General features: G+C 41.2%; 5 protein-coding genes, 2 long non-coding RNA genes and 1 pseudogene across 10 annotated transcripts; 5 read left to right on the top strand and 3 right to left on the bottom strand.

Annotated features, from left to right (window-relative positions):
• The first annotated feature begins 1,128 nt into the window (after positions 1–1,128).
• Positions 1,129–12,593, top strand: LOC120305185 (zinc finger protein OZF-like). Of its 2 annotated transcripts, none has more exons than XM_039336621.1 (5): positions 1,129–1,202; positions 2,211–2,336; positions 3,472–3,598; positions 5,847–5,957; positions 9,644–12,593. In XM_039336621.1, the coding sequence occupies exons 2-5, from the start codon at positions 2,286–2,288 to the stop codon at positions 10,822–10,824; spliced, it is 1,470 nt and encodes a 489-aa protein (XP_039192555.1). In that variant the 5' UTR covers positions 1,129–1,202; positions 2,211–2,285; the 3' UTR covers positions 10,825–12,593. The 2 variants fall into 2 exon arrangements, with proteins under 2 accessions (XP_039192555.1, XP_039192556.1); XM_039336622.1 differs by having other exon boundaries at positions 1,189–1,296.
• Positions 5,964–7,504, bottom strand: LOC120305186 (annotated as a pseudogene).
• Positions 12,594–16,139: 3,546 nt separating the features above from the next.
• Positions 16,140–29,967, top strand: LOC120305182 (zinc finger protein RFP-like). Of its 2 annotated transcripts, none has more exons than XM_039336618.1 (7): positions 16,140–17,777; positions 18,962–19,057; positions 19,575–19,805; positions 22,789–22,811; positions 23,483–23,601; positions 25,035–25,066; positions 28,175–29,967. In XM_039336618.1, the coding sequence occupies exons 1-7, from the start codon at positions 17,364–17,366 to the stop codon at positions 28,184–28,186; spliced, it is 927 nt and encodes a 308-aa protein (XP_039192552.1). In that variant the 5' UTR covers positions 16,140–17,363; the 3' UTR covers positions 28,187–29,967. The 2 variants fall into 2 exon arrangements, with proteins under 2 accessions (XP_039192552.1, XP_039192553.1); XM_039336619.1 differs by lacking the exon at positions 28,175–29,967 and adding an exon at positions 26,308–26,560 and having other exon boundaries at positions 16,141–17,777.
• LOC120305183 lies at positions 19,814–35,468 on the bottom strand. Its single transcript, XR_005555947.1, has 3 exons — positions 35,256–35,468; positions 31,863–32,030; positions 19,814–20,794 (listed from the first exon to the last, which is right to left on the bottom strand). It is a non-coding gene; the product is annotated as an uncharacterized LOC120305183 (long non-coding RNA).
• LOC120305178 (zinc finger protein RFP-like) lies at positions 35,178–50,300 on the top strand. 2 transcript variants are annotated; one of them, XM_039336613.1, is made up of 8 exons: positions 35,178–35,200; positions 35,554–35,981; positions 39,721–39,816; positions 40,390–40,620; positions 42,541–42,563; positions 45,894–46,012; positions 48,466–48,498; positions 49,056–50,300. In XM_039336613.1, the coding sequence occupies exons 2-8, from the start codon at positions 35,568–35,570 to the stop codon at positions 49,568–49,570; spliced, it is 1,431 nt and encodes a 476-aa protein (XP_039192547.1). In that variant the 5' UTR covers positions 35,178–35,200; positions 35,554–35,567; the 3' UTR covers positions 49,571–50,300. The 2 variants fall into 2 exon arrangements, with proteins under 2 accessions (XP_039192547.1, XP_039192548.1); XM_039336614.1 differs by lacking the exons at positions 35,178–35,200; positions 39,721–39,816 and having other exon boundaries at positions 35,511–35,981.
• Positions 49,128–57,418, bottom strand: LOC120305184. Its single transcript, XR_005555948.1, has 3 exons — positions 57,275–57,418; positions 56,206–56,353; positions 49,128–49,244 (listed from the first exon to the last, which is right to left on the bottom strand). It is a non-coding gene; the product is annotated as an uncharacterized LOC120305184 (long non-coding RNA).
• Positions 57,419–57,439: 21 nt separating this feature from the next.
• LOC120305175 (zinc finger protein RFP-like) lies at positions 57,440–78,488 on the top strand. Its single transcript, XM_039336611.1, has 7 exons — positions 57,440–57,936; positions 63,447–63,542; positions 64,129–64,359; positions 66,064–66,086; positions 73,998–74,116; positions 75,406–75,438; positions 77,216–78,488. Exons 1-7 carry the CDS (start codon positions 57,523–57,525, stop codon positions 77,728–77,730), a joined length of 1,431 nt encoding a protein of 476 aa, XP_039192545.1. The 5' UTR covers positions 57,440–57,522; the 3' UTR covers positions 77,731–78,488.
• A 6,784-nt stretch (positions 78,489–85,272) lies between these two features.
• Positions 85,273–106,100, top strand: LOC120305176 (zinc finger protein RFP-like). The gene is made up of 7 exons (XM_039336612.1): positions 85,273–85,707; positions 88,923–89,018; positions 89,606–89,836; positions 92,183–92,205; positions 98,354–98,472; positions 100,317–100,349; positions 105,253–106,100. The coding sequence occupies exons 1-7, from the start codon at positions 85,294–85,296 to the stop codon at positions 105,765–105,767; spliced, it is 1,431 nt and encodes a 476-aa protein (XP_039192546.1). The 5' UTR covers positions 85,273–85,293; the 3' UTR covers positions 105,768–106,100.
• The last annotated feature ends 6,561 nt before the right edge of the window (positions 106,101–112,661 follow it).

Below are 112,661 nucleotides of genomic sequence, written 5' to 3'. Positions count from 1 at the left end.
AGTCTCAACATCTTTTTTACATCGTGGTGACCAAAACTGGATGCAGTATTTCAGTGTGGCCTTACCAAGGCATTGAAGAGTGGTATTAATACTTCACGTGATCTTGATTCTATCCCTCTGTTAATGCAGCCTAGCACACATGTGTTGCCTTTTTGGCAGCTGCAGCACACTGCTGGCTCATATTTAAGTGATTGTCTACTAGGACTCCGAGGTCCCTCTCACAGTTACTACTATTGAGCATGGTGCCACCTATGCTGTACTTGTGCATTTGGTTTTTCTTGCCTAAATGTAGAACCTTGCTTTTTTCACCATTGAATTTCATTTTGTTAGTTAGTGCCCAGTGTTCAAGTCTGTCCAGATCCTTCTGTATCTGAAGGACAGCCTTGTTTGGCGACCCCCGTGAAATGGTCGTTCGACCCCAAATGGGGTCCCGACCCACAGGTTGAGAACCACTGGTTTAAACTGAGCCTCACTGTTCAGGAACTGTGTATCTCAGTGGTTCTCAACCTGTGGGTCGGGACCCCATTTGGGGTCGAACGACCATTTCACGGGGGTCGCCAAACAACGCAGTCCACCATTTTTTCCCCCTTTTCCCTTAGCTGTGCTACTCCCTTTTATTCTATTGGCTTTTGAAAGCCAATAGAATAGACTCTATTGAATAGAGTCTAATTCTATTGGCTTTCAAAAGCCAATAGGAATTGTCCAGGCTGCCCTGCTGAGCCTGCCAAAAGTCCCATTCTGCAAACGGTGCTGCACCAGTTGAGTAGTCCTCGACTTATGACCGGTTGGGGGTCACGGCATTAAAAAGGTTGAGAACCACTGGTGTATCTGAATAACTGCTATATAAATAAAATGCGGAGGAGGGGGTTATCTCCCTTCACTTTCATGTCTTGCTTGTTGATCTCCAAAGCTGAGTGGCTGCAAGATCTGGTGGAAGCTTTTGGCTGCAGATCATGCTGGCTGGGGGGATTCTGGGACTCGAAATTCATCCATCTCACCGTGGCTAGCATCGAATAGTGAAAAGAAAGGAAGACTACGAGTCCCAGAAGCGCCTCCGTTCCATTCGGAAGGGAAGCAAATTGGACCACAAATCCCAGCGGTCATTGGGCTTCCTGATTCCAGATTCGAAAGCAGGATTGGCTGAGAGCGGCCAACGTGATGGAAGTGTCAAAAATATGGAGGCGGCGCGGGCGCCTGACCAGGTGAGGAAGCATACGGGCGGGCGGTGAAGGCAGCCAAGTGCGTGGGACCCATGCATAGGAGGACTCCTCTATCGTTCTTCATACTTTTGGAGAGGTGCAAAAACTTTGCATCACGGAGCTGCCTTGGGGGGGGGGGGGTTGAGAAGGAAAAAGATGTTTCCTGGATTCCTGCTTTGCTATAGACCACGAGTCGGTCGGGAGAGTTCGCAAAGTTCTTGTGATCTGGGAAAAGGGATGGGACAGAGTCGTGGGAGCATGCACAGGCAAGGAGTGCGTAAAGCTTTTTTGGAGTGTGTCAAGAGCATCGCAGGGCTTTTTCCAATTTATGCTTTCCAGATGTTTTGGGTTGCATCAGCCCGCTCGCTTGGCTGCTTACTGGCGGTGATGGGGTTTGTTTGGAAGAGGAGGGTTAACGTAAGCTAGGGAGCGCTTCATAATTATGGAAGAAAAGATGAGACTAAGAATTATGCAGTTGCCTAAATTCAGCCTCTGTCCAGAAATGGACTGTTCGCCCTCACTGAGTCCAGCAAAAATAATAAAAATGCAACAATCTGTTTCATTTCTGGGTTGCTTTCTGCCTCTCATGTAATCTGTTATTCCAATTTTAGGAGGTGCCCAGCAACAGCTTTTGTGTCACAAGCTGGCTGCTCTGAAAAATACTATTTTTCAAACAAGAATGTGCTGTCTAAGTTCGCAAAGTCACAAGAGAACGCATTAGCTAGTTAAATGGTTCGAGTTGTTATATTTTAAATGCCTGGGAATGGGGAAAATACTTGTCACATATGATAACTTGATGGCCTTTGGATATTGGAACATCCAAGCTGGGATGAAGATGTGTTTTCGTTCAGGCAGTAAAATGCCTTAGTTGGATTTCCATAGAAAATTAGGAATGACAGACAAAAGGAGACGTAAACTACTCCAGGTCTTTCATTACTTGGCTTGAAGCATGCATATGTTGCATAGCTGAAGTGACTGAGTTACTAACAAACGAATCCTGTGTATTTACAGAGATAAATAACCATACAGAGGACTGAGCTCTAGATACTATGATAATTTTCTCCAGTAGTAAACCTTGCTGGGATAATGGAATATGACTTCAGTCCACTGACCACAATTCCTGAGAGTCACATTAAGGTGAGAAAGTTGTCTTCCTTTTCATGAAATGGACAAAAATGCTGATCAATAAGTCAGCAATCTGCAGATTGATGGACCAGCTCCCAAAATACTTCTGCTGGCAGGGATGTTGCTGAGAATTCTGGGAGTTGAAATCCACAGCTGGGGAAAACTGGAGCAATGCTGTTTAGCTGGAAGACCTCATGCAGCACTGAAGCCTATTAGAGCAGTGTTTCTCAACCTTGGCAACTTTAAGATGTGTGGACTTCAACTCCCAGAATTTTTCAGCCAGCATGCTGACTGGGGAATTCTGGGAATTGAAGTCCACATATCTTAAAGTTGCTAAGGCTGAGAAACACTGATTTAGAATCTGCAACATACATTAAATCAGGATTGGATAAGAGATAGATTTGGATCGATTGTAATACCACTGAGCTATTTAAAGGAGCTTGGAAGGATTTCTGACCTCCAGTTAGTACAGCATTTCATATAGGTTTACTGTTTTTCAGTAGCTCCATAAATGAGATTTCTGTCCTGTTTTTCTGTTTCTGTTTTAAATTTATTGAAAATCATGTTGAGGAACATAAATGGAAAATGCTCAAATCCCACTTGAAAACTTCCCTGAAAAATCTAGTTGAGTACAGTGGGAATGGAGTATATAATGGAGAATTAAGTATTTTTTCTGCAGGATCTCACTTCCAGATTTGCAGAATTTAATAGCCACAGCTAGCCCTTAATGCCTAAGTGCCAATTTGTTTATCTGTAGCTTTTTGTAGTCTTTACATCCTATTTGGACTACAGGCCAGAGTTTGCAGTGAGAAAGCCCAATCTTTGCCCCTATCAAATGTTATTCCAGGCTGCAAGCGTGGTATGGAGCACGTAACCCGCAGTTTGAATTTTTGAAAGAGTAAACTGCTTATAACCTAAAGATACTCCTATGCGGATAAGGTCCTGACTGGTGAATCATTTTGCTTTCTACCAATTATCATGAGAATATTTTAATTTGATGCATGTCTTCATAGATTGCACCTGAGTTCCACTGGTTAGCTGTCCAGGCATATAAATGTAATAAATAAATAAAATTTAAAAAATAATCAATCAGCTAGCTAGCTGCTTATGCCCACATACGTATCTGTAAATGTTATTTTTCTTACAGAATTCAGTGACCTTTGAAGATGTGGCTGTGTATTTCACAGAGGACCAGGGGGCTCTGCTGGATCAAAAACAGAGAACCTTGTATGAAGATGTCATGGTGGAAAATTATGTGATTGTGGCCTCACTGGGTAAGGAGCTAGATGAAAAGCCGATATGTATCCTCTATGGCAGTGTTTCCCAAACTTGACAATTTTAAGGCATGAGGACTTCAACTCCCAGAATTCCACAGCCAGCGTTGCTGGCTGTGGAATTCTGGGAGTTGAAGTCCTCATGCCTTAAAATTGTCAAGTTTGGGAAACACTGCTCTATGGCCAGTTAGGCACAGAAATGGTGGGATTGTAGAATGCTGTCTATCCCATAGGAAATGAAAACAACCTCAAGGGAATTCTTCACTAAGCTTCTAGGAGCTTGCAAAAAAAGTTTGAACCGTTTTATTTACAGTGACCACTCTTCCTTGATTATACATTAATTATACATTAATCAAGGAGAGAAGCAACTTAGAATTAAGAAGAAATTTCCTGACAGTTAGAACAATGAATCAGTGGAACAATTTGCCTCCAGAAGTTGTGACTGCTTCAACACTGGAAATTTTTAATTTGCCATTTGCCTGAAATGGTATAGGGCCGTGGTGGCGACCCTATGGCACGCGTGCCACAAGTGGCACTCAGAGCCTTCTCTGTGGGCACACGCGCAGTCGCCCCAGTCCTAGGCCTTCAGCTGGATTTTATAAAACCTTTTCGCTTTAGGCCTTCGCCACCGTGTGCAAAAAAAAAAAAAAAAGGTTCAGTCAATCAATCAATTTCAACTTCGCGCGGGGAAAAGAAAGTTCTTGCAAAGTTGGAATTGATTGATTGAACTTTTTAGTCCCATCCAGTCTGCCGTTACCACTGCAGCCACACCCACCCAATGGTCCATGCCCACCCAATTGACTACACCCACCCAGCTGGCCCCGCCCACCCAGCACCCTATGATACATAAGTGAGTTTTGGGTTGAAGTTTGGGCACTCGGTCTCTAAAAGGTTCGCCATCACTGGTATAGGGTTTCCTGCCTGAGCAGGGGGTTGGACTATAAGACCTCCAGGGTCCCTTTCTACTCTACTCTATACTCTATTCTATATTTCAGAAAGTTGCTCTTAAGACTTATTTTCCAAAAACTCACTTTGGTCCTTGATTTTGGTTATTTAACTTTTACTGTACAAATGATACCACTTAATGCAGAATTCTTCATATTCATAGGAAAAACATTAATGTTTCACATGACCACATTTAGGGCATTTGGCAACCAGCTTTGCATTTAGGACTGTTTGTCGTGTCATGTGGATGTGTGACCATGATTTGTAATGTTTCTGCTTTTGGCTTTTGGTGTTTTTTTTCCTAGTTTCTGTCAAAAAAATGCCCATTTGGGAGGATGGAGTCACTTAACGACTGCATGATTCACTTATAACCTCTGTAAAAAAAATGATAGAAAAATTGCATTCGGGCATAGGGGTGCCTCAACTTACCACAATGTATGACTGAAATTCCAGTCCCAACTGTGGTCATAAGTTGAGGACTTACCTGTAAAGTTTTATTACAGTTTGAGAGAGACAAGTCTGAAAAGGACCCAGGGAAGGAAGAAAGGATCAGGCAAAGGTGGAGCATCGTTACTATTTTATCAGTCTCCTCCTTCAGTTCAAATATTATTGTTTGGTTGCAAGGCCTGTTGCATTTCTAATTCAAACGCATTTCAGCGATTTCCTAGGAAACCAGTGATAGGATTATAATTACGGCAAACGTTTTTGCTATTTGTGCTACGATTTATACCAGTGGTTCTCAACCTGTGGGTCGGGACCCCATTTGGGATCGAACGACCATTTCACGGGGGTCGCCAAACAACGCAGTCCGCCATTTTTTTCCTCTTTTCCATAGCTGTGCTACTCCCTTTTATTCTATTGGCTTTTGAAAGCCAATAGAATAGACTGTCTTGAATAGAGTCTAATTCTATTGGCTTTCAAAAGCCAATAGGAATTGTCCAGGCTGTCTCTGCCCTGCTGAGCCCGCCAAAAGTCCCATTCTGCAAACGGTGCTGCACCAGTTGAGTAGTCCTCAACTTACGACCGGTTGGGGGTCGCGGCATTAAAAAGGTTGAGAACCACTGATTTAGATTGAGGCTGTATGTTTTCATATTGCCATGTTTTGCTCTGCATGGCGTGGCTTTAGGGTGTGGTCGGAAAAGTCAAGATGGCAGCCACAACGGTGTGATTGAAGCGCCACCTGCCTTTTTAGACATCATCATCTTCATTTTCTGAACTCTGCTGGGCAGGCACACCTGCTCCTAGGCTTCACAACTGACCCTTACTATGCTGATCACATTCTTCCATATCTACTCACCTTCAGGTTTTCTAACCCTCAAGCCTGCCCTTATCTCTCAGATAGAACGTGGAGAAGAGCCGTGGCTGCCAGAAACCGCCAAAGTGGATGATACAGAGATATCTAACACCAATGCAGGTAAAAGTTTAGTAATTAGGCAATTGGGCCTGTTTAATCCAGTGGTTAAGATGCTGGGCTAGAACCTAGAAGTCTGCAAGTTCTAGTCTTACCTTAGGCATCAGTATAACATTTCCACATGCCTTGAGCATAATTGATGACTTGGAAATAGCCACATGTTGACAGGGCTCACCATACAGATCAGCACAGCAGAGGCCAGGAAGAGTAACACTGTAAGAAGTCCTGCCAGAGTTCTTTGATGTTCACTTTTTGCTCCTGCTCCTCTGCAAGACACTCTTCTATATTTAATGGAATCGTCAATTCCATATCTTCCAACCTGGGAACCTTCTTTAAGGCAGGATCATGTTGGATAATTGTTCCATTTTTATAACTTAGAACCTTCATTTTACTGACCTGGAGGATTTGAGTGATGGTGGGAAAAAAAAAACTTTTCTGTGGCATAGGCAGAGACCAAGCTATGGCAGAGGCAACAGATACAGAAGTAAGTGACACCACATTCAAACTGAACAAGGACCAGCCTACAACAGATACTAGGACTTGTCCACAGACAGAGCCCACAGTATAGCCACAAGGGCAGCACTTCGACAGTAGCTTGTGACTTTCTGGTACAAGTTCAAGTCCACAACACTATAAATGTAAGAATAATAAGCGATTTCTGTTGCAGTCACTAATCCATAAAAGAATTCCAGGAACTGAACAGCTAGAATTCTTTGGGAGTATAGAAGCATAAACCATGTTACTATAAGGCTTAGTCCTTGCAGACGGATGACAGGCTTGTATCTGAGATAATCTGTGGCCAAGAAGACTGGGAACAGCAGCACTAGATAAGAGTATATCCATACTGGATAAATTTCATTGAAGACCTTGGGTTAGTTGCTATTTTAGTCTTACCTAGGAGTTGTTGTTGTGGAAAATAGGTGGAGAAAGGAGTATTAAGTATATTGGTCACCTTGAGTTACTTATAGGGATAAAAATATAATAAATATATTCCCTCCAACAAATTCTGCTCTTAGAAATTTCTGAAATACAACTTGTCTCTTGTGAACTGAGTGTCAAGTTTTGAAGCACTTTTTTTCCTGCTGCAACAGTTATTGCTTCTCAGCTTGCCAATGAACTCAGGGGGGAGGGAATCGGATTGGAATTCAGACTTCAAAGATTAAGGAAGCAGACCATGGGAACCAAGGACATTGACCATGTGTCTGGCTAGACCCAGAGATACTTTCTCATAACAATATCGCTGCATTTAATTGGGCATTGTGACCTGATCCAGAGGGAGGAGAGAGAATTCTATGCTTTCACTATATAGGGCTTGGGTGAGGTTTTTGCCAGAGCTGGTTACACTTTCACATGTCCCAAAATGGTGTACTCAATAAAGTTTTGCATTAAGAGATTGGAATGTCTCGAAAGTGTTTGCTTGGTTGGGTTCGAACCTTGACACTGAGGGTTTTTTGTGTGTGTGGAGTTGGAGATTCCTTGATCTTTTACTTTAAGGACACAAATAGTTATTTTGCAACAAAGGAGAAAAAACACTTTAAAAAGTGTTTTCTGAGATGGAAGGTCATATGAACACATTTGAATCAATAATAATTATGTCCCATGCTTCCACTTAAAAAAACATTAAAAAGTGTTTTTTAAATGGACGCCTGGGCCATAATTATCAGTTGTTGATTTAAATATGTTCATATGACCTTCCATTTCAGAAATGCAACCTTGGGCAGCTTATATGTATGATAGGATAGGACAGGACTTAAATGCAGTATCTAAAATATATATATTGAAGTAATAGTAATAGTAGTAAAGTTGGAAGGGACCTTGGAGGTCATCTAGTCCAACCCCCTGCTCAGGCAGGAAACCCTACACCATTTCGGACAAATGGCTGTCCAGTCTCTTCTTAAAAACTTCCAGTGTTGGAGCATTTACTGCTTCTGGAGGCAGGCGGTTCCACTGATTAATTGTTCTCACTGTCAGGAAGTTTCTCCTTAGTTCTAGGTTGCTTCTCTCCTTGATTAGTTTCCACCCGTTGCTTCTTGTCCTGCCTTCAGGTGCTTTGGAAAATAGCTTAATTCCCTCTTCTTTATGGCAGCCCCTGAGATATTGGAATACTGCTATCATGTCCCCCCTTGTCCTTCTCTTCGTTAAACTAGACATACCCACTTCTAGCAACCGTTCCTTATATATTTTAGCCTCCAGTCCCCTAATCATCTTTGTTGCTCTTCTCTGTACTCTTTCTAGAGTCTCAACATCTTTTTTACATCGTGGTGACCAAAACTGGATGCAGTATTCCAAGTGTGGCCTTACCAAGGCATTGAAGAGTGTTATTAATACTTCACGTGATCTTGATTCTATCCCTCTGTTAATGCAGCCTAGCACTGTGTTGGCCTTTTTGGCAGCTGCCGCACACTGCTGGCTCATATTTAAGTGATTGTCTACTAGGACTCCGAGGTCCCTCTCACAGTTACTACTATTGAGCATGGTGCCACCTATGCTGTACTTGTGCATTTGGTTTTTCTTGCCTAAATGTAGAACCTTGCTTTTTTCACCAGTGAATTTCATTTTGTTAGTTAGTGCCCAGTGTTCAAGTCTGTCCAGATCCTTCTGTATCTTAAGCCTGTCTTCTGGAGTGTTGGCTAGTCCTGCCAGCTTGGTGTCGTCTACAAATTTGATGAGTTCCCCATCTATCCCCTCATCCAAATCGTTGGTGAAGATGTTGAAGAGCACTGGGCCCAGAACAGAGCCCTGGGGCACCCCACTACACACTTCCCTCCATATAGATGCAGTTCCATTGAGGACCACATACTGAGTACGGCCGGTCAGCCAGCTACGGATCCATCTGGTGGTGATTCTGTCTACCCCACATTTTTCCCCACAGTATTCCGGCTGCACTCATTGGCAGGCTTTTGCATCTTGTCATGCAATATCGACAAAACCAACACAGGCTTAGCTAAAGCTATTTGCCCTCTGATTCAGTAGCATCTGTTTTAAGATGAAGTTAATTTTGCCTTTGAAAATGATCGAATAAGACTTTATTTGCAGTGAGGTATTTTTTTGCTGTGTATATTTGCAAAGATTCTACCAAGAGCAATATAAGTTTATGGCAGTGTTTTTCAGTCTTGGCCTCTTTAGGATGTGTGAACTTCAACTCCCAGAATTCTCAAACTGGCAGGGGAATTCTGGGAGTTGAAATCCACAGGCCATTCAAGAACACTGAGCTATACTATAATATTTTTTTATGTTATTAATAGCTTTTCTAAGCTATTCTAAGCCTAGCAGTTACCATTGTACAGGTTGTCCTTGACTTACAACCATTCGTTTAATGACAGTCAAAGTGACAGCAGCACTAGAAAAAGCGACCTCTGACCATTTTCCACTCTTATGACCATTACAGCATCCCCATCGTCATGTAATCAAAATTCAGATGCTTGGTAACTGGCATGTATTTATAACAGTTGCAATGTCCTGGGGGGTCACGTGATCAGCTTTTACCACCTTCTGACGAGCAAAGTCAATGGGGAAGCCAGATTCACTTAACAACCATGTTACTAACATAACAACTGCAGTGATTCACTTAACAACTGTCATAAATGGGGCAAAACTCACTTAGCTGTTTCGCTTAGGCAACAGAAATTTTGTTGCTCAGTTATGGTTGTCAGTTGAGGACTATTCATATTTGTCTTTTATTCCATCAGATGATTCTGTGGAGAACAGTTTGTGCTCTTCGCTGCACGACAAATACTACAATGAGGCACACCAGAAAAACCTTATGGGAAAGGAGTCCTTCCTGTGTGAGACCTGTGGGAACTCTTTCACTAGCTGGCCAGGCCCTGCAACCCCACAGGGAATGCCCACAACAGAGAGACCTTATGAATGCATGGAATGCGGGGGACAGGCTCAACAATCTTCTACTTTCATGGACCACTGGAGGATTCACCCAGGAGAAGAGGCCTATGAGTGCCTAGACTGCAGGGAGCATTTCCCATGGTCCTCTGCTCTTGTTAAGCACCATCAGGACCAGGTTGCCAATGGGCATCACCACCATGTGTGTCTGGAATGCCAGAAGTGTTTTGCTCATGAGTTGGGCCTTTTGAGCCACCAGAAGGTCCACCTCCAAGAAAAACAACACAAATGTTTGCAGTGTGGGGAACATTTTGCCGACCACCCGGCCTTTGTGAGGCACCAGAGAGCTCACACTGGCAAGAAACCCTACAAGTGCCTCCAGTGTGGGAAGTGTTTTGCGGACAGGTCCCACGTGGTGGCTCACCAGAGGATTCACAGAGGGATGAACCCATTCAAATGCTCCGAGTGTGGGGAATGTTTTGACCAGCACTCGACCCTCGTGAGTCACTGGATGGTCCACACGGGAGAACAACCCTACGAGTGCCTGGAGTGCGGCAAATGCTTTCCTCGACCCTCGTCTCTCGTGAAGCATTGCCGCATCCACACAGCCGAGAAACCGTACACCTGCTTGGACTGTGGGAAGTTCTTTGCCCAGCGCTCAGGCCTGGTTAAACATCAGCGCATCCACACGGGAGAGAAGCCTTACGTGTGCTCGGAGTGTGGAAAATGTTTTGCGGACAGCTCCTCCCTCGCCAGACACAAAAGGGTTCACACGGGAGAGAAGCCCTACATGTGTTCCGAATGTGGGAAACGCTTTTCAGACCGATCCAATGTCTTGGCTCATAAGAGAGTCCACACGGGAGAGAAGCCTTACAAATGCCTGGAGTGCGGAAAGTGCTTCACTCACCGGTCACACATAGTGAAACACCAGAAATTTCACCTGAAAGAGAAGGCCTCAAAATACCAGCCGCCCCTGGAAAAAACCACGCAAATGTCACCATTTTCTAAAATGGTTAAACGTGAACTACTCTGAGCCTTCTGAAGGATCTTTATGTTTCATCCACATGGGCTTGATATCGATTACTCGTAACCAGGAATACACAGTTGTAGTTCTGTAATACCTCTGTTGTTTAACACATATGACCCGCCCATTGGGGATAGTTTTTAAGGGACAAAATGGATGCCTTAATCTTTGCAGAGGCTAAGACCTTTGCTATAATGCCAGGCATGGTAATAAAATCAGTGCTGGCTTTTCTGCATCATATTTAATTTCCATTGAAAAGCCCTTGGGTTAGACAAAATACTGCAGTCACTCAGTGGCAAACTGGTTGACTGAATTCATGGCTCCCAGATCTCAAATTACAGGTAGTCCTTGCTTAGTGACTGTCTCTAGCAACTATACAAAGCTAAAAGACATAAATAAAATACCATGAAGAACCTATTTATTTAAATAAATTTAATTTGTTTGCTGCCTATCTTGCTGTGAAGTGACACTGGGTAGCTTACAACATTAAAATATATGTGTATGTGTGTACACAGAGAGAGAGAGAAAGAGAGAGAGAGAGAAAGATTTCTGTTCACATTCTTGGATCTCTTAATGCTAGATGTTGTCATTAAATAAGTGGTATTTATTAGGGTTGTTGTTGTACAACTGCCTTGTCTATTTCACAGATTGTTACCCAGGATGTAGATGGCGTTGATCTATATTAACAAACCATTCTAACTAAGCCTGTCAGCTGCCATAAGATTTTATGTTTGCTTGTGCTTCGCTGCTATGTAGTGACAGACTGCCATGAACTGTGGGGAGGGGGAATGAAGGGAGAATGCTTGGAGAGATGAAAGTAAGGGCTGTATCTCCTTGAGATCACCTGGCTAGAAGAAGGAGGGGGCTGCATACCAAACTACACTCGGACTGACCATTATGAAAACATCTTGCCTGAACTACGGGACTAGGCAATAAGAGACTGTTAAGGGAAGGAAAATTGAACTTAAGGGATTTTGATGCACAATTCTCAGTTCTGGCTTTGCAGTACTGCTATACACTTGATCTCTAATAAAACTATACCTTTCTCAACAAATGGAACCAAGGATTGTTTCTATTTAGAGGTGTAAGTTGTGGCAGGTCTGACAAAGCCTTTTTAAAGCCAGCAAAACCCTGACTGGATATGTTTGGCCATGATTGTTCTAATACTGGAGGTTTTTAAGAAGAGATTGGACAACCATTTGTCTGAAATGGTGCAGGGTTTCCTACTTGAGCAGTGGAGTTGGACCAGAAGACCTCCAAGATCCCTTCAAACTCTATATTCTTTCCTGACATGATAGCATCCAGACTTATTTAAACTACAACTCTCAGAACTGGCCATGCTTGCTTGAAGTTCTGGTAGTTGTAGTCCCAAAACACCAAAAGAGATGCCAGGCTGGGTTATATTGCCCTATGTCATTATGGCTTGTGGCATTCCTTATTCCTTATTTCCTCAAATGAGTCTGAGGAAAGCAAACCAGGGTGTCTGTAGGGAGGCCCTTCTGTTGCTCCAGTTCCAGTGCTGAGATGCTGAATCCCTCCCTTTTCTTCCCCAGATATTCTGGAAACTGGACTGCAAATAGAGGAAGGTAAATGTAAGAATCACAATTGCTTGCTATTTTAAGCTCTGATGCCACTAACTTTAGAAGAAATAGAATACAGCAGGGGTGTCAAACTCAATTTCATTGAGGGCCACATCAGCACTGCGGTTGCCCTCAGGGGGCCGGGTGGGTGCGGCCGACTGGGTGAGCATGGATGGAGTGGGTGTGGCTAGCTCTACATCATTTGTGTCAAGGGTGCCTGTGGGGGCCTGGGCAGGAGTGGGATAGATCTGAGGGTCTCTGGCAGGAGGGGGTGGGACCAGGGCAAGTGCCAAGGCATGGTCCACTGGAGGAGCCTCACTGTTCCTCTCAAGCCATGGGGGGGGGGGCTTATGGAGCTAAGACTGAATGCGTTTCAGCATAGAGGGCCACCACAAAATTGTATATTGGCTCCCGGCTGGCCTGGGCCAGGGCCAAGGCAGAGGGGGCCATTCCTTCACTGTTTCCAGGATGGCTTCACGGGCCACATGAAACCACTTTGCGGGCCGCCTCCGGCCCCCGGGCCTTGTGTTTGACATGTCTGGAATAGAGTAACAAAAAATAAAAATACAGTACTATGATGATCCAGTAAATGTTTATGATGTTATGATTTATTACCTATTAATAAATCTGTTTATATGTACACTACGAACTTATGTACCACGAACAGGTTCCTTGTGTGTCTGATCACATTTGGCCAATAAAGAATTGTTCTATTCTGTTCCATTCTATTTTATATTTTGTATTTTATATTTTATATTTTATATTTATTATTATTTTATATTTTATATTCTACTCTATTCTATATATAATGTACAAAACTGAAGTCAGGCTTGGTATTAAATGAAATATCTGAACAAATGAGAAAATATAAGCTGGGACTGAAAGGAACATAGAATTCTCTTGATTTTACTGCCTGACTATAAATTGGTGAGAGATCAGGTCTTTGGGAGCAGAGAAATTAGGTTCTGGGGTCAAAGAAAATAGCAAAGTTGGAGCACCAGGATAGTCTCCACCTTGTGGGCTACAAAACTGATGAAAGGAGAGGTTTCCTGTGCAAGAGCCTCCCCTATTGAGCATTCCTGTGATATCCTGATGCTTGTAGAGGAAAGGGCAAAGGTTCCTGACGTTCCATCACATACCCCAAGTTACCTCTGGGGGATCCTTCTGACTCTGCCAGTTGAGAATTGAAACATGGCAGCCTCTCGCTTTGCCTGATCTTCTGGATAAATGCTCCAGGTAGAGTCCCTGTTCAACCTTGGCCATCCCAGCAAATCACTGAAGGCAAAGACAACCACTCTTCACTCCCAACCCCATTAATCTCATCTGCAAGTTGGAAGCTAAAAAGAATTTTACAGGAATGCTAGAAGAGATAGAGCAGTATGAAGTGTTTGAAGGACATGACCAGGGGTCTTCAACCTTAGCGATTGTAAGACTTTTGGATATCAGTTCCCAGAATTCTCCAGCCAGCATGGTGGAGCTGGAGGGTGATCAGCTGAGTGGCAGCTATGCAGGAGACTAAAGACTGGGGTAATTGACCAGATGAGCCAAGAATCAAACAACTGAGAAGTGGAACCAAGAGTGGGACAGCTAATCAATGGATCCTGAGGGCATGAAGCTGAGCGGCAGATGGAGGGGAGGTAGAGGGACCAACAGGTGGCGAAGACAACCTAAGTGAGTGGGATGAGAAGGCCAGAGGAGTACTGTACAGGCAGACAATTAACAAAGGATGGAACTAAGACAGTGGGAGAGCCCAAGTGCTTGCGGAAAAGGGTGCAGAGCAGGGACCTGGACACAAGCAGCCCCATCAGGGAAATTCTGGGAGTTGAAATCCACAAGTCTTATAGTTGCCAAAGTTGGAAAACTCTGGACCAGGGTTAAGTGTTGTTTAAAAAAACAATGAGTCTTCCAGTCCTGAAGGGGGTGTTTAGAAGCTGAACTCCATTCACATAAGAGGCCGTAGAGCAGGGGTTCTCAACCTTGGCAACTTTAAGACTTGTGGACTTCAACTCCCAGAATTCCTCAGCCAGCAAAGTTGGCTGAGGAATTCTGGGAATTGAAGTCCACAAGTCTTAAAGTTGCCAAGGTTGAGAACCCCTGCGTAGAGTTAAACATTTGCGGGTGAAGACACAAACTAGGCCTGCAGTTGAAGCTCTTGTTTTTCTCCCAATTTTGTGGGGGGAGGAGGGAAGGAGGAAATGTGGGTAGAGCTATGGGAGAGGCCAAAAGTGAATTTTAGAGGCAGCTCTGCTGCGGGTTTGTCTTGGAAAGTTAGTCCTGCAAGGTTGAAGGACTTGACACACAGCCTTTGCCAATCCATAGCACCTCTAAACAAACCTAGTTTGCTTTGTCCAGCCAAACTCAGTTCAGGTAAGGTTACCTGGGCTTGTAAGCATGGTTGCAAGAGAGGAAAAGACCTGTTGACCTGAATGGGAGGTACGAGCTCACGGGTTTTCAGGGTCTGCAATCAATTTCATCCTGTCTTCAAGTGCAACACACCCGTTTCTTTGTGACATTTTTGTGCCAATAAAGAGTCACTCCTATGGAATTTATTACAGGTTTAGAGGATTAAGATAGTATCATTCGTGGGTCATTTTTATTTACTCTGGCTGTAAATAGATTGTGGCTGTTATGGATTTCATGGCTTTTATGACAATAAAACAATAACAGTAATTTTAACTGTTGGGAGTGTTCATTTGTAATTTTGATGGTGCTTAAACTGTATCCTGGTCGGGGGAGGTGCATTTTAAACACGTTTTGTTTTTTTGTGCTGAGACCCATCTCTTTTTGCATGGATGTTTAATAGTAGTAATAATTGAATGTAATGATGATAATAATTCCTTGAAATGAAATAAGCTCTCTCACAGGCCCACATACAAATCACTGAATGGGGTTGCAGAAGTACAAACAATAAACTTCTCCATTGAGTCGAGTTTGAATCCTGGCGATATCATGGACACTTCCAAGGAGTTTTATTGGCACGATGATGGTGGCTTGCCATGGCCTTTATCTGGAAGATTTAAAGTTTCTTTTATTTATAGCTACCGGTCCAAGAATGCTAATCGAACATTTTCATCAGATAAATGGAGACAAAGAAGAGGAAATAAAAATAAACCACCAGGATAAATTCAAACATAGTGCTTTTGAATGTTGATCACAACTGAACAGAATTTAGTTCCTTTTATGTAGATTGGGATGAATTGATCTAATAAAAAATAATCCTATTTTCAGTCCATTCCGAACATTCAGGAACAGAATTATTAGCTCAGAGTCAATTAGTGTAAAAAAGGATGCTACAGCAAAATAGAGAGAAATGTTTTCAGTTATTTTATTAGCTAGTGTAAGGGCCCACCCCACTTTGCATCTTAAGAAGACAGAACTCTTGGAATAATTCTTCCAACAGGAATCCTTTATTAAGAGAAAATGGTTGCAGGCATGCTAGACAGGACTTGGGGTTCAAGCTCTCCCATTCAAGGTTTTAAGGGGTTCCCCAGTAGTCCCACCCAATCAACCCCCCTTCCAGTGATAGTTTCAAGTATCACAGTTCCACCCCCTTTCTTCTTTCTTCCGTCTGGATGGAGACTTCAGATAACTACCTGAAAGGCAAATACCCTTCTTTGTTATGATAAGGTCCTCTAGTGCTAACGCTTTGATGTTACAATAAACACACATTCAGCATTCAGCTCTTTGAAGTGTACTGAAGGAAGTGAGGGCCATAAAGCCCCTTTGTTCTCCCCCTTCTCTCCCTCTTATGGCAGAATCCAGAGAAGGCAGAATTGGGAGTTTCTATATTTGATAATTAAAGATGAAATATAATTGGATTCTGACAGCTAGAATAGGGACTTTAAAAAATTGGATAATGGGATATTGTTATACAGTACTTCCCTTTAACACACTAGATGATAAAATGTTACACCTTCCTAGATTGAAAGTTTTACTGAAACAAAAATATGATATTAAAGATTTAAGTGTGAATGTTCTGTAAATTAGGTTTTTAAAGTTTCCATGCCTTAAATCTGTTTAATCTGTTTAATAGTACTACAATAGCCTCAGTCATACTAGTGGTGTCTGTCTTCCTTCCTTCCTTCCTTCCTTCCTTCCTTCCTTCCTTCCTTCCTTCCTTCCTTCCTTCCTTCCTTCACCTGGTGCCAATTGAGGTTCTTTGCGAAGGGCATTCCATAAATGAGGTGCCACCACTGAAAAGGCAAGATAAAGGAAGGGGCTTGGGAGTGTCCATTTTTCCTTGGGCACCCTGTTGTGACTAAGGAATCTCCCCCAAAAGCCCTTGAACAAAGGGCCTATAAGATATTTTCCACCCACCAGATTTCCCCCCCACCCCATGGATCCACCTGTCCTAGGTTAACCTGAGACTTCTAATTACTCTTTCTAACCATCTTTTGCCTTAAGGAACCTATTGGTTTAACTTGAAGATTTCCATCCAGCAAATGATCCCATTCCACATTCTACATATTCCATATTCCGCAAGGTAGTCTTCTGCGTCTCCCTTCCATAGTGACCCAGGCTGCCTTCCTCCTGGTTGGCTCCACGCTCCGTAAAGGGCTCTAGACAGGAGCCGGATGCGGCATGCTAGGGGCTTCCGCCAGTCCGCCGCAGCTGTGCGTAACTTCCTGCACCTTTTTTGTTTTTTGTTTAATACAGAAAAAGTACTGTAGCTATTAATAACTGTATTAGAGCTTAGGTTAGTCAATATTTCTTATACAACAGTTCTAATACATTTTATACTGATTTATAGATCCTTCTCACACTGGGGTACGTCCCATGGGTGTTTGCTTCTCTCCAATTTGTTCTTTTTAAAATACTGTCGTTCTCCTTTAAGAAGCCACCGAAGCTGACCGCAACAGCAACAACCATTCATCTCGGTTTCCCATTTGAGCACAGCCCAAAGCCTGATTTGCCAGAAGAGGTGCGAAAGTAGCTGTCTCGTTCCTTCTCTCGGCGGAGGAGGCAGTGATGGCGGCTGCAGCGCCTTTGCCGGATTTCCTGGAAGAAGCCACCTGCTCCATCTGCCTGGAGTATTTCCAGGACCCCGTGCTCATCCCGGAGTGCGGCCACAACTTCTGCCGGGGCTGCCTGACCCGCAGTTGGGGGACGTCGGAATCGGAGGCTTCCTGCCCCCAGTGCAGACAGACCTTCGGGCCCCGCAACGTCCTTCCCAACAGGCAGCTGGCGCGGGTGCTGGAAGTGGCCAGGCGATGCAAAGATCCTTGGGGCGAGGACGGAGGGAGCTTCTGCACGAAGCACCGGGAGCCCCTCAAGCTCTTTTGTAAGGATCACGAGACCCTCATCTGCTTGGTCTGCGACCGATCCAAAGAGCACAGGGGCCACTTGGTGATCCCGGCGGAGGAAGCTTTCCAGGAATACCAGGTAGGAATCCGCCAGGAGGAATCCTTGCGGAGGGCCATCCAGTGTTAGCACTGGCAATCCTTGGATTCGTTTACTTGCTTCCTTCTGCTTTCTCCCACTCCCTTGCCTCTATGCCTGCAATTTTTTTGAAGACTGGTGTACAGGTAGTTCATTGAGGTGACTGTTTTCATACTTATGACCATTAGAGCATCCCTGTGGTCACTGATAAAAATTTGGAAGCTTGGCAACTGGCAGGTATTTATGATGGCTGCGGAGGTAGTCCTCAACTTAGAACAATTCATTTAGTGACTGTTCGAAGTTACAACGGCAATGAAAAAAGTGACTTACAACCATTTTTTACATTTACGATCGTTGCTGCATCCCTGTGTGTCTCAGGATCATGCAATCACCTTTTGGATAAGCAACGTCAGTGGGGAAGCCAGATTTGCTGTGACTAACTTAACAACTGTAGTGGTTCAATTAACAACTGTAGCAAGAAAGGTTGTAAAATGGGACAAAACCTCAGTTAAATCAGGGGTCCCCAAGCCCTGGGGTGTGTGGTCTGTTTGAAACCAGGCCATGAGAGAGGTGGTGCGCATACGCACAGATCTATTTGTGTGTGAGGAGGGTGTGCACCTGCCAAATGTAGCTGTTGTCTCTCACACACACACACACACACAAACACACACACACTGCTGAAAGGTTGAGACTGCTGACTTAATCCCTTGCTTACCGATGGCAATTGCCTGTAGGGAGAAATAGACACCCTTTGCCAGCTCACTTTCCACATTTGCTATAGAGCAAGATCTTCATAGAGTCCTCCAAAGTCTGGAGTGCAGACCCTGAAAAACACTCCTGGGGGGTCAGGCCAAAGCCACCTCAGCCCAAGCTTTTGTTTCTCCATGATGCTTCTCAGGTGACTGCAAGCAGGAGACTCAGGCAGCTCACTTTTCTGCCATTACAGGTAGTCCTCGACTTAGAACCATTCATTTAGTGACTGTTCGAAGTTACAACGGCAATGAAAAAAGTGACAACCATTTTTTACATTTACGATCGTTGCTGCATCCCTGTGGTCACATGATCAAAATTAGGATGCTTGGCAACTATCATGTATTTATGACGGTTGCATATATCTTCTAACTGGGTCTTCCCTCAGATGTAACTCTTTTCGAAAAAGAAACTCAAAACTTGTATTTTCTCTTCAGATCAGTATTGGGGATTGGCTGAAGGCTCAGAAGGAGGAGAAAGAAAAAATAGCTAAATACAAAACAGACACAGAGCAAAGAGTTCAGGAGATGCTTGTAAGTATTGATCCAACGATGAGGAGCTTCTGAGCTAATAATAGGCAGCCTGTTTGTAAGTACAAGTTTTGACTTAAATAAAATTCAAGTTAAAGACAGTGTTAGGGCACAGAACTTGTTCTTAACCTGGGACTGTATCTTTGACTGGGATGTCACCATTGGCTGAATAAATCACAGTGATGTTAAGGACACCTATGAGCCATGTTTTATACACTGGGTTTGGTTTGCTTAATAGATTAATGCAAACCATATTTCATCGTATTGAAAAAAATGTGAAATCTACTTTTTTGGAATCCCTGATTGTCAAGGAAATTTTTATGAAACAACATTTAAACTGAAACCTTTCCCCCTGTGTTTGTTGATGTCAAAATGTTTTTTTTTCTCCTAGGAAATTCTCCCATCTCATTTCAGGACTCTTCAGGGAATCAATTTAAATATTATGCTAATAAAAACAAATATAATTAAGTAAAAATAAAATAAAAATATGCCTTTTGCTCTTTCTGTCTTCTTGTTCTAGGACCACATCGAAAAAGAGAGAAAAAAAGCAGTGGCTGAATTCAGAGAACTACACCTCTGGTTAGAAGGACAGGAGAAGCTTCTGTTGGCTAGCATGGAAGAAACAGAGAAGGATGTTATGACAATGAAGGAGAAGCGTTTGGCCAAGTACATGGAGGAACTGTGCTCTCTTGACAGTCTCATCCAGGAAACAGAGGAGAAGCATCAGCAGCCAGCCAGCAAACTCTTACAGGTCAGGCAGGAAGTTGAGATCATAGACTCATAGGGCTGGAAGGGACCTTGGAGGTCTTCTAGTCCAATCCTCTGGCCAAGGCAGGAATCCTTATACCGTCCTGAAGAAATGGTTGTCCAATCTATTATTGGGAGCCTCCAGTGATGGAGCAGCCACAACTTTGGGAGGCAGGCCATTCCATTGATTAATGGTTCTCACTGTCAGGAAATTCTTCCTTATTTCTAGGTTGGATTTCCTTCTGATGAGCTTCCATCCCTTGCTTTTTGTCCCACCCTCAGGAGCTACAGAGAGTAAATTGTTGCCCTTTCCCCTATGACAGCCCTTCAAGTATTGGAAGATGGCTGTCCTGTCTCCCCTAAACCCTCTCTTTCTTAAGCTAAGCATACCGAGTTCCCTTAGCCATTCATTGTACTGTTTGGCTTCAGAGCCCTTATCATCTCTATTGCTCCTCTTTGCATTCTTTCTGGGGCCTCAGCATCTTTTTTGTATCCTGGTGTACCAATGATGAAGTGGAGTAGACTTCTTTAGCCCCACCACAGAATCCTCTTTTTGACTCTTTCCTTTTTTTTTGATAAATTTTATTGAAATTATAATAGTGAAAAGTACAAATGAAAATAAAGAAAGGGAAATGGAGAAGCATAAAAATGGGAAAGAAGTGTAGGAGAAAGGAGAAAGAAAACAAGCATTGACTTCAGCACAGTAAAATACAAAATAAAATTACAGCCTCAACTTTTTACATTTACATATTTAGAAATTATTAGCCATGTCTATAAAAACAAATTAATAAACAAAATCAAGCACCAGGAGTTCATTTTTTTTCTATCTTGAGCACAAAGTCCAGAAGCAGTTTCCAAGTAGAAACAAAGGTTGATATCTAATTAAAGCAGTAAATTTTTTTTCATTTTTTTCTAACTCCATCACTTTTTCCATTCATTCTTCTGTTGTGAAGATTGGTATATCTTTCCATTTCCGTGCAAGTAGGACTCTGGCTGCAATGTACAAAGTAACAAAGTTCAGAATCTTTTTTCAGCTCCTTATTTAATTTTTTTGAATATGGAAAGGAAACTTAGAAGGTATGAAGGCTACAGGTGGTCCTTGACCTAAGACCCCAATTGGGCCCCAAATTTCTGTTGCTAAGCAAATAGTTGTTAAGTGAATTTTGCCCCATTTTACAACCTTTCTTGCCACTGTTGTTAAGTGAATCGCTGCAGTTGCTAAGTAATACATTTGTTAAGTGAATCTAGCTTCTCCATTGACTTTGCTTGTCAGAAGATCCTAAAAGGTGATCACATGACCCCTGGGACACTGCAGTCATAAATTTGAATCAGTTGCCAAGCCGCTGAATTTTGATCATGTGACCATGGGGATGCTGCAACGGTCTTAAGTGTGAAAAATGGTCATAAGTCGGTTTTTTCATTGCCGTTGTAACTTTGAACGGTCACTAAATGAACTGTTGAAATTCAAGGATTACCTGTAATGGCTAATATAGGGATAGATAGTGTAATTCAGAAAAAGCAGGCAATGTGAAAAGCAAGAATTCAAAATTCTAGTCACTTGTCTATATTCGTCACAATTTTAAGAGTGCCTGCTTAGGGTTCCTATCACCTGTTAGGGGATGTGGTGGTGGGTGTTCTTTGTAGGGTCTCCTCTCCCCTTAATCTCCAGGGCAAGGAGAACCCCAACACTGAGGACCTTCTACAATGTTACAACCACTTGGATTTTCCAAAGTGCCTTGATTCTGGAAGCAAGGCGTTTCTGTATTCTATTGATGGACTATTTTATTTTTCAAATGTTCTTTTCTTTTTGCTATGATGTTTTATTATTTAGTTATATATGATAAATATTATAATCTGTATAATTGTGTTGGATTCAACCGAGGTATAATTTTTGTAAGACAAGGAAATAAAAATAATACCTCTCTAAAAGAGGCGAACGCTGGAGAAAAAAGAGCAACGGGGTTTCTTTTTAAGAAAAATTGAAGTAGTTTTTATATGACAGTTTGTATCTGGTTGTCCAGAGCAGGGCATTTCAACCAGTGGTATGGGTACCACCTGTGGTACATTGGTACCTGGCAGGTGGTACGCGACCATCCTAGAAAAGTGGTAGCGGGGGAGGGGAGTGAGCTGAACCGGTGGTAGCACCACACAAGCCTGAACAAAAGATGGCTGGAGCTGCGGGGCTGTCAGGGCTCAGCGGAAGCGCCAGGATCAGTGCCACTTTCCAGCTGATCGGCGCATCTTCGGGCTGTCAGGGCTCAGTGGAAGCGCCAGGATCAGCACCAGGCTCCAGCTAGAGCTCTGTGCTGATCCTGGTGCTTCTGCTGAGCCCTGAAGAAGCACCAATCATCTGGAAAGCAGCACTGATCCTGGTGCTTCTGCTGAGCCCAGAAGAAGCGCCGATCAGCTGAAATGTTGCAGCATCTCCAGGTGGGCAGGAGATTTACATTCAGATGCTTGGCAACTGATTCATATTTGTGACGGTCACAGTGTCCCAGGGTTATGTGAAGTGACCAAAACCTGCTGCAACCACCCAGCAGACAGGGGGAATAAAAACCAAACACCCCCACACACCACCCCGCTGCCAATCCTCAACAGAAATGCTCACAACAATGAAAACCTTGGACAGGAGGAAGAGCGCCGCCAGGTGGGCAGGCAGGTGTCTTGCTCATCTGTGGCTTGGGGGGTACTTTTTTCAGTGCCATTGTAACTTCGAAGAGTCACTAAGCGAACTGTTGTAAGTCGAGGACTACCTGTACTTTATCACTTTTTTCCTTTGGGGGGGGGGGATCATCAGGTTTTTGACAACTTGCTAGGTGACGGGTGGTACTCAGATATTGCCATATCCTAAAAGTGGTACAATGGGTGAAAAGGTTGAAAAGCCCTGGTCCAGAGGTTTCACGTATTTCCTTTATAAATTTAAGAATTTAACTTTCTGCATAGGGAATGGCTCCTTTCAGTGCTTTGTCTCTCTCTTTTTTTTTTAGGACATTGGAAGCATCTTGGAGAAGTAAGTGAATCCACCCTCCTCTTTACAGTCTCAGACATCAGCACCTCCTCCAGCAGTTTTCCTGTTTTGGAAAGTTCTGTTTGTATTTTGCAGTAATTTCATTTAAAGATAACATACTGTATTTCATGGCTTTTTAGACATTTTCTCAGACACCCGCAGCACAATATAATTAACAATATTTGATATGATCAATTATTATGGTTGATTGCACAGTCAGCCAGATGTTTAGATTGAATTTGGCATTTTTATCCACCTATTGAGTCTTTCCCAAGAAGAGACAGATGTCTGATGTTTTTAAAGGTATCATTGTAGGATGTAAGCTGTTCCAAGTAGTGCAACTATCATACATACATGCCGGTTGCCAAGCACCCAAATTGTGGTTACAGAGACACTGATAGATGTTAAGTATAAAAATGGTTTTAAGTCATAACTGGTTGTTAATAAACAGTCATAAAGTGAAGGTTACTTGTAACTGCATTCGTCTCTATTAAATTTCATTGCATTACCTTTAATCCATCAAGATCAGTTTGAATGTTTGAATGTTACATCCATCTTCTAGATTGCTTACCTATCTCACCCACATTAGTCATTAGTTACTTGGTAAGATACAGTCCGTTTTTTTGGCCAAGAGATTCACAAGAATTTTCAAGAATGTTCTTTTGTCTTGCCAGATATCGGGCAAAGAAAACATACGAGAATCAAGTGGATTTACTTCCAGAGCCTAAGTGGATAATCTTGGGTTACAGTGATATCACTGAGCTTCTGAAAAATGCCATGGAAAAATTGAGAGGTAAAAAACAGCCACTGGGGTTGTACGCTGGATGACATTTTGATCCGAGAGCATCCAAAAGAGATTCTGGGTCAGTGTCAGGGGGATCAAAGAGGGATCGATGTCAGGATCAGTGGAAGAGACACCTTCATTTCTCTGGAGAAAGGCCTTGATTTCTCCCCTTAAAGATGTGCTAGCTAAAAACGGGAACCACTAGCTAGATAGTGGGCTATTTACAGGTGGTCCTTGACTTACAGCAGTTCATTTAGTGACTGTTGAAAGTTACAAAGGCAATGAAAAAGTGACACGACCATTTTTCACACTTTATGACTGTTGCAGCAACTCCAAGGTCATGTGATCAAAATTCAGCCACCTGACCACTGGTTCATATTTAGAGGTGTTTGACCTAAAAATGGGAACCATTAGTCATAGTTGACCAATTACAGGTAGTCCTTGACTTACAACAGTTCATTTAGTGACTGTTCAATGTTAGAAAAAAGTGACATGACCATTTTTCACACTTATGACCATTGTAGAATCTTCACAGTCATGTGATTTACATTCGGATGCTTGACAACTGACTCATATTTATGACGGTTGCAGTGTCCCATGGTCATGGGATCATCTTCTGACAAGCAAAGTCAATGGGGAAGCCAGATTAACTTAACCATGTTATTAGTTTAACAAATGCAGTGATTCACTTAACAAATGTGGCAAGAAAAGCCGTAAAATGGGGCAAAACTCACTTAACAAATTTTTCACTTAGCAACATAAGTTCTGGGCTCAATTGTGGTCGTACATCGAGGGCTACTTATATTCTTTATTTCCCAGATCCATATGCACTGACCACTGGGGAAGCTGAATAAGCTTCCACTAAATATAATGGAATATATAGAGGTAGTCCTTGACTTACAACCACAGTTGAGCCAAAAATTTCATTTGCTAAGCAAAGAGGTTGTTAAGTGAGTCATGCCCCTTTTAATGACCTTTTTTGCCATGGTTATTAAGCTAATCTGGCTTCCTCCATTGTCAGAAGCTCCCTAGGAAGGTTGCAAGATCAGTTTGAATGTTACGACAGTCACAGAGCCCTGGGATGCTGCAAGCCTTGTAAATACACGCTGGTTGCCAAGTGCCCAAATTTTGATCTGTAGTGGTCATAAGTCTGAGAACCAGTCATAGGTCACTTTCTTGAGTGCCGCTGTAACTTTGAACAGTCACTAAGTGAGTGGTTGTAAGTTGAGGACTACCTACTGTATATATGGAATATATAGTAGAATATATTTATATCTGGTAGAATATATACAGCCACCAATGACATCCTGGTTTGTAGCTTTCCTTATTCCTTATTTCCTGATTTGAGTCCAGGGAAAGCAAACCAGGGTATCTCTGGGGAGGCCCTTCTGTTGCTCCATTTCCAGTGATCAGATGCTGAATCCCTCCCTTTTCTTCCCCAGATACTCTGGAAAGTGGACTGCAATACAGGAAGGTAAATATGAGTTATAAGAATCTTATATTTCTTGCTATTTTAAGCTCTGATGCTAGTAGCTTTAAGAGAAACAAAATAGAGTAACAAAAAAGAAAAGTATAGGATTAGATACCTTAAAGACTACGATGATCCAGTATACTTTAATGATTTTATGATTTATGACCTGTTACTTGCTGTTTATATGTTCACTGTGAGCTTATGCACCAGAGACAAATTCGTTGTGTGTCTGATCACGCTTGGCCAATAAAGAATTGAATTCTATTCTATTCTATTCTATTCTATTCTATTCTATTCTATAGAATAGAATAGAATAGAATAGAATAGAATAGAATAGAATAGAATAGAATAGAATAGAATAGAATAGAATAGAATAGAATTCAATTCTTTATTGGCCAAGTGTGATCGGACACACAACAAATTTGTCTATAGAATAGAATAGAATAGAATAGAATAGAATAGAATAGAATAGAACATAAACTTTCTACCAAGCTATAGAATAGAATAGGAATAGAATAGAATAGATTAGAATAGAATAGAATAGAATAGAATAGAATAGAATAGAACATAAACTTTCTACCAAGCTAATAACATCCTGTTGATTTTACTGCCTGCCTATAAATTGGTGAGACACCAGATCTTTGGGAGCAGAGGAATTAGGACTTTTGGGTGAAAGCAAAGTTGGAGCACTAGGCTCATCAAAGTTATGAAAGCAGAGGTTTCCTGAGCAAGATCCTCCCCTATTGTACATTCCTGTGATATTCTGATGCTCGTGGAGAAAAGGGCAGATCTTCCTCACATTCCATTATGTGTCCCAAGTTACCTCTGGGGGATCCTTCTGACTCTGCCAGTTCACAATTGAAACATGGCAGCCTCTTGCTCTGCCTGATCTTCTGTATTAAAGCTCCAGGCAGAGTCCCTGTTCACACCTTGGCCCTCCCAAGAACTCACTGAAGGCAAAGCCAAACACTCTTCACTCCAAACCCCATTACTCTCACCTTCAAGAGGAAAGCTAAAGAAAATTGTGCAGGAATGTTAGAAGGGGGTGAAGCACTATGAAGGGTTGGAAGGACTACTAGGCAATGTGGAGGTGTTGTTTCAAAAAACAGTGAATCTTCCAGTCCTGGAGGGGGTGTTGGAAGCTGAACTCCTTTCAGAGTGGAGGCCTCTGGGGGTGAAGACACAAACCAGGCCTGCAGCTGAAGCTCTTGTTCTTCTTCCTTCCTTTCCTTCCCCCCCTACAGTGAATGTAAGTCTGAATCCACAGACAGCCGATCCTGGCGTCCTTGTCATCTCCAAGGATAGGAAAAGCGTCAAAAGAGTTGAGCCAGAGAGACCAATCTATGCTGACCCAAACCGCAAGAGATTTGTACTTAATCCTTATGTCCTTGGCTGTCGGAGATTGTCAACAGGGCGACATTTCTGGGAAGTTACTGTAGGAGATACAGCAGGATGGGGTTGCCAAGAAACCGGTGAACGAAACATATGTTGATATGCAGACCAGCTACTGGGAGTTTAGGAAATGGGGAGAGAAATACATGGCTAGCTCTCCATCAGTGTACTCTGAATTTGTCCTGACTGAGAAGCCCACGAAGACCCACATCTCTCTCAAATGTGAAGTGAGACAAGTGAGCTTTTTTGATGCCAGGACCGCAGCTCTGCTCCATACATTCTCGGACAGTTCCTTGGTTGGAGAGACCCTTCTGCCCTCTTTCTATTTGGATGAAGGCGCCTCCCTGACCCTCCCCTAAAAGAGGGGACCTCCATAGGCAAAACTTTGGAAAATCCCTATTTGCTGATCAGTGATCTCTGAAAGGTTCCTCAGCTTTTTGCTACTACACCTTCCTTTAGTGCAGTGTTTCTCAACCTTGACAATTTTAAGGCATGTGGAATTCTGGGAGTTGAAGTCCACATGCCTTAAAATTGTCAAGGTTGAGAAACACTGCTTTAGTATTTTATGCCACACTGAGTTGCTTGCAGTTGTGTGGCCTCTTCCAGCAACCCTACACATCACTCTCTTTAGCTTCCACCTTGCAGATGACAGTAATGGGGTTGGGAGGGAAGAGTGGTTGGCTTTGCCTTCAGTGAGTTCCTGGGAGGGCCAAGGTGGGAACAGGGACTCTACCTGGAGGAAAATGTGTTGGATATGTTTGCCACCTTGAGTTATTTGTAAAAATAATAAAGGTGAGATACACAGATAAATAAATTAATATAAGGGGAGTGAAACTAAACTTTAATATGGTGACTTTGAATGCTAATAGCAGCTCTTTGGAACAAGGAGAGAAGCAACCTAGAACTAAGGAAAAACTTCCTGACAGAACAATTAACCAGTGGAACAACCTGCCTCCAGAAGCGGTGAATGCTCCAACACTGGAAGTTTTTAAGAAGAGACTGGACAGACATTTGTCCGAAATGGTATAGGGTTTCCTGCCTGAGTAGGGGGTTGGACTAGATGACCTCCAAGGTCCTTTCCAACTTTATTATTATTATTATTACTAAATAATAATAATAATTATTATTATTACCTCAAAGCATCTAAACAAGGGGTGTCAAACTGCCGGGATGCATCATAGCGAAACCACGCCCACCCCATTGCCAGCAATGGCAAAAAAAGTTGCTACACGTCACGTGACGTTGTGAGTTTGACACCCCTGATCTAAACAATTGACTGACAAGCTGATGGCAAAGAAGCATGTGAAGAATCCAAATGAACACACCTCATGCCTCAGCTTAAAACAACGATCCCCAAATTTCTGTTGATGAGCGAGACAGTTGTTAAGCGAGCTTTGCCCCATTTTACGATCTTTCTTGTCACAGTTGTTAAGTGAACCATTGCAGTTGTTAAGTTAATTACACAGCGGTTAAGTGAATCCGGCTTCCCCATTGACTTTGCTTATGAGAAGGTCACAAAAGGTGATCACATGACCCCGGAATACTGCAAACGTCATAACTATGAGCCAATTGCCAAGCAACTTAATTTTGATTACGTAATCAGGGGGTGCTGCAATGGTTGTAAATGTATAAATCTGTCATAAAACACTTTTTAATGTCTATATACAGTACATTAAAAATGAGAAATGTTAAAAATGCTTATTTATTTGACTTCCACAGACCCCAAACTGAGAGCCACCAATATAGCCCAACAGAATCTTACAGCAAGGGTGTCCCAAAGCAGATCAACAAAGTCAAGATGGCAGCCAGTCCCCGCCTTCTACCCATATGTAAATAAGGGGTGGGGCTTCCATCCCTGAGGCCTTTGTTGACTCCCTCTAGGGTTATTCCTGCTCTGCAGCATCTCCCTGCTTCTGTGCCGCAGGGCCTTTGATAGAGGGGTCTGTGAGAATCCATGGGAAGATGGGATTGGCTTGCAATGGGAAAGCCCCTCCCCTTTTTGTAGGGGGAGGAGGGAAGGAGGAAATGTGGGTGGGGCTATTAGGAAGGAGAGGTCAAATGTGAATTTTAGAGGCAGCTATTGGGAAGTTACACCTGCAAGGTTGAAGGACTTGACACCAATCGGAAGCAGAGGAAGAAGCAGAGGAGGATGCGGGTGAAGAAGAGCTAGTGGTGCCTGAGGCGGTGATGGCGGTTTCTCCCCCTGCAGCAGAGGTACGACAGGTGGCCCGCCCGAAAGACCCAGAGGGGCCATATCCCAACCAACAGAAGTGAAGCCAATTCTGTTGGGGGGTGAAATTCAATGGGAATCCCAAGAGATTGGTGTTCTTCCTAGCCCCGGTATTGGCTTACATGCAAATATATGGGAGAATTGAATGAGCTTCCTAAATTCATAGACAAGAATTTAGCCCGGGGTTTCATCCAATCTGCAAAACCCCAGGTGGCAGCCGCCATGCTATTCAGAGAAAAAAAGGATGGGTCCCTTCGTCTCTGCGTAAATTATAGGAGCCTCAATGTTGTATGCATGGAAAACTTGTACTCCCGTATGAAGGACATGTTAGCGCATTTGTCTAAACGAAAATTTTTCTCTTAAGACTGAGAATAATGCAAGCTAGACGTGATTCAAAGATTGCTAGGACAAACCCTACATCTTCTAAAAAGGCGATTTTGGGAAGCCTTCTTTGAAAAAGGATATTGAAAGCTATGTAGCGAGCTGACCCACATGTGCTGCAGCTAAGCGGAGGCAAGGGAAGACGCCAGGACTTCTACAGCGGGTGGCGAGCCCTTCAGCTCCCTGGAGAGAGATCTCTATGGACTTTATTGTGGAGTTTCCTGAAAGTGCTGGAAATACAGCTATTTGGGTTGTCACAGACTTGTTTTCTCGACAAGCCCATTTCATATCATGCCCAAAGATCCCGACAGCTAAAATGTTTGGCTAAACTATTTGTGCAACACATCTACTGATTCCATGGGGCATTCCATGACACCCGGCCTTTGCCAATCCATAGCACCTCAAAACAAACTTAGTTGGCTTTGCCCAGCCAAACTCAGTTCAGGTAAGGTTACCCGGGCTTGTAAACATGGTTGCAAGAGAGGAAAAGACCTATTGACCTGAATGGGAGGTACGAGCTCAGGGGTTTTCAGGGCCTGCAATCAATTTCATCCTGTCTTCAAGTGTAATCCACCCATTTCTGTGTGACATTTTTGTGGCAGTAAAGGGCCACAGCTCTGGAAATTATTATGGGCATCAGGTTTAGAGGATTAGGACGCTATCGTTCGTGGGTTATTTTTATTTACTCTGGCTGTAAATGATGATTTCATGGCTTTTATGGCAGTAAAACAAAGCAGTAATTTTAACTGTTGGGAGTTTTCATTTGTAATTTTGATGGTGCTTAAACTCATGCCCTTGTCACCTCAAGACTAGATTACTGTAACGCGCTCTACATGGGGCTACCCTTGGAAGAGCGTTCAGAGGCTGCAGTTGGTTCAGAATGCAGCCGCGAGAGCGATTGTGGGCGCGCCAAGGTACGCCCACGTGTCACCTATCCTCCGCGAGCTGCCCTGGCTTCCTGTGGGTCTCCGGACGCAATTCAAGGTGTTGGTTTTCACCTTTAAAGCCCTTCATGGCATAGGACCAGGTTACTTACAGGACCGCATACTGCCGCACAGTTCCCAGAGACCGGTGAGGTCCCACAGATTGGGCCTCCTTCAGGTCCCGTCGGCCAGACAATGTCAGCTGGCGGGCCCTCGGGGAAGGGCCTTTTCTGTGGTGGCTCCGACCTGGTGGAATCAACTTCCTCCCGAGATTCGAACTACTGCCACCCTGCCGGCCTTTAAGAAAGCAATTAAAACTCTCCTGTTCCAGCAGGCCTGGGGCTGATGTCCCGGAGGGGGGGGGCGGGATATGATCGGACACGCTGTATGAATGTATTTATTTTATTGTTTTATTGTCATATTATTGTTTTAAATTTTGTACGCTGCCCTGAATCCCTTAGGATTGGGTGGCATATAAATTTTAGAAATAAAATAAATAAATAAATAAACTACCCTGGTTGGGGGAGGTGCGTTTTAAACACGTTTTGTTTCTCTATACTGAGACCCACCTCTTTTTGCATGGATGTTTTTAATAGTAATGAAGGAAATAAAAGTTATTCTTTTAATAATTGTAGAAATGTAATGCCATTATATGAAACTGTCTCTTTAGTACAAATGTAACACTGTAATGCAAATGTAACAATGTAATGCCAATATATGAAACAGGAATGTTTACTGTTTCCTGCCCATGTAAAAGTGACTACAAATGGTAATCAGCAAAGATAATTAATTATGACCAAATGTTTACTATTTCCTGCCTAAAAATCCTCCCGACACAGGAACTGAGTAGAAATCCTACTATTGAAGAGGGGGATTTTGACCCAAGGTGAGAATTACAAATAAACAAGATAACAGCAGATGTACGGAAGAGGTCAGGTTAACAAACTTCAGAGTACATCTATAAAGATGAAAGAGCTGCTTAGATGTGATATGCATTTTAGGGGTATAGAATGCAGATCTTGAAACCAGGCCAGTGGGCTCCTGGAATCCAATCCATAGGGAAGGATCCAGGGGGCCGCGTTTGCAAACGCTCCTCTCTTCTATTCTTTCTCTTTTCTCTTTTATTCTGTTTATGTTATTCTCCAATAAACCTTTGTTTTGTTAACCAGACTTGTCTTGTATTGTGAGTATCAAAATTTGGAGTTTTTACATCTCACAGTAATAAGCTAATCTAATGATGATAATAATTCCTTGAAATGAAAGCTCTGTCAGAGGCCCACCTACAAATCATTGAATGGGGTTGCAGAAGTACAAAAAAAAAAAGAAACATCTCCATTGAGTCGAGTTCGAATCCTGGTGATATCATGGTTCAAGCATTTTTCTTGACAGCATGATGGTGGTTTGTCGTCTCCAGTTCGGGTCTGAGCCTGGTGCTGAGGCCAAGGAAGAACACCAGACAGAAGGTGCAGTTTTTTCTTTTCTCTTATTGAAGCGCTCCAAGAAAAGGGATCCTGGCCAAGATGCCAAGGAACCTCCAACCACAGAGTTAAGAAAGCTTTATACATTTTCACTAAGGAGAAGGTGGGATAAGGCAGGATATATAAGAAACACCATTTAATAAACATTTTAATAATGATCTAACAATTATTCTATTGGTCTCTAGCCGTCCCTATTCCCAAGCCTTGGCTAATGAATGCTTCAGGAGTTATCTAACACACATCCTATTTGCTCCAGGCCATCTCTGTTCCTAACTTTTAGCTGAGCTTGCAAGATGCCTAAGTCTTTGTTACTATTATCAGCTTTCTAACCACCCAGAATTGTTACAAGCTTTACAGGTGCATATTCCCTGTGAATAAGCATTCTTTGTTCTTACCAGACAAGGTCCCCAATTATAGACTTTCTGGATCTCCACCTTCAGTCTGGAATGATGGAGTCAAGTTCTGGACCGAAACACTGGTGTAGATGAATAGTAGCACTTGAAAAACTTTGGTCTACACTTTCACATAGACCCAGGCTGGTCTCATCCAACAGGTGCAGCTTCCTGCAAATATTTAGCAAGAAAAGAAAAAATCACAGCAGACAACTGGTCCACACAATTGTTGCACGACCATAGCTGTGACATGTGGGCCAGAATCAGGCGATATACTGTGGCAGCCCAAACCTAGGAATAATTTCTTACTGTAGGACTTTTATTTCGAGGTCTTTATTAGTCCTGCAAGCAAAAGCCTCAGGCCATCCTGTGAACGTACATAGTAGTATCAAAACTTACTTAAAATCTTGTTTCCCAGGTAAGTCAATGAAATCTCTTTCCCAGATGGCCTCTGGGTAGTTGCCTTTAGGTTGGACTCCTAAGGGTAGGTGTCTGGCCACTTTTGGATTATTTCTGGCACAGATCAGGCAAGTTGCTACAGTTTGGGAGGCAACAGAATAGAGACCTTTGCTTACTGCATAGTATCTCACAAAGTCTACCAGGTATTCTCCCCCCCCCCAAATATGTGCTAGCATGTATTTGGGATAAAAAGAATCCTTAGGGGTGTATTTGGTAGAATATGTTTGCCTTCTACTCTCCACCATCCTTCATTCCGCTTTCTGCCTCCAACTGACATGGCCCATGTCCTGTCCTTGGGTGTATAAGAGGGTGGGGAAGTAGGTGTGGATGGAGAAATTGGAATTAGGGAGGCTGTGAATTCTAAGGATCGTAGGGCAGCTTCCTTAGCAGTACTATCTGCAGCCCGATTCCCATTTGCATAAAGGGTGCCTTCCTTAGAATGCCCCTTGTCATGTATGACTGCTACTTGTTTTGGCTGCCAAACTGGCTCCAATAATTCTAAAATTTGTGAGCCATACTTAATCGTTCACCCTTTTGCATTCAATAATCCCCTTTGCTTTCATAAGGCTCCATGGACGTGCAAGATACTCCAAAGGCATATTTGCTATCTGTGTAAATATTTACTGTTTCTCCCACAATCAGCTGTAAGGCTCTAGTTCAGCGTTTCTCAACATTTGTGTGATGGCGACCCCCGTCACACAAACGCTATGCACATGCGCGGCGCGGTGCCCCCCGTGTGCAGCGCGCATGCGCGGTGGCACCCCTGGATGCACGGCGGCGCCCCTGGATGCACGGCGGCGCCCCCGGAGGTGCGCCAGTGCCCCCATGCAGGCGCGCATGCGTGGCGCCGCCCCCAGAGGGGGCAAAATGGCGGATCGCCGCCTTTGGCGACCCCCGAAAAGTGGTCGATCGACCCCAAATGGGGTCGCGACCCATAGGTTGAGAACCGCTGCTCTAGTTAAAGCAGAGGTCCCCAACCGTTTGGGTGTGGAAAATACCTGAAAGGAACAAGTAAGTTTAAAAATAAAATATATTTTAGTATTATCATGTAATCACTATTAGTTATTTTATAATCATTATTTTATACTCAATTGCCTGAGTAGATGTTTTATGTACATTGGGAAATTACAAGTCTCAAATGAGGGGAGAGGGAAGCTGGAGTTACTAAAGCAGTGGTTCTCAACCTGTGGGTCGGGACCCCATTTGGGGTCGAACAATCATTTCACGGGGGTTGCCAAACAACGCAGTCCGCCATTTTTTCCCCCTTTTCCTTAGCTGTGCTACTCCCTTTTATTCTATTGGCTTTTGAAAGCCAATAGAATAGACTCTCTTGAATAGAGTTTAATTCTATAGAATAGACTCTCTTGAATAGAGTTTAATTCTATTGGCTTTCAAAAGCCAGTAGGAATTGTCCAGGCTGTCTCTGCCCTGCTGAGCCCGCCAAAAGTCCCATTCTGCAAATGGTGCTGCACCAGTTGAGTAGTCCCTCGACTTACGACCATTGAGTAGTCTCGACTTACGACTGGTTGGGGGTCGCAGTATTTATATATTATTAGAGATATATATATATATATATATATATATATATATATATATATATATATATATATATATATATATATATATATATATATATTTACAATTTTACAATAAAATCCCTCACCCACTCCCTCCCAGCCCCCCAAACCCTCCCCCCTTCTTCCCAGAGTAGAATTAAAAAAAAAACATTTAAACTTAAATACAATTCAAACAAATATAACTACATTCAAAAAACAAATTTTTGAATACTTTAACTCCAATATATATAAAAAAAGAAGAAAAAAAAGAAAAAAAAGACAAAACAAGTCTACATTTCTAATCATTATCTTAAACTTTAAATATACATTATTCAAAAGCTAAATAATATTTTCTAATATCATACTTATACTGTATAAAGTTTATCCATTTTTTCCACACCAATAAATATTTCTCTTGCATTTGATCTTTCAAATAAGCTGAAATTTTTGCCATTTCAGATAAATAAGAAACTTTAAAAAACCATTCCTCCAAAGTCGGCAAAAATTCCTTCTTCCAATATTGTCCTATCAACAACCTTGCCGCTGTAATTAAGTTTAACATTAAAATAATTTCTTTATCATCACAATCAGATACAATACCTAACAAAAACAATTGTGGAGTAAATTTTATCCTTCTATTAAAAATTCTTTGAATATTCCACCATATCTTGATCCAAAAAACTTTTATACTTTTACATGACCACCAAATATGATAATACGTTGCATCCAGACAGCCACATCTCCAACATTTAGGTTGCAAATTTGAGTACATACGAGACATCTTTTGTGAATCAAGGTGCCATCTATAAAACATTTTATAAAAATTTTCCCGTAAGTTTTGAGCTTGCGTGAATTTAACATTCCTCACCCAAATTGTCTGGGGTCGCGGTATTAAAAAGGTTGAGAACCACTGTACTAAGGGATCTGGTATGAGTCATCATCTAGGAATTGTTTTTCTGATAGGCATGTGGACACATCTTATCTCCAAGATTGATAGGCATGTAGACACATCTTACCTCCAAGATTGATAGGCATGTACATATATGGTCTTAATAAACAGGAGAGGAGATGAGGGATCTTATTAGTATAATGTAAGCAAACAGGGGTGGAGATAATGTATTCTTGTTAGGCGCTTCTGATAGATTTTAACCTCCAAAGCCTAAGCCAATGGGGCCATGGGGGAGGGAATGGGGCGTCGTGATAGGATGTATAATAATGTGTGATTCTGAAACATGAGTGTGGTTCAGTGTTTGGCTATGTTGCACGACTGGCCTTCCTGAATCCACCAGGCTTTGCAAACCTTATTTTTTAGACTTTATTGTTAAGGTTAATAAACTCCTTTTCTATTTGCAACTTAAACTGAGTGAATTTTAATTTGTACCTTTTATTTTGTGTCCAACAGGTTCCATGGATGTTTCTTTCTCCCCAGGTTTTTTTCTGCATATTTCCATTTAGCATTATTGCTAGGATCAATAATTGATCGGGGGCTCAGTCCCAAGAATATTTGTTTCTCTCCAATTTGTTCTTTTTAAAACACTCTTTTTCCTTTAAGAAGCCAGCGAAGCTGACCGCAATCGCAGCCATAATTTATCTCGGTTTCCTTTGTGGGCAGAGCCCAAAGGCGGTCACCTGATTTTCAAGAAAAGGCGCGAAACTAACTTTCTCTTTCCTTATCCCAGCGGAGGAGAGGGCGATGGCAGCCGCAGCGTCCATGCAGGATTTGCTGGAAGAAGCCACTTGCTCCATCTGCCTGGAGTATTTCCAGGACCCCGTGCTCATCCCGGAGTGCGGCCACAACTTCTGCCGGGGCTGCCTGACCCGCAGTTGGGGGACGTCGGAATCGGAGGCTTCCTGCCCCCAGTGCAGACAGACCTTCGGGCCCCGCAACGTCCTCCCCAACAGGCAGCTGGCGCGGCTGGTGGAAATGGCCAGGCGATGCAAAGATCCTTGGGGCGAGGACGGAGGGAGCGTCTGCACGAAGCACCGGGAGCCCCTCAAGCTCTTTTGTAAGCACCACGAGACCCTCATCTGCGTGGTCTGCGACCGATCCAAAGAACACAGGGGCCACTGGGTGATCCCAGCGGAGGAGGCTTTCGAGAAGTACCAGGTAGGAATCCGCCAGGGGGAATCCCTGCCGAGGGCCATCCAGTACCCTTGGCCTTCCAGGCAATCTTTACTTGTTTCCTCTGTTGTCCGCAAACCGGGTTTAGCCTGGCGCAGATGCCTGTCAGAACCAGACAGGAGTTCAAGGAACTTTTATTGAAGTATTTCAGCAAAAGGCTCTAAGAAGCTAAAGGAGCCAAGACCCCCGAACCATATACAAATACAAATTTGATACAGTTAAGATTAAGGAAGTTGAGAGAGTATGGCTTTTATTGATTTTTTAATATAATTCAATAGTGCTTATTCAACAAACGTGTTGTCTGGGTTTATCATTCACTAATACTGCAGGCCACTTTAGCTGACTGTGTTTAGCAGGTCAGCGGTTCAAATCTCACCGGCTCAAGGTTGACTCAGCCTTCCATCCTTCCGAGGTAGGTAAAATTAGGACCCAGATTGTTGGGGGCAATGTAAATATATATATATATATGTATGTATGTATGTATGTGTGTATGTGTATGTGTATATATACACACACACACACACACACACACACACACACACACACATACATTGCTTACTGGTGTACACCGCTTAGAGAGTGCTTGCACTTAAAAGCGGTATATAAGTCTCATAAATAAATAAATAAATAAATAAAAATTACATTCCTAATTGCTTGTTCGTTTTTCCGGCCATTGATAAAATAAGTCCCAAGTTTGAAAATATTCTTTTTCTTTTTCTTTCAATCTCAAAGTAAGCCTGTCCATCTCTGCACAGTCTAGTATTTTTTTAATTATTTCTTATTTCGATGGTATTTCTTCATTTTTCTAATGTTGTGCAAATATAAGTCTTGCTGCTGTTATCACATATAAAATTAGATATATACTTCATTTTTCAAGCTTTTCTGGCATTGTACCTAATTTAAAAAGTTCAGGTTTATAATCTACATGTTTTCCCAGCATCTTTTCTGGCCAAGTATGTATTTTTGTCCAATATTTCTTTGCTTTAATACAGGGGTGTCAAAATGTTGTGCGACGTTATGTGACGTTGCAAGTTTGACACGTCTGCTTTAACACATGTCCACCATATATGATAATAACTACTTGGTTTTTTATTACATTTCCAACATTTATCTGACATATTTTTAAACATTTTTGCTAATCTTGCTGATGGCAAGTGCCATGTATAAAACATTTTATATAGGTTTTTTTTTTATAAGAGGTTGACACTGTCAGTTTGTAATTTCTTTCCCACAGGCTTGTAAGACGCTAAGAAACAGTCACAGGCATGTCTTGAGCAGAAGCTGATGCTGCTGACAACCTCTGTCATGTTTATTGCTTTTATATTCCTTTTACATACACAAGCTTTCTTAATCATTAGATGCTGACAACAGTTTATTCATTGGAAAATTCTTTCATCTAACCAACTATTTTCTAGTTAATATTATATGATCAACAACTAGATAAAGAACAAAGACAGGAAGATAGAAGAAAGAACTAAGCCTGAGGCATTAAGTCAAGGGGGTGTTCTGTGACCTTCTGGCTGCTTCACTGGGGCAAAGGGTATAGGAGCAAAAGGGTATAGAATTATGAGATTTGTGGGGGTGAAAAGCACGGCAGTATGCTGCACGCACATGTTACCCCTACACAGGCTTTGCCATTTCTCTAAATCTATATTATATCCAAAACTTTTTACCCATATTATCATTGTTTCTTTTACTTGTTCATTTTCTATTTTCAAATTTAGAGAACATTATACATTTTCTTAATTAGTTTTTCATCAGAAGTTAATAGTATCTGATCAAACAAAGTCTGCTCTTTATAGAATCCATACAATTTAATATCTTTATCATATCTCACTTGTATCTGTAAATATGACCACTAATGATAAATCAGTACCCTGATTTTCCATCTCTTGTCTAGATTTTAAGTTCCCTTCAGAGTGTAGAATATCTTTATATGTCCATATTTTCTCAAAGCTAACTAGATTTGGGTGTACAAATGCTTCCATTGTTGACAGCCATCCTGGGATTTTCAAATATATTTTGCTTTTTATTTTCCCATGTTAGTAATAATGCATTTCTAATATAGTGGTTTTGAAAATGTTTATGAATTTTATTTTCCCCATACCATAAAAAAGCATGCCAAAGATGTAAGTCATGTCCCTCTAAGTACAACAATCTTTTGTGTCTGAGGGTTATCCATTCTTTTACCCATGTTAACACTGATGCTTGATAATATAAAACCCAGTCTGGCAAACCAAAACCTCCATTTCCCCTTAGTTTCTTGTAACATTTTCAATTTAATTCTAGCTTTCTTTCCTTGCCAGATAAATTTTAAAATTAAGGAGTTCAGGTCTTCAAAAAAAAATTTCTCTATAGTTTTATAGGTATAGGTATTGTTTGAAGTAAAAGGAGTATTTTTGGTAATACATTCATTTTCACCATAGCAATTCTCCCTAACATCTACAATTGCAGATTTTTCAATTTTTCCAAATCAAGTTTTATTTGGTTTAATGATATATAGATTAAGGAAGTTAATCACTCATTGGTTCCTTGACATGTGTTTCTTTTGATTTCTTGTCCTGCCCTACTTTACCCTCCTTCATACATTGCATATTTATGCTAATAAGCTTTCCTATCAAAAGGGTTGTATGTTTTATTATAATAAGCCAGAACAGTGGTGGCAAACCTATGGCACGGGTGCCAGAGGCGGCAGTCAGAGCCGCCACCGTGTGCAAAAAATAAAGGTTCAATCAATCAGTCAATTTCAACTTCTCGCAGGAAAAAAAAAGATCTTGCAAAGTTGGAACTGATTGATTGAACTTTTTAGTCCCACCCAGTCTGCCATTACTACCGCAGCCACGCCCACCCAATAGGCCATGCCCACCCAATTGGCCACACCCAGCCAATGGGCCACACCCACCCAGCACCCGACAATGCATAAGTGGGTTTTGGGTTGCAGTTTGGGCACTCGGTCTCTAAAAGGTTCGCCATCACTGAGCTAGAAGTTACCAAAGTTTATGTCTACGTGCCTTAGCTAGCATCCTTCTCACAGAGTCCTGCTAACTTTCTTGTAACATTCCTGTTGCTGGGCAGTTGTGTCCCACCATTGGTTACTGGTCTTATTACGCCCATCAGCAACTTTCTGCCTTGGCAATTTCTTTAACAAACTTCCCTAATTCCAGCCTGAGACCTTCACCCCCTGTGTGCCTCCAATTTTTTGAAGACAGATTTACCATAGTCCTTGGCTCACAACGATTCATTTAGTGAAAGCATTGAAAAAAGTGATTTATGACAATTTTTCACACTTATGACCATTGTAGTGTCCCTGTGGTCACTAAGCAAAATTCGGATGCTTGGCAACTGGCATGGATTTATGATGGTTGCAGTGTCCCGGGGGTCAGGGGATCCACTTTTGAGACCTTCTGACAAGCAAAGTCAATGTGGAAGCCAGATTTGCTGTACAACTGTGTTACTAAGTTAACCTCTGCAGTGATTCACTTAACAACTGTGGCAAGAAAGATTGTAAAATGGGACAAAATTTCACTTAATTGTCTTGCTTACCGATGGCAATTGCCTGTAGGGAAAATAGACACCCTTTGCCAGCTCACTTTCACATTTGCTATAGAGCAAGATCATCATAGAGTCCTCCAAAGTCTTGAGTGCAGATCCTGAAAAACACTCCTGGGGGTTCAGGCCAAAGCCACCTCAGCCCAAGCTTTTGTTTCTTGTATTTTCTCTTCAGCTCAGGGTTGGGCATTACCTGAAGGCTCAGAAGGAGGAGAAAGAAAAAATAGCTACATACAAAACGGACACAGAGCAAAGAGTGCAGGAGATGCTTGTAAGTATTGATCCAACGATGAGGAGCTTCTGAGCTAATAGGAAGGAGAACACCAGCTGCCATCTTTAATAATAGGCAGCCTGTTTGTAAGTAGAAGTTCTGACTGAAATGAAATTCCAGTTAAAGACAGAATTAGGGCACAGAACGTGTTCTTAGCCTGGGATGTCACCATTGGCTGAATGAGTCACAGTTGGATTAAGGGCTTCTTTCACATGAGCCATGTTTTATAAAGTGGGTTTGGCTTGCATATAAATTAACGCAGACCATATTTCATCTTATTGAAACAAATGTGAAATCAAACATTTTTCTGTCTACTTTTTTGGAATTCCTGATTGCCAAGAAAATTTTCATGAGAGATCATTTCACTTGAGCCTTTTTTTGGTTTTTAGAAACCTTTTCCCCTGTGCTTGTTGATGTCAAAATGGTGGTTTTTTTTCTCCCTAGGAAATTCTCCCATCTCATTTCAGGACTCTTCAGGGAATCTGTATAAATATTATAATAATAAAAATAAATATAATTAAGTAAAAATAAAACAAAAATATGCCTTTTGCTCTTTTTGTCTTCTTGTTCTAGGACCTCATCAAAAAAGAGAAAAAAAATGTAGTGGCTGAATTCAGAGAACTACAGCTCTGGTTAGAAGGACAGGAGGAGCTTCTGTTGGCTAGAATGGAAGAGACGGAGAAGGAGATTATGGCAATAAAGGAGAAAGGTTTGGCCAAGCACACGGAGGATCTGTGCTCTCTTGACGATCTCATCCAGGAGATAGAAGAGAAGCATCAGCAGCCAGCCAGCAAACTCTTACAGGTCAGGCAGGAAGTTGAGATCATAGACTCACATGGCTGGAAGGGACCTTGGAGGTCTTCTAGTCCAATCCTCTGCCCAAGGCAGGAGTCCTTATACCGTCCTGAAGAAATGGTTGTCCAATCTATTATTGGAAGCCTCCAGTGATGGAGGACGCACAACTTGGGGAGGCAGGCCGTTCCATTGATTAATGGTTCTCACTGTCAGGAAATTCTTCCTTATTTCTAGGTTGGATTTCCTTCTGATGAGCTTGCTTCTTGTCCTGCCCTCAGGAGCTACAGAGAGTAAATCGATGCCCTTTGCCCTATGACAGTCTTTCAAGTATTGGAAGATGGATGTCCTGTCTCCCCTAAACCCTCTCTTTGTTAAGCTAGGCATACCGAGTTCCCTTGGCCATTCATTGTACGGTTTGACTTCGAGAGTCCAGAAGCAGTTTCCAAGTAGAAACTAATATATATATATTTCTCTAATTAAAGCAATTTTGTCATTTTTTTTCTAGCTTCATCATTTTCTCCAGCCATTCTTCTGTTGTGGAGATTGATATATAGATAAGATAACCTTTATTGTTTTACTGTGGGCACACTGGTATACATAAAAATGAAATTCTGTTGCCTGTTCTCAAAAGTATACACATACACAACACACATATAACGATGCTATATACATACATATGTATATACCTACCACCCTTACACATAAATATTAGTCACTGTCCATCTTGAATACATAGCGGAAAGAGGAAGCTTGAAAGTTCACACGGTTGATATCGTATGGAAAAAAATTGTGACTGAATCTGGATGTTCTGCTTCAGATACCGCGAAGCCTCCTCCCAGAAGGTAACAGGGAAAACAGGTCATGAAGAGGATGTTTGTTGTGTCTCAGATAATCTTGTGGGCCCTGCTCAAGCAACGCTTCTGTGCCATCATGTCCTGGATAGAAGGGAGGGAACTGCCAATAATTTTTTCTTCTATCCTGACCACTCTCTGCACCGCTTTCCTGGTTGGAGCAGGGATGCTTCCAAACCAGACAGTAATGCAATATGACAGGATGCTCTCGATAGCTTTCCATTTCTGTGCTTGTAGGATTCTGGCTGCACTTGTGATCCTGAATGGATGATTATACATGACGACAGGACAATGCACTCATCATAAATATGAGTCAGTTGCCAAGCGGCTGAATTTTGATCACACAATCATGGGGATGCTGCAACGGTGGTAACTGGAAAATGGCCTTACGTCACTTTTTTCAGTGCTGTTTTAACTGAGAAAAGGGTCACTAAATGAACTGTTGAAAACAATGGCTAATATTAGGGATACCCAATTCAGAAAAAGTCCACGCGAAAAGCAAGAATTGAAAGTGCTGGTCAGTGTCCCTTTATTCTTCACCATTTTAAGAATGCCTGCTTAGGGTTCCTATCGCCTGTTAGGGGACATGTTGGTGGGTGTTCATTGTGGGGTCTCCTCCCCTTAATCTTCAGGGCAAGGGAAACCCCAACACTTGTGTGGAATTCAGTTAACCAGTGGAACAACCTGCTTCCAGAAGCGGTGAATGCTCCAACACTGGAAGTTTTTAAGAAGAGACTGGACAGCCATTTTTCTGAAATGGTATAGGGTTTCCTGCCTGAGCAGGGGTTGGACTAAATGACCTCCAAGGTCTGTTTCAACTTCTACATCTACTTCTACTTATTATTATTAATATTATTAATATTAATATTCAATCAGGGTATAATTTTTGTAACACAAGGAAATAAAAATAAACTGCTTTAAAAAAGGTGAGCAGCTGGGGAAAAAAGCATTTTTTTTTTAAAGAAAAAAGAGTACTTTTTAATTATGTCAGTTTGTATCTGGTTTCACACTTTTATGAATTTTAAGAATGTAACTGCATAGAAATGGCTCCTTTCATTTTTTTGTTTCTCTTTTTTAGGACATTGGAAGCATCTTGGAGAAGTAAGTGAATCCACCCTCCTCTTTACAGTCTCAGAGACCTGCAGCTCCTCCAGCAGTTTTCCTGTTTTGGAAAGTTCTGTTTGTATTTCACAATAATTTCATTTAGAGACAATGTATTTCAGGGCCTCATAAATATTTCCCCAGACAACCTCAACACAATGTAAGTAGCAATATTTGATATGGTGTATTATTATGGTTGGTCCCACAGTCAGCTAAATGTTTAGATTGAATTTGGTATTTTTGGCCATCTACTGAGTCCTTCCCAAGGATAGACAGAGGTTTGATGGTGCTAAAGGTATCATTGTAGGATGTAAGCTGTTACAAATAAGGCTGCCTTTTGCAATTGTCTGATAGTGGTTTTGTCAGTGCCGATGCTGTTCCAGTGGTGCTCCAGATGTTTTGGGACTACACCCAAGGCGTGTATTATTATTGGTGCTACCTTTGCTTTCTTTTGCCACAGTTGTTCTACTTCTATTTGCAGATCTTTGTATTTTGTGATTTTCTCCAGTTCTTTCTCTTTTATTCCGTTGTTTCCAGGTAGTGCCATGTCCACTTTTTTTGTCTTTCTCATCAATAATTGTCAGATATGTTAGTTAAGGATAGGGAAAGTTTGGTCAAAGCCACAGGTTTTCAGATGGTAAAAAAGGTTAAATATTTGGGAGTATATTTAACTGCTTCAAATGGAAAATTGTATAAGAATAATTATGAACTATTATGGGGAAAAGTACAAAAAGACTTAAAAGACTGGAAAAAAATGCAATTGTCATTGTTGGGGAGAATTTCAGCTGTAAAAATGAATGTTCTACCAAAGTTCCTTTTTTTGTTTCAGATGATACCTATTTTAAAAAAAAATTTGGATGAATGGCAAAGGGGTATCAACAATTTTATATGGGCCGGAAAGAAACCAAGGGTTAAGTTTAAGATTTTACAGGATGCTCGAGAAAGAGGAGGACTTAAGGCACCCAACTTGAAATTATATTATGACGCAGCCGCTTTAACTTGGTTAAGCGATTGGCTCAACCTAACAAATAAGGATATTCTGTTTTTGGAAGGTTGGGACTTAATATATGGTTGGCATGCATACTTGATTTTTAATAAGAAAGTTGATCGGATTTTTAAATTACATATTTTGAGGAATGCCTTACTTCATGTTTGGAAAAAGTATTATTACAGATTGAATTACAAAATACCTATCTGGGGGATTCCCAGACATGCAATTGAGGGAATTTCTAAGGGGACAAATTTCGATAAAATCTCGTATAAAGAATTGTTAATTTGGTCTGGTTCGAATTGGCATTTGAAATCCCTAGATGTATTAAGGCAAGAAAATACTCTACAGTCATGGTTTCAATACTTACAAATAGTGGATAGATGGACTGTAGATAAGAAAGAGGGAATAACATTAGAAGATAAACAATTGGTTATTCAGATTAAAAATCAGAGTCAGGCCCATATAAAAAGAATTTACAATGTTTTATTAGAGTTAGACTCGGAAACAGAATTGGTTAAAGACTGTATGATTAAATGGGCTCAAAATATACAGGAACCGATTTCATTGGATTTATGGGAGACAATTTGGACTAGAAATGTTAAATTTACACAAGCTCAAAATTTGAGAGAAAATTTTTATAAAATGTTTTACAGATGGCATTTAGATCCTAAAAAATTATCTTGTATGTATCCTAACATACAGCCCAAATGTTGGAGATGTGGCAATAAAGATGCGACATATTTTCATATTTGGTGGAATTGTAAAAAGGTAAAGGCATTTTGGATTATGACTTGGTGGAACATTCAAAAGATTTTTAGAAGGAAGATAAAGTTCACTCCTCAACTATTTTTATTGGGTATTTTTGTGGATTTAAATGATAAAGAAACTATTTTGATGTTGAATTTATTAACTGCTGCAAGGTTATTAATAGGTTTATACTGGAAAAAAGATTCTTTGCCTACTTTAGAAGAATGGGTATTTAAAGTATCTAGTTTTGCAGAGATGGCAAAAATTTCTGCTTATTTAAAGGATCACACACAAGAAAGATATATCACTGTATGGAGAAGATGGATAGATTATATTCAGAAAAAGTATGGAATTAAAAAGTTTCACTTATTTTATGAATGAATATTATAGTAAATACTACAGAGAATTGTCTTATAGGCTATTGGAGTTAAAGGTTAAGTATGATATTTTTTTTCCTTTTTTATTATTTTTTTCTTTTTTATTATTTTTTTCTTTTTCTTTTTTTTATTATTATAAATTCTTTCAATTATTAACCCTGTATTCTGCTCTGGGAAGTGAAGGGAGGGGGGTTGGGGGTGGGAGGGAGGAAATGTGGGGGGGTAAGTGTAATATAGATAATGGTTGCTTATAGGGGTGCTTATGCTGCGTTCATGGGTTTGATAGGGATGAGAGGTGGGCAAGTGTAGAGAGGAAGTAGAGTAGTGAGAGGAGAAGGGGAGGGGAAGAGAGTAGGATGGGAGGTGAGAAAGAGGAGGGAAGTAGGGAATATCTTAAGAGAGGGTGGACGCGGCCTGGGGGGAGTGCGCAGGTCGTAATAATGTTTATTTTATCTTAAAATTGTATTGTATGTATATATATATATATATATTTACAATGTTTATATGGAAAAAATAAAAAACTTTCAATAAAAAAAAATAATTGTCAGGTTTGGGGTGTTATGTAGCAGCAGGGGGTTGACTTTGAATTCTACAGTCCCAAAACACTTTAGCTTCTTCATTTTCTATCACTTTGTCTATTTTATGAAAAGGTTTTATAAAGCCCAGCTGAAGACCTAGGACTGGGGCGACGGCGCATGTGCCCACAGAGAGGGCTCTGAGTGCCACCTCTGGCACCCGTGCCATAGGTTTGCCACCACTGGTATAGATCGTCCAGCTTCCTGTTCTTATTCCACATGTTATTAAAACAATAGCTAAGCAGAGAAATGATTGAAGCCTGGGAAACAGGGCCCTTGTCAGTCAATCACCAGCTTACCAGGTACTTAGGAGCTGAGAACAGGGCAACACAAGGAAAGAACAATCACTGACTTACTAACCGGCTATCAACATCCCAATTAACAACTAAAAGTCACACACAACCAGGCATCACATGTATACAATGTGCAGGACAACCCAGTGTACAGATTGTGAAGAGAGAGCAGTTCCCTGAGGAAGGGCCCCCAAACGAGTCCAAAAGCTTAGAAAAATAAACCTCTGATCCTGGTGACCAACTCAGACTGGATCCTGCAGCTAGGCAATCCTCAAGCACCATCTGATGTTTTAGAAAGCTTCTTCCATTGGCAGGATGATAAACATTATTTTTTTTTGTCTTGCCAGGTACCAACCGAAAGAAATATATGAGAATCCTGTGGATTTACTTGTAGACCCGATGTGGACAATCTGGGATTACAGTGATCTTGCTGTGCTTCTGAAAAGTGCCATGGAAAAATTTAGAGGTAAAAAACAGCCGCCGAGGTTTTACGCTGGATAACATTTTGACCGCAGAGCATCCAAGAGAGATTCTGGGTCAGTGTCAGGGGGATCAAAGAGGGATCAATGTCAGGATCAGTGGAAGAGACACCTTCATTTCTCTGGGGAAAGGCCTTGTGTCTTAGCACCAGGAGGGGGAAGAGTCATAGTTGACCATTTACAGGTAGTCCTCGACTTACAACAGTTCATTTACTAACTACTGGAAGTTAGAACGGCACTGACTTAGGACCATTTTTCACACTTATGACATCCCCACAGTCACATTCACATTTGGATGCTTGCAACTGATTCAAATTTATGACAGTTGAAGTATCCACAGGGATCCCCACAGTCACATGATTTACATTTGGATGCTTGCAACTGATTCATATTTATGATGATCCTGTGATCATCTTTTGTCACATTCTGACATGCAAAGTCAATGGGGAAACCAGATTCACTTCACAACTGTGTTACTAATTTAACAAGTGCAGTGATTCACAACAAATGTGGCAAGAAAAGTCGTAAAATGGGGCAACATTGACTTAACAAATTTCTCACTTAACAACATAAATTCTGGGCTCAACTGTGGTCATAAGTCAAGGGCTACCTGTATTCTTTACTTCCCAAATCCATATTCACTGACCACTGGGGAGGCTGGATAAGCTTCCACTAAATATAATGGAATATATACAGGTAGTTCTTGACTTATGAGCATAATTTCAGTTGTTAAGTGAGTCGTGCTCTACTTTATGACCCTTTTTGCCACCATTGTTAAGAAAATCACTGCAGGCAAGTGAATCGTGTGGTTGTTAAGCCAATCTGGCTTCCTGCATTGACTTTGCATGTCAGAAGCTTCCCAGGAAAGTTGCAGATGGCAATCCCAAAACCATGCGATGCCACAACCGTGATAAATACATGCTGGATGTCAAGTGTAGGGATTTTGATCATGTGACTGGGGATGCTGAAATGGTCGTAAGTATGAGAACTGGTCATAAGTCACTTTTTAGTTCCATTGTAACATTGAGGAATCATTAAATTAATGGTTATGTTGAGGACTACCTGTATATGGAAAATATAGCAGAATATATTGATATCTGACAAAATAGATATAGCCACCAATGATATTCTGGCTTGTAGCTTTCCTTATTCCTTATTTCCTGGTTTGAGGCCAAGGAAAGCAAACAGGAATGAAAGGGAATATACAATAAATATGATAGCAGTGTTCCAGTATTTGAGGGGCTCCCACAAAGAAGAGGGGCTCACGTTATTCTCCAAAGCACCAGAGGGCAGGACAAGAAACAACGGTTGGAAACGGATCAAAGAGAGAAGCAACCTTCCTGACAGTGAGGACAGTTAACCGGTGGAATAGCTTGCCCCCAGAAATTGTGGGCGCTCCATCACTGGAGATTTTTAAAAAGAAGCTAGACAGTCACTTGTCTGAGATGGTATAGGTCAGTGATGGTGAACCTTTTAGAGACCGAGTGCCCAAACCGCAACCCAAAACCCACTTATTTACCGCAAAGTGCCAGGACCGCCTCAGGATTGTGGTATCCTGGGGGGGGGGAATGGGGGCGTGGCCCACTGGGTGGGCATGGCTGTGGTTGTCATGGCAAACTGGGTGGTTGTGACTGGGGTGGGTATGGTCACCTTGATGTTGCTCGGAGGGGGAGCCTGTGGGGGTTGGGCAGGTTTGGGGGAGATCCAGGGGGTCTCTGGCAGGTAGGGTGGTGGGCAGGGGGCCCAGCATAGATGGGGAGGCACGCAATTCCAGCTCGGACTGGGGGGCTATGGCACCGATGGGGATTTGGCTTTCCCTGCTCAGGGTGGCCTTTCACTTGCTGGACGTGGGCGTGCTCTACCATCTCTACTCGAGCTTGCTAGCTGGCTGCTTCACCTCCTTTGTGCCTGGTGGTGCTGCCACTCTGGGCAGTGGCGGCCTAATGGACCTGCACAAGCTGCTGGCAGTGGTGGCATGCATGCCCACAGAGAGGGCCCTAAGTGCTGCCTCTGGCACGCCTGCCATAGGTTCGCCACCACTGATATAGGATGTCCTGCTTGAAGAGGGGGCTAGATAGAAGACTTCTAAGATACCTTCCAATTTAATTCTATTCCTATTCTATTCTATGTCGGTCACCAGGATGAGAGTTTCTGTCTTCCGGGCTTTTGGTCTCTCCCTGAAGCCCACCTTCGTGTCTGTCTGTCTAAAAAGCCACGCACAGAGACACTATAAGCACCATACACAAAACAGCACACACACTCCGCTAGAGAGAAATTCCCTGAAGATAGGCTCCAGCAAGGGCCCGGAAGACAAAACCTCTCGTCCCGTTGAGCGACCCAGATGGGATCCTGCAAAGCAAACCAGGGTGTCTGTAGGGAGGCCCTTCAGTCACTCCAATTCCAGTGACGAGATGCTGAATCCCTCCTTTTTCTTCCCCAGATACTCTGGAAAGTGGACTTCAACTCCAGGAAGGTAAATAGGAATTATTAAAAATCTCATATCAGTTGCTATTTAAGCTCTGATGCTAGTAGCTTTAAGAGAAATACTGTACAATAGAGTGACAAAGAAAAAAAGCATAAGATTAGGTACCTTGAAGACTATGATGATCCAGTAAACTTAAATGATTTATTATTTAAGACCTATTACTTGCTATTTATATGTACACTGTGAGCTTATCCACCGAAGGCATTCCTTGTGTGTCTGATCACACTGTTCAACCTTGGCCCTCCCGGGAACTCACTGAAGGCAATGCCAACCACTCTTCACCCCCCATCCCAATCTTCCCACCTGCAAGATGGACGTTAAAGAGATTGATATGCAGGGATGTTAGAAGGGGGTGAAGCACCATGAAGGCTTGGAAAGACAAGGCAACGGGCCGTTTATAAAATCAGTGACTCTTCCAGTCCTGGAAGCTGAACTCCTTTCAGAGTGGAAGCCGTAGGGTTGATATATTGGGGGCAAGACACAAACCAGGCCTGCAGCCTAAGCTCTTGTTCTTCTTCCTTCCTCCCTTCCCTTCCCCATTGCAGTGAATGTAATTCTGGATCCAGATACAGCCCATCCTGGCCGCCTTTACATCCCCAAAGATGGAAAAAGCGTCAGAGGAATTAAGCCATGTAAACAAATATATCCTTCCCCAAACAGCATGAGATTTGAACGTTGTCCATATGTCCTTGGCTGTCAGAGGTTCTCAGCAGGGAGACATTTCTGGGAAGTTACTGTAGGAGACACAAAAGAATGGGATGTAGGGATTACCATCATGCCAGTGAACATAACGAATCTTGATGAGCAGGCCAGACACTGGCAGATTTATAAACGGGGAGAGAAATACATGGCTCGCTTTCCGTCAGTACGCTCTGAACTGGTCCTGACCAAGAAGCCCAAAAGGATCCGCATCTCTCTCAACTGCGAAGGAGGACAAGTCAGCTTTTTTGATGCCAGGACCGCAGCTCTGCTCCGTACACTGTCAGATGCTTCCTTGGTTGGAGAGACCCTTGTGCCCTCTTTCTGTTTGTACGAAGGCAGCTCCCTGTCACTCCCCTAAAAGAGGGGACCTCCATAGGCAAACCTTTGCAAAAATCCCTATTTGCTAAGCTGTAGTCCCTGAAAGCCTTTAAAACAGAGGTTCCTCAGCTTCTGGCTACTACCCCTTCCTTTAGTGTTGGATGCCACACTGAGTTGCTTGCGATTGTGTAGCCTTGGAAATGGAAAGAATGGGTCAGTCAGTCAATCTAAAAAATGAGGTGTCCTGTGGGAGCTTTATAGGCTTTAGTGTTATGTTATGTTCAAGTGTATCAATATTAAGGATACCTTATCTTACATGGCTAAACCCCTCAAACATGGGTTTTAGATGTCCGTCACAGCTCTCCTTCCCATTTATGTATCCTGCTTATTTCTTCAATGTTTTAGTTGCAATCAGTGTGTAGATTCCCATAATTCAATATATTCTGTTTTCTTTCCCTTCTTTCTTTTTAAATATACACAATAATCATAATCCCAACAAACTCTAGCAGGGCTTCAGCAAATATTAGACTCAATGTAAGATTCACAGCATCCTAGGCTTTTTGTTTGTTTGTTTGTTTTGCTTTTTACAAATCCTAGTACTGTTTCTGTATTTTTATATATCTACTTTTTATACTTATGTAATGCTACTGCCAGTAGGGACAAGAAGCATATTTTTAAGATAGTGAAGAATGCCAGCAAGGAGTGTGATGTGGATGCTATTGTACATCTTGGCACTAACGATTTGTCCCCAAAAGATGTACTCTCTGTGCAGAATGCTTTCCAGAGCTTGGGGCAGGAACTTAGCAGGATAGGCTGTCGGCCTACTTTTTCAGAGGTTTTACCAGTGTATAAGGAACAAAATGGAAAAGGCCAGCGTATAGCACAATTCAATATGTGGCTAAAGAAGTGGTGTAAATGGAAAGGCTTTGGTTATATTAGTCACAATGCCTGTAGCTGGTCCAATGAAAAAATATAGAAAAGATGGCTTGCATCCATCAAAGAAAGGGACTGAGTTACTCGGCAATAAAATCACAGATTTTCTGGAGGAATATTTAAACTAAACAACGGGGACAGTGAGTTAATTGATATAGAACATCCCTGTCCCCGGCAGTGTAAAAATTAGGGAACAGATGTGTGTGTGGACAAGAATATCAACCTTGCTGTCGAGGAAAACCAAGCTTTTAATAGCGAGTGCCACACAAAGTGCACAAATCAAACAAAATTATTATTATTATTATTAATAATGATAACAATCGGGTTACTCATTGTAAGACTAATTTTATAGGTGTCTCATGGATTTTAGTTCTTTCCTTTGCAATTTTATGTGAATAAATTTATTTTTACCTTATTTTATTCTGCCAATATGAAATTTTATTTCTATTTTAGAGTGACGTTATTACTTTTATTGTCAACCATCCCATTTGGCACATTTCAACAAAAGGAACTCCCAGCTATTTAAAACTACCAAGAGTAAAACTTTACTGAAAGATCCATCTAGGCACAGTGGAAGCAAAGTCAGTTCTGGGATTTTCCCATAGAAATCCACATAAGTAAAAACTCTTTCCCCCCCTCCTCTGGACCACCACACTTCATAGTTCACCAGCTGAGTTCAGTTCTTTTGTTTTGGGAAATCAGGTCTGTGCATATCTCATAACTTGACCTTGGTGAATAAGGTCTCATGCATTCCTCACCCTAGGAAGTCACCAACCACCCACCTGTTTCTGTATGGGAGAACACGAGCCAAAATCAAGGGCAGGAAACTATGGAGCGAGTCAGTTTTGACAATAATCAATGATTATTCAATGTAATATCAAGAAACAGGAGACAAAAACAAAATATACCATTGGTTATAAAGATGTGAGCCCTAGGTACCCTGAAATGTGTCACTTGGCTCAAGCCAAAATTCAAATAGAATTGTTAATAGAATTGTAAAACTGAAATACACTATTAAATAAATACATTATTTGACAAGATGCCACTAGCACACTTTTTTCCCTCTTGCTTTGAGCCCTCTGCCTTTGATTGAGTAACTGTAAAAGAAGAAGCCAATTTGGTGTAATGGTTAAGAAATCAAGCTAGAAGCCCTGAGTTCTAATCCTGCCTTAGACACAAAGCCATCTGGGTGACCTTGGATCAGTCACTCTCGCTCAGCCCTAGGAAGGAGGCAATGGCAAAGCCCCTCCTGAATCCTTGCCAAGAAAAGTGCAGGGAGATTCGTCCAGGCAGTCCCTGGGGGTCAACACTCTGAGGCACCCCAAAAGTGACTTCGATACTGAGATGGGAGTCAGATCCAGGTTGGTCTAGTGGTTAAGGCGCCAGATTAGGAAGAGGAAGACTGAGTTCAAGTCCTGCCTTAGCCATGAAAGCCAACTGCGTGAGTTTGAGTCAGTCATCCTCAGTCCAACCCACCTCACAGGGTGGTGGTTGTGGGGAAAATTGGAGGAGGAAGATGTGTTGGATATGTTTGCCCCCTTGAGTTATTTTAAAAATAAAGGTAAATAATAAGGGGAAAGAATGTTAAACTCTGATACGGTGATTTTGAATGCTAACCTTGGCTCTCTGGAACATCTCAGAGCATCTGAGCAACTGAAGACTGACAAGCTGCTGCTGGCAAAGGAGCATGTGAGGAATCCAAATGAAGATACCTAATACAGCTAGTCCTTGACTTACAACCACAAGTGAGCCCAAGTGAGAAAGTTGTTAGGTAAGCTTTGCCCCGTTTTAACTGTATCATGGGGGAAGAGAGAGAAGGGAAGGAAAGGTTTTGGCGGGAAAGAGGAGAGCAGGGACTAGAGATAGAGAGGGTGAGAGGGACAGGTGGAATGGCTTTGGGGGCAAGCCTGAGGGAGAAGGGAGAGAAGGGAAGCGGGGCCAAGCGGCTGATCTGGCCTCCATTGGGGGGGGGGATGAAAAGGAAGACGTTTTGGTGGGAAAGCGGAGGAGAGCAGGGGATAGAGAGGGAGAGATGAGTGTCTCTGGGGGGCAGAGAAGGGAAAAGAGGGAAGTGGGGCCTCCCCCTCATCTGTTCTCCACCCCATTGAGTGAGGGGGGCAAGCAATGCCTGAGGATAGGTGGAGGAAAGGGGGAGAAAGGAGTGTGGGTGAAGGTAGAGAAAAGTCTATGAGGAAAGGATGAGAAAGGAGGAGGATGGGAAGCGGGACGCAGGCAGGCGAGAATTAATCAAGGAGCAGAGGCAGGAGAAAGAGGCCAACCGGCAGTCTGACCATCACCCTACCATGTGACTGGTCTGCCAGGAGGAGGCTGCATGAGGAAGGACAAGACGGCAGAGTCCAGCTGACCCGGGGCAAGTGGAGGTGTCTGAGTGAGGGAGCAGAATGGACTGGCAGCCACAACCACGGAGTGTAGCAGGGGAAGGCGCCCGGATAGTTGTGTACTGCTCTCCTCTTGACCTCACAAATTTCCCTGCGCTACTCAGGAATTTTGAAGAGCCAAAGAAACTCCCGAGCTGAGCTTTCAACAAGAAAACGACTTTTATCTTGATCAAAACAGAGTCTCCCTCCCTCTTCGTGGCTGCTTAGAGGGGTGAAGGCCCACCCAGAAAAGATTCCTTCCACTTTTTATACCCTTCCAGAACAAAGAGACTCAAGTCTCGGTACCAGGAGTAAAGAAGCACAGGAAAACCAAGTCCAAGACTTGCTCACCTCCCCCCCCTGCCTATTTCCTGGACCCCTGAATCTCACCTTGTCCTTCCATGTAAGCAGTCTCCTGTATATTTAGCATGAGACATTTGCTTTTATGTAAATGATTTCCCAATATAAGGCATCTACAAAGCTGCTTGCACGTAAACAAAATTATATATAAAATGATTAGAAAGCGTCACTACTAATATCAATATAAAGTGGTTACAAAATAACACTACTAATATCAAGCTTAAGCATAATAAAATCATAAGCATAATAAAATCCCTTCAGTTGGAAAAGAGGGCCGGGGAAACCAGACCCCAGTGACCCTTTCGGGGGTAGCACTCCATGACAATCTTTCTGGTCACAGTTGTTAAGTTAGTCACTCGGTTGGTAAGTGAATCGGGCTTCCCCATTGACTTTGTTTGTCAGAAGGTCACAAAAGGTGGTCACATGACCCCGGGATACTGCAACCATCATAACAATGAACCAATTACCAAGTGACTGAATTTTGATCAAGTAATCAAGAGGGTGCTGCAATGGTCGTAAGTGAGAAAATCTGTCATAAGACACTTTGTAATGTCTACATACATTTAAAACAAGAAATGTTAAAATGCTTATTTATTGGACTTCCACAGACCCCAAATTGAGAGCCACTGATCTAGCAGACTCTCAAAGGGATGGGGATGGCCACAAGGGCGTCCCATGGCAGGTCAACCACCTCAAGATAGCGGCCAAACCCGCCTTCTACCCATATGTAAATAAGGGGTGGGGCTTCCATCCCTGAGCCCTCCAGGGTTGGTTCTTGCTTTGCAGCATCTCCTGGCTTCTGGGGATCAGGGCCTTTGAAAGAGGGGTCAGCGAGAATCCATGGGGAGATGGGATTGGCTAGCAATGGGAAGAATCCTCCCCTTTTTGTGCGGGGGGGGGGGGGAAGGAGGAAATGTGGGTGGAGGTATGGGGAAGGAGAGACCAAAAGTGAATTTTAGAGGAAGCTGGGCAGAGTGTTTTATCTTGGGAAGTTAGTCCTGCAAGGTTGAAGGACTTGACACCCAGCCTTTGCCAATCTATAACACCTCTAAACAAACCTAGTTTGTTTTGCCCAGCCAAACTCAGTTCAGATAAAGTTACCTGGGCTTGTAAGCATGGTTGCAAGAGAGGAAAAGACCTGTTGACCTGAATGGGAGCTAAGAGCTCAGGGGTTTTCAGGGTCTGCAATCAATTTCATTCCATCTTCAAATGCAATCCACCCATTTCTTTGTGACATTTTTGTGCCAATAAAGAGCCACTGCTATGGAAATTATTATGGGCGTCAGGTTTAGGAGATTAGGATAGTATCATTTGTGGCTGTAAATAGATTGTGGTTGTTGTGGATTTTATGGCTTTTATGGCAGGAAAACAAAACAGTAACTTTAACTGTTGGGAGTTTTCATTTGTAATTTTGATGGTGCTTAAACTGTATCCTGGTTGGGGGAGGTGCATTTTAAATAGGAGTTTTGTTTCTTTGTACTGAGAGACATCTCTTTTTGCATGGATTTTTAATAGTAGTAATAATCTAATCTAATGCTGATGATAATAATTCCTTGAAATGAAATCAGCTCTCACAGGCCCACCTACAAATCACTGAATGGGGTTGCAGAAGTACAAAAAAATAAACTTCTCCATTGAGTCGAGTTCGAATCCTGGTGATATCATGGACGTGTACAAGGAGCTTTCTTGCCATTATGATGGTGGTTTGCCATGGTCTTTATCTGGAAGATTTAAAGTTTCTTTTACTTATAGCTACAGGTCCAAGAATGCTAGTCGAACATTTTCACCAGAGAAATGGAAACAAAAAAGAGGAAATAAAAAAAAACCACCAGGCTAAATTCAAACATAGTGCTTTTGAATGTTGATTACAACTGAACAGAAATTAATTCCTTTTATGTAATAATAGTAATAATAATAAAGTTGGAAGGGACTTTGGAGATCATCAAGTGCAACCCCGTGCTCAGGCAAGTAACCCCATACCATTTTGGACAAATGGCTGTCCAGTTTCTTCTTAAAAACGTCCAGTGTTGGAGCATTCACCGTTTCGGAGGCACGTTGTTCCACTGGTTAATTGTTCCAACTGTCAGGAAGTTTCTCCTTAGTTCTAGGTTGCTTCTCTCCTTGATTAGTTTCCATCCATTGCTTCTTGTCCTGCCTTCAGGAGCTTTGGAAAATAGCTTGACTCCCTCTTCTTTGTGGCAGCCCCTGAGATATTGGAACACTGCTATCATGTTCCCCCCCTCATCCTTCTCTTCATTAAACTAGACATACCCAATTCCACAATGTAGATTGTGATGAATTGATCTAATAAAAAATAATCCTATTTTCAGTCCAGCCTGAACACTCAGGAACAGAATTATTAGCTCAGAGTCAATTAGTGTAAAAAAAAGGATGGTGCAGCAAAGTAGAGAACTGTTTTTAGTTATTTTATTAGCTAGAATAGGGACTTTAAAAAATTGGATAATGGGACATTGTTATACAGTACTTCCCTTTAACACACTAGATGATAAAATGTTACACCTTCCTAGATTGAAAGTTTTACTAAAATAAAAATATGAGATATTAAAATCGAGATTTAGATGTGAATGTTCTGTAAATTAAGTTTTTAAAGTTTCCAGGCCCTAAATCTGTTTGTTTAAAAGCATTACAATAGCCTCAGCCATATTAGTGATTCCTTCCTTCCTTCCTTCCTTCCTTCCTTCCTTCCTTCCTTCCTTCCTTCCATCCGGTGCCATAATGAGCCACTGTGAGTGCCAATTGAGGTTCTTTGGGAAGGGCATTCCAAAAATGAGGTGCCACCACTGACAAGGCAAGATAAAGGGGCTTGGAATCCTGTTGTGACTAAGGAATCTCCCCAAAAAGCCCTTGAACAAAGAGCCTATAAGATATTTTCCACCCACCAGTTTCCCCCCCACCCCATGGATCCACCGGTCCTAGGTTGACCTGAGACTACTAATTACTCTTTCTAACCATCTTTTGCCTTAAGGAACCTCATTGGTCTAACCTGAAGATTTCCATCCAGCAAATGATCACATTCTACATATTCCATATTCTGCAAGGTAATCTTCTGCTTCTCCCTTCCATAGTGACCCAGGCTGATTGGCTAGCTGGGAAGGGGACAGTCCAGGCAGGTCTTCCTCAGCCAGATATTCCTATTAAAAGGGAAAGAAAGGATTTTAATTTCCACCCGTCATTTCCCTTTATCTCTGAGACATCCTATCAACTGCAGCACTGGATTTGGGATTTTATCAAGAATTTCTCCCAGTCTGTTTCATTCCACGTTTACTTCATCCCATCCCTTAAAGATTTCAGTTTTTTAAAAGCATTTTCCCCTTTAACAAGCTAGTTGGATAAATATTAATTAATTGGGAATCTGTCCCATGGATGTTTCTTTCTCCCCAGGTTTTTTCAATATCTTTTCCCTTAGCAGGATACTTGGATCAATAATTGATTGGAGGAGGCATCCCAAGAATGTTTGTTCTCCCCAGTTTTTAAAAATCCTCTCCCCCTTTAACAGGATGCTGGTGTGGGAAGAAAATCTGGTCCGGTGGTGAAAGGAAAAAAAGCAAATGCTGGTGCTATCTGAAGAGGAGGAAGTTTTATTTCCAAGAGTCAAAACCCATGCAAAATATGCAATATTCTAGCAACAACATTTATATTATTCTAAATTAATTTCTTAATTGGTTTTCCTTGTTCATTTTTTAACACTCTTATTAACCCAGAAAAAGATTTATTGAACCTTTTCCCTTATAAATAAGTTTATCTAGTGAAAATTAAATTTTGTGTTTGCTTTTTTGTTTTTGTAATTTAAAAGATGAATTTAATTAATTATCATGTTCGCTTGTGAATTTAAAAGTTTTCCTTTCTATTATGGCTTGTCGGCTTTCCCTCCCTCCTCTCTAATGAGGCTCCTGTCAGCTATTGATAACTTTATTAGAGCTTAGGTCAATATTTCTTATACAACAGTTCTAATACATTTTATACAGATTTATAGATCCTTCTCACACTGGGATCAGTTGTATTTGATCGGGGCTCCGTCCCGTGGATTCTCCCCAGTTTTTAAAACAATTTACCCTTTGACGAACTGATTCGGCCAATAATAATTGACCGGGGCTCCGTCCCGTGGATGTTTGCTTCTCCCCAATTTGTTCTTTTTAAAATACTGTCCTTCTCCTTTAAGAAACCACCGAAGCTGACCGCAACAGCAACAGTCATTCATCTCGGTTTCCCGTCTGGGAAGAGCCCAAAGGCGGTCATCTGATTTGCAGGAAAAGGCGCGAAACTAACTTTCTCTTTCCTTATCCCGGCGGAGGAGGCGGCGATGGCGGCCGCAGCGTCCATGCAGGATTTCCTGGAAGAAGCCACTTGCTCCATCTGCCTGGAGTATTTCCAGGACCCCGTGCTCATCCCGGAGTGCGGCCACAACTTCTGCCGGGGCTGCCTGACCCGCAGTTGGGGGACGTCGGAATCGGAGGCTTCCTGCCCCCAGTGCAGACAGACCTTCGGGCCCCGCAACGTCCTTCCCAACAGGCAGCTGGCGCGGGTGCTGGAAGTGGCCAGGCGATGCAAAGATCCTTGGGGCGAGGATGAAGGGAGCTTCTGCCCGAAGCACCGGGAGCCCCTCAAGCTCTTTTGTAAGGACCACGAGACCCTCATCTGCCTGGTCTGCAACCTATCCCAAGAGCACAGGGACCACTCGGTGATCCCTGCGGAGGAGGCTTTCCAGGAGTACCAGGTAGGAATCCGCCAGGGGGAATCCCTGCCGAGGGCCATCCAGTACCCTTGGCCTTCCAGGCAATCCTTGAACTACTTTACTTGTTTCCTCTGTTGTCCGCAAACCGGGTTTAGCCTGGCGCAGATGCCAGTCAGAACCAGACAGGAGTTCAAGGAACTTTTATTGAAGTATTTCAGCAAAAGGCTCTTAAGAAGCTAAAGGAGCCAAGACCCCCGAACCATATACAAATACAAATTTGATACAGTTAAGATTAAGGAAGTTGAGATATTACGGCTTTTATTGATTTTTTAATACAATTCAATAGTGCTTATTCAACAAACGTGTTGTCTGGGTTTATCATTCACTAATACAAATTAAATTCCTAATCGCTAGTTCGTTTCTCCGGCCTTTGATAAAATAAGTCTCAAGTTTGAAAATATTCTTTTTCTTTCAATCTCAAAGTAAGTCTGTCCATTTCTGCACAGTCTAATATTTTTTTAATTATTTCTTCCTCTGATGGTATTTCTTCATTTTTCCAATATTGTGCAAATATAAGCCTTGCTGCTGTTATCATGTGCAAAATCAGATGATAATATTAATATAATAAAATATAATAATAATAATAAAGTTGGAAGGGGCCTTGGAGGTCATCTAGTCCAACCCCTTGCTCAGGCAGGAAAACTCTATACCATTTCAGACAAATGGCTGTCCAGTCTCTTCTTAAAAACTTCCAATGTTGGAGCATTCACCGCTTCTGGAAGCAGGTTGTTCCACTGGTTAATTGTTCTGTCAAGACGTTTCTCCTTAGTTCTAGGTTGCTTCTCTCCTTCATTAGTTAAATATACTTTGTTTTTCAAGCTTTTCTGGCATTATACCTAATTTAAAAAGTTCAGGTTCTACATGTTTTCCCAGCATACTTCTAGCCAAGTATGTATTTTTGTCCAATATCTCTTTGCTTTAATACAGGGGTGTCAAAACTGCCAGTGGACGCGTCACCAGGAAACCGCGCCCACTCCATTGGAGAAAAAGCTCCGATATATCATGTGATGTCACGTGACCTGAGTTTGACATGTCTGCTTTAACACATGTCCACCATACATGATAATAACTACCTGGTTTTTGATTACATTTCCAACATTTATCTGACATATTTTTAAACATTTTTGCCAATCTTGGTGGTGGCAAGTGCCATCTATAAAACATTTTATATAAATTTTCTTTATAAGAGGTTGACATTGTCAGTTTGTAATTTCTTTCACACAGGCTTTGCCATTTCTCTAAATCAGACATGTCAAACTCGCGATGTCATGTGACGTCACGCAACGTATCGGGACCGTTTTGCCATTGCCAGCAATGGGGTGGGCGTCGCTTCCAGATGACGTGTCCGGCCTGTGGTCCAGCAGTTTGACACCCCTGCTCTAAATCTATATTATATCCAAAAAATTTTGCGCATATTATCGTTTTTTTTACTTGTTCATCTTCCATTTTCAAATTTAATAGAAAATTATACATTTTTTTAATTAGTTTTTCATCAGAGGTTAATAGTATCTGATCAAACAAAGTCTGCTCTTTGTAGAATCCATACAATTTAACATCTTTATCATATCTCACTTGTATCTGTAAATATGACCACTAACGATAAATCAGTACCCTGATTTTTCATCTCTTGTCTAGATTTTAAGTTCCTTTCAGAGTTTAGAATATGTCCATATTTTCTCAAAGCTAACTAGATTTGGGTGTACAAATGCTTCCATTATTGACAGCCATCCTAGGATTTTCAAATATATTTTGCTTTTTATTTTCCCATGTTAGTAATAATAGATTTCTAATATAGTGGTTTTGAAAATGTTTTATGAATTTTATTTTTCCCATACCATAAAAAAACATGCCAACCAAGTTGTAAGTCATGTCCCTCTAAGTACAACAATCTTTTATGTCTGAGGGTTATTCATTCTTTTACCCATGTTAACACCGATGCTTGATAATATAAAACCCAGTCTAGCAAACCAAAACCTCCATTTCCCCTTAGTTTCTTGTAACATTTTCAATTTAATTTTAGCTTTCTTTCCTTGCCAGATAAATTTTAAAATTAAGAAGTTCAGGTCTTCAAAAAAAAAAAATTCTCTAGTTTTATAGGTATAGGTATTGTTTGAAATAAAAGAAGTATTTTTGGTAATACATTCATTTTCACCTTAATGTCTACAATTGCAGATTTTTTAATTTTTCCAAATCAAGTTTTATTTGGTTAGTGATATTATATAGATTAAGGAAGTTGATCACTCACTGGTTCCTTGACATGTGTTTCTTTTGATTTCTAGTCTTGCCCTACTTTACCCTCCTTCATACATTGCATATTTATGCTAATAAGCTTTCTTATCAAAAGGGTTGTGTGTTTTATTATTATAATAAGCTAGAAGTTACCAAAGTTTATGTCTATGTGCCTTAGCTAGCATCCTTCTCACAGAGTCCTTCTAACTTTCTTGTAACATTCCTCTTGCTGGGCAGTTGTGTCCCACCATTGGTTACTGGTCTTATTACACCCATCTGCAACTTTCTGCCTTGGCAATTTCTTTAACAAACTACCCTAATTCCAGCCTGAGACCTTCACCCCCTGTGTGCTTCCAATTTTTTGAAGACAGATTTACCATAGTCCTTGACTCATAACCATTCATTTAGTGACAGCATTGAAAAAAGTGACTTATGACAATTTTTCACACTTATGAGTATTGTAGTGTCCCTGTGGGCACTAAGCAAAATTCGGTTGCTTGGCAATTGGCATAGATTTGTGATGGTTGCAGTGTCCTGTGGTCAGGTGATCTGCTTTTGAGACATTCTGACAAGCCAGATTCGCTGTACAACCGTGTTACTAAGTTAACCTCTGCAGTGATTCACTTAACAACTGTGGCAAGAAAGGTTGTAAAATGGGACAAAAGTTCCCTTAATTGTCTTGCTTACCGACGTCAATTGCCTGTAGGGAGAAATAGACACCCTTTGCCAGCTCACTTTCCACATTTGCTATAGAGCAAGATCTTCATAGAGGCCTCCAAAGTCTGGAGTGCAGACCCTGAAAAACACTCCTGGTGGGTCAGGCCAAAGCCACCTCAGCCCAAGCTTTTGTTTCTCAGTGATGCTTCTCAGGTGACTGCAAGCAGGAGACTCAGGCAGCTTACTTTCCTGCCATTACAGGTAGTCCTCGACTTAGAACCATTCATTTAGTGACTGTTGGAAGTTACGGCGGCAATGGGGAAAGTGGCTCCCGACCATTTTTTACATTTACAACCGTTGCAGCATCCCTGTGGTCACATGATCAAAATGTGGACGCTTGGCAACTGGCATGTATTTATAACGGCTGTATATATCTTCTTTTTTTATTAAAACAAATTTTATTGTTTTTTTAAGTTATTAAAGCAACATATTCAGGATACACCGTGTTGTTGGGGTAATCAAACATCTTAAAACAAGACATATATACATAATATAATCAATACATCAAATATTCCCTCTCTTTTTCCCTCAAATAGCATAGTATATTTAGAATATCCAATTCTAGCTTAAATTTATTCAACCTGAACCTGTTTTTAAGCTTCATCAATTTCTACCATAATCAAATTAACTTTAAATAAAAACATTTTCAATTCAAATATCCCTCCCACATATGTTCTACTTTCTTAATTTTATCAAAATCTTATTTGTTTCTTCTTCCAATACTCGTCCTTATTTAGAGTAAATTATTAATCTATCTTGTACCTATCAAATCTATCAATTGATCTATCTCTTCAAGCTAAAAAAATATACCTTAAATCATGTCATTCTATTAAACAAAATTCAAATCTCCAATTAATTATCATGACTAATAACATCCATATCATCAGAAAATCATATCATCTTATTAAATTTCAATTAACTATTAGTTTACTTCAAATCTGAAACATCTCTTCAATTTTCGTCATTCCATTACATCATAATTTTCATAGAAATAAACCTAACATTCTAAAAGGAACATTCCTAATATTCTAAATTGTCTTTAATCCCTTATATAGAAAGATATCTCGTTTTTAAACAAAAATATTAATCTATCCTAGACACATCTAAATGTATGTATTTATCAAACTATTCTATAGATATCTAATCCTTCACTTAATCAGTCTCTTTGAATTAACAAATTAATATCAAACCTTAAATCATTTCAATCCTTTAAGTAAAGTTTAAATTTCACATGTTATAGGACAAACAAGTCGTCTTATTTAATTAACATTCAGTTAATTATTGATTCACTCCAACTCTAAGACATCTTTTTACTTCAAACTCAAAATCTCAGTCCTTACATCAGTCCATAGTTCTAGGTTGCCTTTAATCCAATTTAAGAAATTTTAAATTTCATTTTTCAATCTTATTCTAGCTTTCTTCTTTTGCCAGGTAGGTTTCCATAACAGAGCTTCCCTTCCAGATAATAGGTCTTTTTTGTTGCTTGTAGGGTCACTTGATTCGATACCGACCATCTTGATCTCTGATTTAATCCTCTGTTTCTCTTGTCCATAAAGCCTCGTTGCTTCAGAAGTCCTAAGTTCAGTCTTTGCTTTCCCTGGTCTTGCTTGTAAGGCAAAATAAGATTCTCCTTATCCTCAGTTAAAACCTCTTCTTGTATAATCTGTTTTGTAGAGTAGTCAAGTGTAGTCTGGGAGCCAATTTTAAGTTTTAAAGTAGAGATTCTGGCTCTTAGTTCTGTAGTAGCATCTTTTATTGTAGTACATATTTCTTCTTTAGCCTCCTTTTCCAGTATAAGTTTACAGATCTTTTCCAGTATAAGTTTACAGTTTAAGTGTGATTGGGGCTTCTCCATTTTAACAATAATTGAAGAAGAGTCGTTTTCCTTTTTAGTGAAGGTTACAGTTGAACATTATCCACCCCCACAGATCACACAGCTAGCTCAAATTATCTTTTTTCTTGAAAAACAGTTTGAAGGCCAAAGCTCTCTCATCTCCAAATAAACAACAATCTAATAGGTGTCCCCAGTGAGCTAAAAAAACTTCAAAGCCAGTTTTTTTCCCTTTTTTCTATCTTTTAAAGGGAGAATAGAAAAAGAAATACTCTGCCGATGTAATACCGTTCCAAAAAACACAAAAAACAGTTTTTTCTACAGCACAATGTAAGTAGGAATAGAGTATAGTCTTTAAATGAATATTTATTTGTTTTTTCTGTCCTTTTCGTAAAACACGTTTGTTCCCACGATTACTAAAGCCGCTTTTTCCAGATGGGGAAATGATAGCACAAACAGCTTCTACAGGCAAAAACAGCAGGGGTATGGGGAGGAACAAAAGGGATCTCACCCGGGATCATCCGTGGTGGGTCATGTGACTTTCGGCTGGTGCAGCAGGGTGATCGGCCATCTTACAGGCCAATCTTTGCTCCGTCAGCCCTAAGGAGAAGCTAGAGATTCGGGGGAAGCTGCCGCCCTTCCCTACGGCTGTATATATCTTCTAACTGGGTCTTCTTTACGGAAAAGAAACTCAAATCTTGTATTTTCTCTTAAGATTAAGGTTGGGGAGTGCCTGAAGGCTCAGAAGGAGGAGAAAGAAGAAATAGCTACATACAAAACGGACACAGAGCAAAGAGTTCAGGAGATGCTTGTAAGTATTGATCCAACACTGAGGAGCTTCTGAGCTAATAGGAAGGAGAACACCACCTGCCATCTTTAATAATAGGCAGCCTGTTTGTAAGTACAAGTTCTGACTGAAATGAAATTCCAGTTAAAGACAGAATTAGGACACAGAACGTGTTCTTAGCCTGGGGACTGTATCTTTGGGATGTCACCATTGGCTGAATGAGTCACAGTTGGTTTAAGGGCATCTTTCACATGAGCCATGTTTTATAAAGTGGGTTTGGTTTGCATATAAATTAAGGGAGACCATATTTCATCTTATTGAAACAAATGTGAAATCAAACATTTTTCTGTCTACTTTTTTGGAATTCCTCATTGCCAAGAAAATTTTCATGAGAGATCATTTCACTTGAGCCTTTTTTTGGTTTTTAGAAACCTTTCCCCCTGTGCTTGTTGATGTCAAAATGATTTTTTTTTCTCCCTAGGAAATTCTTCCATCTCATTTCAGGACTCTTCAGGGAATCTGTTTAAATATTATTATAATAAAAATAAATATAATTAAGTAAAAATAAAACATAAATATTCCTTTTTCTCTTTCTGTCTTCTTGTTCTAGGACCTCATCGAAAAAGAGAGAAAAAATGTAGTGGCTGAATTCAGAGAACTACAACTTTTGTTAGAAGGACAGGAGAAGCTTCTGTTGGCTAGAATGGAAGAGACGGAGAAGGAGATTATGGCAATAAAGGAGAAAGGTTTGGCCAAGCACACGGAGGATCTGTGCTCTCTTGACGATCTCATCCGGGAGATAGAGGAGAAGCAGCAGCAGCCAGCCAGCAAACTCTTACAGGTCAGGCAGGAAGTTGAGATCATAGAATCATAGGGCTGGAAGGGACCTTGGAGGTCTTCTAGTCCAATCCTCTGGCCAAGGCAGGAGTCCTTATACCGTCCCAAACAAATGGTTGTCCAATCTATTATTGGAAGCCTCCAGTGATGGAACAGCCTGCCTCCCCAAGTTGCGGCTGCTTGGGGAGGCAGGCTGTTCCATTAATTAATGTTATATTTTTCTCTAATTAAAGCAATTTTGTCATTTTTTTTCTAGCTTCATCATTTTTCCCATCCATTCTTCAGTTGTGGAGATTGATATATAGATAAGATAAGATAACCTTTATTGTCATTATTTTTACTGTAGGCACACTGGTATACATAAAAAATGAAATTCTGTTGCCTGTTTTCAAAAGTATACACATACACAACACACATATAAACATGCTACATACATACATATATATATATACCTACCACCCTTACATATAAATATTAGTCACTGTCCATCTTGAATACATAGCGGAAAGAGGAAGCTTGAAAGTTCACACGGTTGATATTGTATGGAAAAAAATTGTGACTGAATCTGGATGTTCTACTTTGGATACCGCGAAGCCTCCTCCCAGAAGGTAACAGGGAAAACAGGTCAGGAAGAGGATGTGTTGTTGTGTCCCAGATAATCTTGCGGGCCCTGCTCAAGCAGCGCTTTTATGCCATCATGTCCTGGATGGGAGGGAGGGAACTGCCAATAATCTTTTCTGCCGTCCTCACCACTCTCTGCACCACCTTCCTGGCTGGAGCAGGGATGCTTCCAAACCAGACAGTAATGCAATATGACAGGATGCTCTCGATATCTTTCCATTTCTGTGCTTGTAGGATTCTGGCTGCACTTGTGATCCTGAATGGATGATTACGTGACCACAGGACAATGCACCCATCATAAATATGAGTCAGTTGCCAAGCGGCTGAATTTTGATCACACAATCATGGGGATGCTGCAACGGTGCTAACTGGAAAATGGCCATGTGTCACTTTTTTCAGTGCTGTTTTAACTGAGAAAAGGGTCATTAAATGAACTGTTGAAAGTAATGGCTAATATTAGGGATACACAATTCAGAAAAAGCAGTCCATGCGAAAAGCAAGAATTGAAAGTGCTGGTCAGTGTCCCTTTATTCTTCACCATTTTAAGAATGCCTGCTTTGGATTCCTATCGCCTATTAGGGGACATGTTGGTGGGTGTTCATTATGGGGTCTCCTCCTCCCCTTAATCTCCAGGGCAAAGGAAACCCCAACACTTGTGTGGAATTCAGTTAACCAGTGGAACAACCTGCTTCCAGAAGCGGTGAATGCTCCAACACTGGAAGTTTTTAAGAAGAGACTGGACAGCCATTTGTCTGAAATGGTATAGGGTTTCCTGCCTGAGCAGGGGGTTGGACTAGATGACCTCCAAGGTCCATTCCAACATCATCATTATTATTATTATTATTATTATTATTATTATTATTATTCAACAGGGGTATAATTTTTGTAACACAAGGAAATAAAAATAAACAATGCTTCTCTAAAAAAGGCAAGCAGTTGGGGAAAAAATGCAATGTTTTTTTTTTAAGAAAAAAGAAAGTACTTTTTAATTATATGTCAGTTTGTACCTGGTTTCACACATTTATGAATTTTAAGAACGTAACTGCATAGAAATGGCTCCTTTCATTTTTTCGTCTCTCTTTTTTAGGACATTGGAAGCATCTTGAAGAAGTAAGTGAACCCACCCTTCTCTTTACAGTCTCAGAGACCGGCAGCTCCTCCAGCAGTTTTCCTGTTTTGGAAAGTTCTGTTTGTATTTCACAGTAATTTCATTTAGAGACAATGTATTTCAGGGCCTCATAAATATTTCCCCAGACAACCTCAACACAATGTAAGTAGCAATATTTGATATGGTGAATTATTATGGTTGGTTCCACAGTCAGCTAAATGTTTAGATTGAATTTGGTATTTTTATCCATCTATTGAGTCCTTCCCAAGGATAGGCAGAGGTTTGATGGTACTAAAGTTTGATGGACTTGGGAATGTCCAGTCTAATGAAGAGAAGGACGAGGGGGGAACATGATAGTAGTGTTCCAATATCTCAGGGGCTGCCACAAAGAAGAGGGAGTCAAGCGATTTTTCAAGGCGCCTGAAGGCAGGACAAGAAGCAACGGATGGAAACTGATCAAGGAGAGAAGCAACCTAAAACTAAGAGAAACTTCCTGACAGTTAGAACAATTAATCAGTGGAACAATCTGCCTCCAGAAGGTATGGGTGCTCCAACACTGGAAGTTTTTAAGAAGAAACTGGACAGCCATTTGTCCGACATGGTATAGGGTTTCCTGCCTGAGCAAGGGGTTGGACTTGATGACCTCCAGGGTCCCTTCCAACTTTATTATTATTATTTGTTGTTGTTGTTGTTGTTGTAGGATGTAAGCTGTTCCAAATAAGGCTCCTTTTGCAATTGTCTGATAGTGGTTTTGTCAGTGCCAGTGCTGTTCCAGTGGTGCTCCAGATGTTTTGGGACTACACCCAAGGCATGTATTGGTGCTATCTTTGCTTTCTTTTGCAACCGTTGTTCTACTTCTATTTGCAGATCTTTGTATTTTCTTATTTTCTCCAGTTCTTTCTCTTTTATTCCGTTGTCTCCAGGTAGTGCCATGTCCACTATCCAGACTTTTTTGTCTTTCTCATCAATAATTGTCAAGTGTGGGGTGTTATGCATGCCTTTGAATTCTAAAGTCCCAAAGCACTTTAGCTTCTTCATTTTCTATCACTTTGTCTATTTCATGATCCCATTAGTTTACTATAATTATAATTATTATAAGAACCCCTTTTGCTACTAGATCAACTGTCCTCAGGATTTATCACTCATTTTCTTTAACAAAATCATTTAACATTTTCTATCTCATTTTCAGTGAATTTTTTTCTGTAAAGAAGTATAATGATAATGATGATGATGATGATGATAATAATAATAGAGTTGGAAGGAACCTTGGAGGTCATCTAGTCCAACCCTCTGCTCAGGCAGGAAACGTATACTATTTCAGACAAATGGCTGTCCAATCTCTTCTTAAAAACTTCCAGGGTTGGAGCATTCACCCGTCCTGGAGGCAGGTTGTTCCACTGGTTAATTGTTCTAACTGTCAGGAAGTTTCTCCTTAGTTCTAGGTAGCTTCTCTCTTTGGATAGTTTCCACCCGTTGCTTCTTGTCCTGCCTTCAGGCGCTTTGGAGAATAGCTTGACTCCCTCTTCTTTGTGGCAGCCCCTGAGATATTGGAAGACGGCTATCATGTCCCCCCTCGTCCTTCTCTTCATTAAACTAGACATAACCAATTCCAGCAACCGTTCCTTATATGCTTTAGCCTCCAGTTCCCTAATCATCTTTGTTGCTCTTCTCAATACTCTTTCTAGCGTCTCAACATCTTTTTTACATCATGGTGACCAAAACTGGATGCAGTATTCCAAGTGTGGCCTTATCAAATACCATTGTAAATGGTATTAACACTTCACGTGATCTTGATTCTGTCCCTCTGTTAATGCAGCCTAGCACTGTGTTGGCTTTTTTGGCAGCTGCAGCACACTGCTGGCTCATATTTAGGTGATTGTCCACTGGGACTCTGAGACTCCTCTCATAGTTACTACTTTTGAGCTAGGTACCACCTATACTATACCTGATTCATATTCAGCTTCAGTTTGTATTCAGCTTCCCTTGCAACTAGTACAGGTAGTCTTCAACTTAAGACAATAATGGGGACTGGAACCCCTTTCCCTAAGCATTGCAGTCATTAAGTGAGCAATCGTGGCAGCACTCAACTTTACAACCTTTACAACCAGACTGGTATTTTCAAATACGGTTGTTCTTTAATTTTTTTTCCATACTAGCAGTAATGCATTCCTAATATAATGTCTTTTTTAAAAGTAACTATGTATATCACTCTTTCCATATGTAAGGACCTACCCCACTTTACATCTTAAGAAGATAGAACTCTTAGAATATCTCTTCCAACAGACATCTTTATTAAGAGAAGATGGTTGCAGGCGTTCTAGACAGTATCTGAGGGGCCAACCCCTATCATTCAATGTTTTAAGTATTCCCAAGCAGCCCCCACCACACCGTCCTTCCAGCAAAGATCCCAGGCATTACATTTCCACCCCTTTTTCCTCACTGCTGGCAGAAGGGCGACTTCAGAGAGAGAGTAGATGGAAGGCTATGGCCATATTGTTATGGTCAGTCCTCTTGATAAGAATCACATCCAGTCCTTTGTAGTTTAAATGAGAGTCATAACCCCCCTTGCTCCCTCCTCCCCTTTCGTAGTATGACAGAATCCACAAAGTAAGAAATGGGTCTTTTTTCAGAGTAGATAGCTAGAAATGAAATATAATTGGATTCTGACACCATACCATCTTGTAATATTTTTATGTTTATTCTCGCTTTTTTGCCTCGCCATATAAATTTCAATATCATTTTATTCTTCAAAGTATTTGTTTTCCTAGTCTTACTGGAATTGTGTGAAAGAGGTACAATAATCTTGGCAAAATATTCATCTTAATTGTAACTATTCTATCCAGCAAGGACAGTTGTAGGTTTTCCAATTTTCCAAATCTACTTTAATTTGCACTTTCAATTTATCACAGATATCTTCTTTGATAGTTACACATCTTGCTGTTAATTGAACTCCTAGATATTTAACCTTCTTTGCAATCTGCAAACCCATCATCTTGGCAAATTCTCTTTTCTGTTTATCTGTAAAGTTTTTAATTAATATTTTAGTTTTCTCTTTGTTTACTTTCAGTCCTGCCACTGCACCGTATTCTTCTATTTTCTCAATTAGTTTAGGTCCTGTTTCTTGTGGTTCTTTAAAACAAACACCAAATCATCAGCAAATGCCTGTAGTTTATACTCCTTTATTTTCATGCCTTTTATTCCACTGTCTTGCTTAATATTTCTGTTTAACACCTCTAAAATTCAAATAAATAACAATGGAGATAGAGGACATCCTTGCCTTGTACCCTCAGTTATATTAAAGTTCTTTGTCAAGTCCCTATTTATAATCACCTTTGCTGTTTGTTTATGATATATATTTATTAACAATTGTGTTAATAAATTTATCTCTAAAGTCCATATACTTTAATTGTAAAAGCATAAATTGCCAGTTCACATTGTCAAATGCCTTCTGTGCATCAAGGAAAATCAGTGCCATTTGCTTTCCAGGGTGCATCTCATAATATTCCAATGTATTCAAGATCATCCGCATATTATTTTTAATTTGCCTCTTAGGTAGAAATCCATTCTGATCTACATGTATAAAATTATTTTAAAACCTTTTCAATCGCTCTGCTATTATTGAAGCATAGATTTTGTAATCTATATTTAACAACGATATTGGCCTGTAGTTTTTTTATTTGTGGTGAATTAAAGTCTTCTTTATGTATCAATGTAATATTTTCTTCCGTCCATATTTTAGGTATCTTTGCTTCTGACATTGCTTCATTATAAACTTCGAGCATAGCTGGGCCTATTGTATATTGTAAACGTTTATAAAATTCTATCGGTAGACCATCTGGCCCAGGAGTTTTGCTTTTTTTTTTGTCTCCCAATTGCTTCAGTTAGCTCTATCATTGTTATTCTTTCATTTAGCACAGTCTTCACTTTTTCAGAGACTTTTGGCAATTTAGTTTTTTCCAGATATTATTTTAACTTCTGATATTTTCTCTTGGCTATATAATTTTTCATAGAATTCCTTTATTATTTTTTTCTTGGCTTTATTTTGGTATTGAATAGTACCAGTCTCATCTCTCAATCTTTGTATCAACTTCTTTTCTTTCTCTTTTTTAAGTCTGAATGCCAGCCATCTTCCTGGCTTATTTGCATTTTCAAAAAAATTCTGTTTTGCTGCTTTGATTTTTTTGTGCCAATTCCTCTTTCTCAAATATATGTAATTTATGTTTACTAATTCCATTTGATTTTTAAGATTTGGTTTTTGTGCTTCTCTCTATAGTTCTAGTTCTAATCTTTTATATTCTTCTTCCAACCCCTTTTGTTTTTGCTTTTTCTCCTTGTTTTTCCTTCCTATCTAAGAGATGGCTAAACCTCTAAAGTAGGCTTTGGCAGTGTCCCATACATTCTTCTGCAAGGGCATTTCTCCATTTTTATTCTCCTTAAAAAAGAGATCCATTTCTTTCTCCATTCTTTGTATAAACTCCTTGTCTTTTAATATTGACTGCTTTAATGTCCATCGTGGTTTTCTTGTTTGTCCTTTCCATTTAACTTTTATTGGGTTATGGTCTGCCCAGGTATTCGGCACCAGTTCTACTTCTTGTGTATTTTCATGCAGCCCCGATGACATCCATATCATGTCGATTCTCGACCATAATTTGTGCCTATTAGAGCAGAAAGTATACTGTTTTTTCTCCGGTTTTAATTCTCTCCATACATCTTGTGTTCCTATTTCTTCCACCATTTTAAAAAAGGTCTTTGGTAAGGTTCTCCTAACTTTTTGATTTATTTTACTACTTTTATGGTCCCAATTTTACACCAACAATTGCACTGAAGTCTCTCACAATACAAATATTATCTTATTCAATTTCTAAAATTTTCTTGTGTAATTGTTCATAAAAGACTTCTTGATTACTATTTGATGCATGTATTATTATTAATAATGTTCATTTATAGTTTATTATTGCTTCCACCATCAAAATTCTCCCCTCTTCGTCTTTATAGATTTGTTTTGATTTTATTGTTTTTTTAATTTATAGAGCCTCCCCTCTTTTTTTCTGTTGTGCTAAAGAAGCATATAATAAGCATATAATACAGTGGTGGCGAACCTATGGCACGGGTTCCAGAGGCGGCACTCAGAGCCCTCTCTGTGGGCATGCGCGCCGTTGCCCCAGTCCTAGGCCTTCAGTTGGATTTTATAAAACCGTATTGCTTTAGGCCTCCGCCGCCATGTGCAAAAAAAAAAAAAGGTTTAATCAGTCAATTTCAACTTCTCGCGGGAAAAAAATGTTCTTGCAAAGTTGGAATTGATTGATTGAACTTTTTAATCCCACCCAGTCTGCCGTTACCACTGCAGCCATGTCCACCCAATTGGCCACGCCCAGCCAATGGGCCACACCCACCCAATGGGCCACACCCACCCGCACTCGACGATGCATAAGTAGGTTTTGGGTTGCAGTTTGGGCACTCAGTCTCTAAAAGGTTCGCCATCACTGATATAAGTTTATATCATATTTGATCAATTTTCTTGCCAGAAATTGATATTGTCTTCTTATATCTCTCACTCTTCTAGGTATTTGTATTAAGATAACTATTTCTCTTTGTAGACCATTGGCTTTCCTTTTACTCTTTGAAGTACTCCCATTCTAATCGTCTTCTTCAAAAATCTAACATGAACTTCTCTGGGGAGTTTATTCCAAATTTCATCCATCTCAGATAACGCCTTCTGTTTGTTCACCTCCAACATTTCTGCCAGCAACCCTCCCATTTTATCAACAAGATCTTCCCCTTTCTTTCTTCTATATTTTGAAATCTCAAGAAGTATTCAGCCTTCTCCATTTCTAAGGAAATTACTGTTCCCTCAAGGCTCTTATCTGCCTGGGTCAGTCTCTGGTCCATTTCTTCCATCTTTTTCTCAGTTTGGTCTGTTTTTTCTTCTATCTTCTTGATTCTTCATTTTTGGTCATTATTTGTTGAATATTTTCTACTTTGTCATCCACTTTTTGTATTCTTTCCTTCATTTCTTCATATAGTTTGGTTATTGATTCCTGAATCGATTAAAACATGCATCGCGTTTATTCTTTCCTGTTGCAACATATTATCCAAAGATCTTTGACTGGCCGGACTCGAAGCTGCTGCTGCTGCTGTTGAGGAGGGGGCTGATGTAGCTTTCTTCATTTTTAAATATTAACAAATGGAATAAGCAACAGTTTCACAACACACTCCCAGCTGTTCCAGTCTCCCATCCAAATGTCTCCCAGCTTCAATAAATTCAATATTCAATAAATTCCTTATGTCTACAGTCTCACTACGAGATCCCATTTTCACTCTTATTACAGCCTGTGTCCAGAGAACCTATGGTATATTAATCCAAAAGTTGTATTAAATATAGTTATACACCCTTCTCTTCTTCTTTATGAAAATATTAGGTAGAAATATTATATAAAGTTATTTGTAGTCCACAAGGTCCCAACTATGTCTCTAAATATCTTTTGTAAAATAGACCAAAGTGTCCTTCATGAACCATCTTCAACTTTTCTTCTCTTCCTTTTTGACAAATATTATATCAAAATTTATTTGTAATCTGCAAAGGCCCAGCTATGTCCCCAACAATCTTTCACAAAATAAGCCAAGAGTTTTTCTACAGCCATTCTAGTCTCTTCTTCTTTTCCTCTTAAGCAAATATCCCTTCAAAAATTACTTGTAATCCATCAAAATTATTTATAATCCATTAAGGGAATTCTTCTATTCAAACTGAAAGTAAATTCCTGCTGTTTCTCAGCTTCAGCCTGCTTGATTGTTTTTTATCTGTTAAAGCCAGAAAGCTGTTAGCTTTACCCAGTCATACTATTTCCACTCTCTGTTCTGACTTTCAAGACTGAACAATTCCCAGGTGCCAAAGTTAATTTTTATTTAAAGCTTCTACTCCAAACCACACTTCAAGTTCAAGTTCAGCCACTTTCACCTCTTATTGTCTTTCTCTGATAGTAAGGGCCAGTAGATGGCGGACTTGTTCTGTTTTCCTCTATTTTAGCCTCTTTTTCGGTTTTAAAGTTTTAGACTTTCTTTTATAAAGTATAGATCAGTGATGGCGAACCTTTTAGAGACCGAGTGCCCAAACTGCAACCCAAAACCCACTTATTCATCGTCGGGTGCCGGGTGGGTGTGGCCCATTGGGTGGGTGTGGCCCATTGGGTGGGCGTGGCTACAATGGTAACAGCAGACTGGGTGGGACTAAAAAGTTCAATCAATCAATGCCAACTTTGCAAGATCTTTTTGTTTTCCCGCAAAAAGTTGAAATTGATTGATTGATTGAACCTTTTTTTTTTAGGTACAAGGGCGGAGGCCTAAAGCGAAAAGGTTTTATAAAACCCAGCTGAAGACCTAGGACTGGGGCGACGGCACATGTGCCCACAGAGAGGGCTCTGAGTGCCACCTCTGGCACCCGTGCCATAGGTTCGCCACCACTGGTATAGATCGTCCAGCTTCCTGTTCTTATTCCACATGTTATTAAAACAATAGCTAAGCAGAGAAATGATTGAAGCCTGGGAAACAGCGCCCTTGTCAGTCAATCATCAGCTTACCAAGTACTTAGGAGCTGAGGACAGGGCAACACAAGGAAAGAACAATCACTGACTTAATGGCTGACCATCAACACCCCACTTAACAACTAAAAGTCACATACAACCAGGCATCACATGTATACAATGTGCAGGACAGCTCAGTGCACAGATTGTGGAGAGTGAGCAGTTCCCTTAGGATGGGCTCCAGCACGAGTCCAAAAGCTTAGAAGAATAAACCTCTGGTCCTGGTGACCAACTCAGACTGGATGCTGCAGCTAGGCAATCCTCAAGCACCGTCTGATGTTTTAAAAAGCTTTTTCCATTGGCAGGATGATAAACATTGTTCTTTTGCCTTGCCAGGTACCAGGTGAAGGAAACATATGAGAATCCGGTGGATTTACTTGTAGACCCGATGTGGACAATCTGGGATTACAGTGATCTCGCTGTGCTTCTGAAAAGGGCCATGAAAAAATTTAGAGGTAAAAAACAGCTGCCGAGGTTTTAGGCTGGATGATATTTTGACCGCAGAGCATCCAAAAGAGATTCTGGGTCAGTGTCAGGGGGATCAAAGAGGGATCGATGTCAGGATCAGTGGAAGAAAGAAACCAGGAGGGGGAACAGGGGCTTCCTGGTTTCTCCCGTTAAAGATGAGCTAGCTAAAAACAGGAACCATTAGCCAGTCATAGTTGACCATTTACAGGCAGTCGTAAATGAATCGTGTGGTTGTTAAGCAAATCTGGCTTCCCGCATTGACTTTGCATGTCAGAAGCTTCCCAGGAAAGTTGCAGATGACAATCCCAAAACCATGCGATGCCGCAACCGTGATAAATACATGCTGGATGTCAAGTGTAGGGATTTTGATCATGTGACTGGGGATGCTGAAACGGTCGTTAAGTATGAGAACTGGTCATAAGTCACTTTTTAGTTCCATTGTAACATTGAGGAATGATGAAATTAATGGTTATGTTGAGGACTACATGTATATGGAAAATATAGCAGAATATATTGATATCTGACAAAATAGATATAGCCACCAATGATATTCTGGCTTGTAGCTTTCCTTATTCCTTATTTCCTGATTTGAGGCCAAGGAAAGCAAACAAGAATGAAAGGGAATATACGATAAACATGATAGCAGTGTTCCAGTATTTGAGGGGCTGCCACTAAGAAGAGGGGGTCACGTTATTCTCCAAAGCACCAGAGGGCAGGACAAGAAACAACGGTTGGAAACTGATCAAAGAGAGAAGCAACCTTTCTGACAGTGAGGACAGTTAACCGGTGGAATAGCTTACCCCCAGAAATTGTGGGTGCTCCATCACTGGAGATTTTTAAAAAGAAGCTAGACAGTCACTTGTCTGAGATGATAGGTTCTCCTGCTTGAGGAGGGGGCTAGACTAGAAGACCTCCAAGATCCCTTGCAATTCAATTCTATTCCTATTCTATTCTATGTCGGTCACCGGGATGAGAGTTTCTGTCTTCCGGGCTTTCGGTCTCTCCCTGGAGCCCACCTTCGCGTCTGTCTGTCTAAAAAGCCACGCACACAGAGATCTAAAAAGCCACACACAGAGACACTATAAATACCATACACAAAATACACACACACTCCGCTAGAGAGAAATTCCCTGAAGATAGGCTCCAGCAAGGGCCCGGAAGACAAAACCTCTCGTCCAGTTGACTGACCCAGATGGGATCCTGCAAAGGAAACCAGGCCCTTCTGTCGCTCCAATTCCAGTGATGAGATGCTGAATCCCTCCCTTTTCTTCCCCAGATACTCTGGAAAGTGGACTTCAACTCCAGGAAGGTAAATAGGAGTTATTAAGAATCTCATATATCGCTTGCTATTTTAAGCTCTGATGCTAGTAGCTTTAAGGGAAATACTGTACAATGGAGTGACAAAGAAAAAAAAGCATAAGATTAGATACCTTGAAGACTATGAAAGTCTTCTTAAACTTAATGATTAATAAATGATGTATTTTTTATAATCTATTTCTTGCTATTTATATGTACACTGTGAGCTTATCCACTGAAGACATTCCTTGTGTGTCTGATCACACTTGGCCAATAAAGAATTCTATTCTGTTCTATTCTATTCCATTCCATTCCATTCCATTCCACTCCACTCCACTCCACTCCATTCCACTCTTTCTATATAAAGAGCGACAAAAAAAAAAAAAAATAGGATTAGATACCTTAAAGACTATGAAAATCCACTAAATATAATCTAGAAAATAGATGTCAATCTTAGTGTAGAATGAAATATTTGCATAAATGGGAAAATATGGGCTGGTACTGAAAGGAATATAGAATTCCTGTCAGGCTAATAACATCCTCTTCATTTTACTGCCTGACTATAAATTGGTGAGAGACCAGGTCTTTGGGAGCAGAGAAATTAAGTCCTTTGGGTCACAGCAAATAGCAAAGTTGGAGCACCAGGGATGTCCCAGGGGTGCTTTTTTCACGAGGTAACAGGACTTTGTTTTTCTTTGAAGACATTTCGCTTCTCATCTAAAGAAGCTTCTTTAGCTCTGACTGGATGGTGAGGTGAGGATCAGAATCAGAGCTGAAGGAGCTTCTTGGATGAGAAACGAAACATCTTCAAAGAAAAAGAATGAAGTCTAGTTGCCTTGTGAAAAAAGCACGTTTGGGACAACCATGACCTGGATGACTGAGAATCTCCAGAGCAGTTGTTCTTAACCTTTTTAATGCCGCGACCCCCAACCGGTTGTAAGTCGAGGACTACTCAACTGGTGCAGTACCGTTTGCAGAATGGGACTTTTGGCGGGCTCAACAGGGCAGAGACAGCCTGGACAATTCCTATTGGCTTTTGAAAGCCAATAGAATTAGACTCTATTCAAGAGAGTATATTCTATTGGCTTTCAAAAGCCAATAGAATAAAAGGGAGTAGCACAGCTAAGGAAAAGGGGAAAAAAATGGCGGACTGCGTTGTTTGGCGACCCCCGTGAAATGGTCGTTCGACCCCAAATGGGGTCCCGACCCACAGGTTGAGAACCACTGCTCCAGAGACATCAAGCACCAGGGATGTCTCCACCTTGTGAGCCATCAAATGGATGAAAGCAAAGGTTTCCTGTGCAGAAGCCTCCCCTTTTGTACATACCCTTTTGTACATGATGGAATGTGAGGGCAGAGCTTCCTCACATTCCATCGTGTGCCCCAAGTTCCCTGTGGGGGGATCCCTCTGACTCTGCCAGTTCAGAATTGAAACACGACGGCCTCTTGCTCTGCCTGATCTTCTGGATTAAAGCTCCAGGTAGAGTCCCTGTTCAACCTTGGTCCTCCCGGGAACTCACTGAAGGCAAAGCCAACCACTCTTCACCCCCCATCCCAATCTTCCCACCTGCAAGATGGAAGTTAAAGAGATTGATATGCAGGGAGGTTAGAAGGGGGTGAAGCACCATGAAGGCTTGGAAAGACAAGGCTTATAAAATCAGTGAATCTTCCAGTCCTGAAAGCTGAACTCTTTCAGAGTGGAGGCCATAGGGTTGATATATTGGGGGTCAAGACACAAACCAGGCCTGCAGCCTAAGCTCTTGTTCTTCTTCCTTCCTTCCCCATTGCAGTGAATGTAATTCTGGATCCAGATACAGCCCATCCTGACCGCCTTTACATCCCCGAAGATGGAAAAAGCGTCAGAGGAATTAAGCCAGCTAAACTAATATATCCTTTCCCAAACAGCAAGAGATTTGAACGTCGTCCATATGTCCTTGGCTGTCAGAGGTTCTCAACAGGGAGACATTTCTGGGAAGTTACTGTAAGCAGTAGAGAAGAATGGCGTGTAGGGGTTACCAAAATGCCAGGGAACTTAACGAATCTTGATGAGCAGGCCAGACACTGGCAGGTTTATAAATGGAGAAAGAAATACGGGACCTTCTCTTCATCAGTACGCTCTGAACTGGTCCCGACTGAGGAGCCCACGAGGATCCGCATCTCTCTCAACTGCGAAGCAGGACAAGTCAGCTTTTTTGATGCCAGGACCGCAGCTCTGCTTTATACATTCTCAGACGCTTCCTTGGTTGGAGAGACCCTTCTGCCCTCTTTCTATTTGTACGAAGGCAGCTCCCTGTCACTCGCCTAAAAGAGGGGACCTCCATAGGCAAACCTTTGCAAAAATCCCTATTTGCTAAGCTGTAGTCCCTGAAAGCCTTTAAAACAGAGGTTCCTTAGCTTTCGGCTACTACACCTTCCTTTAATGTTGGATGCCACACTGAGTTGCTTGCGATTGTGTAGCCTTGGAAATGGAAAGAATGGGTCAGTCAGTCAATCTAAAAAATGAGGTGTCCTGTGGGAGCTTTATAGGCTTTAGTGTTATGTTATGTTCAAGTGTATCAATACTAAGGATACCTTATCTTACATGGCTAAACCCATCAATCATGGGTTTTAGATGTCCGTCACAGCTCTCCTTCCCATTTATGTATCCTGCTTGTTTCTTCAGTGTTTTAGTTGCAATCAGTGAGTGTGTAGGTTCCCATAATTCAATATATTCTGTTTTCTTTCCCTTTTCTCTCTCTTTTTTTCTGTTTCTTTTTAAATGTACACAATAATCATAATCCCAACAAACTCTTAACAGGGCTTCAGCAAATATTAGACTCAATATAAGATTGACAGCATCCTAGGGTTTTTTTTTTGTTTTTTTTTGTTTTTACAAATCCTAGTACTGTTTCTGTCTTTTTATACATCTACTTATCTACTTTTTATACTTATGTAATGCTACTGCCAGTAGGGACAAGAAGCATATTTTTAAGATAGTGAAGAATGCCAGCAAGGAGTGTGATGTGGATGCTATTGTACATCTTGGCACTAACGATTTGTCCCCAAAAGATGTACTCTCTGTGCAGAATGGTTTCCAGAGCTTGGGGCAGGAACTTAGCCGGATAGGCTGTAGGCCTACTTTTTCAGAGGTTTTACCAGTGTATAAGGAACAAAATGGAAAAGGCCAGCGTATAGCAGAATTCAATATGTGGCTAAAGGAGTGGTGTAAAGGGGAAGGCTTTGGTTATATTAGTCACAATGTCTGTAGCTGGTCCAATGAAAAAAATGTAGAAAAGATGGCTTGCATCCATCAAAGAAAGGGACTTAGTTACTCGGCAATAAAGTCACAGATTTTCTGGAGGAATATTTAAAGTAAACAACGGGGACAGTGAGTTAATTGATATAGAACATCCCTGTCCCCGGCAATGTAAAAATTAGGGAACAGATGTGTGTGTGGACAAGAATATCAACCTTGCTGTCAAGGAAAACCAAGCTTTTAATAGCGAGTGCCACACAAAGTGCACAAATCAAACAAAAATATTATTATTATTATTATTATTATTATTATTATTATTATTATTATTATTATTAATGATAACAATCGGGTTACTGATTGTAAGACTAATTTTATAGGTGTCTCATGGATTTTAGTTCTTTCCTTTGCAATTTTATGTCAATAAATTTATTTTTACCTTATTTTATTCTGCCAATATGAGATTTTATTTCTATTTTAGAGTGACGTTATTATTTTTATTGTCAACCATCCCATTTGGCACATTTCAACAAAAGGAACTCCCAGCTCTTTAAAACTACCAAGAGTAAAACTTTACTGAAAGATCCATCTAGGCACAGTGGAAGCAAAGTCAGTTCTGGGATTTTCCCATAGAAATCCACATACGTAAAAACCCTTCCCCCCCCCCCCTCTGGGCCACCACACTTCATAGTTCACCAGCTGAGTTCAGTTCTTTTGTTTTGGGAAATCAGGTCTGTGCATATCTCATAACTTGACCTTGGTGAATAAGGTCTCATGCATTCCTCACCCTAGGAAGTCACCAACCACCCACCTGTTTCTGTATGGCAGAACACGGGCCAAAATCTAGGGCAGGAAACTATGGAGCGAGTCAGTGTTGACATTTATGGTGTTTCAAATCAAACAAATCAATGATTATTCAATGTAATACACAAACAGACAGGAGACAAAAACAAAACATACCATTGGTTATAAAGATGTGAGCCCTAGGTACCCTGAAATGTGTCACCTGGCTCAAGCCAAAATTCAAATAGAATTGTTAATAGAATTGTAAAACTGAAATACACTATTAAATAAATACATTATTTGACAAGATGCTACTAGCACACTTTTTTCCCTCTTGCTTTGAGCCGCTCTGCCTTTGATTGAGTAACTGTAAAAGAAGAAGCCAATTTGGTGTAATGGTTAAGAAATCAAGCTAGAAGCCCTGAGTTCTAATCCTGCCTTAGGCACAAAGCCAGGTGGGTGACCTTGGACCAGTCACTCTCGCTCAGCCCTAGGAAGCAGACAATGGCAAAGCCCCTCCTGAATCCTTGCCAAGAAAAGTGCAGGGAGATTCGTCCAGGCAGCCACCAGGGGTCAACAATCTGAGGCACCCGAAAAGTGGCTTCGATACTGAGATGGGAGTTCAAGTCCTGCCTTAGCCATGAAAGCCAACTGGGTGAGTTTGAGCCAGTCATTCTCAGTCCAACCCACCTCACAGGGTGGTTGTGGGGAAAATTGGAGGAGGAAAATGTGTTGGATATGTTTGCCCCCTTGAATTATTTTAAAAATAAAGGTGAATAATAAGGGGAAAGAATCTTAACTCTGATACGGTGATTTTGAATGCTAACCTTGGCTCTCTGGAACATCTGAGCAACTGAAGACTGACAAGGTGCTGCTGGCAAAGAAGCATGTGAGGAATCCAAATGAAGATACCTAATACAGCTAGTCCTTGACTTACAACCACAAGTGAGCCCAAGATAGTTGTTAGCTTTGCCCTGTATCATGGGGGAAGAGAGAGAAGGGAAGGAAAGGTTTTGGCGGGAAAGAGGAGGAGAGCAGGGGATAGAGGGTGAGAGGGACAGGTGGAATCGCTTTGGGGGCAAGCCTGAGGGAGAAGGGAGAGAAGGGAAGCAGGGCCAAGCGGCTGATCTGGCCTCCATCGAGGGGGGGGGATGAAAAGGAGGAGGTTTTGGCAGGAAAGCAGAGGAGAGCAGGGGATAGAGAGGGAGAGGTGAGCGTCTCTGAGAGCAGAGAAGGGAAAGGAGGGAAGTGGGGCCTCCCCCTCACCTGGTCTCCACCCCATTGAGTGAGGGGGGCAAGCAATGCCTGAGGATAGGTTGAGGAAAGGGGGAGAAAGTGTGGGTGAAGGTAGAGAAAAGTCTATGAGGAAAGGATGAGAAAGGAGGATGGGGAGAGGGACGCAGGCAGGCGGGAATTACGGTAATCAAGGAGCAGAGGCAGGAGAAAGGCCAACCGGCAGTCTGACCATCACCCCACCATGTGACTGGTCTGCCAGGAGGAGGCTGCATGAGGAAGAGTCCAGCTGACCCGGGGCAAGTGGAGGTGTCTGAGTGAGGGAACAGAATGGACTGGCAGCCACAACCACGGAGTGTAGCAGGGGAAGGTGCCCGGATAGTTGTGTACTGTTCTCCTCTTTACCTCACAAATGTCCCTGCGCTACTCAGGAATTTTGAAGAGCCAAAGAAAGTCCTGAGCCGAGCTTTCAACAAGAAAACGACTTTTATCTTGATCAAAACAGAGTCTCCCTCCCTCTTCGTGGCTGCTTAGAGGGGTGAAGGCCCACCCAGAAAAGATTCCTTCCACTTTTTATACCCTTCCAGAACAAAGAGACTCAAGTCTCGGTACCAGGAGTAAAGAAGCACAGGAAAACCAAGTCCAAGGCTTGCTCACCTCCCCCCCTCCCTATTTCCTGGACCCCTGAATCTCACCTTGCTCCTTCCATGTAAGCAATCTCTTGTATATTTAGCATGAGACAATTGCTTTTATGTAAGTGATTTCCCAATATAAGGCATCTACAAAGCTGCTTGCACATAAACAAAATTATATATAAAATGATTAGAAAGTGTCACTACTAATATCAATATAAAGTGGTTACAAAATAACACTACTAATATCAAGCTTAAGCATAATAAAATCATAAGCATAATAAAATCCCTTCAGTTGGAAAAGAGGGCCGGGGAAACCAGACCCCAGTGACCCTTTTGGAGGTAGCACTCCATGACAATCTTTCTTGTCACAGTTGTTAAGTTAGTCACACAGTTGGTAAGTGAATCAGGCTTCCCCACTGACTTTGTTTGTCAGAAGGTCACAAAAGGTGGTCACATGACCCCGGGATACTGCAACCATCATAAATTTGGACCAATTGCCAAGTGATTCAATTTTGATCAAGTAATCAAGAGGGTGCTGCAATGGTCGTAAGTGAGAAAATCTGTCATAAGACATTTTGTAATGTCTACATACATTTAAAACAAGAAATATTAAAATGCTTATTTATTGGACTTCCACAGACCCCAAATTGAGAGCCACTGATCTAGCAGACTCTCAAAGGGATGGGGATTGCCACAAGGGTGTCCCAAGGGAGGTCAACCACCTCAAGATAGCGGCCAGACCCGCCTTCTACCCATATGTAAATAAGGGGCGGGGCTTCCATCCCTGAGCCCTCTAGGGTTGGTTCTTGGTTTGCAGCATCTCTTGGCTTCTGGGGAGCAGGGCCTTTGAAAGAGGGGTCAGCGAGAATCCATGGGGAGATGGGATTGGCTAGCAATGGGAAGGATCCTCCCCTTTTTGTGCGGGGGGGGAAGGAGGAAATGTGGGTGGAGGTATGGGGAAGGAGAGACCAAAAGTGAATTTTAGAGGAAGCTGGACAGAGTGTTTTATCTTGGGAAGTTAGTCCTGCAAGGTTGAAGGACTTGACACCCAGCCTTTGCCAATCTATAGCACCTCGAAACAAACCTAGTTTGCTTTGCCCAGCCAAACTCAGTTCAGATAAAGTTACCTGGGCTTGTAAGCATACTTGCAAGAGAGGAAAAGACCTGTTGACCTGAATGGGAGGTAGGAGCTCAGGGGTTTTCAGGGTCTGCAATCAATTTCATCCCTTCTTCAAATGCAACCCACCCATTTCTTTGTGATATTTTTGTGCCAATAAAGGGCCACTGCTATGAAAATTATTATGGGTTTAGGGGATTAGGATAGTATCATTCGTGGGTTATTTTTATTTACTCTAGCTGTAAATAGATTGTGGCTGTTATGGATTTCATGGCTTTTATGGCAGTGAAACAAAACAGTAATTTTAACTGTTAGGAGTTTTCATTTGTAATTTTGATGGTGCTTAAACTGTATCCTGGTTGGGGGAGGTGCATTTTAAATAGGAGTTTTGTTTCTTTGTACTGAGAGACATCTCTTTTTGCATGGATTTTTAATAGTAGTAATAATCTAATCTAATGCTGATGATAATAATTCCTTGAAATGAAATCAGCTCTCTCACAGACCCACTTACAAATCACTGAATGGGGTTGCAGAAGTACAAAAAAATAAACTTCTCCATGGAGTCGAGTTCGAATCCTGGTGATATTATGGAGGTGTACAAGGAGTTTTCTTGGCACCATGATGGTGGTTTGCCATGGTCTTTATCTGTAAGATTTAAAGTTTCTTTTATTTATAGCTACAGGTCCAAGAATGCTAGTCGAACATTTTCATCAGATAAATGGAAACAAAGAAGAAGTAATAAGAATAATTCACCAGGCTAAATGCAAACATAGTGCTTTTGAATGTTGATCACAACTGAACAGAAATTAATTCATTTTAAGTAGATTGTGATGAATTGATCTAATAAAAAATAATCCTATTTTCAGTCCAGCCCAAACACTCAGGAACAGAATTATTAGCTCAGAGTCAATTAGTGTAAAAAAAGGATAGAGAGAAATATTTTCAGTTGTTTTCTTAGCTAGAATAGGGACTTTAAAAAATGGATAATGGGATATTGTTATACAATACTTCCCTTTAACACACTAGATGATAAAATGTTACACCTTCCTAGATTGAAAATTTTACAAAAAAAAATATGAGATATTAAAATGAGATTTAGATGTGAATGTTCTGTAAATTAGGATTCTAAAGTTTCCAGGCCCTAAATCTGTTTAATAGTACTACAGTAGCCTCAGTCATATTAGCCTTCCTTCATTCCTTCCTCCCTTCCTTCCACACAGAAAGGTCTTCACCGGGGCCAAAATGAGCCACTGTGGGTGCCAATTGAGGTTCTTTGGGCATCATTCCATAAATGAGGTGCCACCACTGAAAAGGCAAGATAAAGGAAGGGGCTTGGGAGTGTCCATGTCCCCTCAGGGATCCTGTTGTGACTAAGGAATCTCCCCAAAAATCCCTTGAACAAAGGGCCTATAAGATGTTCTCCACCCACCAGATTTCCCCCCCACCCCATGGATCCACCTGTCCTAGGTTGATCTGAGACTGCTAATTACTCTTTCTAACCATCTTTTGCCTTAAGGAACCTCATTGGTCTAACTTGAAGATTTCTATCCAGCAAATGATCCCATTCCACATTCTACATATTCCATATTCCGCAAGGTAGTCTTCTGCTTCTCCCTTCCATAGTGACCCAGGCTGCCTTCCTCCTGGTTGGCTGGCTGGGAAGGGGACAGTCCTGGCAGGTCTTCCTCAACCAGATATTCCTATTAAAAGTGAGAGAAAGGATTTTAATTTCCACCCGTCATTCCCCTTTATCTCTGAGACATCCTATCAACTGCAGCACTGGATTTGGGATTTTATCAAGAATTTCTTCCAGTCTGTTTCATTCCAAGTTTACTCCATTCCACCTCTTAAAGATTTCAGTTTTTTAAAAGCATTTTCCTCTTTAACAAGCTAGTTGGATAAATAATAATTGGGAATCTGTCCCATGGATGTTTTTTCTCCCCAGGTTTTTTCAATATCTTTTCCCTTAGCAGGATGCTTGGATCAATAATTATCGGAGGAGGCATCCCAAGAATGTTTGTTCTCCCCAGTTTTTAACACCCCCCCCCTTTAACAGGATGCTGGTGTGGGAAGAAAAAACAAATGCTGGTGCTATCTGAAGAGGAGGAAGATTTATTTCCAAGACTCAAAGCCCATGGAAGGTAGACTACAAAATATGAAATATTCTAGCAATAACATTTATATTATTCTAAATTAATTTCTTAATTGGTTTTCCTTGTTCATTTTTTAACATTCTTATTAACCCAGAAAAAGAGCTGATTAAATCAAGCGATGATTGAATCTTTTCCTTTATAATTAAGTTTACCTAGTGAAAATTAAGTTTTGTGTGTTTGCTTTTTTGTTTTTGTAATTTAAAAGATGTATTTAATTATCACGTTCGCTTGGGAATTTAAAAGTTTTCCTTTCTATTATGGCTTGTCGGCTTTCCCTCCCTCCTCTCTAATGAGGCTCCTGTCAGCTACTGATAACTTTATTAGAGCTTAGGTCAATATTTCTTATGCAACAGTTCTAATACATTCTATACAGATTTATAGATCCTTCTCACACTGGGATCAGTTGTAATTGATCGGAGGTCCGTCCCGTGGATGTTTGCTTCTCCCCAGTTGTTAAAACAATTTACCCTTTGACAAACTGATTCGGCAAACGATAATTGATCGGGGCTCCGTCCCGTGGATGTTTGCTTCTCCCCAATTTGTTCTTTTTAAAATACTGTCCTTCTCCTTTAAGAAGCCACCGAAGCTGACCGCAACAGCAACAATCACTCGTCTCGGTTTCCCGTCTGGGCAGAGCCCAAAGGCGGTCACCTGATGTGCACGAAAAGGCGCGAAACTAACTTTCTCTTTCCTTATCCCGGCGGAGGAGGCAGCGATGGCGGCCGCAGCGCCCTTGCCGGATTTGCTGGAAGAAGCCACTTGCTCCATCTGCCTGGAGTATTTCCAGGACCCCGTGCTCATCCCGGAGTGCGGCCACAACTTCTGCCGGGGCTGCCTGACCCGCAGTTGGGGGACGTCGGAATCGGAGGCTTCCTGCCCCCAGTGCAGACAGACCTTCGGGCCCCGCAACGTCCTCCCCAACAGGCAGCTGGCGCGGGTGCTGGAAGTGGCCAGGCGATGCGGAGGCCCTTGGGGCGAGGACGGAGGGAGCTTCTGCACGAAGCACCGGGAGCCCCTCAAGCTCTTTTGTAAGGACCACGAGACCCTCATCTGCGTGGTCTGCAACCTATCCCAAGAGCACAGGGGCCACTCGGTGATCCCGGCGGAGGAGGCTTTCCAGGAGTACCAGGTAGGAATCCGCCAGGGGAATCCCTGCAGAGGGCCATCCAGATCCTTGGCCTTCCAGGCAATCCTTGAACTACTTTACTTGTTTCCTCTGTTGTCCGCAAACCGGGTTTAGCCTGGCAGAGGTGCCAATCAGAACCAGACAGGAGTTCGAGGAACTTTATTGAAGTATTTCAGCAAAAGGCTCTAAGAAGCTAAAGGAGCCAAAACCCCCGAACCATTCGCTGCTTCTGGAGGCAGGTTGTTCCACTGGTTAATTGTGCTGTCAGGAAGTTTCTCCTTAGTTCTAGGTTGCTTTTCTCCTTCATTAGTTAAATATACTTTGTTTTTCAAGCGTTTCTGGCATTATACCTAATTTAAAAATTCAGGTTCTACATGTTTTCCCAGCATCTTTTCTACCCAAGTATGTATTTTTGTCCAATATCTCTTTGCTTTAATACAGGGGTGTCAAAACTGCCAGTGGACGCGTCACCAGGAAACCGCACCCACTCCATTGGAGAAAAAGCTCAGATACATCATGCAATGTCACGTGACGTTGTGAGTTTGACATGTCTGCTTTAACACATGTCCACCATACATGATAATAACTACCTGGTTTTTGATTACATTTCCAACATTTATCTGACATATTTTTAAACATTTTTGCTAATCTTGCTGGTGGCAAGTGCCATCTATAAAACATATAAGTTTTGTTTATAAGAGGTTGACATTGTCAGTTTGTAATTTCTTTCCCATAGGCTTTGCCATTTCTCTAAATCAGACATGTCAAACTCACGACATCATGTGACGTCACGTAATGTATCGGGACTGTTTTGCCATTGCCAGCAATGGGGTGGGCGTGCCTTCCAGATGACGTGTCCGGCCTATGGGCTGGCAGTTTAACACCCCTGCTCTAAATCGATTATATTATATCCAAAAAGTTTTGCCCATATTATCATTGTTTCTTTTACTTGTTCATCTTCCATTTTCAAATTTAATAGAAAATTATACATTTTCTTAATTAGTTTTTCATCAGAGGTTAATAGTATTTGATCAAACAAAGTCTGCTCTTTATAGAATCCATACAATTTAACATCTTTATCATATCTCACTTGTATCTGTAAATATGACCACTAATGATAAATCAGTACCCTGATTTTCCATCTCTTGTCTAGATTTTAAGTTCCTTTCAGAGTTTAGAATATCTTTATATGTCCATATTTTCTCACAGCTAACTAGATTTGGGTGTACAAATGCTTCCATTATTGACAGCCATCCTGGGATTTTCAAATATATTTTGCTTTTTATTTTCCCATGTTAGTAATAATGCATTTCTAATATAGTGGTTTTGAAAATGTTTATGAATTTTATTTTTCCCATACCATAAAAAAGCATGCCAACCAAGTTGTAAGTCATGTCCCTCTAAGTACAACAATCTTTTGTGTCTGAGGGTTATCCATTCTTTTACCCATGTTAACACTGATGCTTGATAATATAAAACCCAGTCTGGCAAACCAAACCTCCATTTCCCCTTAGTTTCTTGTAACATCTTCAATTTAATTCTAGCTTTCTTTCCTTGCCAGATAAATTTTAAAATTAAGGAGTTCAGGTCTTCAAAAAAAATTCTCTAGTTTTATAGGTATAGGTATTGTTTGAAATAAAAGAAGTATTTTTGGTAATACAATCATTTTCACCATAGCAATTCTCCCTAACATCTACAATTGCAGATTTTTCAATTTTTCCAAATCAATTTTTATTTGGTTTAGTGATATTATATAGATTAAGGAAGTTAATCACTCACTGGTTCCTTGACATGTGTTTCTTTTGATTTCTTGTCCTGCCCTACTTTACCCTCCTTCATGCATTGCATATTTATGCTAATAAGCTTTCTTATCAAAAGGGTTCTGTGTTTTATTATTATAATAAGCTAGAACAGTGGTGGCGAACCTATGGCACAGGTGCCAGAGGCGGCACACAAAGCCCCAGTCCTAGGCCTTCAGCTGGGTTTTATAAAACCTTTTCGCTTTAGGCCTCCGCCACCGTGTGCAAAAAATAAAGGTTCAATCAATCAGTCAATTTCAACTTCTTGTGGGGAAAAATAAGATCTTGCAAAGTTGGAATTGATTGATTGAACTTTTTAGTCCCACCCAGTTTGCCATTACCACTGCAACCACGCCCACCCAGTAGGCCATGCCCACCCAATTGGCCACACCCAGCCAATGGGCCACACACACCCGGCACCCGACGATGCATAAGTGGGTTTTGGGTTGCAGTTTGGGCACTTGGTGTCTAAAAGGTTCGCCATCACTGAGCTAGAAGTTACCAAAGTTTATGTCTACGCGCCTTAGCTAGCATCCTTCTCACAGTCCTGCTAACAAACTTCCCTAATTCCAGCCTGAGACCTTCACCCCCTGTGTGCCTCCAATTTTTTGAAGACAGATTTACCATAGTCCTTGGCTCACAACCATTCATTTAGTGAAAGCATTGAAAAAAGTGACTTACGACAATTTTTCACACTTATGACCATTGTAGTGTCCCTGTGGTCACTAAGCAAAATTCGGATGCTTGGCAACTGGCATGGATTTATGATGGTTGCAGTGTCCCGGGGTCAGGGGATACGCTTTTGAGACCTTCTGACAAGCAAAGTCAATGGGGAAGCCAGATTCGCTGTACAACCGTGTTACTAAGTTAACCTCTGCAGTGATTCACTTAACAACTGTGGCAAGAAAGGTTGTAAAATGGGACAAAAGTTCCCTTAATTGTCTTGCTTACCGACGTCAATTGCCTGTAGGGAGAAATAGACACCCTTTGCCAGCTCACTTTCCACATTTGCTATAGAGCAAGATCTTCATAGAGGCCTCCAAAGTCTGGAATGCAGACCCTGAAAAACACTCCTGGGGGGTCAGGCCAAAGCCACCTCAGCCCAAGCTTTTGTTTCTCAGTGATGCTTCTCAGGTGACTGCAAGCAGGAGACTCAGGCAGCTCAATTTCCTGCCATTACAGGTAGTCCTTAGAGCCATTTGTTTAATGACTGTTCGAAGTTATGACAGCAATGGGAAAAGTGGCTCCCGACCATTTTTTACATTTATAACCATTGCAGCATCACTGTGGTCACATCAAAATGTGGACGCTTGGCTACTGCCATGTATTTATAACGGCTGTATATATCTTCTAACTGGGTCTTCCCTCAGACGTAACTCTTTATGGAAAAGAAACTCAAATCTTGTATTTTCTCTTCAGCTCAAGGTTGGGGATTGTCTGAAAGCTCAGAAGGAGGAGAAAGAAGAAATAGCTACATACAAAACAGACACAGAGCAAAGAGTTCAGGAGATGCTTGTAAGTATTGATCCAACGATGAGGAGCTTCTGAGCTAATAGGAAGGAGAATACCACCCGCCATCTTTAATAATAGGCAGCCTGTTTGTAAGTAGAAGTTCTGACTGAAATGAAATTCCAGTTAAAGACTGTTAGGGCACAGAATGTGTTCTTAGCCTGGGGACTGTATCTTTGGGATGTCACCATTGGTTGAATGAGTCACAGTTGGTTTAAGGGCATCTTTCACATGAGCCATGTTTTATAAAGTGGGTTTGGTTTGCATATAAATGCAGACCATATTTCATCTTACTGAAACAAATGTGAAATCAAACATTTTTCTGTCTACTTTTTGGGAATTCCTGATTGCCAAGAAAATTTTCGTGAGAGATCATTTAACTTGAGCCTTTTTTTGATTTTTAGAAACCTTTCCCTCTGGGCTTGTTGATGTCAAAATGTTTTTTTTTTTTTTTTTCTCCCTAGGAAATTCTCCCATCTCATGTCAGGACTCTTCAGGGAATCTGTTTAAATATAATAATAATAAAAATAAATATATTTAAGTAAAAATAAAACAAAAATATGCCTTTTGCTCTTTCTGTCTTCTTGTTCTAGGACCACATCGAAAAAGAGAAAAAAAATATAGCGGCTGAATTCAGAGAACTACAACTCTGGTTAGAAGGACAGGAGGAGCTTCTGTTGGCTAGAATGGAAGAAACGGAGAAGGAGATTATGGCAATAAAGGAGAAAGGTTTGGCCAAGCACATGGAGGATCTGTGCTCTCTTGACGATCTCATCCAGGAGATAGAGGAGAAGCATCAGCAGCCAGCCAGCAAACTCTTACAGGTCAGGCAGGAAGTTGAGATCATAGACTCACAGGGCTGGAAAGGACCTTGGAGGTCTTCTAGTCCAATCCTCTGGCCAAGGCAGGAGTCCTTATACCGTCTCGAACAAATGGTTGTCCAATCTATTATTGGAAGCCTCCAGTGATGGAGGACGCACAGTGTGGGGAGGCAGGCTGTTCCATTGATTAATGGTTCTCACTGTCAGGAAATTCTTTATTTCTAGGTTGGATTTCCTTCTGATGAGCTTCCATCCCTTGCTTCTTGTCCCGCCCTCAGGTGCTACAGAGAGTAAATCGATGCCCTTTCCCCTATGACAGTCTTTCAAGTATTGGAAGATGGCTGCCCTGTCTCCCCTCAGCCTTGTCTTTCTTAAGCTAAGCATACTGAGTTCCCTTAGCCATTCATTGTACGGTTTGGCTTCCAGAGTCCTTATCATCTCTATTGTTCCTCTCTGCATTCTTTCTAGGGCCTCAGCATCTTTTTTGTATCCTGGTGTACCAATGATAAAATGGAGTAGACTGCTTTAGCCCCACCACTGAATCCTGTTTTTGAGTCTTTCCTTTTTTTCCTTTTTCCTAAATGTTATTGAAATTATAATAGCGAAAAGTACAAATGAAAATAAAGAAAATAGGGAAATGGAGAAGGATAAGAATGGGAAAGGAGTGTAGGAGAAAGAAGAAAGAAAAAAAGCATTGTATTCCAACTTTTTTCAATGCCGTAAAATACAAAATAAAATTACAATCTCAACTTTTTACTTTTACGTATTCAGTAATTACAGTATTAGCCTGTCTATAAAAACAAAGTCTAATAAGCAAAATCAAGCACAAAGTCCAGAAACAGTTTCCAAGTAGAAAATAATATATATATAAAGCAATTTTGTCATTTTTTTTTCTAGCCTCATCATTTTCTCCATCCATTCTTCTGTTGTGGAGATTGATATATAGATAAGATAACCTTTATTGTTTTATTGTGGGCACACTGGTATACGTAAAAATGAAATTCTGTTGCCTGTTCTCAAAAGTATACACATATACAACACACATATAAACATGCTACATACATACATATGTATATACCTACCACCCTTACACATAAATATTAGTCACTGTCCATCTTGAATACGTAGCGGAAAGAGGAAGCTTGAAAGTTCACACGGTTGATACCATGAAGCCTCCTCCCAGAAGGTAACAGGGAAAACAGGTCGTGAAGAGGATGTGTTGTTGTGTCCCAGATAATCTTGCGGGCCCTGCTCAAGCAGCGCTTTTATACCATCATGTCCTGGATGGGAGGGAGGGAACTGCCAATAATCTTTTCTGCCATCCTCACCACTCTCTGCACCGCCTTCCTGGCTGGAGCAGGGATGCTTCCAAACCAGACAGTAATGCAATATGACAGGATGCTCTCGATATCTTTCCATTTCTGTGCTTGTAGGATTCTGGCTGCACTTGTGATCCTGAATGGATGATTACGTGACCACAGGACAATGCACCCATCATAAATATGAGTCAGTTGCCAAGCGGCTGAATTTTGATCACACAATCATGGGGATGCTGCAACGGTGCTAACTGGAAAATGGCCATGTGTCACTTTTTTCAGTGCTGTTTTAACTGAGAAAAGGGTCACTAAATGAACTGTTGAAAGTCAAGAACTACCTGTAATGGCTAATATTAGGGATATACAATTCAGAAAAAGCAGTCCATGCGAAAAACAAGAATTGAAAGTGCTGGTCACTGTCCCTTTATTCTTAACCATTTTAAGAATGCCTGTTTAGAGTTCCTATCGCCTGTTAGGGGACATGTTGGTGGGTGTTCATTATGGGGTCTCCTCCTCCCCTTAATCTCCAGGGCAAAGGAAACCCCAACACTTGTGTGGAATTCAGTTAACCAGTGGAACAACCTGCTTCCAGAAGCGGTGAATGCTCCAACACTGGAAGTTTTTAAGAAGAGACTGGACAGCCATTTGTCTGAAATGGTATAGGGTTTCCTGCCTGAGCAGGGGGTTGGACTAGATGACCTCCAAGGTCCATTCCAACATTATTATTATTATTATTATTATTATTATTATTATTATTATTATTATTACTACTACTACTACTACTACTACTACTACTACTACTACTACTACTACTATTCACCCTGGGTATAATTTTTGTAACACCAGGAAGTAAAAATAAACAATGCTTCTCTAAAAAAGGAGAGCGGCGGGGGAAAAAAGCATTTTTTTTTTAAGGAAGAAAAAGTACTTTTTAATTATATGTCAGTTTGTATCTGGTTTCACATATTTATGAATTTTAAGAACGTAACTGCATAGAAATGGCTCCTTTCATTTTTCCATCTCTCTTTTTTAGGACATTGGAAGCATCTTGAAGAAGTAAGTGACTCCACCCTCCTCTTTACAGTCTCAGAGACCGGCAGCTCCTCCAGCAGTTTTCCTGTTTTGGAAAGTTCTGTTTGTATTTCACAGTAATTTCATTTAGAGACAATGTATTTCAGGGCCTCCTAAATATTTCCCCAGACTACCTCAACATAATATAACTAGTAACATTTGATATGGTGAATTATTATGGTTGGTCCCACAGTCAGCTAAATGTTTAGATTGAATTTGGTATTTTTGTCCATCTGTAGAGTCCTTCCCAAGGATAGGCAGAGGTTTGATGGTACTAAAGGTATCATTGTAGGATGTAAGCTGTTCCAAGTAAAGCTGCCTTTTGCAATTGTCTGATAGTGGTTTTGTCAGTGCTGATGCTGTTTCAGTGGTGCTCCAGATGTTTTGGGACTACACCCAAGGCATGTTTTACTATTGTTGCTACCTTTGCTTTCTTTTGCCACAGTTCTACTTCTATTTGCAGATCTTTGTATTTTGTGATTTTCTCCAGTTCTTTCTCTTTTATTCCTTTGTCTCCAGGTAATACTATGTCTACTTTTTTTGTCTTTCTCATCAATAATTGTCAAGTGTGGGGTGTTATGCAGCAGCCTTTGAATTCTAAAGTCCCAAAGCACTTTAGCTTCTTCATTTTCTATCACTTTGTCTTTTTCATGATCCCGTTAGTTTACTATAATTATAATTATTATAAGAACCCCTTTTGCTACTAGATTATCTGCCCTCAGGATTTATCACTCAGTTTCATTAACAAAATCATTTAACATTTTTTAATCTCATTTTCAGTGAATTTTTTTTCTGTTGAAAGAGACCTTGGAGGTCATCTAGTCCAACCCCCTGCTCAGGCAGGAAACCTATACCATTTCAGACAAATGGCTGTCCAGTCTCTTCTTAAAAACTTCCGGTGTTGGAGCATTTACTGCTTCTGGAGGCAGGCTGTTCCACTGATTAATTGTTCTAACTGTCAGGAAGTTTCTCCTTAGTTCTAGGTTGCTTCTCTCCTTTATTGGTTTCCATTCGTTGCATCTTGTCTTGCTGGCAGGTGCTTTGGAGCAGGGGTGTCAAACTCAATTTCATTGAGAGCCGCATCAGCATTGCGGTTGCCCTGGGGGGAGTGTGGCCTACTCGGTGGGTGTGGCCTACTGGGTGGGCGTGGACATAGTGGGTGTGGTCTACTGGGTGGGCATGGCCAGCTCTACATTGTTCGCGTCAAGGATGCCTGTGGGGGCCTGGGCAGGAGTGGGACAGATCTGAGGGTCTCTGGCAGAAGGGGGTGAGACCTGGGCAAGTGCCAAGGCATGGTTCACTGGAGGAGCCTCACTGCCTGCTGAAACCCCTCTGCCGGAGCCCATCAAGCCGGATATGTGAAATAGGCGAGGGACATTTGCTGGCCACTTCCAGGCGATGGTGCATTTCTTTATTCCACACAAAGGGTGACACCTCCCCAGCATTCACCCTGGAGGCGGGATCAACACGGCAAGGGCTGGTTCCTCGCTGTTTCTAGACGGCCTTGTGGAGCTAAGACTGAATGCGTTTCAGCATAGATGGCCACCACAAAACTGTACATTGGCTCCCGGATGGCCTGGGCCAGGGCCAAGGCAGAGGGGGCCGTTCCCTCACTGTTTCCAGGATGGCTTCGTGGGCCACATGAAACCACTTCGTGGGCTGCATCCGGCCCCCAGGACTTGTGTTTCACATGTCTGCTTTGGAGAATAGCTTGACTCCCTCTTCTTTGTGGCAACCCCTGAGATATTGGAGCACTGCTATCATGTCATCCCTCGTCATTAAAGTAAACCGATTCCATTCCTTATATGTTTTAGTCTCCAGTCCCCTAATCTTTGTTGCTCTTCTCTGTAGGCTCTTTCTAGAGCCTCAACATCTTTTTTTACATCTGGATGAGGTATTCCAAGTGTTACTAACTTCACGTGATCTTGATTCTATCTCTCTGATAATGTAGTTTAGCACTGTTTTGGCTTTTTTGGCAGCTGTAGCACACTGTTGGCTCATATTTAAGTGATTGTCCACTAGGACTCTGAGGTCCCTCTCACAGTTACTACTATTGAACCAGGTACCATCTATATTATACTTGTGCATTTGGTTTTTCTTGCCTAAATGTAGAACCTTAGTTTTTTTCACCATTGAATTTTATTTTGTTAGATAGCGCCCAATATTCAAGTCTGTCAAGATCCTTCTGTATCTTAAGCCTGTCTTCTGGAGTGTTGGCTATTCCTGCCAGCTTGGTGTCATCTGCAAATTTGATAAGTTCCCCATCTGTCCTCTCATCCAAATCATTGATGAAGATGTTGAAGAGCACTGGGCCCAGAACAGAGCCCTAGGGCACCCCATTATACACTTTCCTCCATGTAGATGCAGTTCCATTGAGGACCACACACTGAATGCGGCCTGTCAGCTAGTTACGAATCCATCTGGTGGTGATGCTGTCTAACCCACATTTTTCTGTCTTATCAAGTAGTAAGTTGTGATCTATTTTATCAAATGCCTTACTGAAGTCCAAGTAAATTATATCCATAGCATTCCTCTGGTTCACTGATTTTGTCACCTGGTCAAATAATGCAATAAAAGATTTGTCTGGCATGATCTATTTTTGACAAACCCATGTTGGCTTTTAGTAATGACTTTGTTTGCCTCTAGGTGTTTGCTGATTCGTGTTTGATTATCTTTTCCAGAATCTTCCCAGGTATTTAGGTCAGGCTGATAGGTCTGTAGTTTCCTGGATCCATTTTTTTCCTTTTTTGAAGATGGGAACTATATCAGCTCTTTTCCAATCCTCTGATAGTTCCCCAGTGCTCCAGTATCTTTGAAAGATATAGTTCAGTGGTTCTGAGATCACCTGCCAGTTCCTTCAGAACCTTGGGGTGTAATCCCTCTGGTCCTGGTGATTTGAACTTGTCTAGGCTGAGCAGGTGCTCACTTACCATTTTCATTTTCTTGACTATCTTAACTTCTGTTTCTGGTCTGTTTTTTACAGTATCCTGTATTTTGAACCCTAGTTGTTGATTCCAATATTAATGTCCCCTCTGAATTTTCTCTGCTCAAGGCTAAACATTTACTTTCAATACCTCTTCAAAGAGCTGCTTCTAGTCAGCTTGTTGCTCTTCTCTTTTCAGCCCCTTTTACAATACTTTTTAATATGTGGTACACAAAACTCAACCCTTCAGCCCAGAACAAAGCATAAGTAGCACAAACCCTGATTTGGAAACTTTGCCTCTGTTCCTGCATCTTTTTGTAGCAGATTACACTTCTGATTCATATTCATCTTCAGTTTGTATTCAGCATTCCCTTGCAACTAGTACAGGTAGTATTCAACTTAAGACAGTAATGGGGACTGGAACCCCTTTCGTTAAGCATTGCTGTCATTAAGTGAGCGATCATGTGGCAGCACCCAACTTTACAACCAGACTGGTATTTTCAAATACGGTTGTTCTTTAATTTTTTCCATATTAGCAGTAATGCATTCCTAATATAATGTCTTTGAAAGTAGCTATGTATATCACTCTTCCCATACCATCTTGTAATATTTTTACGTTTTTTCTCGGTTTTTTGCTTTGCTATATAAATTTCAATATCATTTTATTTAGTTCTTCAAAGTATTTTTTCTCTAGTCTTATTGGAATTGTCTGAAACAGGTACAATAATCTTGGCAAAATAGTCATCTTAATTGTAGCTATTCTACACAGCAAGGAAAGTTGTAGGTTTTTCCAATTTTCCAAATCTACTTTAATTTGCGCTTTCAATTTATCATAGTTATCTTCTTTGATAGTTACACATCTTGCTGTTAATTGAATTCCTAGATATTTAACTTTCTTTGCAATCTGCAAACCCATCATCTTGGCAAATTCTCTTTTCTGTTTATCTGTAAAGTTTTTAACTAATATTTTAGTTTTCTCTTTGTTTACTTTCAATCCTGCCACTGCACCGTATTCTTCTATTTTCTCAATTAGTTTAGATCCTGTTTCTTGTGTTTTTTCTAAAACAAACACCAAATCATCAGCAAATGCCTGTAGTTTATACACCTTCTTTATTTTCATGCCTTTTATTCCACTGTCTTGCTTAATATTTCTGTTTAACACCTCTAAAGTTAAAATAAATAACAGTGGAGGTAGGGGACATCCTTGCCTTGTACCCTCAGTTATATTAAAGTTCTCTGTCAAGTCCCCATTTATAATCACCTTTGCTGTTTGTTTATGATATATTGCCCTAATCGTGTTAATACATTTATCTCCAAAGTCCATATACTTTAATTGTAAAAGCATAAATTGCCAGTTCACATTGTCAAATGCCTTCTCTGCGCCAAGGAAAATCAGTGCCATTTGCTTTCCAGGGTACATCTCATAATATTCTAATGTATTCAAGATCATCCGCATATTATTTTTAATTTGCCTGTTAGGTAGAAATCCATTCTGATCTATGTGTATAAAGTTATTTAAAAACCTTTTCAATCGCTCTGCTATTATTGAAGTGTAGATTTTGTAATCTACATTTAACAACGATATTGGCCTGTAGTTTTTTTATTTGTGGTGAATTAGAGTCTTCTTTAGGTATCAATGTAATATTCGCTTCCGTCCATGTTTTAGGTATCTTTGCTTCTGACATTGCTTCATTATAAACTTTGAGCATAGCTGGGCCTATTGTGTCTTGTAAATGCTTATAAAATTCTATCGGTAGACCATCTGGCCAGGGAGTTTTGTTATTTTTTTTGTCTCCTAATTGCTTCGGTTAACTCCATCATTGTTATTCTTTCATTTAGCACAGTCTTCACCTTCAGAGACTTTTGGCAATTTAGCTTTTTCCAGTTACTATTTTATTTTAACTTCTGATATTTTCTCTTGGCTATATAATTTCTATAGTTGAGTTTTTCTATAGCTATTCTAGTCTCTTCTTCTCTTCCTCTTTAGCAAATATCCCTTCAAAAATTACTTGTAATCCATCAAAATTATTTATAATCCATCAAAGTCTGGCAAGGGAATTCTTCTATTCAAACTGAAAGTAAATTCCTGCTGTTTCTTAGCTTCAGCCTGCTTGATTGTTTTTTATCTGTTAAAGCCAGAAAGATGTTAGCTTTACCCAATCATACTATTTCCATCTCTGTTCCAACTTTCCAGACTGAACAATTTGCAGGTGCCAAAGTTTATTATTATTTACAGCTTCTACTACAAACCACACTTCATGTTCAAGGTCAGCCACTTTCACCTCTTATTATCTTTCTCTGTCAGTAAGGGCCAGTAGATGGCGGACTTGTTCTGTTTTCCTCTATTTTAGCCTCTTTTTTGGTTTTAAAGTTTTAGGCTTTCTTTTATAAAGTATAGATTGTCCAACTTCCTGTTCTTATTCCACACGTTATTAAAACAATAGCTAAGCAGAGAAATGATTGAAGCCTGGGAAACAGGGCCCTTCTCAGTCAATCACCAGCTTACCAGGTACTTAGGAGCTGAGGACAGGGCAACACAAGGAAAGAACAATCACTGACTTAATGGCTGGCCATCAACACCCCACTTAACAACTAAAAGTCACACACAACCAGGCATCACATGTATACAATGTGCAGGACAGCCCAGTGTACAGACTGTGGAGAGAGAGCAGTTCCCTGAGGAAGGGCTCCAGCCCGAGTCCAAAAGCTTAGATCAGTGGTTCTCAACCTGTGGGTCGGGACCCCATTTGGGGTCGAACGACCATTTCACGGGGGTCGCCAAACAACGCAGTCCGCCATTTTTCCCCCCTTTTCCTTAGCTGCTATCCCTTTTATTCTATTGGCTTTTGAAAGCCAATAGAATAGACTCTCTTGAATAGAGTCTAATTCTATTGGCTTTCAAAAGCCAATAGGAATCGTCCAGGCTGTCTCTGCCCTGCTGAGCCCGCCAAAACTCCCATTCTGCAAACGGTGCTGCACCAGTTGAGTAGTCCTCGACTTACGACCGGTTGAGTAGTCCTTGACTTACGACCGGTTGGGGGTCGCGGCATTAAAAAGGTTGAGAACCACTGGCTTAGAAGAATAAACCTCTGGTCCCGGTGACCAACTCAGACTGGATCCTGCAGCTAGGCAATCCTCAAGCACCATCTGATGTTTTAGAAAGCTTCTTCCATTGGCAGGATGATAAACATTGTTCTTTTGCCTTGCCAGGTACCAGGCGAAAGAAACATATGAGAATCCCGTGGATTTACTTGTAGACCCGATGTGGACAATCTGGGATTACAGTGATATCGCTGTGCTTCTGAAAAGTGTCATGAAAAAATTTAGAGGTAAAAAACAGCTGCCGAGGTTTTACGCTGGATGATATTCTGACCGCAGAGCATCCAAAAGAGATTCTGGGTCAGTGTCAGGGGGATCAAAGAGGGATCGATGTCAGGATCAGTGGAAGAGACACCTTCATTTCTCTGGAGAAAGGCCTGGTGTCTTGGCACCAGGGGGGGAACAGGAGCTTCCTGGTTTCTCCCGTTAAAGATGAGCTAGCTAAAAACAGGAACCATTAGCCAGTCATAGTTGACCATTTACAGGCAGTCCTCGAATTACAACAGTTCATTTACTGACTGTTGGAAGTTAGAATGGCACTGATTTAGGACCATTTTTCACACTTATGACATCCCCACAGTCACATTCACATTTGGATGCTTGCAACTGATTCATATTTATGACGGTTGAAGTATCCTGGGGTCGTGTGATCATCTTTTGTTACATTCTGACAAGCAAAGTCAATAACTGTGTTACTAATTTAACAACTGCAGTGATTCACAACAAATGTGGCAAGAAAAGTCGTAAAATGGGGCAACATTGACTTAACAAATTTCTCACTTAGCAACATGAATTCTGGGCTCAACTGTGGTCATAAGTCAAGGGCTACCTGTATTCTTTACTTCCCAAATCCATATTCACTGACCACTGGGGAAGCTGGATAAGCTTCCACTAAATATAATGGAATATATACAGGTAGTCCTTGACTTATGAGCACAATTTCAGTTGTTAAGTGAGTTGTGCTCTACTTTATGACCCTTTTTGCCACCGTTGTTAAGAAAATCACTGCAGGCAAGTGAATCGTGTGGTTGTTAAGCCAATCTGGCTTCCCGCATTGACTTTGCATGTCAGAAGCTTCTCAGGAAAGTTGCAGATGACAATCCCAAAACCATGTGATGCTGCAACCGTGATAAATACATGCTGGATGTCAAGTGTAGGGATTTTGATCATGTGACTGGGGATGCTGGAACAGTCGTAAGTATGAGAACTGGTCATAAGTCACTTTTTTAGTGCCATTGTAACATTGAGTAATCATTAAATTATTGGTTATGTTGAGGACTACTTGTATATGGAAAATATAGTAGAATATATTTATATCTGACAAAATAGATATAGCCACTACTGACATTCTGGCTTATAGCTTTCCTTATTCCTTATTTCCTGATTTGAGGCCAAGGAAATGGAATGAAAGGGAATATACAATAAATATGATAGCGGTGTTCCAGTATTTGAGGGTCTGCCACTAAGAAGAGGGGGTCACATTATTCTCCAAAGCACCAGAGGGCAGGACAAGAAACAACGGTTGGAAACTGATCAAAGAGAGAAGCAACCTTCCTGACAGTGAGGACAGTTAACCGGTGGAATAGCTTGCCCCCAGAAATTGTAGGCGCTCCATCACTGGAGGTTTTTAAAAAGAAGCTAGACAGTCACTTGTCTGAGATGATAGGTTCTCCTGCTTGAGGAGGGGGCTAGACTAGAAGACCTCCAAGATCCCTTCCAATTCAATTCTATTCCTATTCTATTCTATGTTGGTCACCGGGATGAGAGTTTCTGTCTTCCGGGCTTTCGGTCTCTCCCTGGAGCCCACCTTCGTCTCTGTCTAAAAAGCCACGCACACAGACATCTAAAAAGCCACACACAGAGACACTATAAATACACAAAACAGCACACACACTCCGCTAGAGAGAAATTCCCTGAAGATAGGCTCCAGCAAGGGCCCGGAAGACAAAACCTCTCGTCCCGTTGACCGACCCAGATGGGATCCTGCAAAGCAACCCAGGGTGTCTGTAGGGAGGCCCTTCTGTCACTCCAGTTCCAGCGATGAGATGCTGAATCCCTCCTTTTTCTTCCCCAGATACTTTTGAAAGTGGACTTCAACTCCAGGAAGGTAAATAGGAGTTATTAAGAATCTCATATATCGCTTGCTATTTTAAGCTCTGGTGCTAGTAGCTTTAAGGGAAATAACTGTACAATAGAGTGACAAAGAAAAAAAGCATAAGATTAGATACTTTGAAGACTATGATGATCCAGTAAACTTAAATGATTTATTATTTATGACCTATTACTTGCTATTTATATGTAAACCGTGAGTTTATCCACCGAAGACATTCCTTGTGTGTCTGATCACACTTGGCCAATAAAGAATTCTATTCTGTTCCGTTCCACTCCACTCCACTCCACTCCTGTCCATATAAAGAGCGGTGGTTTAGTGTCGGTGATAGCGGCTACTTTGTAGCCATCCTCCTGGGAAAGCGTGAGAACCGCGGAGAACAGCAGGCACCAGCTGTTCCGCGGCTCAAAACCTCCCTCCCGGGCGAAGGGGGGGAGGGGAGTATCACCTGAATAGAGGTAGAGCCTCTTGAACCCCCCAGGAATTTTTCCTTGGGGGGTGAAAAGAGAGCTCCCTCAGAGTTCGGGTTGCCTCCGCCTCCCAGCTGTCTTTGTTCCTTCGGGAACAAAGCAAAACACCGCTACCACCTCCGCGCTTAAAGGGACCGGGTGAGTTATTTTTAAAAGCGGACAGAGTTGGATAAAGGATTGGATTTATTGGATTTCATTTGGACTTTAGTTTGAAAGGTTGACCTTTATTTCTTTTTTTCGTTTTTTTTTTTCGTTTTTTTTTTGTGTGGAGAGTGAAAGTAAAATGGCGATTTGAAAGTTTTTTTTTTCCTTCTGAAAAAAAGTGAGTGAAACGGAACGTTATGGATTAGATGGTTTTTTTTTAAATTTCTTCATAAGGTGGATTTGTGTTTTGGAAAGATTTTTTTTTTCTCTTTTTTTATTTGTTAAACTCTCCTTTGTCATTTTTTTTCCCTTTCAAGGGACTTTTTATTGTTTTTTTATTTTTTTTAAAGAAGGAGGAAAGAAGAAACAAGATTTTTTCTTTTTTAAAATGGCTTCAAAGAGGCAAGCAACTTCTACAGTAACTAAGGTGGCTTCTTCTCCTGCGATCTTACCGGCACAACAACCTAAAGCCACACCACCATCCTCTCCTCCTTTGCCAGTAATAACGGTACAAGATATGAAAGATATAATGGGAAATGCTGTAGCTCAAATCAGAGGGGAAATGAAGGAGCTTTTAGAGCAGAATAAAACTCAAATCAGAGGGGAAATGAAGGAGCTTTTAGAGCAGAATAACACTATTTTGAGGCAAGACATAGTTATGGCCTTAACAGGACTTGCTTCTGTGGTTGAGAAGTTGGATTCTAGAGTGGAAGAGGTGGCAGATAAGGTGGATATTCTGGAAGACAAGTTTGAAGGCATGGAAAAAAAGAAAAAAAGAATATAAATTAAGGGCTTTCGCAGATGACTTGGTGGTTACCTTATCTCAACCTACTTATTCTGTAATAGAGTTATTACAATTGATACATCAGTATGGACGGGTTTCGGGTTTTAAAATTAATAATAATAAAACTAAAATATTGCCTAAAATATGACTAATCTGGACAAGCAGATTTTGGTTAAGCTGACAAATTTTGAGGTTGTTAATAAGGTAAAATATTTGGGGGTTATTTTATCTGTTTCTAATGCAAAATTGTATAAAAATAATTATGAAAGGCTGTGGGTCAATATACAAAGAGATTTGAAAAATTGGGAGAAGTTGCAATTATCTCTTTTGGGAAGAATTGCGGCGATTAAAATGAATGTTCTGCCAAAGTTTCTTTTTTTATTTCAAATGATACCTATTTTAAAGAATGAGGTTAATTTAGATGAATGGCAGAAAGGTATTAACAAATTCATCTGGGCAGGGAAAAAACCAAGAGTAAAACTTAAAATTATACAAGATATTCGTGAAAGAGGTGGACTCAAGGTACTGAATTTGAAATTGTATTATGATGCTGTGGTTTTAACATTAATAAGTGATTGGGTTAATTTAACAAATGTAGAAATACTCCTCTTGGAGGGTTGGGATTTACTTTTTGGATGGCATGCCTATTTAATTTTTAATAAAAAGGTCGATAGGGTCTTCAAATCTCATATTATAAGGATTTCTTTACTTCGGGTTTGGAGGAAATATTATAGAAGTGATTTTAAAATTCCACTATGGGCTATCCCATGGCATGCGATAGAAGGGATAAGGAGAGGAGTTAAGATGGATAGTGTTTCTTATGTACAATTACTTAGATGGGATGGTAAAAATTGGCAGTTAAAATCTTTGGAGGATTTAATACAAGAAAATATTATTTATTCATGGTTTCAGTATAGACAAATAGTGGATAGGTAGAAGATAGATCGTAATGTGGGTTTGCTTAGAGAAGATGAGAATTTGTTAAAACAAATAAAAGATCAAAGACGAACTCATATTAAGAGAATTTATGGGGTGTTAGTAGAATTGGATTCAGAAGCAGAATTAGATAAAGAATGTATGGTTAAATGGGCACAAAATTTTGATGAACCGGTTCTATTAGATACCTGGGAAATTATTTGGGTGAGGAATGTTAAATTTACACAAGCCCAAAATTTAAGGGAGAATTTTTATAAAAGGTTTTATAGATGGCACCTTGATCCACAAAAAATGTCTCATATGTATCCTGACTTACAGCCTAAATGTTGGAGATGTGGATGTTTGGATACTACTTATTATCATATCTGGTGGTCATGTAAAAACATAAAAGCTTTTTGGATTAAGATATGGTGGAATATTCAAAGAATTTTTAGAAGGAGGGTAAAATTTACCCCACAATTGTTTTTGTTAGGTATTGTTTCTGATTGTGATACTAAAGAGACTATATTGATGTTAAATTTAATTACAGCGGCAAGGTTGTTAGTAGGGCAATGTTGGAAGAAGGAATCTTTGCCTACCTTGCAAGAGTGGTTTTTAAAAGTTTCTTATTTGGCGGAGATGGCAAAGATTTCGGCTTTCTTGAAAGACCAATCGCAAGAGAAGTATTTTTTGGTATGGAAAAAATGGATAGACTTTATACAATATAAGTTGGATATAAAAAAATATTATTTAGCTTTTCAACAACTTATATTTAAAATTCAAAATATTTTATAGACCTTATTTTTTTTATTTTATCTCTCTTTATCTCTTTCCTTTTCCCTTCTTCCTATTTTTTTAGTATTTTCTTGTATTTTTGTTTTTTTATATATATATTATTGTCAATTATCTTATAATTGTTTAATTAATGTATTTAGATTTATTTACGGTTTATATCTTTTTTAAGACTTTTTGAAAATTTTTTAATTAAGCCTATATTCAGCTCTGGGAAGGTCGGGGGAGGGTATGGGAGGGTTGGGGAGGTTTGGGGAAGGGTTGTATTGTTTTGTAAAATTTAAAAATTTTCAATAAAAAAAAAGAGCGACAAAGAAAAGAAGTATAGGATTGGATACCTTAAAGACTATGAAAATTGCTATTTATATGTACACTGTGAGCTTATCCACCGAAGACATTCCTTGTGTGTCTGATCACACTTGGCCAATAAAGAATTCTATTCTATTGGCCAATAAAGAATTTTATTCTATTCTATTCCATTCCACTCCACTCCATTCTTTTTATATAAAGAGCAACAAAGAAAAAAAGTATCTGATCATACTTGGCCAATAAAGAATTCTATTCTATTCTATTCTATTCTATTCTATTCTATTCTATTCTATTCTATTCTATTCTATTCTATTCTATTCTATTCTATTCTATTCTATTCCACTCCACTCCACTCCACTCCACTCCACTCCACTCCTTTCCATATAAAGAGCGACAAAGAAAGGAAGTATAGGATTAGATACCTTAAAGACTATGAAAATCCACTAAATATAGTCTAGAAAATAGATGTCAGTTTTAGTATATAATGAAATATTTGCATAAATGGGAAAATATGGGCTGGTACTGAAAGGAGTATAGAACTCCTGCCAGGATAATAACATCCACTTCATTTTACTGCCTGACTATAAATTGGCGAGATACCAGGTCTTTGGGAGCAGAGAAATTAAGTCCTTTGGGTCACAGCAAATAGCAAATTTGGAGCACCAGGGATGTCCCAGGGATGCTTTTTTCACGAGGAAACCGGACTTTCTTGTTTTTCTTTGAAGACATTTCGCATCTCATCTAAAGAAGCTTCTTCAGCTCTGACTGGATGGTGGGGTGAGGATCAGAATCAGAGTTGAAGGAGCTCCTTGGATGAGAAGCGAAACGTCTTCCAAGAAAAACAACGAAGTCCAGTTGCCTCGTGAAAAAAAGCTCCTTTGGGACAACCATGACCTGGATGACTGAGAATCTCCAGAGACATCGAGCACCAGGGATGTCTCCACCTTGTGAGCCATCAAATGGATGAAAGCAGAGGTTTCCTGTGCAGAAGCCTCCCCTTTTGTACATGCCTGTGACATCCTGATGCTCGTAGAAAAAAGGGCAGAGCTTCCTCACATTCCATCGTGTGCCCCAAGTTCCCTGTGGGGGGATCCCTCTGACTGCCAGTTCAGAATTGAAACACGACGGCCTCTTGCTCTGCCTGATCTTCTGGATTAAAGCTCCAGGTAGAGTCCCTGTTCAACCTTGGTCCTCCCGGGAACTCACTGAAGGCAAAGCCAACCACTCTTCACCCCCATCCCAATCTTCCCACCCGCAAGATGGAAGTTAAAGAGATTGATATGCAGGGATGTTAGAAGGGGGTGAAGCACCATGAAGGCTTGGAAAGACAAGGCAACGGGCCATTTATAAAATTAGTGAATCTTCCAGTCCTGGAAGCTGAACTCCTTTCAGAGTGGAGGCCGTAGGGTTGATATATTGGGGGTCAAGACACAAACCAGGCCTGCAGCCTAAGCTCTTGTTCTTCTTCCTTCCTTTCCGCTTGCAGTGAATGTAATTCTGGATCGATACACAGCCCATCCTGGCCGCCTTTACATCCCCGAAGATGGAAAAAGTGTCAGAGGAATTAAGCCAACTAAACTAATATATCCTTCCCCAAACAGCACGACATTTGAATTTTCTCCTTATGTCGTTGGCTGTCAGAGGTTCTCAACAGGGAGACATTTCTGGGAAGTTACTGTAAGGAATACAAAAAGATGTTACGTAGGGATTACCAAAATGCCAGGGAACTTAACGAATCTTGATCAGCAGGCCAGACACTGGCAGGTTTATAAATGGGGAAAGGAAGACGGGACCTTCTCTTCGTCAGTACGCTCTGGACTGGTCCCGACTGAGGAGCCCACGAGGATCCGCATCTCTCTCAACTGCGAAGGAGGACAAGTCAGCTTTTTTGATGCCAGGACCGCAACTCTGCTCCGTACATTGTCAGACGCTTCCTTGGTTGGAGAGACCCTTCTGCCCTCTTTCTGTTTGTACGAAGGCAGCTCCCTGTCACTCGCCTAAAAGAGGGGACCTCCATAGGCAAACCTTTGCAAAAATCCCTATTTGCTAAGCTGTAGTCCCTGAAAGCCTTTAAAACAGAGGTTCCTCAGCTTCTGGCTACTACACCTTCCTTTAGTGTTGGATGCCACACTGAGTTGCTTGCGATTGTGTAGCCTTGGAAAAGGAAAGAATGGGTCAGTCAGTCAATCTAAAAAATGAGGTGTCCTGTGGAAGCTTTATAGGCTTTAGTGTTATGTTATGTTCAAGTGTATCAATACTAAGGATACCTTATCTTACGGCTAAACCCATCAATCATGGGTTTTAGATGTCCGTCACAGCTCTCCTTCCCATTCATGTATCCTGCTTGTTTCTTCAATGTTTTAGTTGCAATCAGTGAGAGTGTAGGTTCCCATAATTCAATATATTCTGTTTTCTTTCCCTTTTTTCTTTCTTTTTTTCTGTTTCTTTTTAAATATACACAATAATCATAATCCCAACAAACTGTAGCAGAGTTTCAGCAAATATTAGACTCAATGTAAGATTGACAGCATCCTAGCCTTTTTTTTTTTTTTTTACAAATCCTAGTAGTGTTTCTATCTTTTTATATATCTACTTATCTACTTTTTATACTTATGTAATGCTACTACCAGTAGGGACAAGAAGCATATTTTTAAGATAGTGAAGAATGCCAGAAAGGAACGTGATGTGGATGCTATTGTACATCTTGGCACTAACGATCTGTCCCCAAAAGATGTACTCTCTGTGCAGAATAGTTTCCAGAGCTTGGGGCAGGAACTTAGCCGGATAGGCTGTAGGCCTACTTTTTCAGAGGCTTTACCAGTGTATAAGGAACAAAATGGAAAAGGCCAGCGTATAGCAGAATTCAATATGTGGCTAAAGGAGTGGTGTAAAGGGGAAGGCTTTGGTTATATTAGTCACAATGTCTGTAGCTGGTCCAATGAAAAAAATGTAGAAAAGATGGCTTGCATCCATCAAAGAAAGGGACTGAGTTACTCGGCAATAAAGTCACAGATTTTCTGGAGGAATATTTAAAGTAAACAACGGGGACAGTGAGTTAATTGATATAGAACATCCCTGTCCCCGGCAATGTAAAAATTAGGGAACAGATCTGTGTGTGGACAAGAATATCAACCTTGCTGTCAAGCAAAACCAAGCTTTTAATAGCGAGTGCCACACAAAGTGCACTAATCAAAGTTATTATTAATAATAATAATGTTAACAATCGGGTTACTGATTGTAAGACTAATTTTATAGGTGTCTCATGGATTTTAGTTCTTTCCTTTGCAATTTTATGTCAATAAATTTATTTTTACCTTATTTTATTCTGCCAATATGAGATTTATTTCTATTTTAGAGCGACGTTATTAGTTTTATTGTCAACCGTCCCATTTGGCACATTTCAACAAAAGGAACTTCCAGCTCTTTAAAACTACCAAGAGTAAAACTTTAGTGAAAGATCCATCTAGGCCAGTGGTTCTCAACCTGTTGGTCAGGACCCCATTTGGGGTTGAACGACCATTTCACGGGGGTCGCCAAACAACGCAGTCCGCCATTTTTGCCCCCTTTTCCTTAGCTGTGCTACTCCCTTTTATTCTATTGGCTTTTGAAAGCCAATAGAATAGACTCTCTTGACTAGAATCTAATTCTATTGGCTTTCAAAAGCCAATAGGAATTGTCCAGGCTGTCTCTGCCCTGCTGAGCCCGCCAAAAGTCCCATTCTGCAAACGGTGCTGCACCAGTTGAGTAGTCCTCGACTTACGACTGGTTGAGTGGTCCTCAACTTATGACCGGTTGTGGGGTCACGGCATTAAAAAGGTTGAGATCCACTGATCTAGGCACAGTGGAAGTAAAGTCAGTTCTGGGATTTTCCCATAGAAATCCACATAAGTAAAAACCCTTCCCCCCCCCCCCCTGGGCCACCCACAGTTCATAGTTCACCAGTTGAGTTCAGTTCTTTTGTTTTGGGAAATCAGGTCTGTGCCATCTGAGCATATCTCATAACTTGACCTTGGTGAATAAGGTCTCATGCATTGCTCACCCTAGGAAGTCACCAACCGCCCTCCTGTTTCTGTATGGCAGAACACGAGCCAAAATCAAGTGCAGGAAACTATGGAGCGAGTCAGTTTTGACACTTATGGTGTTTCAAATCAAACAAATCAATGATTATTCAGTGTAATACACAGAAACAGACAGGAGACAAAAACAAAACATACCATTGGTTATAAAGATGTGAGCCCTAGGTACCCTGAAATGTGTCACCTGGCTCAAGCTAAAATTCAAATAGAATTGTTAATAGAATCATAAAACTGAAATACACTATTAAATAAATACATTACTTGACAAGATGCCAAATAGCACTCTTTTTTCTCTCTTGCTTTGAGCCGCTCTGCCTTTGACTGAGTAACTGTAAAAGAAGAAGCCAATCTGGTGTAGTGATTAAGAAATCAAGCTAGAAGCCATGAGTTCTAATCCTGCCTTAGGCACAAAGCCAGCTGGGTGACCTTGGACCAGTCACTCTCGCTCAGCCCTAGAAAGCAGACAATGGCAAAGCCCCTCCTGAATCCTTGCCAAGAAAAGTGCAGGGAGATTCGTCCAGGCAGTCCCCGGGGGTCAACACTCTGAGGTACCCGAAAAGTGGCTTCGATACTGAGATGGGAGTCAGATCCAGGTTGGTCTAGTGGTTAAGGCTCCAGGTTAGGAAGAGGAAGACTGTGAGTTCAAGTCCTGCCTTAGCCATGAAAGCCAACTGGGTGAGTTTGAGCCAGTTATTCTCAGTCCAAACCCACCTCACAGAGTGGTGGTTGTGGGGAAAATTGGAGGAGGAAAATGTGTTGGATATGTTTGCCCCCTTGAATTATTTTAAAAATAAAGGTGAATAATAAGGGGAAAGAATCTTAACTCTGATACAGTGATTTTGAATGCTAACCTTGGCTCTCTGGAACATCTCAGAGCATCTTAGCAACTGAAGACTGACAAGCTGCTGCTGGCAAAGGAGCATGTGAGGAATCCAAATGAAGATACCTAATACAGCTAGTCCTTGACTTACAACCACAAGTGAGCCCAAGTGAGATAGTTGTTAGGTGAGCTTTGCCCCGTTTTAACTGTATCATGGGGGAAGAGAGAGAAGGGAAGGTTTTGGCGGGAAAGAAGTGGAGAGCAGGGACTAGAGATAGAGAGGGTGAGAGGGACAGGTGGAATGGCTTTGGGGGCCAGCCTGAGGGAGAAGGGAGAGAAGGGAATCCGGGCCAAGCGGCTGATCTGGCCTCCATCGAGGGGGGGGGATGAAAAGGAGGAGGTTTTGGCAGGAAAGCAGAGGAGAGCAGGGGATAGAGAGGGAGAGGTGAGTGTCTCTGGGGGCAGAGAAGGGAAAGGAGGGAAGTGGGGCCTCCCCCTCATCTGTTCTCCACCCCACTGAGTGAGGGGGGCAAGCAATGCATGAGGATAGGTTGAGGAAAGGGGGAGAAAGGACTGTGGGTAAAGGTTGAGAAAAGTCTATGAAGAAAGGATGAGAAAGGAGGAGGATGGGAAGAGTGAGGCAGACAGGCGGGAATTAATCAAGGAGCAGAGGCAGGAGAGAGGCCGACTGGCAGTCTGACCATCACCCTACCATGTGACTGGTCTGCCAGGAGGAGGCTGCATGAGGAAGGACAAGACAGCAGAGTCCAGCTGACCCGGGGCAAGTGGAGGTGTCTGAGTGAGGGAGCAGAATGGACTGGCAGCCACAACCACGGAGTGTAGCAGGGGAAGGCGCCCGGATAGTTGTGTACTGTTCTCCTCTTGACCTCACAAATGTCCCTGCGCTACTCAGGAATTTTGAAGAGCCAAAGAAAGTCCTGAGCCGAGCTTTCAACAAGAAAACGACTTTTATCTTGATCAAAACAGAGTCTCCCTCCCTCTTCGTGGCTGCTTAGAGGGGTGAAGGCCCACCCAGAAAAGATTCCTTCCACTTTTTATACCCTTCCAGAACAAAGAGACTCAAGTCTCGGTACCAGGAGTAAAGAAGCACAGGAAAACCAAGTCCAAGGCTTGCTCACCTCCCCCCCTCCCTATTTCCTGGACCCCTGAATCTCACCTTGCTCCTTCCATGTAAGCAATCTCCTGTATGTTTAGCATGAGACTTTTGCTTTTATGTAAATGATTTCCCAACATAAGGCATCTACAAAGATGCTTGCACGTAAACAAAATTATATATAAAATGATTAGAGAGTGTCACTACTAATATCAATATAAAGTGGTTAAAAATAACACTACTAATATCAAGCTTAAGCATAATAAAATCATAAGCATAATAAAATCCCTTCAGTTGGAAAAGAGGGCCGGGGAAACCAGACCCCAGTGACCCTTTCGGGGGTAGCACTCCATGACAATCTTTCTGGTCACAGTTGTTAAGTTAGTCACACGGTTGCTAAGTGAATCGGGCTTCCCCAGTGACTTTGTCAGAAGGTCACAAAAGGTGGTCACATGACCCCAGGATACTGCAACCATCATAACAATGAACCAATTGCCAGTGACTGAATTTTGATCAAGTAATCAAGAGGGTGCTGCAATGGTCGTAAGTGAGAAAATCTGTCATAAGACACTTTGTAATGTCTACATACATTTAAAGCAAGAAATGTTAAAAATGCTTATTTATTGGACTTCCACAGACCCCACATTGAGAGCCATTGATCTAGCAGACTCTCAAAGGGATGGGGATTGCCACAAGGGTGTCCCATGGCAGGTCAACCACGCCAAGATAGCGGCCAGACCCGCCTTCTACCCATATGTAAATAAGGGGCGGGGCTTCCATCCCTGAGCCCTCCAGGGTTGGTTCTTGCTTTGCAGCATCTCCTGGCTTCTGGGGAGCAGGGCCTTTGAAAGAGGGGTCAGCGAGAATCCATGGGGAGATGGGATTGGCTAGCAATGGGAAGGATCCTCCCCTTTTGGTGCGGGGGGGGAAGGAGGAAATGTGGGTGGAGGTATGGGGAAGGAGAGACCAAAAGTGAATTTTAGAGGAAGCTGGACAGAGTGTTTTATCTTGGGAAGTTAGTCCTGCAAGGTTGAAGGACTCGACACCCAGCCTTTGCCAATCTATAGCACCTCTAAACAAAGCTAGTTTGCTTTGCCCAGCCAAACTCAGTTCAGATAAAGTTACCTGGGTTTGTAAGCATACTTGCAAGAGAGGAAAAGACCTGAATGGGAGGTAGGAGCTCAAGGGTTTTCAGGGTCTGCAATCAATTTCATTCCGTCTTCAAATGCAATGCACCCATTTCTTTATGATATTTTTGTGCCAATAAAGGGCCATTGCTATGGAAATTATTATGGGTTTAGGGGATTAGGATAGTATCATTCATGCGTTATTTTTGTTTAGTCTGGCTGTGAATAGATTGTGGCTGTTATGGATTTCATGGCTTTTATGACAGTAAAACAAAACAGTAATTTTAACTGTTGGGAGTTTTCCTTTGTAATTTTGATGGTGCTTAAACTGTATCCTGGTTGGGGGAAGTGCATTTTAAATAGGAGTTTTGTTTCTTTGTACTGAGAGACATCTCTTTTTGCATGGATTTTTAATAGTAGTAATAATCTAATGTAATGGTGATGATAATAATTCCTTGAAATGAAATCAGCTCTTTCACAGGCCCACCTATAAATCACTGAATGGGGTTGCAGAAGTACAAAAAAATAAAATTTCTCCATGGAGTCGAGTTCGAATCCTGGTGATATCATGGAGGTGTACAAGGAGTTTTTTTGGCACCATGATGGTGGTTTGCCATGGTCTTTATCTGGAAGATTTAAAGTTTCTTTTATTTATAGTTACAGGTCCAAGAATGCTAGTTGAACATTTTCATCAGATAAATGGAAACAAGAAGAGGAAATAAGAATAAATCACCAGGCTAAATTCAAACATAGTGCTTTTGAATGTTGATCACAACTGAACAGAAATTAATTCCTTTTATGTAGATTGTGATGAATTGATCTAATAAAAAATAATCCTATTTTCAGTCCCGCCCGAACACTCAGGAACAGAATTATTAGCTCAGAGTCAATTAGTGTAAAAAAAGGATGGTACAGCAAAATAGAGAGAAATGTTTTCAGTTATTTTCTTAGCTAGAATAGGGACTTTAAAAAATGGATAATGGGATATTGTTATACAATACTTCCCTTTAACACACTAGATGATAAAATGTTACACCTTCCTAGATTGAAAATTTTACAAAAACAAAAATATGAGATATTAAAATGAGATTTAGATGTGAATGTTCTGTAAATTAGGATTCTAAAGTTTCCAGGCCGTAAATCTGTTTATTAGTATTACAGTAGCCTCAGTCACATTAGCGTTCCTTCCTTCCTTCCTTCCTTCCTTCCTTCCTTCCTTCCTTCCTTCCTTCCTTCCTTCCTTCCTTCCTTCCTTCCTTCCTTCCTTCCTTCCACACAGAGAGGTCTTCACCTGGGGCCAAAATGAGCCACTGTGGGTGCCAATTGAGATTCTTTGGGAAGGGCATTCCATAAATGAGGTGCCACCACTGAAAATGCAAGATAAAGGAAGGGGCTTGGGAGTGTCCATGTCTCCTCAGGGATCCTGTTGTGACTAAGGAATCTCCCCCAAAAGCCCTTGAATAAAGGGCCTATAAGATGTTCTCCACCCACCAAATTTCCCCTCACTCCATGGATCCACCTGTCCTAGGTTGACCTGAGACTGCTAATAACTCTTTGTAACCATCTTTTGCCTTAAGGAACCTCATTGGTCTAACTTGAAGATTTCCATCCAGCAAATGATCCCATTCTACATCCTACATATTCCATATTCTGCAAGGTAGTCTTCTGCTTCTCCCTTCCATAGTGACCCAGGCTGCCTTCCTCCTGGTTGGCTGGCTGGGAAGGGGACAGTCCAGGCAAGTCTTCCTCAGCCAGATA

This window comes from Crotalus tigris, unplaced genomic scaffold, assembly GCF_016545835.1.
Source record: "Crotalus tigris isolate CLP2741 ecotype Arizona unplaced genomic scaffold, ASM1654583v1 scf7180000017666.379230911805:20528666, whole genome shotgun sequence".
Classification (NCBI taxonomy): Eukaryota; Metazoa; Chordata; class Lepidosauria; order Squamata; family Viperidae; genus Crotalus; species Crotalus tigris.
Note: the sequence above shows the minus strand (reverse complement) of the source record. Positions and strands in the feature narration are given on the sequence as shown.

Excerpts from the sequence above, each read along its gene's own strand:
- LOC120305185 (XM_039336621.1), top strand. The coding sequence starts at position 2,286 with ATGGAATATGACTTCAGTCCACTGACCACAATTCCTGAGAGTCACATT. Across the intron at positions 2,337-3,471 it reads TTCCTGAGAGTCACATTAAG|AATTCAGTGACCTTTGAAGA; the intron begins GTGAGAAAGTTG and ends TTTTTCTTACAG. Across the intron at positions 5,958-9,643 it reads GATATCTAACACCAATGCAG|ATGATTCTGTGGAGAACAGT; the intron begins GTAAAAGTTTAG and ends TTATTCCATCAG.
- LOC120305182 (XM_039336618.1), top strand. The coding sequence starts at position 17,364 with ATGGCGGCTGCAGCGCCTTTGCCGGATTTCCTGGAAGAAGCCACCTGC. Across the intron at positions 19,058-19,574 it reads AAAGAGTTCAGGAGATGCTT|GACCACATCGAAAAAGAGAG; the intron begins GTAAGTATTGAT and ends TTCTTGTTCTAG. Across the intron at positions 23,602-25,034 it reads TGCCATGGAAAAATTGAGAG|ATACTCTGGAAAGTGGACTG; the intron begins GTAAAAAACAGC and ends TTTCTTCCCCAG.
- LOC120305178 (XM_039336613.1), top strand. The coding sequence starts at position 35,568 with ATGGCAGCCGCAGCGTCCATGCAGGATTTGCTGGAAGAAGCCACTTGC. Across the intron at positions 35,982-39,720 it reads AGGCTTTCGAGAAGTACCAG|CTCAGGGTTGGGCATTACCT; the intron begins GTAGGAATCCGC and ends TTTTCTCTTCAG. Across the intron at positions 40,621-42,540 it reads CAGCCAGCAAACTCTTACAG|GACATTGGAAGCATCTTGGA; the intron begins GTCAGGCAGGAA and ends TCTCTTTTTTAG.
- LOC120305175 (XM_039336611.1), top strand. The coding sequence starts at position 57,523 with ATGGCGGCCGCAGCGTCCATGCAGGATTTCCTGGAAGAAGCCACTTGC. Across the intron at positions 64,360-66,063 it reads CAGCCAGCAAACTCTTACAG|GACATTGGAAGCATCTTGAA; the intron begins GTCAGGCAGGAA and ends TCTCTTTTTTAG. Across the intron at positions 74,117-75,405 it reads GGCCATGAAAAAATTTAGAG|ATACTCTGGAAAGTGGACTT; the intron begins GTAAAAAACAGC and ends TTTCTTCCCCAG.
- LOC120305176 (XM_039336612.1), top strand. The coding sequence starts at position 85,294 with ATGGCGGCCGCAGCGCCCTTGCCGGATTTGCTGGAAGAAGCCACTTGC. Across the intron at positions 92,206-98,353 it reads ATTGGAAGCATCTTGAAGAA|GTACCAGGCGAAAGAAACAT; the intron begins GTAAGTGACTCC and ends TTGCCTTGCCAG. Across the intron at positions 98,473-100,316 it reads TGTCATGAAAAAATTTAGAG|ATACTTTTGAAAGTGGACTT; the intron begins GTAAAAAACAGC and ends TTTCTTCCCCAG.